General features: G+C 43.9%; 8 protein-coding genes, 1 long non-coding RNA gene and 1 pseudogene across 10 annotated transcripts; 4 read left to right on the top strand and 6 right to left on the bottom strand.

Moving 5' to 3' along the window:
• Nucleotides 1-11,154: 11,154 nt before the first annotated feature.
• LOC115528208 (cytochrome c oxidase subunit 6A1, mitochondrial) lies at nt 11,155-13,001 on the top strand. The gene is made up of 3 exons (XM_030336149.1): nt 11,155-11,289; nt 11,440-11,582; nt 12,724-13,001. The coding sequence occupies exons 1-3, from the start codon at nt 11,187-11,189 to the stop codon at nt 12,805-12,807; spliced, it is 330 nt and encodes a 109-aa protein (XP_030192009.1). The 5' UTR covers nt 11,155-11,186; the 3' UTR covers nt 12,808-13,001.
• A 469-nt stretch (nt 13,002-13,470) lies between these two features.
• TRIAP1 (TP53 regulated inhibitor of apoptosis 1) lies at nt 13,471-16,613 on the bottom strand. The gene is made up of 2 exons (XM_030336150.1): nt 16,415-16,613; nt 13,471-15,475 (listed from the first exon to the last, which is right to left on the bottom strand). Exons 1-2 carry the CDS (start codon nt 16,559-16,561, stop codon nt 15,392-15,394), a joined length of 231 nt encoding a protein of 76 aa, XP_030192010.1. The 5' UTR covers nt 16,562-16,613; the 3' UTR covers nt 13,471-15,391.
• Nucleotides 16,614-16,640: 27 nt separating this feature from the next.
• On the top strand, nt 16,641-27,225 carry GATC (glutamyl-tRNA amidotransferase subunit C). Its single transcript, XM_030336148.2, has 4 exons — nt 16,641-16,741; nt 16,836-17,008; nt 23,153-23,256; nt 25,221-27,225. The coding sequence occupies exons 1-4, from the start codon at nt 16,661-16,663 to the stop codon at nt 25,271-25,273; spliced, it is 411 nt and encodes a 136-aa protein (XP_030192008.1). The 5' UTR covers nt 16,641-16,660; the 3' UTR covers nt 25,274-27,225.
• Nucleotides 21,676-24,518, bottom strand: LOC115528210. The gene is made up of 2 exons (XR_003973171.1): nt 24,009-24,518; nt 21,676-23,737 (listed from the first exon to the last, which is right to left on the bottom strand). It is a non-coding gene; the product is annotated as an uncharacterized LOC115528210 (long non-coding RNA).
• On the bottom strand, nt 26,900-34,213 carry SRSF9 (serine and arginine rich splicing factor 9). Its single transcript, XM_030336337.2, has 4 exons — nt 33,978-34,213; nt 31,085-31,245; nt 29,145-29,317; nt 26,900-27,385 (listed from the first exon to the last, which is right to left on the bottom strand). Exons 1-4 carry the CDS (start codon nt 34,163-34,165, stop codon nt 27,242-27,244), a joined length of 666 nt encoding a protein of 221 aa, XP_030192197.1. The 5' UTR covers nt 34,166-34,213; the 3' UTR covers nt 26,900-27,241.
• A 24,051-nt stretch (nt 34,214-58,264) lies between these two features.
• On the top strand, nt 58,265-60,699 carry DYNLL1 (dynein light chain LC8-type 1). The gene is made up of 3 exons (XM_030336338.2): nt 58,265-58,380; nt 58,579-58,716; nt 60,272-60,699. The coding sequence occupies exons 2-3, from the start codon at nt 58,585-58,587 to the stop codon at nt 60,407-60,409; spliced, it is 270 nt and encodes an 89-aa protein (XP_030192198.1). The 5' UTR covers nt 58,265-58,380; nt 58,579-58,584; the 3' UTR covers nt 60,410-60,699.
• Nucleotides 60,700-63,383: 2,684 nt separating this feature from the next.
• COQ5 (coenzyme Q5, methyltransferase) lies at nt 63,384-81,780 on the bottom strand. Its single transcript, XM_030292368.1, has 7 exons — nt 81,560-81,780; nt 76,665-76,814; nt 72,284-72,505; nt 67,703-67,809; nt 65,102-65,190; nt 64,226-64,337; nt 63,384-64,145 (listed from the first exon to the last, which is right to left on the bottom strand). Exons 1-7 carry the CDS (start codon nt 81,759-81,761, stop codon nt 64,044-64,046), a joined length of 984 nt encoding a protein of 327 aa, XP_030148228.1. The 5' UTR covers nt 81,762-81,780; the 3' UTR covers nt 63,384-64,043.
• Nucleotides 81,781-83,730: 1,950 nt separating this feature from the next.
• LOC115498751 lies at nt 83,731-84,285 on the bottom strand (annotated as a pseudogene).
• Nucleotides 84,286-85,233: 948 nt separating this feature from the next.
• RNF10 (ring finger protein 10) lies at nt 85,234-117,887 on the top strand. 2 transcript variants are annotated; one of them, XM_030292366.2, is made up of 17 exons: nt 85,235-85,845; nt 96,784-96,980; nt 100,163-100,362; nt 101,308-101,398; nt 102,642-102,826; nt 102,905-103,041; nt 105,862-106,022; nt 107,267-107,392; nt 107,649-107,910; nt 108,127-108,260; nt 109,221-109,338; nt 109,566-109,667; nt 111,194-111,349; nt 112,870-112,970; nt 116,054-116,111; nt 116,184-116,342; nt 116,942-117,887. In XM_030292366.2, exons 1-17 carry the CDS (start codon nt 85,689-85,691, stop codon nt 117,016-117,018), a joined length of 2,421 nt encoding a protein of 806 aa, XP_030148226.1. In that variant the 5' UTR covers nt 85,235-85,688; the 3' UTR covers nt 117,019-117,887. The 2 variants fall into 2 exon arrangements, with proteins under 2 accessions (XP_030148227.1, XP_030148226.1); XM_030292367.1 differs by lacking the exon at nt 116,942-117,887 and having other exon boundaries at nt 85,234-85,845; nt 112,851-112,970; nt 116,184-116,264.
• A 491-nt stretch (nt 117,888-118,378) lies between these two features.
• On the bottom strand, nt 118,379-121,288 carry POP5 (POP5 homolog, ribonuclease P/MRP subunit). The gene is made up of 5 exons (XM_030336865.1): nt 121,213-121,288; nt 120,985-121,127; nt 119,682-119,831; nt 119,418-119,501; nt 118,379-119,320 (listed from the first exon to the last, which is right to left on the bottom strand). The coding sequence occupies exons 1-5, from the start codon at nt 121,230-121,232 to the stop codon at nt 119,205-119,207; spliced, it is 513 nt and encodes a 170-aa protein (XP_030192725.1). The 5' UTR covers nt 121,233-121,288; the 3' UTR covers nt 118,379-119,204.
• Between the last annotated feature and the right edge of the window lie 18,763 nt (nt 121,289-140,051).

The raw sequence follows: 140,051 nt of genomic DNA, 5'->3' as shown, positions 1-140,051 counted from the left end.
CAAGATATGAACCTGGGTCCAGTAAGACCAGGAATTTTATCAAGTGTTTTAATTTCACCACTTTGCAACAAGGTTCAAGTTCATTCAATGTTCACAAACGTGAATAGAGACCTAGAGTCTGACTGAAGTGGGAGAATGGCCTCGATCACAGGTGAGGTTTATTTTACTTATTTTTAATTTTTTTTTATGTTTATTTACTTTGCAGGGGGAGGAGAGAGAGAGAGGGAGACAGAGAATCCAAAGTAGGATCCACGCACGGTCAGGGCCTGGGGTGGGGCTCGAACCCACAAACCACAAGATCATGACCTGAGCTGAAGTCAGTAGCTCAACCAACTGAGCCACTCAGGCACCCTCACAGGTGAGGTTTATTTTTTTTTTAATGTTTTTAATGTTTATTTATTTATTTTTGAGACAGAGAGAGACAGAGCATGAATGGGGGAGGGTCAGAGAGAGAGGGAGACACAGAATCCGAAGCAGGCTCCAGGCTCCAGGCTCTGAGCTGTCAGCACAGAGCCGGACGTGGGGCTTGAACTCACGGACCATGAGATCATGACCTGAGCCGAAGTCGGACACTTAACCGACTGAGCCACCCAGGCGCCCCTCACGGGTGAGGTTTAAATAGACCTCTCCACCATAGTCATTTGTACCAATGTCTGCCAACTTCAACACAGGTAATGGCAGGAACAATGCCATGTGCATAACGGGGGGAGCAGATGGGGGCTAGAAATTAAGGAGAGGAACTGACCATGGGCAGGCCAGGCTCCCTTCTCTTCCTCCCCTGCAAAGGCTACAAATAGAAACAAGGTTATAGGTGCCATTTAAATCAAACAATAGCTCTGTAGGGTGGGCCCATGGGGGACTTCTAACTTATTTCTGTCTGAAGTTTTTACGACAGGCATATATTTTTTTGTCATTAGAAGAAGAACAACAGCAAAATAATAATAAAAATCTTCAAGGTAAAAAAAAATTTTTTTAGAACAATTAGTATTTGTTACTGTGCTGCCTGTCATGAGAAATGCAGACATAGGGGTGTGGCAATTGCCTGGCTACAGTTTAAGCTATAGCTATGGAGTGCAGGAAGCTGTCAGATGAAAACAGAAATATGACATTATATTGCATGGTAGAGAGTAAAAGTTGTGTTGAAATTTAAAGAACAAAAATCACTTTGTTTAAAAAATATTGATTAAGCACTGTGTTTGGTGTTGATACATACAGGAGTAAGCAAGATATATAAGGTATCTGCTGGCACGGAGCCCCCGGGCTATTTAGAAGTTAGGGAGATGGGGAGTGGAAAGAGCACCCCTGGCAGAGGGAACAGCATGGGCAAAGGCCCCGAGTTTGGAAATAAAAACAGAAACAGATAGAAACAGAAAGAAAGCTAGCTCAGAGGCTGAATTGAGGTACCTTTGTGAAAATAGTGGAGATGGGCAGTGATTGTATCCTTCAGGATGGTGGAGTGAGAATAAGTGTTTTAACCTAAGGGAACAGGAAGCCATTGAAGGGTGGCAAAGTGGAGTGGTGGTATAGTCAGAGTTGCACTTCAGAAGGGTCACCCTGGCTGCTATGTGGAGAAGAGACTGGAGGCAGTGAAGCTGTAAAGAAAGAGATCAGCCTGGAGGCTACTGCAATAGTCCAGGGGAGAAAGGATAGTGGCCATGACCAAAGCAGGGATGGAGAAGATGAGACATTTCTAAGGTAAAACCCAGTTAGTTAGTGGTTGACTGGATGCAAGGATGAAGGAGAGGGAGACAACGAGAAAGACTGATCCCTACTTTGTTAGCATGGGGACTACATGGATGGTGGCGCTGTTATCAGGCTTCCTAACCAATGGCAAGAGATGCCTGAAATTAATAACCTAACAGGAGAGCCAGGCAGGGAGACAACCATCCATCACACGCAGTATAATGAACTGTGCAAGAAGAGAGAGGCCGGCAGGGCCTCTAGGGGCAAAAGAAGGAGGGCGGATGGATTCTGGCTGGGGAGCCTCAAAGGGCAAAGAGATCACAATAGAGGGAGCAGTTGGGGAGAAGCTGGAGACAAGAGGCTGGGAAGATGACATATGATATGGAGCTTGGAGAAGACCTAGGCGGTTGAGACCGAAAGTGGGCAGAGATGCCTCCAGGAGGCCCTACGTGCCTATCAGAGGACTCCCACTTTGTTCTAGAAGAAGAGGACTTGGTCCTTCCTGCGTTTTAGAAAATCAGTGGTATGTAAGAAGCAGTAAAAATAGGTGATTGTCTATGCACAGAATATCTCTAGAGGATTCATCAGAAATCTATAGTATGCTAACCTTCTTTGTAGTGAAACTGGGTGGCTGGAGGACAGGGATGGGAGGTGGCTTTTCTATTTTTTATTTATTTATTTATTTATTTATTTATTTATTTATTTATTTATTTATTTATTTATTTATTTTCTTACTGTAATGTGAGCCATGTAGATGTATTATCTATTCAATACTTCAATACTTAAATAGTTTACTAAGAAAAAAGCATGTACTGGGGGATGCCTGGCTGGCTCAGTCATTGGGGCATGCAACTCTTGATCTCAGGGTTGTGAGTTCAAGCCCCATGTTGGGCCTAGAGCTTACTTAAAAAAAAAAAAATGAACTGGTGGAATGCAAAGACTGGAGTCAGACAGCCATGCATTTGAATCTTGGCTCTGTCAAGTTTGTCTTTAGTTGTGTCAATTTTTGCTTCTTTGAGGCCCAGTTTCCTCATCTGTAAAATGGGGATAATAGTACTTCTTACTTTATGGGTCGTTGGAAGAATTAAATGAGATAATATATGTCGAGTGCCAACACTGCAGTAAGGATAGGTTAAACAGATGCTGTTAGTATTAATCATTTAATGGTAAGTTAAATGAGCACACACCTGCTCCAAGGGTAATCTCAGTTTGACATACAGAGGTGGGTCAAGGGAAGTGATCGGAATCAAACACAGCTGAGGTCTGTCTCTTTAAGTGAGCACTACCTCTCTAAGCCACAATGACCCTCCACTGCAAAATGGGGATGCTAACACAACTCCCTCCTAAGATCAAAGAGCTACTGGGTGGGGACAGTCAACGCCAAGTGCAGCGCCATGTGAGTTATGAGTTCTGAAGACGAAGATTTTCAGAATGATCTCTCTTTCTCTCCCCTCATCCCCCACCCCCGGACCCAGGGGGCCTTTCAGTCTCTCTGCTCTGCCCTCCACTAAAAGGTGAGTTGGGAGAGGTGCGGACATTCTCTAGGAAGTGAAGTTTTTCTCTTTTTGTTCAAATCCAGGGAAGAAACAGAGAAAGTTTCAAAGGCAAGGCCCTAAGGAGGAGGCCTGAGCCTAAGGCCGGCGCCCTCTATCCTTCTCCCAGGTTCCCCCCTCTTTCTCCTTCAAGGATCCTGAGACCAACAGCCACGTTGAAGGTCGCAGGCACATCTCTAGCCAGACTCATGGGCGGTGCCCGCACATGCGGAGCCTGCCACCCACAGGGAGAGAGCGGTACTGCAGGCGCGGGTGCCAGAGAAGCCCCCATCCAGTCCCCTTTGTGTCAATGTGTGTTGAGCGCCTTTTCCGCACCAGGCGAAGGGGTCCCTGTCCTCATGGGGTTTACAGTCTGATGAGACAAATACCAGCAACAGAAGTGGTGATAGCAACTTCATCATCTGCTTTTTGGTGAAAGCCTTTGTTTTTATAACACAAGTAACATATATTGTAGTAAATTTTAAAAGAAAACGAATACCCAGACATTACTTCTGTTAACATATGAGTTAAAAATCCTTACAGTATTTTTGTGCATTTTACAAAAAAAAAAAAAAGGGAAACACACATTTCTTTAAAAAAAATTTTTTTTAATGTTTATTTTTGAGAAGAGACAGAGCACAAGTGGGGGAGGGGCAGAGAGAGAGACACACAGAACCTGAAGTAGACTCCAGGCTCTGTGCTGACAACTCAGAACCTGACTCAGGGCTCAAACCCATGAACATTGAGATCATGACCTGAGCTGCAGTCGGATGCTTCACCGACTGAGCCACCCAGGAGCCCGGGAAATACACATTTCATAATATTTTGTAGCCTGCTTTGTTGTGTTCAACAGCTTTTTTGAGATATGTTTCACATAATATACACCAGCTTTGCTTTTAACTTAACAGTGGACGGTTAACAATAATATAAATTACCATTTGTTGAGCAAGGTGCTGAGATTTTTTTAAGCTTATTTATTTATTTTGAGAGAAAGAGTGTGAGCAGGGGAGGGGGAGAGAGAGAGAGAGAGAGAGAGAGAGAGAGAGAGAGAGAGAGAGAGAGAGAATCCTTAGCAGGCTCTGTGCCATAAACATGGAGCCTGATTCGGGGCTCAAACCCACAAACCCTGAGATCATAACCTGAGCTAAAACCAAGAGTTGGTCGCTTAACCAACTGAGCCACCCAGGCACCCCCTGAAATTTTTTTTTTACACACATCGTCACATTCAGTCCTCCCCAAAACTATAGTAGGTAAGTACTAATATCTTCTTCATTCTGAAATGAAGAAACCAAGATACAGAAAAGGCAAGTGAGAGCTGCCTGGCTGGCTCAATCAATGGAGCAATATACTCTTGATCTTGGGGTTCGGATTGTGAGTTTGAGCCCCATGTTGGGCATAGTGTTTACGTGAGAGGAAAAAAAAAAAGGAGCAGGGAGTGATTTGTCTGGTAAAAGCAGCAGAACCAGGATTTTAATCCAGCCTTATCTGAGAATCTAAAGTTTTTGTTTTGTTTTGTTTTTTAAGTTTTTGGTGTGTTTTAGTAATTGCTACACCCAACATGGGCTCAAACCCACCCCCTGATTTCAAGAGTCTCATGCTCTTCCAACTGAGGCATCTAAGCACCCTGAAAACACAAGTTTTTAACCATTTTGTTCTGCCTGTTCTGTTACAGGCTGTATGGGAGTAGAGAGGAATCAGAAAGGAATGGGGAGAGCTCTCCTGGAGCTTAGGGTGGAAACAAGGGCATGGAATAGTCTTCATGCATAGTATAGTGAGCTTAAACATCACTGGGAGACCAGAGCAAGAGAGCACGATGCAATCAGGAAAGGCTGCCTGTAGGAGTGAGGACTGGGTGGGGCGTGTGCAGACAAAGATGGGCATTAGGGTGAGGAGAGCATTTCCAGCCAGGAGGGGCCAGCCTAAGCAAAGCCACAGGTACAGATATGTGTATGAGCACAAACCAGTACGGGAAAATAATTGAGCACCAAATCCTATGGGGTTAAAGAGGTGGATGACGCCTGTGGTCCCTGCTCCAAAACCTAACTAGGCAGAGGGTTGGGGGAGCTGTAGAAATAAGTAATAGTTACCCTTCACTGGGCGCACCCCACATTCCAGGTTCTCTATAGCCCTGGAAGTTTGGCAGTTACTAGCTCCATTTATAAATGAAAAAAGGAAGGCTCTGAGAGATGCCTTGCTGTTGGTCCTCCACGTAGGGAGGACTGAGGCCAAGAGAGTCAACCCAGGAGGCAAGGCTCAGCACCGCACCCCCCCCCCCTCAGAATCCAGTGCCCTAACCTGCAAGCTATACTATTCTGCCTGCCTTAATTGCCCCAAAGAAACAGACTTTCACAGCCAGTCCCCTGTGCAAACCTCTCGGGCACACTACAGTTAGGCATCTTTCTAAATTGCAAAGCTGATTATCTCTCTCCTTGCTTAAAGCCAAGTCTTCTCAGTACCCTTCAGATAAAATCTTAACTCAGCACGGCCTGAGAACCCTTTAAGTTCTTGCTCCCTCCTTCCACACTTCCAGCCTTAAGGCATTGTTTGGAATCCCAGATATAGTACCCACATCTTTTCTCTGTGGTGATGTCTGCCTGGAAAACTCTTATCTCCCTCCCAACCCAAATTTGTCCCTGACTCACTCTTATTTATTTGGGAAGGAGCCATGACTTAGATGTCACCTCCTATAAAAAGACTACCCTGATTGCCCCTTTATAACCCAGGCTAAATGCCTTTCTTCCCTGCTTCTCCTGATCATAGCAATAATAATAGTTAACAATTTTTGAGCATTCATTCTGTGCCAGGTGCTGTGCTAAAGTCACTTGAGTTACTGAAGCAATATTACACAGTAATTAAAGGTGCAGGCTTTTGGACCAAGACTATCTGGATTTGATTCCTGGCCCAATCACTTAAAGGGCTGTGAAACTTAGGCAAATCACTCAACCTCTCTTGGCATCTCAGTTTCCTCGTCTGTAAAATGGGGATAAGAATAGCACCTATCTCATAGGAGTGTTGTACATGTGAAGGGCCCAGTACATGGTAAGTGCTTAATAAATGTTAGTTGATAACTATTATAATGTTATGTCCTTGTAATGACTCTAATTCATTGGTGAGAATCTAAAAGGTAACTTGACTTCGCCTTGATTATATAGGTAAGTAGCATACCTGGGACTTGAACTTGATGCCAAGGTCCATGCTACACTGCCTCCCATTGTAGAACCCATCACACTGTAATATTATGGTAAATAGTAATAACTGTTTACTTGTCAGCCTCTCCCTCTAGACTGGATGTTCCACGAGGGTCACTGCCATCACACCAGTCCAGAGACACAGTTGAGACCCTAGTTACATGAATTAATGATGCTGAACAGCTCAGACAAGCTATTCAGAAGATGGAGGTGGTGGTCATAACACCCTAGCTTCCCCTGCGGTGTGCATGGGAAAATGTCTCAGTGACTTCCTAGGATTAGTCTCTTAGCAGACAAATATTTATTGGTCCAGAAACCGGAGGTGCTCTTAAATGGGAAAAATCACATTAGGAATAGCAGGCAGGATACCCCCAGATAAGCATTCCCCTAAGTAAGCCCTGTCCTTGGCTAGGCAACCTCTTCTAGTCTTACAAAATGCCTCCCCTCATCATCAGCTGCCCCTGGTATTGAGGTACCCACCTGCCAGCTCCCTGTTTCAAGGAAATAGAGCATCAAAGACCTTAGTGGCTTCAACATGAGCATAAACATTACCAGCTGCCAGAGAGGATGACGTCAAATCCAGGCCTGGCTGGCCATGGCCTTGGAGAGGCTCCCTGCGTGGAGAAGCCTGGTGCCCTGGGGATCACTGTGAGAGGCAGCACAGGCTGGGAACTGCCAGTTCAGTACCCCGAGGACACATTTGATGGTTCTGTCCATTCTCAAGGACCCCACGACTTGAAATATTTTTCTTTCCCAACCCACTGATGTCAGAAATCAAATAGCTATTCCTTTTCTTGCTGATCCCTTTTTAGGAGCATCAGATCAGCATGAACTTGACAGGGTGACCTCTTGGACTTGATATCATTATACCTAAAGCAAAGCCTGTATGGCTTTGAGGTTAAAAGAGCTGGCTTGAGTCCCAGACTGCCTGGTTCCACCACTTGCCTAAAGATTTCTGACTTTGGGCAATTTCCTGGGGTCATGGTTTACTTATATGAGAAGTGGGTAAAATAGTATCTAATTCACAGGATCTTGGTTGGGATTAATGTATACTCAGTGAGTGCCTATCATGTACCAAGTGCTGGGGTCATACTGGTGAACAAAACATAGTCCCTGCCCCATGGTGTTTGGTGCAGGAAAGCAGACAATAAATTAATAAATATTTAATATATCAGATGGTGGTAAGTGCCATGCAGATAGGTAAGGTACAGTAAGGAGGATAGAGTGTCAGGGTGGGAAGGAGTTCTTTCACTTCAGGGTGGTCTGGAAAGGCCTTTCTGATAAGCTGACTTCTGAGCACATCCTTGAGTGAAATAAAGAAGCAATTCATGGGACCACCTAGGAGAAAACTCTTCCAGGGAGAAGAAATGAGCATGTGCAAAAGTCCTGAAGAAGGAGCATGCGTGGCGTGTCCAAGGGGAAGGCAAGAAGGCCAATGTAACTGTAGTGAAATGGGCAAAGGGGCAAATAGAAAGGATGATGTGAGAGAGGTGGCCAGGGGCAGGGTGTATAGGACCTGGTATCTTACTCTAAGGATTTTGGTATTTACTCTGAGTGAGATGGGAGTCATGGGAGGATTCTGAGCCAAGGAGGAAGATGAACTGTTTTAAAGGATCCTCTGACTGCCATGTAGCAAATAGACTGTATGAGGACTAGGTAGCAGGAAGACCAGCTAGGAGGCTGTTGCAGTTGTCCAGGTGAGGGATGAGAACATCTTTCATCACACTGGTAGCGGCGGGTGGTAGGAATTGGTCAGATTCTGGATACACCTGAAGGAAGAGCTGGTAGGATTTGCTGATGAATTGGATATAAAGTGTGTGTGTGTGTGTGTGTGTGTGTGTGTGTGTGTGTGTGTGTGTGTGAGAGAGAGAGAGAGAGAGAGAGAGAGAGAGAAAGAGAGAGAGAGACAGAGACAGAGACAGAGAGAAGAGTTAAAGATGAGGGGTACCTGGGTGGCTTAGTCAGTTGAGTATCCGACTTTGGCTCAGGTCACAATCTCACGGTTCATGAGTTTGAACCTTGCATCTAGCTCTCTGCTGTCAGTGCAGAGCCTGCTTTGGATCCTCTGTCCCCCCCTCTGGCTGCCCCTCCCCCATTCATGCTTGTGTGTGTGCGCTCTCTCTCTCCCTCCAAAAATAAACATTAAAAAAAAGTGACTCCAAAGTGTTCACTAAGTGAGGCGAGGAAGACAACTTGTGTAAAGTGTTTATCAATCATGATATGGGCACAAAATAAATGTCCCAAAAATATTAGCTATTCTTTGTATTGATGATTTGCATTTCCTGGACTGTCTAAACTGTCACCTGAGGCTTTGGAAATGTTGAGCTTACCTGGCAATAAGATCATAAGCATCATGCCTAACTATGTGCTGTGAGCCAAGCCCATGATAGAATCTTTACGTAGCAGTACCGCCATGCAAAGTGTATGAAAGCCCTATGAGAAAATGAATACTTGTTGAATTTTTAATGTATTTCAGACATTTTTCATTTAATCCTTTCTCCATCACTAGAATGTAAGTTACATGAGAGATCTTATACCTGGTTTGTACTGCTACACATGCCTGGCACATAGTAGTTCCTTAGTTAATATTTATTAGATGAAATCTCATTGTTATAGTTGGAAGTTGAGTAACTTCCCGACGTGGAGCTGGGTTCTGATAAATATTTATTGGATAAAGGGTTGAATACATGGGTATTACATTACCATTTTAGAAAAGAGGAAACAGGGGCGCCTGGGTGGCGCAGTCGGTTGAGCGTCCGACTTCAGCCAGGTCATGATCTCGCGGTCCGTGAGTTCGAGCCCCGCGTCGGGCTCTGGGCTGATGGCTCAGAGCCTGGAGCCTGTTTCCGATTCTGTGTCTCCCTCTCTCTCTGCCCCTCCCCTGTTCATGCTCTGTCTCTCTCTGTCCCGAAAATAAATAAACGTTGAAAAAAAAATTTAAAAAAAAAAAAAAAAAAAAAGAAAAGAGGAAACAGCTAGTGGCAGACCAAAGATTTCCTGACCCTTGAGCATGGACGCTTTCCATGGCCACACTTTGGGGCCTCATATACTCTTTGGCTGTGTTTGAGGATACCTAGGAATTTGATGATCCTGACATTATCATATGGTGTACCATAATTTGTAAAAACCCTGGATTGCTCAAAGATCTAATGGTAGATCAGACTGTGATGCTGTAGTAACACAATTCTAAATTTTTGTCTTCATGAAACTGCATAGACTTACAGCATTCATTTTTTTAAAAATCTTTATTTTTGAGAGAGAGAGAGAGAGAGTGTGTGTGTGAGCAGGGGAGGAACAGAGAGAGAAGGAGACACAGAATTCGAAGCAGGCTCCAGGCTCTGAGCTGTCAGCACAGAGCCTGATGTGGGGCTCGAGCCCATGAACCGTGAGATCATGACCTGAGCTGAAGTCGGACACTTAACTGAGCCACCCAGGCGCCCCTCATTTTATCTCATTTGCCCAAGGTCACATGGCTGTAAGGGATGGAAACAAAATGTGAATTCAGTCTTCCCACACCAGAGCCCCTGTTTGTTCCCCCTATTCAGGGGTTTTTAACCTGGGGCACAAGTTCTGTTAGGGGGGTCTCCAGACGTACTTTATGCTACCTTCTTCCCCCAACACCGTGTGCTTACGAGCAGGTGCATTTTTGGGGAGAAAGGGTTCATAGCTTTCATTACATTCTCCAAGGGGCCTATGATCCAAAGGTTTACTTTCACTTTATCTTAGTATCTTTTTCTGTTTTTTGTTTTGTTTGTTTTGTTGTTGTTGTTGTTTTTAAACCCCAAATTTATTCTCTCACAGTTCTGGAGGCTAGAAGTCCAAAATCAAGGTGTTAGCAGGGCCATGATCCCTTTGAACTGCCTTTATAGGGAAAAATCCATTCCATGTCTCTTCTAGCTTCTGGTGGTTGCCAGCTTCTCTTTTTTTTTTGTGGCCACATCACTCCAATCTCTGCCTCAGTCTTCACACTGCCTTCTCCTCTATTATTGTTATTTTAACTTTTATTTTTAAAACTGCTTTTAGATGAGAAGGAAGAAAAAGGAAGGAAGACGTGGGGGAAGGGGGTTGTCAAGATGCCAATTTTTGTTTCCAGAGTTTCAAGGGAGAGAAGGCTAACATGACTAAAGGAGCCACAAATTAAGGATGTTGAGGCAGGATCAGAATCCAATCTTCTGGCACCAATTCCAGGGCTCCTTCTGGTTCCCGTTACTACTCATTCATTCATTCATTCATTCATTCACTCGTTCATTCAACAAATTTGTATTGAGCACCTGCTACGTTCCAGGTACCATGCCAGGCTCTGGGAATGCTGCTGTGGCAAACTCTGGCATCACAGAGTTCATATTCTAGTAGGGAAGACAGATAAAGTAATAATGATGACGACTATTATGTCAAGTGCGATTAAAAATGACGTCACAGGACGGGGAGGAATGGGAACGGCATTTGAGATGGGATGTTCTGAGCTCAGAACTTCCAGTTGCTGTCTACGGACTCCAACCAAGACAGCGCTCCCGGATGCCAGAGCGCGCTTCATAAACCTCTCCCACTTCGCCTCGCTTAGCCTCACCAGGGTGGGGACTGTCGGGAGAGGGGCGTGCACACGGAAGGGTCAGAGCGCATGCTCTCTCAAGATCGGTGGCTCTGAGGATTTTGATAGTACGCAGGCTCCTCCAGTTAAGGCGAGAAGGCTCCGCCCAATAGGTGTTTGCTTTTGAGGTTGTGGTCCCGCCCTCCGGCCCACTTTCTACTTCCGCTTCCGGCTCTGAGGCTGTGCGGGTCGAAAATGGCGGTGGCGGCTGCGTCCCGGTTTTCGCGGCTGCTAGGTCGGTCCGGGGCACAGCTGGGGCGGTCCATGTCGAGTGGCGCCCACGGCGAGGAGGGCTCAGGTACTGGAGTTGCGGTCGGCGTGGGGGGCCTCAGCCCCACTCGAGCGAGGCGGGGCCGGACTGTGACCTTGGCCTGGGGCCTTGGGGAAGGGGGGTGAGAACCGGGGCGGGCGCCACACCAGGCCTGAGCGGTCGTACCCCCTTCTGCAGCTCGCATGTGGAAGGCCCTCACCTACTTCGTAGCTCTTCCTGGCGTGGGAGTGAGCATGCTGAACGTCTTCCTGAAGTCGCATCATGGAGAGCACGAGAGACCCGAGTTCGTCGCCTACCCCCATCTCCGCATCAGGTCCAAGGTACGCTCTTGTAGGCTCTTCGAGTGTCCGTTCTCCTTTTATTATAAATGCCTAGTGCAGGTTCTTCATTCTCTAAAATCCTGTGTGCCTGGCGTGTACAACAATTTCTCATTTAATGCTCACAAATAAATTTGTATTTTCTCTGGTTTTATGTAAGGGTAACTGAGACTCGGGGGGGGCCACATCTGTTTTTCTTCAAGGTCATACAAAAGTGCCCTTAAGTTTTCCTTTTTTTTTTTTTTTTTTTTTTTCTGATTCATCCCACCTCTGTCTTCTATACTGTTCTGAAACTGTGGGTTGTATAAGACTTGGAGGTTTGGGAATCTCCCTTACGGAGGCAAAGTCAGAAGGTGATTCACCTTTCTAGGACCTGGGCATTTGGCAGGGTACTAGCTGCATAATGAAGAGACTAACAGCTTCTCTTATTCTTATTTCTGCTAGTTATCTTCTCAACTGTTTTGTCCTTTGCTATTGATGTAGATGTAATCATTTGTTTTCCATTGTTTGTTGTAAATATTCTTAACAAAAGACCCTCCTGGCACTTTAATAACTGTTACATCACTTAGCCCAGGTAGGGCTGGCTTTATAGAAACTTAAGCTAGAGTCTTACATTCAGAATTTTTGAGTCTGAGCCCCACTCCCACCCGTGTACGGTAGAAGCCATATAGCAGGATTTCTCAACCTCAGTACTGTTGACATTTGGGGCTGGGTAGTTCTTGTTGGGGCAAGGGGCTATCCTATGAGACTTAGGATGTTTAACAGCATCCTTGACCTCTACCCACTAGATGCCCTACCCCAGATGTCTTCAGATATTGCCCAATGTCCCTGGAGGGGCAAAATCATCCAGGGTTGGAAACCATGCTTTTCAAAGGGAGCATGCAAAATAATTGAGGAAGGTAGGTTGCAGTTTCCAGTCCAGGGATTTGTTTTATATCTGGAATGAAGCCCAGAAGTCTGCATTTAAATAAGCATCTCCTCCCCCATACTCCTCTTCCATTCTGATAGAGGTGATGTGATTCGTAAAGACAGCACTGATAGACTAGTTGCCAGGTATTGTCTGTCACATACCCTGTATCTTAAGCAGTTCATGGCAGTCTCAACTCTTCTCTGGAATTGCCTAATTGACATCTTCACTCCACAGCCCTTTCCCTGGGGAGATGGTAATCATACTCTATTCCATAACTCTCACGTGAATCCACTTCCGACCGGCTATGAAGATGAATAAAGAGAACCTGGACCATAACCCATTGGGGACCACAGCACTGGTTTGGACCATGACTCTGCACACGGACCAGAAAAGTATATGGGACCTTAAGCTCACCTTCCTTACTTGTATCAAATGATGACCAGTATACTGATCTTCCATCCCTTTGCTATGGCAGGAGATGGCTTAAATAAATAACTTAGATTGGTCCATGAGCTGGAGTTGCATTCTTTGGTGGTGTTTTTCCCTCGGAAATCAGCATTAATGTTATTTCTGTCTCTGCCGTGAAGGTTTATGGCCACCATTTATAGGCCTGTAGAAAGTGTTTATATCAGACTTGTCCTTGGTTTCTTATGCCTGGGGTGGGTAAAGCAAAGGGACCATGAATGGAGCTGATTTAAGAATTGAGATTGGGTCTTGACAGACTTTGGGTGGCAAAGATACTGAGTGGCCAGTAGAATACCTGCAATTAATATCTGAAAGCAGTATCTTTGATTCTCTAGAGAAAGTGCTTCCTGTGTCCTAGCCTTCTCTTGTCCCATTCCACCAGCATTTGTTGAAGAATACTCCCAATGGATAATTTTCTCCAAAGGTGTCAAGTTCTCATCTTGGGGTCATCTCTCAGCACCCTGAAGGCTGAAATGGTCAAACTTTTGGAGAAATGAAGGCAGTATGACACATTTCTGCATATACCATTGGCTTTATTTGTTTCTGGAATTAAAACCTTATAGCACTAAGAATTAAGGAGAAACAATAGTAATAGTAACAAAGTCACCCTTAAAGAGCCATTCATTCTTCCTCAAAATTTAAAATCTCTGAAGTAGCTGAGATAGTTGGAGTCACTTTATGGGGAGGATGAAGTCAAAAAAGAATGAAGAACAATCAGAAAAAAATATTCCCTCAGTAGCAATTACAGTGGAAGAACATGGTTGGCTTGGAGCTGGTTTTATTCTTGAGGCTCAATCAGACAGTTGGGTAGTAAAGAGCAAGAGGCTACCAGGTTTTGGTATTGCACAGTACACACAGTAAACTAGTACTGCAGAGGTGAGGCAAATGGAAACACAAGGCATGAAAGCCATTTACAGTAAGGAAAAAAAGGATCCCTGCTGTCTTTACCATTTTGTGATCTAACCGCAGCCTGTGCTTGTGCTTCCAAGTCACTATGGAACTGTTGTACTTGTGGCCAGTCTGAGGTCAGAACAGATGTACTTAACTTTGGCTTGCTGCCTGGCATCCCTCAACCGGGTTCCAATGATCTCTTCTAATCCTTGTATAATGGACTGTAACCAGTCAAAAATATAAATGTAGAATGTCTTGAAATGACATTAAGGACTGGCCATGTTAAATATGAAGTAGTCATTGGTAAATTGGAGAGGATAATAGAATTTTTGCCTTCTGTAAACTGTTTCATACTATATTGGGTATATATGTGTGAACCAAATTACTCAATATATGCAGTTTTGGTGATTACCTGACATTCCAAAGTGTGTAAGTGCTCACCTGATCCTGGCATTTTTTTTGTGCAGTTATATAAGCATATTATTTGTGTAGCTTACTGTGGGAATAAACTTCAGAAATCAGTGAGATTTCTAATTGTTATAGCACACTATTTCACTTAGATAAATCTTCACTTTTCACCTTTAAGTTATAAAACAAAACTCTCCCTTAGTGTGCATATGAGATATGTGGGGTTACAGTGTAATAGCTGTTCCATAAAGTGCACTGAGTTCTCCAGGGGCAAATAATGAAACTAGATGTTACAATTTATTCCATCTTCATGATTACAGACATTCCAGGGCAGGGTGGATACATGAGGCAAATAAAGCAAACTTTAACCTTTTAACCAGATGCAGCATTTTGGCAGTTTTAAGATAATACGGGTTGGCTTAATTGACTTGGGTTGAAAACTGGCAACAGCAGATCTTTGCAATTTAGGATGTTCCTCCATAGTTACTCCATGAAATCTTAATTCCTAAACTACACTGTGAGCTCTGAAATGGTTTTTACTGCAATATTCTTCAAGCTTTCACATCTTAATCTGAAATCTGACACCTCTTTTTAAGGCAGGGAACTCTGTTAAAGCTGTTTTCCTGTTGGCTAACCCAGTCCACCAGCAATCTTAACAGTTCTATAGAAATAAAGCCATGCTCCCAAGCATTGATTAAAACTTGTGCTGGGATCCCTTTTTCAGAGCATTAGCTCCCTGAGAGAAGAGATCCTAACCAATCGCTTCCATGAATAATCCCAGTACAATGTACCTCATGTCCTTCAGAGCAAAACTTAAGAGGTTAGGCAACCCTGATCATCCTGACAAGTCTATCAGTGTTCACATACAAAGGATACTTAAAGCTTATCCCAGATCATAATCCTAAGAAATCATTCAGTTTTAGCACATGGAGTTCCTGCAAGATGCCAGAGTAAGAAATCCTCTCAAAGCAAAGAGTGATGGTTCATCCTCTTACACAATTGAGAGGAAATTAAGGAGGAAAGAAAACTCCCTCCTAAACTCATCAAATCGATGGCTATTTTAACAGCCTTAACTGACGAAATCCAGTGTCCTCTATTTCCTGATTCGAGGAGTCCATTTTCAAGGAGACTGTCAAGGTCAAGAAGAGCTTTCAGGCTTTTCTTTGCCATGGCCCATGAATTCCAGTCCTTCAATGGGGATCTCCTTCTCCTTTATTGCTTTCTGATGGAAGGAAAAACACATGAAACAGATCTATATGAAGCTTGAGGACCAAACTTTGTAAATACGATGGCACAAAACTAATAAATCAGATTGGACCAAAACAAAACAAAAAAAAACCAACCATGATTCAAGACCTGTACTTTTTAAAACCTGAGTACCATTACGAAGAAATAAATGTAAGACCAGAGACAGATTGGAAAGGTGGTGTGAGGAATCGTCAAAATTCAAACATGGAATTTAAACAGTATCTCCACTCTACTGTGATGGACACAAATCTGCGTTCCAGGACTTATTGGCTATGTGACCTTAAGGAAGCCTCACTTTCCCATCTGTAAATAGGACAAAGATAGCAACTTGGAATTACCCTGTGGACGTTTTAAATTAACTGGGAGTGCTGTGCCCAGTGCTGTGCTTACAATCTAATTCATTGAACTGGAATGAACATTTCCTAGCTGGCTGGCAGTTCAGAAATCAAACAGGCCAATGAAGGAATTAAAACAACAAAATCAGTCCAGAGACTGACGTCTAACAGGCCAGAGATACTTAACACCGCGCGTCCCCCTCCAACGTAATAGTGGAATAGTGCACTACCGCAAAAATCAGGGAGACGATTCTGGTGAACTTGCACTAATCACTTCCTGTTTGGGGGCGTAAGTGTTCCATGTATAAAATAAGAACTATGCCCACTTTGCAAGTTTAGGATGAGGACCAAAGGATGCTACTGTGCTCCGTAAGACGTAAAGCACTGCAAAAATATTTAACTTTGTCATTCAGAGAGATACCAGGCAGCCTGGTAGTGATGATGGGGAGACAGCTCCTGCCACTGCCCTCACTGCGGCTTTTCTTCACCCTCCCAATTCCAACTCCCGCAAGATACTACGCGTGTGGCCCGGGACACCGCAGAGAGGACGAGAGGGCCCTGGCCAACTGAGCGCTCACCTGAACACACTGCTGGTAGCGCTTGAAGAGGTCGGTGCACGGGTCCCCGGAGCCGTCCCCCTTGAGGAACTTCTCGGCAAACCAGCGATTAAAGCACTGGTCGTACTCGCGCTTCATGTCAGTGCAGGCCTCCCCTACGCTGTTCATGGCGGCGGCGGCAGCAGTGGCGGCGCGCTCTGATGTCGTCACTCTTAAGCGCGTCGCTCGACTTTACGTGTGGACGCATTACGGCGGCCGAGGAGAGAAATGTGGGCGCGTGCGGTGTTGCTGGGCTATCGGTCCTGGATGGGCTGGCACCGGGGCTTCACCTCCAAGACGGATCCTCAGGTAAAGGCCGGGGGTGTCTAGGCGGGTGGTGAAGCAGGTCGGGACACGGAGCAGGTCCCACCCATGACCCCCATTCTCCGCCTCATCCGCCCAGGGTAGTGGCCGTGTCACGGCTGAGGTGATCGAGCACCTGGAGCGTCTAGCGCTTGTGGACTTCGGCAGCCAAGAGGCCGTGGCACGACTGGAGAAAGCCATCGCCTTTGCCGACCGGCTCCGCGCGGTGGACACGGACGGGGTGGAGCCCATGGAATCAGTATTGGAGGACAGGTAAAACACTCGAGGCCGCGTACCCCGAAGCCTTGTCTGTTGCGCCTTCGCAGCCATTTGAGGTGGCGATTAGTGTGTCCTTTCACGGAAGGGAAAAAGGCCTTAAGCGAGGTGCAAGAACTTGCCCACGGTCACCCCGGGGGGTAAGTGGTTTCATTCCTTCCCTTGTTCGTTATGGATCCCATCACTCTCGTTTAAAATCCTCCAGGCCTCCCAGTGTAACAAGAACAGTGTTCGAATTGATAACCACCTTCAAGGCCCTACTTCAGAGTCTCTGCCTACCCCTTGGACATACTGCTCTACTCCAGCTATATTACCTTTCTTACTGTTCCTCCAACATTCCAAATTCGTTCCTTGTGTAGGATCTTTGCGTTTGCTGTTATCTTTTTCTTGGATAGCCTGTCTCCTTGGCATCTCTCCTCTGTAAGTCCTCTCCTTCTCCAAATGTCCTCTCCCTTTCCAATCACTGACTTCCTTGTTGGATTTTCTTCTCTTTCTTGATTATCTTATTTTTGTATTTTTGTTGATCTGTCCCTTGTTAGTAGAATGTGAGCCCATATTTGACTTGCTTACTTATTGGATCCCTGTCTCAAAATATGTCCTGTACATATTTTCTGGCCTAGTGATCCCTATGGACATATCTGTAAAAGTGCATCCAGTGTTCAGGGTGTCCAGATCTGTTTATAATACAAAACAACAACAACAACAACAACAGCCAAGAAGAGGCCCCTGGCTGGCTCAATCGGTAGAGTATATGACTCTTGATCTCTGGGGTCGTCAGTTCCAGCCCTATGCTGGGGGTAGAGTTTACTTAAAATAGATAAATGAATTTTAAAAAAATGTGAGGAGTTCTTGGGTAGCTCAGTTGTTTGGGCATCTGACTTCATCTCAGGTCATGATCTTGTAGTTCATGAGTTCAAGCCCCACATTGGGTTCTCTGCTGTCAGCACAGAGCCCACTTCAGATCCTCTGTCTCCCTCTCTCTCTGCCCCTCCCCCCCTCTCAAAAATAAACATTTTTTAAAAAAGTATAAGTTTTTTTTTAAGTTCAAGAAACAAAAAGACAGTCTCTAAGTGTACTTCATGGCTAAATACATCATCATACAATGGGATATTTGACAAATAGTGAAACAGCTATATATACTGACATGGAAAGGTCCCAAGATATATTTAATAAAAAAGGCAAAATTCAGAACATTGTGTATGGGATTATCAATACTTTAATGTGTAATCTATTTGGTATGTTCTGGTATATGCATTAAGTCATGTTTTGTTCCCTCAAAGAGCATGCAAGAAACTTAACAATGATTAGTTTTAAAGAAGGTGGAAATGCAGAGGGAAGTTCTAACTTTTCATTTTATACTGAGGGCCAGGACGTTTACAAATGCATAAAGAAATGGGATACTAACACAAATAGTGAGGTAGTATAGTGTAATGCAATACGGGGGCAGGTCTTTGACAAAGTAGTTTTTATTATATAAAAGGGTGCAGCCTCTCTCCACTTCTACCAGTTGTTACCAAATCTTAATATATTTTAAAGATTTAAAAATATATTTAATATATTTAAATATATGCTCTTTTTTGAAAAGCAGACTTGTTTTGCTGTTTGGGACTACAGTTTCTTGGGAAGGGTCGGTATGTAGCTCATAAAAAGCAGGGAAGTCTACAGTTCTGCCCTCCCCCCCCCCTTTTTTATTTAATTTGAGGGAGAGAGAGAGAATCCCAAGGAGGCTCCGCACTGTCAACACAGAGCCCAACACAGGGCTTGAACTCATGAGCCATGAGATCATGACCTGAGCCAAAACCACGAGTCGGACCCTTAACTGACTGAGCCACCCAGGTGCCCCTGTCTTACCCTTTTCTTGATGGGATTAAAAAAAATACATTCCTAGTATAGGTGAGAGCAAAAAATGATTAGCTGCCATTAGTGCCAATAGAGAGAGAGAGACCTTTTTGTAACCATAACCTCTGTGTAAAGTGCTTGCTAGGCTCCTGTTTTCTCCTCCCACCTTTGTTTCTTTCACATCCTTTCTCTTATTTTGTCATCTGATGATCAGGTCTACAGAAGTCAAACAATTTGCCCACAATTACATAACACTTCAAAATAGAAATCTGATGTCATTCTCTTACCCAAGATTTCAGGCTCTCCAGTGTTCTTTAGGATAAAGACAAAGCTTCACCAGAGCCTACAATGCATCATTTAACCTAGCCCCTGCCTACCTCCAGACAGGGCTGTCACCTTCAGTTCCTTGAGCTCTCCATTCTTTTTCCTTCTTGGAATTCTGGGCCCTTGCCTTTATCCTTACCTCATCCCTCCTACGACTTTCTTTTGCTTAACTTCATTTCCTTTCTTCTTCAGGTTTCAACTGCCTCTTCCTCAGGGAGATTTTTCATTTTTCTCTATCAAGTCAGGTTCCCTTTCAGTACCTGTCTCTCATGGTATTCAGTACAGCTATAATTTTACATGTGTTTATACATCCGTTTGAATAATATTTATTTACTTACTTTAATCTCTACACCCAACATAGGATTTGAACTCATGACACTGAGATCAAGAGTCACGTGCTCTACCAACTGGTCCAGTCAGGCACCCGTATTTGTAATATTTGATTCTCTGCCCCTCTCCTATTGCTTATCCATGTTCCAGGGAGCTTATCTATTATTGCTCATCATATTCTCAGTGTCTAGCACCAAGCACTCAGTAAATATTTGTTGAATGTTCTTTATTAGTATCTTTAGGAAAGGAGCAAATAGAAGAACAAAGAGGAGTCAGAATTTCCCCAATCATCTAAAGGGGAACTATAGAGAAGTGCAACTATTACTCAGGGAAGAATTAATGAAAAGGGGATTTGGATCTGGTAGGTGGAATAGTGACTTGGTATTCAGTGGTCTGCAGTCTTGCCATAAACTTGGAAATCAGTTTGGGTTTGTGATTCCATTTTAGAGATGTAGCACTTGTAAGACTTTCATGTTTTTGAACATACTGCCTCACTGATGTTTGAAATGGAACCCAGTTAAGGCAAGTATTAAACCATTTTACACTAGGTGTAAAAGCACTGAGGCTATTAGAAATCTCTTGGCACATTAATACCTTACCCTATCATTCGGATTGAGCTAAAAAGCATTAGCACGCTTACATGCCAGGTGCTAAGATTTTTTGTGTTATCTCAGTTGTCACATACAAACCTGGAAGGTAAATACTAGTATATGCTTTATAGATGAAGAAACCAAGGCTCAGAAAGCTTATGTAATATGCCCCAGAGTCTCACAGGTTTAGTAAGAGAATCCAGGACTTGGAACTCAAGAGCCTCAGCTCTCAAATACAGTTCTAGATACGCCGTCTAGGGGTGCCTGGGTGGCTCAGTCGGTTAAGCGGCCGACTTCGGCTCAGGTCATGATCTCTCAGTCCGTGAGTTCGAGCCCCGCGTCGGGCTCTGTGCTGACAGCTCAGAGCCTGGAGCCTGTTTCAGATTGTGTCTCCCTCTCTCTGACCCTCCCCCGTTCATGCTCTGTCTCAAAAATAAACGTTAAAAAAAAATTAAAAAAAAAAATAAGATATGCCATCTAAAGTCAGCCTCTAGAACCTTAATTCTCTCTTATCTCAAGAGGGACTCAGATGATGACAGCTCTGACTGCAGCCAGATACTTCAGTACTTAGGCTGTCCCTCAGAGTCTTATTCGAACTGAAAATTCTTAGCCAAATTGATTAACTTTCATTCCAGTCTGCATCAAATTAGAAATTGATTAGGCAGGAGGGAAAAGGCTTATTATAGATGGAAATAGAGTGATGCCCAGAAAAAGGACTTGTGGCAGCCCAACACCAGCAGCAGAACTCTTATCTGGTCAGTCCAAGGGCCGATAGAGGTACTTCTTCCTCAGTGCTGCCATAGTGCTTTCCATTAAACTGCTTTTTATTAGCATCTTCCAGTTACTGGTTAATGTGCCATGTCTATAAACTTTAGAGGGCAAGGATTTCTAGTTCACAGAAGCCTTTCTCAACCAGGATTTTTCATCTGAACCAGAACGCATAAAGATTCAAGTGGCTTTTTTCAGTGCTTCCAAGGAGTACATAATTCATACTAGCCCAGAGAGATAGTTATTATCACATTGGGTGCCCTATAGCATTTGGGCTTAATCCTCTTGTCAAACCCTGAGAAATGAGGCCAGGTAGACATTTAGTCAATCAGTAATTTAGAGGCACCTAAAAATTTCATTGGGTCCCATTTGGATTTTGTGTGTGATTCTGAGATCAAGAAAAGTTAGGTGACTTGCCAAGTGAACTACTGAGGTGCCACCCTCACAGAGACCCTGGGTTCAGTAGTCTAGGATTATGGAAATAGGAAGGTGTGGATTTCTTCTGGAAACAACTCCATCATAATCAGTATTTAGGTAAAAATGTGTGGTATTTAAAGGAGTGAATTTTTTCTGGAAACATCACTTACATAGAAAACTGGATTACCAAATGAGTGAATAAATCCATTGCTATTACATCTGTGGGGAAGCAGTAGCTTTTCACCACCTGTTGGTGGTACCAGAGGCTTACTTCATCAGACTCTTCAAGTGCCCCGGGACAATTCAGTCTTCAGTCTGTAGGGACTAGGCAGGCAATGCAGGATTACAGCAGGTTAAGTGCATAGGTGTACTGAGTGGTGGGGACTGAGGTGTGCCTGTGTGCACTAATTCTTTCTGAAAGGAGCAGGTGCTATTCGGCACCCACCTCTTACCGTGGTGAAAATGCAGGCCCAGCATTATCAGATCTTCTTTAATATTTAATCTCCCCAGCAATTCTATGTAGCATTCCACAAATAAGGAAACAGGTACACGGAGAGGGTAACTTGCCCATGTGCCATGTGTGGCACTAAGATTTGAATTCAGCTGACTCAGGAGCCCTGAGTCATTTTGTTATACCACCCAACAGAAATATAAACTCCAGAAGGTCCAGTGGTTACCTTTACAGATAATTTTTATTTTGTTCTCCAAGTTTTCTTAAGCCCCTGTATGGTTTAAAAAAAAAAAAATCAAGTGCAACCTTCATTTTTCTGGCAAGAAAGTGAAGGTCTGGAAAGATCATTCTTATTCAAGGCCACACAGTTAAGATAGTGCCAGATCCTGGAACAGACTCCAGCTCTGTCCGGTCCATACCATGTTTATTGTGTCTAGCCCTAGGGTAAGTGCCACAAAAGAAACAGAACTAGGCCTTTCCTAGAAGAACCTTATCATGACAACTTAGCCCTCTGCAGCCTTTGCCTGGATGTTCATGTAATGTCCTTGCCCTTTTGTCCTGTTAGGCTTAGCCCTCAGTCTATGTCTGGCTCAAAGTGGAACGAGTTTGCCTGCTCCCCTATCAGTGATTGAGCAGAGAGACTGCTTATTTTTCAGCTCAAGTATCTAGAAGCAGACTCAGACATTTTGCCATGCACTTGTAAACCTTCAAACGGCAGCGAAGCCCCATAGATATGTTCAATTCCAGTTTGGTTTCACTAGCCTGCCATTTGGATACTTTAATGAAGCCATGAGGCCCAGAGAACAGTGGGAGATTCTTGAGCTATGTAAGGGCAGATACTTTCATATTCATAAAGGTGGCTACAGTGAAAAAACTCATCTTATGGGTACAAGGGGTACAGAACTGTGCTCAGACTCCATCCTGTCACTTAGGAGCTAATATCCTTAAGCCACTAATAACCACTCTTGAGCAAGTTTCTTCACCAGCCTGGAAGCCCATTTCCCATCCCAACAATCCAGTGGTTTCTTGCCCATCCTTTAGCAGTGACATCACCTATTCTGAATGTCTGTTCCTCACCCAGGCTAGATTAGGTGCCCCTTTCTATTCCCTTGGCAAGCTTTGCTTACCTGTTAGATTTAACACATTTTATTGTAATTGCCTTACCTGTCTTCACCAAAAGCAACTTACCCATGGTTGAACATATCAGTCCTGAGGAATAATTATCACTTACCTCACTGAGTGGTTGAGAGAATCTATCAACTGCAGATTGTTATTTGGTCTACTGTTGACTAGTCCTCTATCTTTGAACAGTAACCACAACTCAAGAATATGCTGCTCCATTTTTTCCATTCTTGACCCTCTCCACCCATGCTCTAGAAGCCTATTCTCTGAGAAGGTAACCTTGAGCTTCTGATTTTGTAGATGTCTGTACTTGAGATCTGACAATGTGGTAGAAGGCAACTGTGTTGAAGAACTACTACAAAATGCCCATCGAGTTGTGGAGGAGTATTTTGTGGCTCCCCCAGGTATGTTTTGCCCAAAGTGGTTTAACTGTCCCTCAGTGAACTAAGAACACAGTGGTAGCTTTGAGGCCCAAGTTTTGCTACAAGAAAGTATTTTGAAAAGTATAAAGTAGGAACTAGGTGAAGGTGGTCAAAAGGTAAAAACTTCACTGTAGAACAGAATGACTATAGTTTACAGTACTGTACTCTGTATTTGAAAGTTGCTAGAGAGTAGATCTTAAAAGTTTTCACAAGAAAAAAATCAGAACTATGTGAGATATTAACTAATCTTGTGGTAATCATTCTGCAGTATATACATATATTAAATCATTGTGTTGTACACCGTAAACTTACAGTGTTATGTCAATTATTTCTCAATAAAACTGGAACTAATGAAAAAACCCCGTATTTATTAATAGTGAAAAAAAAAGCATAAATCAAATACAGGTGGTGGCATTAAGGTGGCAGTAGAGTCCAGGGGTCATGTTTCCTTCTAGGGACCAGTCTGTAATAGGAATGAACAAAACAGCCCTGTGGCGGGGAGAGGTGTATACAGTGGCACATCTGGAGCTCAAGCTCTGCCTAAAAGGGCATTCACTGCTCCTCATTCAGTGCCAGGCAGTAATGTGAGCCCATATTCCCAGAGAACCCAGACATCTGGCATTTTCGTTGGGTCACCGGGGTGTATTTCCCAAATTTTAAGTATGGGAGCTAATTCAAAGATTTAAAAAACAAACAAACAAACAAAAAAAAAAAAAAAAACACATAAAACATACCTGCAAGCCAGATGCATCCTGGGAGCCATCAGTTTGCAACCCTGGTGTTGAGATTTGCATCTTTAAAATTTGCTGTGACTATTATAAATGAAAACTTAAAAATAACTCTGGGCCAATAATAAAATCCAGAATCCTGGGTGGGTTGAACTTTTTAGCTCCTCTACAGATGGGTGGGTCTTCAGAATGCAGAACTGCTGCACCCGTCTGGACATGTGGGAATGTGAGCTTGAGCACTCAGGTAGATGGTTTTCTAAATGCCAGCTTCACAGTCAGGAGATCACCTCAGAGGAGAACCATTCTAAGTAGTCTCAGAGACAAACATCAGTCCCCCAGTGCAAGGATTACCTCTTTGATCAAGACTAGTCAGTCAAGACCAGTCAGTTAAAGGAAAGCGCTGCTTGAAGCCAGTATGGGAAAGAAAGCTTAAAAACTTGTGGGCTTGGGCTTGGAGTGCCTGGCTGGCTCAGTTAGTAGAGCATGTGGTGTTTTTTGTGGTTTTTTTTGGTTTTTTTTTTTTTTTTTTTTTGAGAGGGAGAGAATCTTAAGCAGGCTCCACACCCAGTGTGGAGCCCACATAGGGCCTGATCTCATGACCATGAGATCATGACCTGAGCCAAAATTAAGAGTTGGACACTCAACTGACTGAGCCACTCAGGCACCCTGAGCACATGTGACTCTTGATCTCAGGGTCTTGAGTTCAAACCTCTCATCCAGCGCGGAGCCTACTTAAAAATAATAAAAATTAAAAAAAAAAAAAAGGTGTGGGCTCAACTCTTAATCAGGCCCCTGGTTCACTAAACTACCTCGGATTAACTGAAGAGAAAAAAGATTTTATAATTTATCTCAGAGCCTGATAATTGTCACTATTTTAACAGACATAGCCATTGATCACATATGTTATTTCTCAAACAGAACTTTGTGTCAGACTTTGCTTTTTGGGAAAGTGAATTTACAATTATTAATGTCCTTCCTTCCACTCCTATGTGCATATTAACTGGCTAACCTGTCTCTGCTCCTTATTGAAAAGTGTGCATTTATTAGGATTCACTTGTAACTGTTATTCTTTCAGACACTCAGAAATAACAGGGTAGTAGCTACACTTATTTGCATTGCTTATTTTTCGTGACAAACCAAGTGATAAGTTAGCTCAGTTGAGTCAGTTGGGAAACAGGCTCAGCTATAACATCCTTTTTTGTTATTGTTTTCAAACAGGTAATATCTCTTTGCCAAAGCAGGATGAACAACAGCCCTTTTCACACAACTGACTAGCTATTCATGGAGGCCCAAAGATAGTATTTTGTTACCACGAACACAAATATTTCCACTTTCTTCGGTTACCTGAAAAAAAACTGATGTTTAAGTGATTTTTAGTAACTAACTCTCTGAAGACAACATTGGGAAATATCTAGCCAAAACAAGGCAATGAGTTCCTGCTTCTACTGGAAGTAAAAGGTACTGTCACTTTCTGAGGAAATGAATCAAATATTTATTCACACACTGTTCAGTATAGGTTATTCTCCTTTATCTCCTCCCAAAACGGTGGTCTACCAAACTGTACGTAAATCAGTTTTTCTATTTACGTAACTATTAGACAGTGTATCTGATCGCCATATGACAACCTGTGTTGCACTTTTCAGTTACTGTTTCTGTCATCTAAGAAACCTTGTATCTTTACCAAACAAACTCAAATTTGTTCCTGGGTACCCACTTTATTCAGAGCAGAAGGCTAACTTTCTCCTAATGTCTGAAGAGTGTTCAAAGTAGACTCTACAGCTTGGGAACTCCTAACCTACAATCATCCACCATCCCACAAAGTCATTACACTCAAAATGGATACTAGCCATAGCTATAGTTTTTCTGAAAAGAACTTACAATAAAAATAGCCCTGGAATAGCTAACAGTACTATATCGAACACTAAAAATTTGCTAAGAGGGTAGATACTATATTAAATGTTCTTACCACAAATAAATCTTAAAGAAGAAGGGAGGAGACTTGGGGAGGTGATGGATATGGTTATAGCTTTGACGGTGATCCGGTATACGCTTAACCCCAAACTCATTGAATCGTATACATTAAATAAGTACAGCCTTTTACATATCAATCATACTTCAATAAAGTGGCTTTTTAACAAAAAGACCCAGGTCTGGAACAAAGTAGCCTCCCTGTCCCCACCACGATTACTGAATTGAGTAGAATCCAAGATACTGGAGTTTTTTGATTTTGTGTTTTAAGAAGGCTCAGATACCAAAGTTAAGTAAAACAGATTGAGGGATAAAAGTGATAGAAGCAAAAATTAAAGAGATTTTTCCCCCCTCCAAACCGCCAGAGTTGGTTTTAAGAATTTTCCAGTGATCTTTATGCTGCTTCCAACTTTAAAAGGTCTGTTTTATTCTTCTCATTCCTTTGCCCTATCTTAAATGCTCCTTTTTTCTTTAAAGTGGCTTCATTTAGGGGCACCTAAGTGGCTCAGTTGGTTAAGCATCCGATTCTTGGTTTCGGCTCAGGTCGTGATCTCACAGCTTTGTGGTTCAAGCCCCGCATCGGGCTCTGCACTGGCAGCACAGAGCCTGCTTGGGATTCTCTCTCCCTCTTCCACTCACGCTGTGTGCCTCTCTCTCAAAATAAACTTAAAAAAAAATTTTTTTAAATAATAAAGCACCTTCATTTATAAACTTGGCCTTCAATTATAAGCCTGAACCAACTCTTGGGATTGAAATTTTCAAAACCATCATCATAGCAACTATCTTTGTCCCCAAATAAAGTTATCCACTCCTGCTCCTTACCAACTGGGTGCAGCTGCCACTACAACTCAATGACTTTTTTTTTTTTAAATCAGTGTGCCTATTTGGTGAAATCTATTAACTTAATCAAGGACAACCACACATGTCAATTACTAAACGTTTAAAATATATTTCTAAACAGAATGGGCCGACTCAGTCACAGTAACTGCTGATCTCCATAGTAGAGCAACCCACAAAGACACAGCACTGATTTTTTTCCCATAATCAGGGGTGAAAAATATACAACTTATTTCTGAACCAAAACCACAATTTCTGCAGTTTATAATGTTTCACTGCCAATATGGCCCTGGTAGAAATTATGTATTTTATTTCCTTAAAAAAAAAATTAAAAAAATTTCCTAAGACACTAAATCATCAATCTGGAATGTAGATTCTGAGCACAAAGAGCTCAGTTCACCTAAAAAATAAAGAAAAATTTCCCATCACCTGTCTCAGTAGGGCCTGAAAGGAGAGAAGTAGTGTGGGGAACCCCTGCTTTGGTATGGAGAGTCACGGCCCCTTGACCCAGAACGAGACCGTGAGTAGCCATAGCTGGTGCTTCTCTCTGGATAAACTCGGATGTAGGAAGTTTCACCCTGAAATTCAAACAAAAAGAGTGAAGGAAAAAATAAGACTCAGAGAAATACAGCACACTAAAACTTAACATGGCTGCCTAACAATAATAGTTAAGTACCGAGCACTTACTGTTTGTCTGGCATGATGTCATCTCATTAAACCCTCACAACAATGCTATGCCCTAGGTAGGTTTACCAGCACATTTCAACAATGAGGAAAACAATGTTATAATCTATTCCAGGGTGACACATACAATAAATGACAACTTCACATGTTGTAAATGAGCTGAAATACTAGCTACTACGATTAACATATCTGAATTACTACCACTGACTCCTGAATCTAAGAACTGGAAAGGATCTCAGAGGTCACTCAGTTCAATTCCCTGCCACCTCATATATGCGTTTGAGGATGGGTTCCTATGGAAGAAGCTAACCAGTATTCAACACCTCTCAGGTGTCAGGACCAGGGTTAGATACTCGTAAGTTAGCTTCCTGGCAAGTCTTATGAGACAGTGCTATTATTGTTCCTGTTTTGCATATCGAGGGACCAAAGTTCAGAGAATAACTCTGCTAAGAAATAAATGAGTGAGTGGCAGAGGAGTCATGTCTAGGCTGGCCTGTGTTCAGGCCCTTTGCCCTCAGCCAACACTCTCAAAGGATCTAAAGATGCTAAGATGAAAGAAGTCAGATGTGGAATTCCCTAGGTAAAGTCAGTAATTGGATTTATCCTTACTGAGACCCTGCTTTGCAGTGTAACTAAGGACCAGATGTTTTGTTTCTGCTCCAAATTCAGTCTGAGTAAAAGCAATGTTAAGCTGTGTACTTTCCAAGCCATAAAATTAGGGAATTGTATGAATCCTTAGAAAAAGAAATAGATCCTTGGGGCTCCTGGGTGACTCAGTCAGTTGAGCGGCCAACTCTTGATTTCAGCTTAGGTCATGATGCCAGGGTTGTGGGCTCAAGCCCCAAGTCCATGCTCAGTTTGGAGCCTGCTTAAGATTCTCTCCCTCTGCCCCTCTCCCTCACTCGTACTCACTCACTCTCTCTAAAAAAAGGAAGGAAGAAAGAAAGGAAAGAAAGAAGGAAGGAAAAGGAAATGGACCCAGAAATTCATATCTCCAGACATCTAAATCCCATAAGTCAGGACAATATAACCAGTAAAAAAAGAATGTCCAGTTGTTCTGCTCTCTGGTCTCAATGGTATCAAAAGGACAGTCAACATGTGAATCAGATAGAAAGATCCAAAGTAGCAGCTGCCTTCTTGAAAGACATCAAGAACTAAGTCTTGAGGGTAAGGCCATTATAAGAAAATGCCAAGATGGCTAAGGTTTCAAAGAGGATCCTGCACTACTTTGGGAAAGGAAAAATTAAGTGTACAACTTGGCCCAACAGCAGTACCTAGAAAAGCTGAGATGCTGAGGCTGGCTTGCAGAACCCAGACTAGACCCAGAGGAGGGACAACCATAATGATCAGGTTCACAGAGGTACACTGCAGATTAAACCAGCTGTGAAGGGAATGGTATCACAGAATAGCTCACCACATTATGACAGACTGCACCAGTATTCTCTCCGGGTTAAAAATACTATGACTGCAGGTTTCTCTGTTACGACCCTGCAGGACTCAGGCATGATGAACTCCTTGGCTTTTCCACTTAAGACAGATCTTTAATGTACTGTGAGGTCCTCAAATGGCAAATGCATGGCCTGTTGCTACTTCTCTAGATCAGCTTCAGGTGGAGTGGCCTGGGTGCAAGCTCAACAGAAGGTGGGAACCCACCTCATGAGAGCGGAATTTGGTGTCATCCAGTTTACGGAGGGCATATTCCATGTCTTCTTTTCGGAGATATTCCACCATCCCCATTCCATCCTTCTGCACATCTGCATAACAGACGTCCCCAGCTTCTCTCATGTGATCCTTCAGATCCTGCCAGCTGCCTGATGGAGGAAGTCCTAGGCATGGACAACATAAGAGGCCATATCCTTCAGCCATGTTAACTGACCTGTTAAGAGCCAGCAATACCTAGGGTCCCTTTCCCATCAATCACTCACTACTTTTAAATCCTGAGGATCCCCAAATCATAAACCGTAGGGACATAAATCCAGAAAAGAGTACTAAAGTATGTGTAGTAAACCACTGTAAGAAGCTGGTCCTAGGCTAATTTTCCAGAGACCAAGCCTTTCCAATGGAGCAAGAAGTCTACCCTATTATAGGTTTGATATCTCTGAGAGTCACAGCCTGCCTTTCTTTATCCTTCATATTTAATATCAAACTCCCAAGACTCTGAGTTCTAATTTTTTTCCATTATGAAATTTATCAGTACCAACTGTTTCTTGCTTACTGGGTTCTCAGAACATAGGAATTTTGAAAGTATCCAATGAAGTAATAACCAAGGTGTAGCTGAAGGTAACAACACACCAAAAAATCTATAAAGTTTTTCTTGTAGTAGTGAATGACTGACAAATTAAACAAAGTACCTTTTAAAAGATCACCAACATTCTTCAATACAGTGGGGGAAAAGGTAAGACTCAGACGCTAAAACTAGTCGGGAATTATACAACCCTACCTGATGTCATGAAAGGGAAATGTGCTCCTGCTCTCAAAGGCTGTGTTTACCGCTCACAGCTCAGGACTGCAGCCATTTCCTAATAGTTTTCTAAGCAGGATTTCAGAGCAGCATGGAGAGAAAAAAAGATATGTATGACATCCTGAAGGAGGGAATAGAGTTCTGGGGTTAAATTACAAAGGGACACAAGATAGGCAGATACTGAGAGGATCACTGTTAAGCACCACGGGAGTCTGTTGTGACAGTGTGAAATTCCTATCTAAGAAAGTGCCAAGTTCTTCAATACATTTCACTCCACCATGGTCTTAAAATGCCCCTGTAATGTGCAGAGGGCCCCAGGTCTTCACCACTGTATTAATATTTTGAAAAGATGCATACACCTCTGAGCTTGCCTCAGATGCATACACCTCTGAGTTTCATCACTTGTGAACATTTCATTTAGACAGTTCATTCTATATCATTCTATATTCTGCAAAACAATCCCGAAAACTTAAAGTTGTTTTGTTTTCTCTTTTGTATAATTCCAAAGCCACCACCAAAATCTGGTGTTTTTCACGATCCAAGGCTGAACAGTTATTCAAATCTGGCTCCTGGAATGTCTAGCAAATCTGAAACCTAGTACATTCCAAAAGAAAACATCTATAGAATTCTAGCTCCGGGGTTTTGCCATCATCTTCCCTCTCAACAGTAGGAAACTCCTTTATAAAAAGCAAATTTATGGGGACGCCTGGGTGCCTCAGTTAGTTGAGTGTCTGACTTCAGCTCAGGCCACGATCTCACAGTTCATGACTTCAGGCCCCGCATCAGGCTTTGTACTGAGAGCACAGAGCCTGGAGCCTGCTTTGAGTTCTGTGTCTCCCTCTCTCTACCCCTCCCCTTCATGCTCTGTCTCTCTCTTAAAAATAAAAATGAACATTAAAAAAAAAAAAAAAAAGGCAAATTTATGTTCTACCAAGGCTGTACTACCAACGCAGTTTCATTTGCAAGATACCTGCCTGCCTCACTGGCAAGACTGCGGGGCTTCAGACTGTGCACAGTCTACTGAAAAGAAAGCCTGTGTTCCATGCAAAGTAACAGCTAACATTTCTTGGAGGCCAGACTGTGTGTTAAGTATTTTACATGCATCACCTTATTCGGTTTGAAAAGAACATACCTGAAACAAGAACTCGGAAATCAGATCTTCTTGTAGGAGGCCCATTCCTCCCACCGCGGGGCCACCCACCCCGACTGCCATAAGTCCTGGGGAACTCCACACGAAGCCGACACTGGCCATAATCATAACCATTCCTTCCATAAATTGCATCCTCAGCATCTCTGCAAAGAAAAGTTTGTGGAGTTAGTGCTGCTCAGGAGGCTGACTGACTTCCCAGTGAGGGGCATGAGTAACAAGTATAAAAGGGAAACCTAGAATTGAGAAAAACAATCTTGATGCACTACTGCTTTGAAGATACTTCATGGTATTAGATTTAAACTTTACAGCTGTCCCACACAGGGTTTTCTAGATATGAAATGACAATGAAACAGTAAACAGATTACTTATAAGAGGATTCATTCAGAAAAAAGAATTGGCAGATAAGTGATTTCATCAGTATATTTCTCTAACCCTGTTAGCAGTTTCTTAAAATGCCCTCCACACACTAGTCCTTTAATAATTAACAAGGATTGGTACCATCAAATCTATAGAAAGAAAAATCATTTAGGGGCGCCTGGGTGGCTCAGTCGGTCGAGCATCCGACTTCGGCTCAGGTCATGATCTCACAGGCTGTGGGTTTGAGCCCCGCGTCGGGCTCTGTGCTGACAGCTCAGAGCCTTGGAGCCTGCTTCGGATCCTGTGTCTCCCCCTCTCTCTGCCCCTCCCCCGCTCTCACTTTGTCTTACTCTGTCTCTCAAAAATAAATAAATGTAAAAAAAAACAGAAAAAGAAAAAGAAAAATAATTTAAAAAGAAATCAGGCTCTGGGGAGGAGCCTGGGTGGCTCAGTTAAGTGTCTGATTCTTGATTTCGGCTCAGGTCATGATCTCACAGTTGTGGGATTGAGCCCTATATCCAGCTCTGTCATGAGCGTGGAGCCTGCTTGAGATTCTCTCTCTGCCCCTCTATCCCACTCGGACTCTCTCCCTCTCTCAAAAATAAATTCATAAACTTAAAAAATCAGACTGAAATTAGTATTTTTTGAGGAATATGGAACTCTCTCATGTGTACTTTTTCAGCATGGTTTGGAAAACTAAGTTGTGGAGACCACTCTCTGGGTACAGTTTTGCCAGAGAGGTAAATATTCAATGAAGTCATTTCCAGTCTTCCCTAGGGCTCTAGTAGAACCAAGCTGGTTCTCCAGCACTGGATTGGAGAAAGAATGGCCTCAGTGCTTGGAAGGACAAGCAGAGCCGAAGATGTACTAATGAAGGCATCATTCAGTTGTCACAGCACATAATTGCTTACCACAATTCTAGTCACCGGGTTAAAAGCAAGGACCACAACCAGTGCAAACCTGGCTATATTTATAATGAAGTGAAGGAGAGGCAGAGCTGCTAGGGTTGAAGAGCGGATTTCAAAGCAGACTGACCAGTTCCAATCATTACCCTACTTACTAATAGCCGTCTTTGGGTAAGTGCTTTTATCAAGTTTTCATGTCTCTTAAATGTGAACATGCCTCCCTCACAGAGTTGTCATAAGGATTAAAGAAGGTACTATGTGTGCAGTGCTCTAATGATATCAAAAGATAGCTTTTCTATTATGAAAGAAAGGAGGGAAGAGATGACAATGCAGCACATCACACAGGAAGTTGTGTTCTAAAGGGCAGCCCAGGGGGGGTTCAAATCCTACCTTGATCCCTTACTAGCATTCTCTTTTATCAGCAACTCTAAATCCCCAGTTTCTTCATTCATAAGATGTGGCTAACACTACCTCTTTTATAGGTTGTTGAAAACGCTAAAGTGGGTACTTGACACATAGTGACTTCAAAAAACACACCGGAACAGTTACAGAGGTGCAACCTCCAGTTTCAGTGTGAAAATGCCCAGTTCCGTTTTTGAGGCAAATGGCAGCTCTGTGGGGATCATCAAAGCCTCAGAGTGCTTCCTACCTCCTCCACAGATACCCTCCTGGCCCTATACCACTACACCAGGTAGGCCAGACACCCTAAAGACAGTCCTTGCAGCAAAGCCCGCCCGGCGCACACTAGGTAAAGCACTCCCTGGGTCAATGCTGGGAAACACTGGGCTCTCATTTACCCCGGGTGGAGTGACCAGTCCAATGCGGCGGCTTCTGGGAACCACCAACCGCAGTTCTGAAAGTTCCCAGACCTTTTCTGGCCATCAGGCCTACAAAGTTTGCAAAATCAGAAAGACCCCTTTGAGCCAGTTTAGGGATCAAATGCTTGGGGCCCTAAGCATCTAGCGGTGTCTCCCTCAGAGGACTGGAGTGAAATCAGACACCCCCCACCCCCGACCATTTTGGAAGTTCTTCCAAAGCCCTGGTGCTTTTAGAAGGACAAGGCCGGGACCTCGTGAGGAGGGGCGCGCGCAGATGGAGATCTGGGCCATCACAGAGACCCCCTTTCACCCTCCAAAGGCAGCCACATCCCCGCAGTCTGTTCCCCGCTAACGGCGAGTTCTGGCTGGGGGGAGGGGTGGGCAGGGAGTGCGCCTGGCCACTTCTGCTCTTCACCGAGTCCGAGTCCTCTCCCGGGGGGTTCCGGGCCCAAGGTGCCCTGGGCCGCTTCCCCTGAAGGCTGCCCCTCCAGCCATGAGGGAGAGAACGGTCGCGTGTACCATCCCCGAGGCCTGTCTGGGCGGGCCTGGGCCCTCCACAGGCCCAGCTTTTGTTTTTTAAATAAAGTAAAAAAATAATCCTAGAGGAAGTGACGACGGAGCAAAGGACGGCCAGAGCGGGCGGTGAGAGGCCTCATCCTCCACCCGGGGGCGCCGTGAGGGGTCTGCGCTGAGGGGGGAGGGGAGGCCCCACAGGGGAGGAGGGAAGGCGGGGGCCCGGGGGCCCGGGGTCTCGGGCTGGCCGGCGGGCGGGCGGGCGGGCGAGCGGGGCCTCACCGGGGGTCCTCGAAGCGCACGAAGGCGAAGGGCACGAGGCCGTGCCGGTTCTTGAGCTCGATCTCGCGGATGCGGCCGTACTTGTAGAACAGGTCCTCGAGGTCCTTCTCGCGCACGTCGGTCGGAAGGTTCCCCACGTAGATGCGCCCGTCTCCCTCGCCGCCGCGCTCGTCTGCCCAGCCCGACATCCGCACCGCCCGACGCCGCGGGCCCGCCGCAGCCCACGTCGCCGCCGCCGCCTCAGCCGGGGTCCCCCCGCAGCGTCCCCGCGGGCTCGGAGGCGCTCAGCCGCACTGCATTGTGGGAACGGCGGAGCGGAAGCGAAGGGGTCGACGGAGGCAAAAAGAATCGTCTTAAAGGGGACGCGCTGCGATGACCGCGCGTGCGCGCAGGCCGGCGCCCCCTGTAGGCGCGTGCGAGCTCGAGGGCGACTAGAGAGAGAGAGAGATTGGAGTCCCGTGAATTGGGTTCGATTCCCAGAATTCCTTGAAAGCAATTCACTCGCCTAATTAGTGCACTTGGGCAAGTGACTCAGGCTTCCTAGGCCTCAGGTTTCTGCCTCTGTAGCGACGCCTGCCTCACAGGCTTTTGTGAGCATTCCCTGTGGCGACGCGGGCAGCGGTCGGAAGGGACCCCGCGGACTGTCACTCTGCTTGCGGGGCGCCAGAGGGAGGGAGCCAGGTCCGGGCCGCAGGCCGACCACGCTGCGGTCTGAAGGAGTCCCGGACGGTGGGCTGGGTGGGGCTGTCGCGGCCCTCAGACTCAGGTCAGTAGCCCTCTGGGTGACCCTGCCCCCATTTAACACTTGCTTAGAACTGAGGTCTAAGAACTGACGGGGAACTAAAGTGGGTGTGAGAGCTGAGATGGCCTCCGGAGCTTGGGCTGTGACATTCAAGGTAGACACGGAGGGAGTAAAAGAGTCTTAAGTATCTCAGCTGTCGTTATAGAGTGCTTTAATCCTCACCGGGGATGGAGGGATTCCATTGTTACAGGTGAGAAAACTGAGGGGATCAGGATTAGAAGCCGAAGCCGTGCCCCCCACCTGTGGGCCGAGCCTTTCAGGAGCTTGGGTAGACACTCACCTCGGCACTTTTTCACATTTACTTCCCATAGTTCAGGGCACTGAACGTGGGGACGCTCCAGAAATAGAGGCCTTGCATCACAAGAGTGTTGATCGAAAAAGAGCTTTCATGTTAAAAACGAAACCTCTGTGGATTGATGCATAATGGGCAGATAGGCAAAAGCAAACACAGCGGAATGTTAACTGTGGAATCTAGACGGTGGGTGCGTTCAGTCTGTTCAGTGCACCATTCTTTAAACCTTTTTGTATGTCTGGAAATTTGCATAATAAATGGGGCAGGTATGAAACTTGTTAAAAACAAACTCTGGTCTTCGTGTTCTGCCCCGGTCGCCAAAAAAAACCAAAACCAAAAAAACCCAACTCTGTTAATGTTAGCAATGAATAGCAACGGAATAAAACCAAACATTTAGGGGCGCCTGGGTGGCTTAGTTGGTTAAGTGTCCGTCTTTGGCTCAGGTCATGATCTCACAGTTGGTGATTTTCTGCAAGCATCAGGCTATTTGCTTTCAGCACAGAGTCTGCTTAAGATCCTCTATCCTCCGACTTTCTCTCTGCCCTTACCCCACTCTCTCTCAAAAATAAACATTTAAAAAAATTTAATATGAAGGTACAGTAGTTGATTTGTAGTTATACCACCTCTGAGCCTTTTAAAATCAAAACAGAAATTAGGCACTCACGCATAACTACTGAGTGTATATCCTTTTTGAAAGGCAGATTGTGATGGTATACATCAGTCCCTGATAATATACATATACCTTTTGGCCCAGTAATTTCACTTGTAGGATTTTATCATCAGGAAATATGAAAATGTTACAGTAAATTATGTTCATTGCATTTTGTGCAGTTAAAAAAATGGAATGCTTGATAATAAGGGAGTGGTCCAACATAATATTGAATGTTACACAATTTTTAAACGATATTTTGAAGGATGCTAAGGTCATGCTAATTTAGTTATAATTAAAATGAATTTAAAATGGTGTTTAAGGGCGTCTGGGTGGCTCAGTCAGTTAAGCACCCAACTCTTGATTTCAGCTCAGGTCATGATCTCATAGTTTGGGAGTTTGAGCCCCACATCAGGCTCTGCACTGACGGTGCAGAGCCTGCTTGGGATTCTCTCTCTCTTTCTCTCTCTGCCCTTCCCCTGCTTGCACTCTCTCTCTCTCAAAATAAATAAATAAATTTTATTTAAAAAAATAAATAAAATGGTGTTTAATATGTACGTTATACACATGTAAATATATATTCTCAAGGAATCTATTAAACTGGTTGACACCAGTTGTTTCTAAAGAATGCAATTGTGGGCATTTTCACTTTAGACCTTACACATTTCTGTAAAGCTGAATATAGTTACTGCAACTCTGTTTCATTTTTATATTCTGGGAAAAAAAAGTAAACAAAAATTTAAGCAGTGTTACCCAGTTCTGTTCAAGGGAATACACACACACACACACACACACACACTGGAGAGGGGAAAAAAATATATATGTGTGTGTGTGTGTATGTATATATATATATATATATGTACATATATATACATATATATATATACATACACACACACACACACACATATATATACATTACTTGTAACAAAAAAGCATGGAAGAAAATAACTCCAAATGTTTGTGGAGATACCTTCTTGTTGGAAATGATTTCTATATTTTTATTTATGCTTTTCCGTATTTATCAAATTTGTATTTGGCATGTACTACTTTTATAATTGGAACAAAGCACAATAAATTATTTCTAAAATAAAACAGAACCATCTGTTGTATTCTGGATTATGTAAAGCTTCTAGTTGTTCTTTGCTAGCCTTCAGAAGTCAAGCAGGAAAGAGCCCTGGCCAAATATGATCTTGAGTCTAAGTACAAAGCCTTACTTATAGGAGCTTACATATCCTAAAGGCATCCACAAGTCCAGATGCCTTCCCATTTTGGGGGTATGTTTAGGTGTGTTAATACCTCTTTCTGAGTCCTGCCACTCCTACATGGTTGTTGCCTGGAAAGACCAAACCAAAAAAAAAAAAAAAAAAAAAAAAAAAAAAGCTATTGGAGTCAGCTAAGTAGCCTACTAGTACTCTAGGTGGAAGATTGCTTATAAATAGTAATGATTCAGCATATATTGTACAAAGTCCTAAGGCATGCAATCCCCAGAGGGATTCATACCTAGCCTAGAAAATGTGCCCTTATGTGGAGATATGGCAACTACAGCCTTCCTAGATTAGAAGGAACACAGCTAAATTTCTAGGGGTCGTTTATGATCATCCATGGAACCCCAAAGGGTAGAGTTTTTTTTCTGTGAATTCAGGTACTAACCTTTGCAGTTTAGAGCACAAACGAGGCCAGAATTATAGCTTAATGCTTAAAGGGCTCATGGGTTCCATTCTCTACTAAGGCCACAGACCCTAAGCAGGGATGTGCTTTTGAGCTTTTGCTTATTTAGTTATTCAGCACCATTGAGTCCATTGCTATAGTTTAAGCCCTGTAGGAGGCCCATGGCCTGTGGTAATACAATTCTGTCCTCAAAGTATATTTCAAGTTGTTATTCAAACAGCCATTGAGAGCCCAGTTGCAATAAAGGTAAACTGCTGTGAGACCGCCTAACACAGTCTTCAAGATTATAAGAAAGGCTTGCAGGAGATGTTTAGGTTGAGCCCTGAAAGACAGTAGGAGTTAATCGTAGGGAAAAAGGGGTGGATTTTTCAGGAAAAAAGGACAGCATGACAGATCACCTCCAAAGAAGAGAGAACACCACAGGAGTGCCTGTGTGGCTCAGTTGGTTAAGCATGCAACCTAGGCTCAGGTCATGATCTCACATTTCTTCGGTTCAAGCCCTGCATCAGCCTCTGCACTGACAGCACAGAGCCTGTTTCGGATCCTCAATCTCCCTCTTTCTCTGCCCCTCCTCTGCTCACTCTCTCTCTCTCAAAAATAAGTAAACATTAAGAACAGAGCACATCAGACCAGGGGCAATCCCCACTGCCCTACGGTATAGCTGAGCAGAGGGTTCAAGTGGGGAAGATGGGGACAAGGAGCTGGCTGGGGCTTGCAAAGCCTAGTAGACCATGTTATAGAGTGTGGACTCGACTGAAAGCAGTGAGTAGCCATGAAGGGTTTTAAGGAGTTATGCTGGGATGAGATCTTTTCAGAAGGAAGTGGCAGTTGAGCAGATTAGAGATATGGAGTGGGAGTTACAGAGTCTCTGGGAGGAGACCAAGAGCTAATTTGACTAGAGGGCAGCTGCAGGATAGTAGGGAAAGGAAAGGGAGTGAAGGAGAGGTGTGGCAATAGCTGCCATAATGGGGGGTGGGGGGAGGAGGAGAATCTTGGGCAGAGATGAGAGACCAGAAGTCTCTGTAGGAAGTATTGCTATGTAATTGCAGTGTAAGCCCCCTCCTGTGACTTCATAGATTCCTTCATTTAAAGCTATATTGTCCACTAATGATTTTGGAGTTGGATTTTTATTGTTCTGGGAAGATATGACAATGTAGTCAGATTAGCCTAAAGGTGAGTATAGGCAAGAACAGGGATAGCCCCAAATGGCCCATTGACTAGCAGGTTACACAGAGAAGTAACATGGGAGCTGGCGCAGGGAGACACCAGTTGGGAGACTGTGGCAGTCCTCCAAGCAAGAGATGTCAGTGGCCTGATGTAAGGTGATAGATACTAAGGAGATGGGTTATCTCAAGGAAAAGATATCATAAGGACATGGGAGATGAGATAGGTTGGGTGTGGGGCCTGAGAGAAGAGGAGTCCAGGTTGATTTCCAAGTCTCTGGCTTAGAGAACTGGTTATGCAATAGTAGCATTCTAAAATGGGAATAAAGCAGGAGGTGATCTATAGGGGATGGACGATGATGATGAGTTCAGATGTGTATGGAAAACATAAAGAAGGATAAGAAATGTGATGGCTCTAGGCTCTATGTGTCCACTGAAAACAGAATTCCAGGTGCATGACCAATGATGGTGGATGGGCATCAGAGTCCTCAGATACCTGGGATAGGACTGCTGTTCCCACAGGGATAAGCTTTTACCTAAAATACATAGGAGCTCAATAATGTCAATCATTCGTACCATGAAGATAAGAATGGCACCAATGGAACTATCTTCATCTTGAAGACTTTCATCTTGGCAGACTATGAAGAGTTAATGTATTTCCCACAGCAAGCCGTTCACTCCCTACTAGCGAGTAGGGCAGTGCACCCCAAAAAATAATAAAACAATTATCAGTAGGGATAAAACATTCTGCGAACCAGCCCATCTGGTTTTCTCCCTTTCCCTATGACATCAGTTCCCTCTGGCATGCCAACAAAATGTTTTCTTCTGTGTCAGGCTCAGTCATGAGTTTCTCCCAGACTCTGGTCCTTGGGAGCAGTGGACCGAAGAAGTGATGGGGGAGTAGACCATTGGTGGGAAAATGAGTCATCTGAGAAAAACTGGTCCAAGCTGCCAGGGAGAGCTGTGGGTTGTGTCACTGTGGAACATGTGCCTAGTCACATCACCCAGGGAGCCTTCTCTTTGTTATTCTTTGCCACTGTATTTGTGTGATGGAGTAAAATAAAACATATTCTGCAGAGGTCCCTAATAGAGAAATTTGCTGTGCAGGGGAGGAAGGGGAGAAGCAGCAGCAGACTAGGTTTGGAGAGGGTTTGGATGGGGGTGCAGAGAGCTTTCAGGAAGCAAGTGCCACGTGTGGGAGGATGAGAAGAGGAAAAAGATAGGAAAGATAATTCAAGAAGATTTGCAGTGTGTTGTGAATATTATTCCCCTTTGTTGTCTCCTTAAGAGACTGCAGAAAATCCTTAGTATTTGTTTTTCAATTATTTTTGGATAAGCTGATGTTTCTTTGAATGTGACCATCCAGGTAGGAACCCTGGTTTTACATGAGGAGGTACATTTAAAGCAGTGAGCATACTGAATTTGTAACAGCTTTGTTGCTTTATTTTTGTCAGGTTGCTCTATTCTGAGATGGAGTGTTCAAATAGCTTGTCATATCAGGGCTTCTTTGTCTTGGATTCAGGGGCATCAGGGACCAGTCAATGACGACTGCCCCCCCCCCACACACACACACATACACTCAACTCCCACCCCAATCTTTCAACATTGTAAAAGTTGTAAAGTCAGATGTAAAGGATTGCACATTGAAAGAAGAGTCTTTTTTTCTGGGGAGAATAGCCATGTGATGCTGTCCAATCGAACTTTGTATGATGATGGGAACATTTTATATCTAAGTTCTGTGTGGTAACCATTAGCCACATTTGGCTATTGAGCACTTGAAATGTAAGAACTCCAAGTAAGATACTGAACTTTTCATTGTGTTTAATTGTAATTAGTTAATATGACTTTAAATAGCCAAATGTGGCCAGCGGCTACCATATAGGATGGTGCAGTTCATCATTCTCAAAGGTCACACCCCCCAGAAAAGGTTAAGAACCACTGAGACCAATCACTTCCCTTTACAGCCATGTTATGTTGGCACATAGTAGGTGCTGTTAAATAACAACAACAAAAACAAATGTTAAAGATCTAAATGACTTTATTTTTTTAATTTTTGTTTTTTTTAATTTTATTTTTGGGGCGGGGGGAGAGAGAGACAGAGAGAGAGAGAGAGAGAGAGAGGGAGAGAGAGGGAGAGGGAATGAGTGGGGAAGGGGCAGAGAGAGAGGGAGACACAGAATCCGAAGCAGACTCCAGGCTCTGAGCTGTCCACACAGAGCCTGACACAGGGCTTGAATCCATGAACTGTGAGATCATGACCAGAGCTGAAGTTGGATGCTTAACCAGCTGAGCCACCCAGGTGCCCCTGACTTTAGTTTTTTAACTTTATTTATTTTTTAGTAATCTCTGCACCCAACGTGGGTCAAACTCAAGACCCCAAGATCAAGAGTCACATGCCACTCTGAGGCAGCCAGGCACCTCTCTAATTGGCTTTATTAATCAATTCATGAAGCAGGCAGCATCCAGTCTAGCTAGTAAACAAGAATTCCAAAGGGCTATAGAAGAGGAAACATTTTTAAAGGTAGAGAGGGAGTGGAAAAAAGCAAATTATTAGCAAAGAATCCATTGTTTTAAGCAAAGTCATCCTCCTGAGGGGAACTGAAGGGGGCCTATCAGTAAATTTCCTTGTGTTAACCAGAAAATTCACATGTCGACTGGTTAAAGGTTCCATTTCTGGGGGGGTTGAAACTGCAGTTAGGTTAGGTGTTAAGTCTTGGTTTACTGACTTGGAGCCCTAACCTCAGTGACACTATTTTGGGCCTGTGGTTTTCTTTTTAACAGTGCTTAATAAACACCTGTTGACTTTATTAACTAGTACTTAAAAAAGATTTATTCTAGCTCCAGAAAAGGGGTACTAAGGTACAAAATGACAGACAGACTCTTCATCAAGTTTTGTTTTCTCAGCCCCAAATTCCTTACCCTCAACCCAGAAATTTTCCCTAAACATTCTCCACCCTATCACGTACCTTTGAAACTTATTTCACAGCCGAATTAAACCAGAAACACAAGCAAAGGGTTGAAAGGGTGTGAAATGATTAATGAGAGTGCTAATGATTTTTTTTTGATGCAGCAAGAAGATACATTTATTTAATAGAATCTTAATGTTTTTGGACTCAAATCAATTTTTTATTAAGCAGATTTCTAATGAGCTGTGTCAATATAATTTGGTAATGGCACCTCAAAAATAAAACACTCCTTAAAGCTAAACAAACAAACAAACAAATATGGGAAATATCTGGAGATTTTATTTAATTTTTATTTATTTATTTTCAATATATGAAATTTATTGTCAAATTGGTTTCCATACAACACCTAGTGCTCATCCCAAAAGATGCCCTCCTCAATACCCATCACCCACCCTCCCCTCCCTCCCACCCCCCATCAACCCTCAGTTTGTTCTCAGTTTTTAAGAGTCTCTTATGCTGGAGATTTTATTTAAGTAAAAAAAAAAAAAAAAAGAAGAAGAAGAAGAAGGAAGAGCCGAGAAGCCACACATCCCTCTGTGCTAACACATGCACAGTAGCTGAACCTGCTTCTGTCTGGCTGAGGCTGGCTCTCCCCCTCAGTCAGCACATGTGCAGGGCTTCTGTCAATGTCACACTGACAAACATTCCCTGAAGCTAGGCAGCTGGGGACCAGTTTCTTTTGTTATTCCATCCTTTCTCTTGGGTTGCCAGACACACTCCTTGAAGGTACCTGCAGGAAACCAGATTTTTGTCTCATTTTGTCCAGATTTTTGCTTCTTCCCCAGCTCTAAGAGCCTACAGTGGTGCATGTAGCATCTGGGACATTGATGGCTTCCCCACTGCTTGCCCACTTGACATTTGTTCATTCATTCAACTGATATTTATTGAGCCACAGAACCGCCTGGTGCTGTCATGGGTGCCAGGGACAAAACAGTGAACAAGACCCAAACTTGGGGCGCTTGGCTGGCTCAGTCAGTAGAGCATGCAACTCTTGATCCGGGGGTTGTAAATTCAAGCCCTGCGTTGGGTATAGAGATTACTTACAAATAAAATCTTGGGGCATCTGGGTGGTTCGGTCGGTTAAGCATCTGACTTCAGCTCAGGTCATAATCCTGCGGTTCATGACTTCGAGCCCCGTGTCAGGCTCTGTGCTAACAGCTTGGAGCCTGGAGCCTGCTTCAGATTCTGTGTCTCCTTCACTCCCTGCCCTTCCCCCGCTCTCTCTGTCTCTCTGCTGTCTCTCTGTCTTTCTCTCTCAAAAATAAACAAACGATGGGGTGCCTGGGTGGCTCAGTTGGTTGAGCGTCTGACTTCAGCTCAGGTCATGATATCGAGGTCCATGAGTTTGAGCCCTGCGTCGGGTTCTGTGCTGACAGCTTAGAGCCTGGAGCCTGCTTCGGATTCTGTCTGTCTCTCTCTCTCTCTCTCTCTGCCCCTCCCCGCTCATGCTCTGTCTCTCTCTCTCTCTGTGTCAAAAATAAATAAACTTTAAATAAATAAATAAATAAACATTAAAAATAGTAAAAAATAAAATAAAATCTTAAAAAACAAAATAAAACAAAACCAACCAAAAACCGCCAAACTCTGCCCTCACACTGTTCACAAACTACTAAAAAGGAAATTACAGTGAAGTGGGATATGTGCTACAAGAAGTACAGGGTGCTTCTGTAGCTCTTAACCCATACTGGAGTGGGGTGTTCAGGGAAGGCTTCCGGTGGGGGCAAGGGGCTTGGGAATGGCTTCTAGGACCTGAAGAAGAAGCTGGTGTTAGCCAGACACAAGAGGAGAGGAAAAGGAAAAGCATGTGCAAAGAAAGCTGGGAGGGTCGGAAGAGAGCTGGGTGCTCTGGGGGAAACTAAATAGTTCAGCACAATAAGGCCAAGGGTTGAGGGTGAGGGGTGTTCTTTCTCCTTCTAGAACCACAGGTGACTTAGGGTGAGAAGCCCTAATGTAAATCAGAGCCAAGCTGGGTTAGAGTATACATTAAGTCCTAAGTATTTCAGCGCTCAATGGAAATCAGTGTGAGTTGCCTTTACCATACAAATGTTTATTGTATATCCCTGAATAGCATGATTGTAAAGGGGAGTTGATGTGCGGGCTGGGGGGAGGAGAAGGCCTGAGGGGAATATAGTCTCACAGTCTCAGAGGGGACCATGAATAGCAAAAGGGTGCTTGTTTGGGAACCAGAAGGAGAGCAGAACAGGACCAAGCAAAAAAAAAAAAAAAAATCCAATGATCCCTCTTGGCCCTGGGGAGGAAAGGCCACAGGAGGAATCACTGAATACAGGGATCCTGAATACAGGAGAGCTGTATTCAAAATGCTAGGATATTTCTTAATAATAACTATGATTCCCAGGGCACCTGGGTGGCTCAGTCGGTTAAGTGTCCAACTTCGGCTCAGGTCATGATCTCATGGTTTGTGAGTTCAAGCTCTGGGCTCTGGGCCGAGAGCTTGGAGCCTGGATCCTGCTTCAGATTCTGTGTCTCCCTCTCTCTCCGTGCCCCTCCCCCACTCACACTCTGTTTCTCTCTCTCTCTCTCTCAAAAATAAATAATAATAATAATAATAATAATAATAATAATATGATTCCCTAATAATAACTGGAAGCAATCTCAAGGTCTATCCAGAGGGGACCTGTCACATGGGAAATGTGGAAGCCTGAACACTATGCAGAAGTTACAAAAAACAAGTCCGTTTATACAGGTATGAAGAGATCTCCAAGATATTTATAGAACACCTACTGTGTGCACTGGGTTAGTTGCTAGGGACTCAGCAGTGGAGGAGACAAAGTGACTGCCCCCTGGAGAGATACCCTATTTCCACATCCTTATCTTGGCTCTTGATGATGTGCCTCCCCCAGCTTCTCTTCACCTCCCACTGCTCCTCAGCCAGCTTCTCTAGGATCTGCTGTGTCTGAAAGCATACACTTGTTCTTTGTAGGGGCTACCTCTTGAAACACTGATTTCTCCACCTCTGCCTCCCCAGTCTTTTGCCTGGCCAAACCCTCCGCAGCCTCCAGGTTCCTGATTTGGTGACTTGGTATTCAGTGGTGGCAAGAACAGTGTGACCCCAGTCTAGAACTTTCCTCCTAATTTGTACCTCTGGAAGGCTTAGTTCTGTTGCCAATCTGTCTAAGCATAATCTAGCATCTTTCTATCAAGTTCTGTACATCTTATTGGTATTTTAATTGGAATGGTGTTAAATCTACAAATTTACACGTGGAAAATTTTTTCATTCATGCTATATTTGGCCTTCCCATCTAGAACCTTGATGTTACTTTCCATTTATTCACATCTTTTTTTTTTAATTCTCTCCTATTTGTGGCTTATAATTTTTATATCAGTTGAAGTCCGTGTATCTAACACTGTGCTAACACTCAGTGATTTCCTCTGGTGTCATTTTTTTTTTTTTGATACATAATGTGTCATTTTTCCATATCAATTCTCCCACACCAACTCTGTGTCCAACAATTCAATTCAATTCCAACACTACCCAGAGTTAGTGCAGAACCCCACAGGTTAAGGGCTCAGCCCTGTAAGACTTATCTTTACTTTAGGAGAGGGCTGCAAATGGGGTTCTCAGTTTACCCACAATTTTTTTTCTGGCTGACTACAAATTTGAAGGCTCCAGCAGACTGAATGTTTAGGTACCCCCCAAATTCATATGTTGAAACCTGTCCCCCAGTGTGATAGGATTAGGAGGTGGGGCTTTGGAGAAATATTAGGTCATAAGGGTAGAACTCTCATGAATAGGAATATTCTCATGAATAAGCCCTTATTTATAAGAGAGACCTCAGGAAGATCCCCCCACCCCTTCCACCATGTGAGGACACAGGGACGGCTGGCTATAAACCAGGAAGTGGGCTCTCACCAGAACCCAACTGTGTCAGCAACCTGATCTTGGACTTCCAGCCTCCAGAACTGTGAGAAATGAATTTTGGTTGTTTAGAAGCCATCCAGGTTCTGGTGTTCTGTTATGGCAGCCCAAGCGGACTGAAACAGGAGTCCCAGACATGGAGATGGTTTTTAGAGCCAGGAAAATAGAGACTATGAGAAGTGGCCCAAAGAGTGAGACCGGGGACACTCCTTCCTTCAGAGGTCAGGGACAAGGGGTGGAACAAATAGATGAAGCTGAGGGGGAGCACCCAGGGAGATAAGAGAACTGTCAGAGTCCAGGGGGTCCTGGAACCTAAGCAAAGAATGAACTTCAGAAAGAAAGAAAGCAGGAGCACCTGGGTGGCTCAGTCGGTTGAGCCTCTGACTTTGGCTCAGGTCATGATCTCGTGGTCTGTGGGTTTGAGCCCCGCGTCGGGCTCTGTGCTGACAGCTCAGAGCCTGGAGCCTGCTTCAGATTCTGTGTCTCCCTCTCTCTCTGCCCCTCCCCCGCTCATGCTCTGAAAGAAAGGAAGAAAGCAACTGTGACGAATACATCAATGAAAATGCTAAGAACGAGTCACCGGATTTAGCACATGGCGGTCACTGGGCACCTTGATGAGCCATTTTGGTGCAATGAATGGAGGAGACAATGGACAATGGCAGATGGCTCAGTCCTTTCAGGTTGCTATAACAAAATACCACTCACTGGGTGGCATGTAAACAACCAAAAGTCATTTCTCATAGTTCCGAATAGGAGATATTGAGAGAATAATCCTCCAGCCTTATCCGCGGTTTCACTTTCCACCATCTCTGTTACCCGCGGTCTCAGTTACCCACGGTTAACTGAGGTCTGGAAGCAGATGATCCTCCTTCTAACTATACTCAGAAGGTCACTAGTAGCCTAACACTGTGTCACAATGCCTATGCCATCACCTCAATTCATCCCATCACGTAGGCACTTTATCATATTATCCTCTCACATCGTCACAAGAAGGGGAGTCCAGTACAATAAGGTATTTCGAGAGAGATCATATTGACACAACTTTTACTACAGTATATTGTTATAATCGTTCTATTTTATTATTGTTGTTAATTGTTAGCAGAGTCATCGTTGTTAATCTCTTACTCTGCCTGATTAAGAAATTAAACTTTATCATAGGCATGTCCGTATAGTAAAAACATAGTATATATCTAGGATTCTGTACCATCTGCAGTTTCAGGCATCCACTGGGGTCTTGGAATGCATCCCCCACAGATAAGGGGGGACTAATTATATAGGTAACTCTTTGGGGCTGAATGGGGTGGTAGCTAGAGGAGAATGTATAGTTAAGAGAAAGGCATTTATGAAAGATGGAGAATGCCGCAGGATGTGTGTACACTAATAGGAATAATCTAGTAGATGGGAGAAATTAAATGATGCAGAATTTGACCAACTAGCAATCACAGGACTGAGAGAAGATGGGCTCAGTGCCAGGGAGATGACTTTAGATAGGAGCACTCATGGTTCATGCCTGGTACCTGGAGGGGAGGCAGTACGTGCATACACCTGAGCGTGGGCAGGTGGAAATGGTGGGAATGTAGGGAAGTTAATTAAAAGAATGAAGCAGATTTATATGTCATGACATGGAAAACTCAGAAGCACCCCATTTTGGTAAAAAGAAGAAAAAAGGCTATTAAATACATTTTTAAAAATCTAACTTTAACAGCTGTTATCTTTGAATTGCAAGATTACCAGGAATGTTCTTTTCCAGATTCTAAATTGCTGCGGTGTTTGACTTTCATACAATGAGTACCTATTGCTTCTGAAAGTAGAATAAAACAAAGATTATTTTTAACTTTGAAGGATGTTCATCAGAACAAAGCATTGTTACAATGCTGAGGAATTGAAACAACCCGAGTGTTCAATGATAAGAGCTTGTTTCAAAAAGTTATGGATGGAAAATAGTTATGGATGGATTATTGAGGATCTATGAAAAATTACGTTGTAGAAGTCTTCCAAGGGCATAAATAGCCTTTCAGAGTGAATGGTGGCCTCAGGACAGTCCATGTGTCTTCACCAGGCTCACAAGATGCCAAAGGTCTGGCTGCTGCCCCCTCTTCCAGCTTCATGTCTCCCACTCCCCAGATCACTGCTCTGTAGCCATGTTGGCCTTCCTTCAGTTGCCAGTCTCCTTCGAGCCTTCAGGCCTTTGACTGTGCTATTCCTTCCACCTGAGAAGCTTCTGTACATCCCCTTCTGCACGTTCTTGTTCCTTTAGATTGCTCCTCAACTGTGACTTCCCAGGAAAGCCTTCCTTGCCTCCCAGGCTTGGTCACAGCCCTCATTAACAGAACTCATACTAGCCTACCTTCGCCATCTTTGCATTTGTCACAACTACACTCACATTATCACATGCATCTTGTTCAACGCCCACCTCCTCCACATATAAAATGTGAACACCATTAGGATGGAGTGATATCTGACTTACTTCCTTTCATGTCCCTAGTGCCTAGATGGGAAACTTGTACAAATAGGTATTCGATAAGTATCTGTTGAAAAAAGTGAATAAATGACTAAGGGCATGACAGGAACTCTCAATGTTTATCCTTTAAATGGCCAAAGCACTTAGGAAAAATTAATAGAGCATCTCTTGGGCAGGTGCCTAGGGATATACATCTTTATACCTAGCACCTACCTTAGGGCCTGGCCCATGTTAAAAGCTCAGATAATGTGGCTAGCTGAATAAGCATAACCTCTTCCATCTTCAAGTACTTCTCCCTCAGTGGTGATCTCATCCAGTCCCATGGCTTTAAATGTCATCTATAAGCTGATGACTCCCCAAATTATAGCACCAGCCTGGACCTCTTCCCAGAACTTATATATCCAACTACTTATTTATCCAACTCTCCACTTATATATCCAACTACTTACTTATCCAACTCTCCACTTGGAATGTCTAATAGGCATCTCAAACTTAACATCTCAAACTTAACAAAAACAACTTTTTGTTCCTGATTTGGCCAGCCTTCCCCAACCCAATCTATTCTTCTGGTTGCTTAAGCCACAAGTCTTAGAGTCATGCTTGACTCCTCTCTTCCCTCACACCTTGCATTCAATTAATCAGCAAATCTGTCAGCTCCACCCTCAGAATACACCCAGAAGTCAACCACCTCTCATCCTAACTCCTGCCTGGTTCAAGTCATCTGATGCCTGGCCTCTCTGCCTCCACTGGCTTCTGTACACTCTATCCTCCACCCAGTAGCCAGGTCATCAAATCTTGGCTCAAATTGCACCTTATCAGAGTGTCCTTCCCAGAAACCTCTATTTAAAATAAGACTCCTGGGGCGCCTGGGTGGCTCAGTCGGTTGAGCATCTGACTTTGGCTGAGGTCATGATCTCACCGTTCCCGAGTTCTAGCCCCGCGTCGGGCTCTGTGCTGACAGCTCAGAGCCTGGAGCCTGCTTTGGATTCTGTGTCTCCCTCTCTCTCTGCCCCTCCCCCACTCATGCTCTGTCTCTCTCTGTCTCAGAAATAAATAAACATTTAAAAAAATAAAATAAGACTCCTCATCCTGTCACCCTTGGTTCTCTTGTTCTACTATATTATCATCCATTGCACTTATCAGGGTATGACGTATTTTTGCTTGTTTATTATCTTTATTCTCCTGTTAGAATATAAGTTCCATGAAGAAGGGACTTCGTCCATTTTGTTCTCTTGTACATTCCTAATAGGGTTCTGGTCACCAATCACTATATATGGGGAGGATGTTTTCCCTCACACCAACAAGCAATTCTCTGGACACCAGCTGGATGTTCTGTAGTTCAACTCAATTCTGACACTATCTACTTGGAGATAGCATTAGAACTCACAGGTTAAGGGCTCAGTCCTCTAAGACTGCCGCACCCACCCCACTTCAGAAGCCAGTCTCAAGCCCAGGTTGTTACCTGTACTTCTGACTAACTGGCTATAAATCAGAGATTTCCACGCCCCTCTCCTTGGGTTTGATTAATTTGCTCAAGCAACTCGCAGAAACCAGAGAAACATTTTATTTACTAGATCGCCAGTTTATTATGAAAGGATATAACTCAGGAACAGCCAGATGGATGAGACACATAGGGCAAGGTATGGGGAGAGGGCTCAGAGCTTCCATGCCCTCTCCCGGCATGCCATTCTCCCCGCATCTCCCCGCACCAACCCAGAAACTCTCCAAACCCTGTCCTTCTAGGGTTTTATGGAGGCTTCATAACATAGGCATGATTGACTAAATCACTGCCCATTAGTGATTGAACTCAACTTCCAGCCCCTCACCCCTCCCCTGGAGGTCAGAGTGGAGCTGAAAGTTCCAACCTTCTGATCACGTGGTTGGCTCCACTGGCAATCAACTCTCCTTAAGTACTTTCCAAAAGTCACTTTATTAACATAAATAGTAGAGAAGGACTTATTATGATAACAAGACACCCATTTCACCCATTTCAGGAACTGAGACTAGAGACCAAATGTCATGACAAAAATGCTGCCATAGAGATGCAAACTGATTATTTACAAATAAAATGACAGAATAGCTGAGATTTGTTTAAAAAGAAAAAAAAAGCTACGGCCATTTCTGTAACTGCTCAGGAAATTCCAAGATTTTGGGAGCTGTGAGCCAGAACCTGGTTGAAATATATATTTATATATTATTTATTTATATATATAAAAATATACATATATATATAATTTATATATTATATATATATTTCTCATTATAAATCACAATATCATAATCCTCAGCACCCTGAACAATGACTGACATCTAGTTCTCTTAAAAATCTCTCAGCAGTCAGGAATGAAGGTCTGAATGAACTCTTGAGTTCTAGAGAATCAACTTTTCTCCCAGTCAGTGAAAAAGAATGCAGATGCCAGAAATCAGATACCAGCTACCTGTCCCTTTATCTGGGCCCTAGAATAATTGAGATTTAACTCAGGCCACTTTGCATAGAATTAAAGAGTAACACTGAGGTCACTAGTGAGTCAGAGGGGGCTGTTAGCTCCTAAAGCAAACCTAGGTCCAGCTTCTTAGTGTTCTCTGGAGGGAACCTGTTCTGTAATTGTTGGATGTCTCATCCTTTCATCCGTAGTAGGCCTACCTGCCTTGTCTTTACACGGGGCTGTGAGTTTGGGATTTGTGACATTTGGACTCAGTCTAGGTTGTTTAGAACAATAGTTCTCAACTGGGGCCGTGTCACCCACCAGGGGACATTTGGTGCTGTCTACAGACATTTTTGGTTGACAGTGGGTATGAAGTGCACTTGGCATCCAGTAGGTAGAGGCTATGGATGCTGATAACATCCTCCAATGCACAGGATGGCCCCCTAACAAAAAACTTTCTGGTCCAAAATGTTAGTGGAAAAATCCTGGTTTAGGGTAACAATGATAATTGGTAGCTGGCATTGTTGACTTCTGCCGTGTGCCAAGTCTTGCACTGTGTACTTTACACACACCATCTCAATCTCCAAATTGTTCCTAAGAAACAAGGACTATTGCAATCCCCATTTTACAAATGAGAAAACCGAAGCTCAGAGAGGTGGACTTACCTAAGATTACACACCTTAGAAAGGGTAGAGGAAGTTGAGGTGGGCTACTAGGCTTCTCTGGCTGGATGTTCCTGAATTTATCTGCTGCCACCATGGACAGGAGACTGAGGAGTAAGCCTTCAGAGGGGTCTGTCCACTCAGTCAAGGCTTGGCTATTGGCCAGAGAGGAGATTTTTCTTCCCTGAGTTGTCCTAGCCTTCATGGCCTCACTCTCCCTGCACTGCAGTACAGAACTTGGCTCTAAAGCTCAGTTCCCCTGCCAGCCCCAGGCTAGTGCCAGCCCTTCTCCATGGGGAAGAAGCTTCTGGGTTCAAACCTAGGCCTTATGCACTCTCCCATGAAGCCCATCCTTTCTGGGCAGGAGTCCTTGAATCAACTCTGGGGGCTGCAAGGCCATATCTCACATGTCCTTTCAGGTAGGGAGGGCTAGGGCTGCTACATTGGTGACAGAACTGATCCAAGAAAGGGCTTGAGGTCCCAGAAAACCTCGGAAAGTAATTGCTGCACAGGACTGGGGATGGCGTAATCCTGGACCAGTGGCGAGTGGAGGTGGAGCAGGTAGTCACCCTTTCTAGCCTGTTTGTGTGAGGGTAGAGCTCCAAGCCCTGCAAGGAATCCCCCAACCTGCTTATGAATAATCCCAAAGGGCTTTCTGAAGGCCTGGGAAAATGTGGTGGCTAAAATACAAAGGTAGTTTTTCCAGAGAAGATTAAGACAGTCAAGGATCAATCTAGGGTCAAGTGTGAAAGGAAGCAATGCTGAATCAGTTTGACATATCCATCCCTTCCATCCATCCATCCATCCATCCAACATATATGTAGGGGGCTCTGCCAGGAGCCAGGGATGCTTAAAAGTCTTCAGGAACACCCATCAGCTCATTTTGTCTGGGGAGGTGGGACAGCTCAGAGGTTCCATCTACCATATGTGACTGTGGAGTCAGACCCAGCTCTTTCATTTCTGAGCAGGGTGACTTCTGGCAAGGGACCTCACCTCTCTGACCCTCTTTCCTCCTATGTGTAATGGAGAGACCAGCAGTTCTTGATATCCTTGTCATAGAGTTGTGAAACCTCAGTGAGACAATGTGTCCCAAATGCCTGGCATATAGTAGGGTCTCAATACACAACAGCAATAGCTACCTTTTTTTGTTTTTGTTTGTTTGTTTGTTTGTTTTTTTGGACCTTGGTTAGGTCTTTAGACACTTTATTTATTTATTTATTTATTTATTTATTTATTTAAATGTTTATTTAGAGGGGGAGAGAGAGCAAGCAAGCATGAGCAGGGAAGGGGAAGGGAGAGAGGGAGAGAATCACAAGCAGGCTCCACGCTGTCTGCAGAGCCTGACTAGGGGCTTGATCTCACCAACCATGAGATCATGACCTGAAATCAAGAGTCAAGAGTTGAACACTTAACTGACTGAGCTACCTCTGTATGAATTATTTAATACAATCCTTACCACCACCTTATCATGAAGGTATTAACTCCATTTAAAAATCGGGAATGTGCCCCTCTAGAGGTTAACTAACTTGTAGGAGGATGCACAACCTAGGTTTTTCCTAGGCAGATCTGTCTGATCCCAAAGCCTATGTTTGTAGAAATTTTGCCTCCTGCTAATTGTGATTTCCCATGGTAGGAATAGAAAATGCATGTTTTCAGGTTTAGAAGGTTTTTCAAGCAAATTTAGCACCTAGAAGTGGAGTAGAGTGAGTTGCCCAGACTGGTGAAGCTCTGGAACGCCAGGTGGGCCAATTCAGTGGGATCTGGTGAGGGAATTGTGACATTCATTCCAGGAGTTTGGGTTATTCTAGGGCAATTGTTCTTTATCTTCCTTGGGTTCTAAATCCCTTCATGCATCTGATGGAAACTATAGATCCTCTCGCTGGAAAATGCCTATGAGCACAACACACATTTTGTGCATAATTCTAGGGGGATTGTAAAACCCAACCATGGACCCCTTCTAAGAACCCTCCTCCACTAGGGCAGCACATCCCAAGTGTGGGACCATATCACTAGTGGTCTCCAAGATCAGTTAAGCAATATGAGGACAAAATGTTTTATATTCAAGTATTTATTTTATAATTACTTACCTTACATTTATAACAAATGAGACTGGTTTTCCATTTATGGTCATAACATACATTTGCCTTTTAAAACATACTTAAGAAAATAAAAGTTTAATTAAAGAAAAATATGGAATAAATAGTAGTAGAGGTATGGTGCAGGTTTGGCAAAAATCATGAAGGATGATTTCGGAAACTTCTCTGAGGTTTCTATTTGGTGGCGTCATAGTGGTTTTACTCTGGTGTCATCTGAACTTCCAGAGGACCCTGGAAATGACCTATTCTCAGGCTTTCTAAATCTGATCAGATGGTTCTGATCAAACAAGAATGTGGTTTGTTGAATCTCTGCTATAATGAGTTGTCCCCTTCCTGCTGCCAATCAAAACTACACCAGATATCATCTTTGCGGGGCTCTAAGTGTAGGCATTTTGGTTCTATATCCATTCATTTATTCAGCATTCATTTAGCAAACATTATGTGCCAATTAGCAAGCATACACCACACTCCACACTCCCAGAAAATATAAAATCCCCAGCACCCAAGGACAAGCCAGTCTGTATGATGTGACAGAATACCAGATTTGGAGTCAGACCAGGTTCCATAAGTAGCTCGCTATGTAATCATGAGCAGGTCCCTTTACTTCTGTAGTATCTTTTTTCCTGACACTGTTTTTCCCCTCACCCCCAACACTAAGTACTTATTTTTCCATACCAGTTCTTCAATTCTCCAACATCAACTGGGTGTCCAACAATTCAATTCTGACACTGACTCCCAGAGTTAGCACAGACCCCCCAGGCTAAGGGCTCAGTCCCATAAGACTGCCCCCACTTCAGATGTCCCTGCCCATGGGCTTCCCAGGCTACCTTCACTTCACCCGGGAGACTAAAAATTTGGGGATTCCCATGACAGCTTCCTCAGGTGTGATAATTCTCTAGAACAACTCACAAAATTCAAGAAAGCACTCTACTTACAGGAACAGCCAAATGGAGGAGAAGCATATTGGGGGTGGGGGTATTGCAGATTTCCACGCCCTCTCCAGGGGCACCACCCTCACAGCACTTCAAGGTTTTGGAGCTTTTATGGAGATCTCATTATATAACATGGACACTGGAGATTCAATGTAATCTCCAGCTCCTCTCCCTTCCCAGGTGAGGAGATGGGGAGGGTCGGGGAAGGGGACATGACTGGGGTGGGAACAGAAAGTTTCAAACCTCTAATAACAGGGTTGGTTCCTCTTGTGACTAGCTATCTAGATATTTGAAGCTATCCAGCACCCTCCTCACAAAGAGTCACCTCATTGGCATCAACTCATGTATCAGTAGTTAATAGGGGCTCATTATGAATAACAAAAGATGCTCTTATCACTCAGAAAATTCCAAGGGTATTTAGAGCTCTCTGTCAGGAATTCTAGACAAAGACTATGTTAATATATTATACCTTCTCTGAGTCTCCTGAATACAAAAAGAGAGTATTCAACTAGATGAGAGGACCATAGGCCATATCTAGACTGCACTGTATTTTATTTTATTTTTTAATGTATATTTTGAGAGAGAGTGAGCAGGGAATGGGCAGAGTGAGAGAGAGAATGAATCCCAAGCAGGCGCCATGCTGTCAGTATAGAGCCCAAAAAATATTTAAAAAAATTTTTTTAAATATTTTTTAAAATTTTATTTTAGGGAGAGAGAGCACAAGTGAGGGAAAGGGGGAGGGGGAGAGAGAGAGAGAGAGAGAGAGACTGACTCCTAAGCAGGCTCATGCTGAGCCTGGAGCCCAAAGTGGAGCTCGATCCCATGACCCTGGGATTATGACCTGAGCCAAAATCAAGAGTGGGACACTCAACTGACTGAGCCACCCAGGTACACTAAAAACAATATTTATCACAAAAATAATCCAGGTCTCTGATCTGTCTTGAAAATCAGAAGATTTAGCATCACTGGGGCAGCATTCCCAAATGGCAGTATCTGCCTCACACCTTTGAAAGGGTTTTTCTATTTGTCATAGTTGTCATAGTTCCTACCACTCCCACCTAGAAGCTCCTTGAGGATGGGAGTGCAACTGATTCTAGGCACATATTTGAAGCATCCTTACTGCACAGTACATTTCTCTGATAATTAGGGGATACCTCACTGTGGGATGAATAGATAGGAAATAAGAAATAACTCTGCAAAAGTAAGTGCTAAAGGAATGAAAAAGGCAGCAAGGTTTTTGGTTCCTAGAAACCTAGGAGTTTCTAGGGGTTAAGCATAGCCCAGGAAAGCAAGGGTCTCTGGTAGTACCCTACTTTCCAATTTAAAATGGAGTCAAGAACTGGTTGAGATGAGTGGTACAAACACAGGAGATGCTAGGGAAGGCAGGTGCTACAAATGGAGGGAAAGTTATAGGCATTTATTAAAGAAAATCCTACTCTCTGTTAGAAAACTTTAGGAACACCTGTGTGACTCAGTCGGTTAAGTGTCCGGCTCTTGATTTAGGCTCAGGTCATGATCTTATGGTTTGTGGGATTGAGCCCCTAGTCAGACTCCTTGCTGACAGTGTGGAGCCTGCTTGGGATTCTCTCTCTTCCTCTCTCTTTCTCAAAATAAAAAAATAAACTTAAAAAAATAAAATTTTAACATTATCCCATTTCAAACTCCTTATCTTTAAAGTTATAAATAAGAAAAAGGCAGATTGTCTACTCAGCTAACTATAATAACACTGAAGTTAAGAGAATGGATTTTAGGTCATTCAGACCTAGAACTTATTAACAATGTGACCTTGAGAAAATCAACTTCCTAATCTATTAAATGGGGATATAAGACCTGGTAATTTTAATTCCACACATATTTAATTCAATGCATACTATATATTCAATGCAGACATTGAATTAGATGCTGAAGATACAGCAGTGAACAAGACAGGGATGGAGAGACAATAACCAAGCAAATAAATACATGAGATAATTCTTCTGAAGGAATAAATGCAACAAGTACAATGGAGTAAAAATAAGTGTTGTAGAAAGTCACTGAAGCGTGGTGGTAGAGGGCAGGTAGAGATGGGATGTCAAGGAAGGTGGAATTTGGGCTGTAATCTAAATGAGCAAAGAGCGGGGTGCCTGGGTGGCTCAGTCAGCGAAGCATCCGACTTCGGCTCAGGTCATGATCTCAGGGTCCGTGGGTTTGATCCCCGCATGGGGCTCCTGTGCTGACAGCTCAGAGCCCAGAGCCTGTTTCAGATTCTGTGTCTCCCTATCTCTCTGCCCCTCCCCAGCTTGTGCTCTCTCTCGCTCTCAAAAATAAATATTAAAAAAAAAAAAAAAAAAAAGCAAAGAGGAAAACAGGAGGAAAGGGGTCCTAGGTCCAGCTGTTGTGAGGAATAACTGAATGAATGAAAGCACTTGGTGGTAAACAACCACTCAATAAACAGTTGCTATTCTTATTATGGCATATACTTTACTCTCAGCTCCTTCTGTTCAAACAGAAGCTGGCCAAGCCATAGATCAGAGAGATAAATACATATATTTGAAAAAATATATAAGAAAAGTGTGTGTGTGTGTGTGTGTGTATATATATATATATATATATATATATATATATATATATATATATATACACAGGCCCCCAAGACAGATACAGGCTCTGGCATCATGAGATTCCACAGCTCTGAATCATGCACCCAAGTCAGGTAGAAGCAGCAACCCAGCCTCACCCCTATTTCCAGCCCAACTTCTTCCTCAGGAGAAACACCATACAGAATTATTTTAACTCCTGAGACTCATAATCCCTCCATTGGAAACCTGGAACTTGGAAAAGCCTCTTAATTTTACTTAATTGATACGCACATGTGATACCTGAGGCGCTCATTATTCCCATCTGTTTCTCTTTGGAGTTATGTGCCTGTCAGGTCCAATTGTTTTAAGGGGTTCTGGGTTAATGAGAGTGAGTGGTCAAGAAGAAAAACGCAGAAATGTAAACAGAAAACTTCTGGTTGCATGATGAGTCTGGTAACTTGCTTATGGAAGTTCAAAAACACATCATAGGCATTTAAGGGTTGGTCAAAATCTTGCTTGACTCTTGGGACAGTTCCATCAGCTGATAGTCTTTGATAAGATTCATTGAGCACCTAGTACATGTCACACATTGTGTTGAAGAACTTCAAAGGCATTATTAGTTCCTTCAATATTCCCAACATGCCTATGAAGTGGTTTCCTTTTATATTTAGTCCCCCTTCACAGATAAGAAAACTGACATTCAAACAGCTAGTAAATAACAACGCTGGGATTTAAATCCAGATCTGACCCTGCTCCCCAACCCCCCAAGATCTAGCTTTTTTAACCACATAGTGGTTGGTCTCCCAAAGCCAGAGGAAAATACCTCTGAGGGATGCCTTTCTATCCATTTGGGCACCTCCGCCCTGGAGAAAATCCTCAACCAAGAAACTCCCACACAGGAAAGACTGCCTCATCAAAGCAAGAAGCCCCACCCTAGACACACACACCTGGGATCAGCACTCCCAAATCCACCCAGATGGCCCCCTAGCCCCTTAAAGGAAGTCTCCATTGCCCAGCAGGATAAAGAAACCCTCTCCCATTCCTGAAGACCTCCCCACCTCCCTTGGCCCACTACCCCAAATTTCAGAAGAGGAACGGCTATAGAATTTGCAGGACCTACTGCAAAATGAAAATGTGGGATCCCTTGTTAAACAAACAAACAAACAATAATTTCAAGAATTCGAGAGTAGAGCATTAAACCAAACCCTGGGGCCCCTCTTCTGCGACTGCACTGGTCACTTGCTCATAAAGCCGGCCCTGCTTCAGAGATACACTTTCAGTGAAGGGACTGGCTACCTCAGTCAGAATCCCCAAATCCTTGGGACCTGGGGTGGAGGTGAGACGTACGTAGGACACCCAACTTCCCAAGATATTCGAGAACACCTTCGCAAATTTGGGACAAACTTCGAAAATTTGAAGGCACTTCTCCCGGCTTGGGCACAAAGTCTCCTCGCACCCCTCTGGTCTCTGGGTGGTCCTTACGACCCCGCCCCAGCTCCACCTTCGGGGTGTGAGGGCCTCACCGCGTGCAGCCCATTGCCGGGGCAACCGACGCCGCGAGAGATGCATTGTGGTCCGCAACAAAATGCAGGAGAAAGATCCTGAGGGAACCATTGAGGTCATGGGCCAATGGGAGAGTCCTGGGGGCTGCGTCAAGCCAATGGGGACGTTCGATGGGGGGCGGGGCCGGCGGGAGCAGGGCGGGGCCTAGGCACTAGGCGGCGGCGGCTGGCGTGGGGCTCCTTAGATGCGCCACGGCTTCGGTAGCGACGGTCGCTTCAGCCGGCTGTGAGCGTCGCCAGCCCCTCCCCCAGGAGACCGTTGCAGTTGGCCACCCCCTGCTCCTCGGTGAGGGACTCGGGGGCTGCGGTCGGCTTCTTCGCCTGGTTACATCCCCCGACAGACTTCTCCCGCCGTTCGGTCCGCGCGGCCCGCGCTTTCTGAGAAGTGGGGTGGGGGGCGGGAGGAGCGGGCTGGGGGAGCTGGCGCCTCAGGCACAACCTGCACCCCAACTTCTTACCCCTTGCCGGGGCCTCGCCCCCCCAGGTAACCATGTGTGACCGAAAGGCCGTGATCAAAAACGCCGACATGTCGGAGGAGATGCAACAGGACTCGGTGGAGTGTGCGACTCAGGCGTTGGAGAAATACAACATAGAGAAGGACATTGCGGCCCATATTAAGAAGGTGAGGACGGGGTGCGGGTGGGGGGCTCGAGCCGTTTGCGCACAGCTGGGGCGAATCACAACTTAGTCCTTCTCCCCGATGCTGCGTCCCCAGGGCGCTTGGCAGAGGTCCTTGGAGGCACGCAGGGCAGCTGGGGTGTAGAGGATTCCAGAAAGGACGCAGATGAATTTTGCGCTCCTGATGAGAAGACCAGACCCTCGGCTCCAGAAGTTTTTTTATTACCCAGCTCCGCGGGGGGAAAGCGCCACCTAGCAACGGTTTCTAGGATCATGGAGCAGCGATTCCCCCTTCTGCAGGATTCCTGCGCGGAGGATCCATCTGGGTGTTCCGGAGGGGCGGGGGGGTGCTGCGTGGGTGTTTCCAGCAGGGCCGGAGGGAGATGTTGCCAGCCTTTCAGTGGGGAGTTTAGTCGGCAGTTGAGGGAAAGTGGGTGGTGGTGGTGGTTAGGGGGCTGGGGTGAGGGCTTGGTAAATAGCATTCTGTAGAAAGCTGGCAGGACTGCCAATTTCTCCGAGCTGTGTTTTCTGGAAGGGAAGGAAGCTGGCAGCCTAAGCCGTGGGAGGGTTCCCAGTTGAGAATAGGGAGATGAAAGACTTCAGATGGAACAGAAATACCTTTTTTGACCAACGCAGCAGTGCGTTCATCTAGCTTGTAAGAATGTTATACCAATAGGTCTGGAAGATGTTCATGCTGCATACACTGTATAAGAGCCGACTTTTGTGTAACTCATCACAGAGACTTGTAAGAATTTTATAGAGAAAGGTTAGCTTTGATCCCTGCCCTACAGTCGCCTAAGTGAAGAAATCACCGGCGTTTTGGTCCTCAGAGCCCCTTTGGGTGAGGAAAACAGGGAAAGTTGTTTCTGCAATTTGCTGTCCTTGTGTACCAGGTGGTAGATGGGCATCATCAGGATAGGTGTGGAAGAGAGGGCTACTGAAATTACAATTAAGGATAAAATCTGACCAGGTGGCTGTCGGATTCTGCTGCTAGCATTCTTTCTGTAGGAACAGTGGATTGCTGTGCCCCTTTCAAATTTTCACACAGTGGTTTAGATGTTAATTGAGGCTTTGCCCTTTTGGACATCTTTTTGTTTTCATTGATACTGGAGTGCGCTAAGGAATGGGGTATTTTCGGCTAAATAGTGACCATTTTGGATTTTGTGGTGCATGATCTACAGTAGGATAATTTTGACTTGTTCTGTTTACACATGACTTGATAGACTGAAACTGTTATCACCTGCTGTTAATTAACAATATCATAAAAGATACGGAGGTGAAATTACCATAACAAAGCGCCCTTTGAGGCTGCCCTTTCTGCCTTTTACCTCCCCAACCCCCATTCTCAGCTTAGCTCAGACTGCAAGTATGTTTGCATTAATGCACTATGTAGGCGACTTGGAGCTGGGGAACATTCTTTCATGCTAAGAATTTGCAGATGCTAACGTTCCTCCTTTCTGCCCCTACAGGCTCTACTTATCTAGGAGGCAAACTCTGACCTCTGGTTTAGCACTGAAATTCTAGTGTTCTCTTTTTCTTCCTCCCTCTCCCCCCACCAGGAGTTTGACAAGAAGTACAACCCCACCTGGCACTGCATCGTGGGGAGGAACTTCGGTAGTTATGTGACACATGAAACCAAACACTTCATCTACTTCTACCTGGGCCAAGTGGCCATTCTTCTGTTCAAATCTGGTTAATCGCATGGACTGTGTCACACACCCAGTGATCGATCCAAAAACAAGGACTGCAGCCTAAATTCCAAATACCAGAGACTGAAATCTTCAGCCTTGCCTAGGGGAACACCTCGATCTTTGAACCTTTATTGTGTTGTTTTGTACAGGGCATTCTCTGTACGAATTTGTTGTGGTTATAAAACAATTAGCAAAACAGCTTACATTTGTATTTATTTTCTATTCCATATCTCTACCCCATGTTTTTCCTCCTCAAAATCCATTCCTTTCAAAAATAAACCTGTTGGAGAAGTGTGTGTTAGTTACGATTTGTTCAAATCTAGGTTTGAAGATGGCCCATCACTTGATCTTGACTAGGTTAGTGGGAGTCAGTCTTTGAAGTTGGTTTCTGTGGGATTTAATAGACTGGCCTGTTCCTCGTGCTCTTGAGTCTTTCATCTCTCCCGTCCTGCAGCTGTTCTGCATGGAAGACCCACTACTCAGAAGTGCATGTTGAGAAATACATGGCAGAGAACTTTCGGATTAAATATTATGGCTAATCTGATAAATATTATCCTTAAGTGCTCATTTTGTTAAAAGATGTAGAATGTTCTGGACCTTGGGCCTTGGGAGGTGATGAATGAATGTGTAGAACTTCACCAAAGCTTTCTATGGCTGTAAAATAAGCCAATTACAAAGTTGAGCTAATGAGAAATTTTCTGGGGTGTGGGCTATCCGCCCCCCCCCCCCAGCCTTTTCCTGCCTTGTCCCAAAAGGACACTCAAGATTAAAAGTGGTCTTAAAAAGGAAAATGAAAGTTTCTGAGCAGCAGCTGTCCATGTGATTCTAATAAAGTCTTTGCAGGAATTTAAACGTGTAAGCCTGCTGTGCTGTGCTTTAACTAGCTGTACTTAGAAACCCCATTAACAATTAAATGTGAATTGAGGCTTTCATTAAAAGACCCAATTAAAGCTGTAGATAAGTAACTTTCATTAAAGGTTTCCTGCTATCAATTTTAAGAAGACTTAAGTCGTTTCTATGAAGAAAAACAAATATAGCAGACTTGACTTTTGTAGGTACAAAGGAAATATGCTGGAGGCTGAAACAACCCACGCTCATCTTGGGAAGCTGCAAGGAAAGTCCTGGCTTTCTGGTTTCCCTGTATTACTTTTCAGTGTTCACGTGAAGTCAGGCTTTTTATTTTACTTTGGATCTGTGAGATGCAATTAGGATTTCTGAGCAGCTGAGCTGTTGCTAGCACAGAAGGGGAGGATTGAGTTGAGAGGACTCCAGCTTAAGAATAGCATTAGGTTGTAATATCTTTGGGAGATTATTATTACCAGAACTTGGGGTTTTAGGAATTGTAGTGAAATTGAGCTGTGTTAGGATTGGGAAAGGTTCAGGGTAAAGAGGCAAACCATTGTTTTTCCTGTTTATTGCAGTAGTTAAAATGGGAGGATTTTCCCCCTGCTTGCTGCAGGGAAGAAGGATGAGGTTCTGTGGAACAATACAACTGAGTTGATTTAGGTTTGTATTTATATAAACAGACTGAAGATGTTCCCATAGTTCATTTTTCTTTTTCTCCTCTTTCTATATTTCTATATTTCCTCTTTTTTCTCCTCTTTCTATATTTCGATTTGAAGCTTTTAAAGCTGTATCAGTCCTGTTCAGTTATCTCTGCTTCCAAATAGTCTGCCGGCAATAGATCCTAGAGCTGGTAGAAGTCCACAAATGGCTGGACATTGGGGAGTTCTAATTTGATCAGGCCCATATCTACTGTCTGAAAGTGGCAGTTTTTAATTATTTTATTTTTAAATGTTTGAGAGAGTATGCAGGTTCAGGGGAGGGGCAGAGAGAGAATCTTAAGCAGGCTCTGGGCTATCAGCACAGAGCTGCCCAATGCAGGGTTTGATCCCATCAATGGAAAGATCATGACCTAAGCCAAAAATCACGAGTCATGCTTAACTGACTGAGCCACCCAGGTACCCCTATGTTTTTGATTCAGATGTGAGAAAACCACTTTGCCAGGGAGATAGAACTGGGCTGATGGTTTATGAAATTCCTTCCAGTGTCTGCTGCTTGTTAATTGTAATTTCAAAGGCCAGCTGGCTGAGAAAATGTAAGCTAAAAGTTTTTCTAAGGGTTAAGGCTTGTCAAATGTTCTTTTGCTATTCTTTGAGATAGTTGTATATAGATAGCTGTGTGTCTGAAAACTTTATTTTTAATATTAGAGAATGTATACTTGTGAGCTGGGAAGGGGAAGAGAGAGAGAATCGCAAGCAGGCTCCACGCTGTCAGCTTGGAATCCAACATGGGGCTTGATCTCACGAACCGTGAGATCATGACCTGAGCCGAAATGCTGAACTGATTGAGCCACCCAGGTGCCCCTGAAAGCTTTTCAATGACAGGGCAAGATCTTGTGAGTGAAGGTACATAACTGACCCCCACTGTGCTGGACCAAGACGCAGCATATACCTGAAGGCTTCTGAAATGCCCTTGAACTAAGTTCACCACAATACATGGCCAGCCAAGTCACAGGTTGCTTTCTGCAGTTTCTTACTAAAATCCCTTAAAAACCATAAGCTTCATTCACTTCACAATATTTATGGCCTCACTTTAACATCAAACAGTAGACTGTACTGAGGAGATGAGTGCTCTGCCTAGCTCTGCCCCTTAGTACTGGGGCGGAGAGGGTGGGTAGGCTAGATAGTTTTCAAACTTTTATAATTTTTTTGGCTCTAGAACCCTTCAAATGTATTCTGATAAAGAAGCTCTCGAGGGGTGCCTGGGTGGCTCAGTTAAGTGTCCAACTCTTGATTTTGGCTCTGGTCAAGATCTCAAGGTTGTGAGATTGAGCCCCATGTTGGGCTGGATGCCGGGAGTGGAACCTGCTTGGGATTTTCTCCCTGCTCCTCCCCTTCCTGCTCTCCTGCTTGTGCTCGCGCCCTCTCTCTCTCAAAAAAAAAAAAAAAGCTCTCCATATAAAACACAAAAGCAGGAGTTGGCTGGTACATTTATTCTTTCAACAAGGATTTATTGTTTTCTTCATGACAGGCACTGAGGATACAGTAGTCGTTTTTGGTGGAAGAGGAATGAGTGAGTGTTGACAAAAATGTATTTCCCTCACTGATCCCTCCCCAAGAAGAAATAACAAATAGTGCACAAATTGTAAACTCCTTTAGTGGTTCAGTTCATAATTCTAGTTGTGATTGTTAACCCTCTGACTTGGGCCCTGGTTTTTGGCCCCAGACTTAGTCCTAGGCTGAAAGGCTGACTCAGGTACATTTTCTAGTTCACATAATCATTGGGTTCTAATGATTCATTATCCCTCTGGAAGGCAGCACCAGCAGAGAAGCTACAAATACACTTAAAAAATGAGAAGTTTTACCTCAACTACACACTGCACGGCCAAGAAAAATTAGCAGGAGTTGAGCACAAAATACAGACCAAATACCTCTGGGAGAAGGCCGGAAGCAGCTCCCAATGAAAGTTGCAACAAAGTGACAGGAATCTGGTTCTTCCACTTGGAGATTGGTCACATCAGAACATGAGTCCAAGGCCCACCTCCTTAAGAGGAGATGTTCTGCTACTGGTCTCACTTCCTTTACTTCCAGGCTTTCGACAGGATGTGACTGGTACACACTCCAGAACAGCAAAGGAGTTACAGTTTGAAGCCAGAATGAATGGCCACAATGCCTGACGTGAGACTTTCGTAAGTCACTTTCTCAAAACCCGCATCCTCTATCATCTCTTTGAACTCCTCCTAAAACACAAAGAAAGATACAGCAAGGATCACCTGGATTTAAACTCTAGGCCCTTTGTTGTAAAATTATGGTTTTGTACCTGAGGTGGGAACTGTCGGATACTCTCTACAAGGTATTGGTAGGACTTCCAATCTCCTGCGATGACTTCTCCCAGGACAGGAATGACCTGGAAGCTATACAGATCATAAAGCCTAAAGAAAAGGATGAAAGATTAAGGTTAGAACATGACCCCTGATAAGCAAGAAGTTTTAGGCCTGGAGTCATAAATCCAAATGCCTTGTAGGGTCAGTACCTGAAATAAGCGATGCGGGCCAGGTGCAAGACCAATAGGGAGTAACAAGGTACAATTAGGAAGTAGCATAAAAGTGGAGAGGCGTGGGGCGCCTGGGTGGCTCAGTTGGTCGAGTGTCTGACTTCGGCTCAGGTCATGATCTCGCAGGTTCATGGGTTCGAGCCCCTGCATTGGGCTCTCTGCTATCAGCGTGGAGCCCACTTTGGATCCTCTGTCCCCATCTCTCTCTGCCCTTTCCCCACTTGTGCTCTGTCTCTCTCAAAATAAGTAAATCTAAAAAGAAGTGGAGAAGGGACGAGCACTACTCAGCTCTGACTACTGCCATGTGGGAATAAGTGCTTTCTCAGTGTTGCCATACATCTGATTTCTCAATTGAAGCTGGAAATTTTCATGTAAAACTTCCTGATTTTTAAATATGAACATCTAAGTCAATTTCTTAAAAATTGATGAGTCAAAATACATCTGTGCGCCAACTTGAGCCTTTGAAATTCTTCTGGCTTAGGTGTTGTCGTTAGAACTGGCTGACCTGAGGTGGCACTGTGTCCCCTAGAGACTCTGAACTATGAGGTTCATGCTTCTAGCTTACTGGCTATTTTCTGTCCATTTGGGGATGGGAAGCCCTTGGCTAGACAAGGAGAATAAAGCCCTGTTAACAGTGCCAACCTGGAAATGAGGGGATTGTTCACTTGGCTAAACTCCAGACAGAGAAACCGTCCTCCTGGCTTCAGGACTCGATGGGCTTCCTGGAGTGCCTGAGCAAAACAAGGAACAAGAGAACATACTCCTCAGCAGAGCTCACTCAATTCCATGAGGCCAAGACAGCTCGAGCTTCGGTGGGCATTATAAAAGTTAGCATTCCCATAGCTCCCTTGTGCATTCTTAGCTGGAAAGCTGTAGTAGCAGAGATAACCCTACACTATTCTAAATTTTATAGGCACGAAGAGAAGGTTACTTGGAGCATTCAGACTGGTATAACCACATGGTGGCCAATTTCACAATTATTATTTATTAAAAGCTTATTTCAGGATTTTTTTTCTTTATTTTTTAATGTTTGTTTATTTTTGAGAGAGACAGAGTATGAGCAGGGGAGGGGCAGAAAGAGAGGGAGACAGAGAATCCGAAGCAGGCTCCAGCCTCTGAGCTGTCAGCACACAGCCCAACATGGGGCTTGAACTCACGGACCTTGAGATTATGACCTGAGCCAAAGTCAGATGCTGAACTGACTGAGCCACCCAGGCGCCCCTTTTTTCTTTATTTTTAAAAGTAAACTCTTGGGCACCTGGGTGGTTCAGGTGGTTCAGTTGGGTTCAGTGTCCTACTTCAGCTCAGGTCATGATCTCATGGTTCATGGGTTTAAGTCTTGAATCGGGCTTGGTGCTGTCAGCACAGAGCCTGCTTTGGATCCTCTGTATCTCCCCACCTCTCCTCTGCTGCGCTCTCTGTCTCAAAAATAAACATTAAAAAAAAAAAGTAAACTGCCCAACGTGGGGTTCAAACTTACAGCCCCAAGATCAAGGGTTACATGCTTTACCAACAGAGCCAGCCAGGCATCCCTACAATTACTTATTTAAATCACAGTGGATATCCTTTTTGATCTAGCAATTTTACTTCAAGGAACCTATCTTATAGAAATGCATCTATTGGGATATGCATAAAATAAATGTTTATTTTTAAGAGAGAGAGAAAGAGAGAGAATGTGTGTATGTGAGCAGGGGAGGAGGAGAGGGTGAGAGAGGGGGTCAGAGGATCCGAAGTGGGCTCTGTGCTGATATCAGTTAGCCCAATGCGGGGCTTGAACTCCTGAACCACGAGATCATGACCACGAGTTGAAGTAGGACACTCAACTGACTGAACCACCCAGGTGCCCCTCCAAGATACATATTTAATGGAAAAAAAGCAATGAGCAAAATGTTTCATATGCTAATATTTGTATAAAAAAAAGAAAAAAACAATGAAGACATTGACACAAGAAATTGGTGATTGTCTGGAGGGAGAGGATGCACTGAATGGTTGGGACACATGGATAGGAGGCATACTTTCACTGATACACCTTTTTGTACTTTGAACCTATTCAAAAACATTTTTTTAAATTAAAATAATAAACTGGCTACATACACAAGCAGGTCATAAAAACCAAGCTGAAGTGCATCATAAAGATGTCCCACCAAGGTGGCTGAGTGGCTCAGTCGGTTAAGAGTCCAACTTCAGCTCAGGTCATGATCTTACGGTTCGTGAGTTCAAGCCCCATGTCAGGCTCTGTGCTGACAGGTGAGAGCCTGTGTCTTCCTCTCTCTCTGCCCTTCCCCCGCCCACACTGTCTCTCTCTCTCTCAAAAATAAATAAACATTAAAAAAAAAAAAATTCCCACCGAAAGCAGAGAAACCAGATAACTAGAGCCCCCATTATAGAACCAAAACGTGGCACCTTGCCTATTACCTTCAAATGCTTTGGGATAGAATGTTGAAGTAGAAATAAAGAAGAACTGCATCAGGTGGTGCCTGGCTGGCTCAGTCAGTGGAGCATGGGACTCTTGATCTCAGGGTTTTGAGTTTGAGCCCCAAGTTGGGTGCAGAAATTACTTAAAAATAGGGGCGCCTGGGTGGCTCAGTCAGTTAAGCATCTGACTTCGGCTCAGGTGATGATCTCATGGTTTGTGGGTTTGAGCCCAGTATCAGGCTCTGTGCTGGCAGAATGGAGGCTACTTGGGATTCTCTTCTTCTTCTCTGCCCCTCCCCAACTCATGCTGTCTCTCCCTCTCTCAAAATAAATAAACAAACAAATTACTTAAAAATAAAATCTTAAAAAAAAGAACAAAAAGCTGTGTCAGATTGCAAGCTGAATGTTCCCTTCTCCCTATAGAGGAACCCATTACTCTAGCTACCTTCTGCCAAAATAGTGTTTGCCTTTTTCTGTGTTGGCCTTGGAAATGCCACTGATCTGCAAACTCACAGAGTCAGACAACTTCTCAAATGAGAGGAAACAGATGGAATGCCAGAGCAAGACAGACAGCTCAAAGATGTGAATACCAACCCAAGCAACAAAGGCTTCTATGAGGATCTGCTCTGTGGTCTTGGTCTTTTTCAATTTTGTGAGTAGGAAAATTGGCAACTTCAAGGATTGAAGCCCCTAAGCCTGACATGGTCATTCCACTCAAGAGCTGGTTCGAGTGAAGAATCTCTCCCTCCTTCCTCCTTTTCCGTGGGGCCATTCCAGGAGATCTAATATCGTGAGAGTCACTCAAGCTGAGGATGCAGCCATTCATACCTGATCAATGTGTGTGACATTCCGGATCCCAAAGGCAATAGTGTAAACATCAAACTTGTCATCATCAAAGGGCAGTTCCTCAGCATCTCCCAATACCCAAGCAAGTCCTGAAAGAGAAAATCATTTCTGGTCTCAGTCTGGGTAGCTGTCTCTTCTGCACCCAGTGAATTGTCAAACCTGAGGAGGGCATCATGGGAACCCCCCAATTTGTGTAGTCAGCCAGGCAGAATCATGGGCAGCCTGGACACCCCCTAGATGGCTGACTTCTCAAGTGGGGGGAGTCTTACAGTACGGAGCCTCTAAATCTGTGGAATCTGAGACTAACTCTGGATTAGTCTCAGAAGTGAACTGAATCATTGGACACCTACCTAGTTGGTGTGGGAGAAATGGAGAACAGTTTGGTGCTGGGCAAATACCATACATGTGGTATCAGCAACCATCACACGCCTGCCTTCATCACTGGGTTCCTGGCCACTGTCTTCAAGGTGTCCTGTCCCCCTGAGGATTTGATTTCTTGAAGTCAGCAGGAAGTTCTTTCCCCAAGGGTCTCAGAGTAAAACCTGATGAATACTTAGTTATGCCCACCCTCAAGCAACTTTTACCCAACTAAGTGTTTTGTGTAAAGCACCGTGGTTAAGATCCCGGGTCCTGGGGTTAGACTGCCCAGGTTCTAACTCCAGCTTCACCATTTATTAGCTATATAATCTTGAATAAACTACTTTGACTTGGTTTCCTCATCTGTAAAGTGGAGTTAATAAGAGTATCAGAGGAAATGAAACATTAAAAAAAATGTTTTTAAAGGGCACCTGGGTGGCTTAGTCGGTTAAGTGTCTGACTTTGTCTCAAGCCATGATCTCATAGTTCATGGGTTCGGGCCCCAGGTTGGGCTCCGTGCTGACAGCTCAGAGCCTGGAGCCTGCTTCGTGGATTCTGTCTCCCTCTCTCTCTGCCCCTCCCCCACTCATATTCTGTCTCTCTCTTGAAAATAAATAAAATGTTAAAAATAATTTTAAAAAATAAAAAAATAAGAGTATCAGAGTGTCATTGGAAGTATTCTAAGTACACAATTTAGCCTAGTTATATTGGTTCTATTGGAGAATTAAAGGGTCAAGACCCAAGTCTGGTCACAAATTCAGAAAACACCCAAGGGAACCCTATAACGGTGACTATGTCCTCTAAGGATACTGATTCGGCTTTAGTATTACCCAACTTGCAGTGAATTAGACATAAAATGCAATATAGAAGGAAAGCTCTGTAGAGGACAGTAAATGAAAATAACCTCCCTGGAAAGCAAACTAGCAGTTGTTAACAAGCATAAATAAAATAAAATAAAAATAAAATAAAAATAAGCATACCCTTTGACCCAATTATTTGATTTTTTAGGAGGAGGACATTGATGACATCATCATCATCATCATCATCATTGCAACTGCTCCGACCCCTTGGTGGCAGGGTCTGTATTATCACTTTAAATACATTATCTTATCACATTCTCATACCAACTCCATGGGATAGCTCTTATTATCATCCTCACGTTTTAGATGAGCAAAGCTGAGTATCAGAAAGGTTAAAGCAGCTTACCCAAGGTCATATGGAGGGACTGGAACTCAGGTTGTTTTATCCCAGAGCCTGTGTTTTTCAATAGCTATGGTATATTACCTCCTACTATAAGGTGGTTTTTATTCTCTTTATTTAAAAATTTTTTTTTAAGTTTATTTATTTTTGAGAGAGACAGAGACACAGTGTGAGTGAATGAGAGGGTGAGAGAGAGGGAGACACAGAATCCGAAGCAGGCTCCAGGCTCTAAGCTGTTAGCACAGTGCTCGATGCAGGGCTTGAACTTACGAACCGCGAGATCATGACCTGAGCTGAAGTCGGCCGCTTAACTGACTGAGCCACCCAGGCGTCCCTATTCTCTCCATTTTATAGATAAAGTAATTGAAATGTAAAGAGTTTAAACAATTGTCCAAGGTTATATAGAAGGTAAAAAAATTAACAAATGCATGCAAAAATTTACAAATATGGATGTTACAGGGGCGCCTGGGTGGCGCAGTCGGTTAAGCGTCCGACTTCAGCCAGGTCACGATCTCGCGGTCCGTGAGTTCGAGCCCCGCGTCGGGCTCTGGGCTGATGGCTCAGAGCCTGGAGCCTGTTTCCGATTCTGTGTCTCCCTCTCTCTCTGCCCCTCCCCCGTTCATGCTCTGTCTCTCTCTGTCCCAAAAATAAATAAACGTTGAAACAAATATGGATGTTACAATGCTGTGCAATGTGCAAAAACACTAGAAAAAAAATGAAAGATCAGTTGGTTATTGGTTATGTAAATTGGTTATGTGAAATCTTCATGATTCACATCATACAGGAGAATATAATAAATAATGATTTTAAGGAATTTTTAATGACATAGAAAAATCTCATGATACAATGCTGAATTAGGGCAGGATACTAAATTTGTATATACAGGAAGGCTTTAATTTCATAAAAAGGAAATGAAAATGATTTGCAATTATAGGTAACATTTACTTTCTTCTTAATACTTTTCCAAAATCCAAAAGTTCTCCCAAATATACCACTTTTATAACCTATGAAATAATTTGTTTAAAGCTCCAGCCCACAGAGCTTACATTTGGGGAAGAAGTGCTCCACATAAAATACAAATAAACAGCGCTACACATAAATATGCCTTTCACATTAACTTTTACTATTACAAAATAATTTCTAGGATCCTCCTTAGTTTCAACTCTTTTTGCATGAGAGTTTTTACAAAGACATCATTATCGGAGACTGACAAAGCCAGGAGGAAAGATAAAAAACTGTCCTATGCAGCACTTGGTAATTCCTATGCCAGTGGATTTGTCTTGGCAGTTGGGAGAGGCTGAAGGGCAAGCTATGGTATGGAAGAGGTGAATCCAGAAATGGAACACTGCCTATCATTTCTTTCGTTGTTCTCCATTCTTTACGGCTAAGCACCAGAGGGAAGGGAAACACGTTTTTCAGTAGGAGTAAGGAAACATAGTGCCTTTGTCTAAAAACACTAGGGACTGTCTGCTTTCTGATCAGCGTTGATGGTTAACAAAAGAGCCCTTCATCTTGTAGGCCAAGTGGGTTGTTCGTCTAGGCAGCTTGTTCTGGGGGTGGGAGGAGGAGGAGGAGGAAGAATTGAACTAAAATAACCATAGACACTCCTGGTGGGGGAAGGGGAGGCCAGGAACGCTGATGTTGACCTGAGGGACTTTATTTTCTTTGTCCTATCCCACTGTCTCACACAGTGGCTGCCTGCAGTGCTTGGCGAGCTGGGAAGAGGGCAGTGCAGCAGCTGTGAAAAGTGAGCTAAACGGTGGTGTGGCTGCCGGATCCTCACTTCTACTTGGAAAAAACTGGGGGAAAGTATTTTAAAATATGAAAACAAACAGAAAGCGAAATGTGAAATCTAGGTTTTTAAGCCAGGGCACAAACTGTCCATTTTCAGGTTGCAGTGGGTTCCCAGAGATGTGCAGTCACTCTCCTGTCTGCTGCTGAGAGTACTGTTTGCGGGTGTTTCTTTAACTCTATCAGCTGGGGCCTCTGAAAAGCAGATGCTGATAAAATAATTAAAAAAAAAAAAAAAAAAGCAAGAAACATGCTGAGATGATGGAGGAGTGCAAATGTTTTGTTTGTTTGTTTGTTTTGGAGGGGGAGTGCAGGGGAGAACACCCAGGGAAGATAAAAGGAAGGGGAAGCAAGACTGAGCAGAGAAAGCCTACAGATCAGTGCAGATCTGATAAAGCCTTAGCCAAGCCAACAGGGAGCTCTGGAGCCCTGCCAGAAAAGAGCCCAACTTGGAAGCTGAGGCAGAGCCTAAAAGTTGTAAGAGCTGGAGGCTGTCAGCTGCTTGCACTCCTTGTGTCTGAAGGACAAGTTTCTGCTTCAGGGGCAAAGCACCTTCTCAGCTACCACATCTGTCAACCCCTTTGAGTACTGATGGGATATGATATGGCTCAAAAACAGGACACTGGGGTCAGCAGGGAGTTGCCGGGAATTGAAGGCAAAACTATCTCAGGGCCTAAGGGCTGAGATGAGAAGATTCAGCTCCAAATTGGGGTCTGCCTATTTAAAAGTTGTGTGACTTGAGTAGGACACTTCAACTTTTTGGGCTTTGGTCACATGGGGCTGATAATCTAACTCCTTGGGGTGCTGAAATAATGTACATAACAGCATACAAACTGGATTCATGCAAATTATCGTTGATTCCTGCCTATCTGTACGTTTTTGGAGGCTGAAAAATAAAGCTCTTCAACATTTTATATATCTCATTTCATAAACATACAAAAATGGGGCGCCTGGTTGACTCAGTTGGTTAAGTGTCTGACTTCGGCTCAGGTCATAATCTCCTGGTTTGTGGGTTCCAGCTCTGCCTTGGGCTCTGTGCTAACAGCTCAGAGCCTGGAGCTTACTTTGGTTTCTGTGTCTCCCTCTCTGTCTGCCCCTCCTCTGCTCATGCTCTGTCTCTTTCTGTCTCTCAAAAATAAATGTTAAAAAAAAACCCAAAAAACAAAAAGGACACGAACATTTCTGCAGTGTCTACTTTCTGTAGGACTGACTTACCAGCTTTGTATCCCCGAGCATGGGCTTTCTGCTTTCCAATCTTTAGCATCTCCTTGTTGATGTCACAGACCACAACCTGGGAACCGCCCAAGGGGTCCTCTTCGTTTTGGTACTTTTTGGCAATTTCTTCCCAGGATAAATTTTGCTGGGCCCGTAACTGCCTCTTCTGCTTTCCCTTATGCTGTGCCCGAACATAATTAAGGAACCGGAATGCAATGTCACCTGTGGAAAGCCAACAAGAGGAAAGATGCAAACACAAATAGAAACAAAACCCCAGCATTTCCAAAACCCAGAGATACAAAGGGACAAGATTTGAGGAGTGTACAAAAATTGAAGTTTCTCTTCATTTATATAGTAACTACTAACATCAATTTTTAAAAACTTCATATATATATATATATATATATATATATATATATATATATATACATTTAAAGCTTACTTATTTAATTTTGAGAGAGAGAGAAAGCAAGCACAAACAGGGGAGGGGGGAGAGAGAGGATCCCAAGCAGGCTCTGTGCTGCCAGTGCAGAGCCTGACATGGGGCTCGAACCCACAAACTGTGAGAACTTGACCTGAACTGGAACCAAGAGTTAGCTGGATGCTTAACCAACTGAGCCACCCAGGTGTCCCTTCTAATATATTTTTTAAGATTTCATTTTATTTTTTAATGTTTATTTTATTTATTTTGAGAGAGAGAGCACACACATACACAGGAATGGCGGAGAGGCAGAGAGAGAGAGAGAGAGAGAGAGAGAGAGAGAGAGAGAGAGAGAGAAACCCAAGCAGGTTCCATGCTGCCAGCGCAAAGCTCGACATGTCCATCCCATGAACCATGAGATCAGATCATGACCTGGGCTGAAATCAAGAGTCAGACACTTGGGACACCTGGGTGGCTCAGTTGTTGAACATCCAACTCTTGATTTTGGCTTAGGTCATGATCCCAGGGTCGTGGGATTGAGTCCTGAATCGGGTTCTGCACTGAGTGTGGAGGCTGCTTAGGATTCTCTCTCTCTTTCTCTCTTTCTCTCTCTCTCTCTCTCTCTCCCTCTCTCTCCCCCTCTGCCCCTCCCCTGCTTGTGCTCTCTCACTCTCTCTCTCTCTAAAATAAAAAATTGAGAAAAAAAGAGTTGCATGTTCTATCAACTGAACCAGCCAGGTTCCCTGTTAACTTCTAATATTCTTAAAAACCTTTTAGGGTGCCTGGGTGGCTCAGTTGGTTGAGCATCCAACTCTTAATTTTAGCTCAGGTCTTGATCTCAAGCATCGTGAGTTCAAGCCCCCCACTGCGTTCCACGCTGGGCATCGAGCCTACTTAAAGAAAAACAAAAAACAAAAAACAAAACTTAAAAAAAATAGCATAAATAATGCACGGATACGTTCTCACTACAAAAGACTCATCTAAATATTTAGAAGAAAACATAGAAGTTCCATTCTTTCTCCATACCCTCTCCAGACACAACCAGTGTCAAGTGCTTAGTGTGAAGCCCTTCTAGTCTCTAATAATTGTTAGGAAAGCAACATAAGGGTATAGTTACCAGCAATGGTTCCCTGCCCTACCACTTCCCATGCCCAGTTCAGCTCCCCAGAGACCATCTTTCTCAACTCTTTCAGCTGTTCCTTCTGTTGGTTCCAGCTCTTTACTTACCGTGCTTATAATGATACCCCACCCCTCTTCTCTGGTTGCCTCCATCTTCCCAATATATTTGTATCATATTTCATAGTTCCTCACAGATCCCTTTGTAAACTAGAGTAACAGACTAATTAATATTTTATTTCTATTTCATCAGCTACAGATGGTACCTCTTGAACCCCTTCAGCCTTCTATTGTGTGAAGTTTAGTGCCATCATGACTGATAACATACATTGTTTGTTCTACCGCTATAATTATGTCTCCTCTGCTTTGTTGGTTAGAGTCTAAAAGCTGAAAATCAAAAGTGTTTATGTTATCGTGACCAGGTAAATACTGTTTGGGCCAAAACAGTGCTTTCTAGGATCGCATTTCCTTTGTTATAAAGTTGTCTTTGTTATCCTTACACTATTTGCAAGAAATATATCTTCTTAAGTTTTTCCAGTCTCTGCAACAAATTAGGCATTCTCTGGTCACTTTTCTATATATCTAAGTATTTTATACGTACTCCTATAAAACAACTTAAAACCTACACCGGGATATTCTACACATAGTTACACAACTTGTTTTCTTTCTCTTCCCACTGAATATGTCCTTGAGAACTTTCCACCAGTATTTATAGCATTCATTTAAATAGCTACATAATATTTCGTAGAAGGGATGTATCTTAATTTAAAACAATTTCTTTACTGAGGCAGAAATAGGTTACTTCCAATTTTTCACTACTACTAAAAATGATGCAGTGAGCATATTTGTAGCTATATATTTTTAAAATGTCTTTTTTAATATATGGGATTACCTTCTAATTACATTTTCTAAATGGGCAGTTGCCAGTATGCAATAATGTTATGGGTTAAGCCACAGATGTAAGCAGCTCTGACTGAACCCTTTCTATATCTGTATCTTTGTGCAAGTTATTTTTTTCTTTTTTTTAGACTACACATGGAGAATTGGAATTGTAGGATCCTAGACTATAAAGATTCTAGATTTTTAAAAAAGTTTTATTTATTTTTGAGAAAGAGAGCGCACAGGAGCAGGGAACAGGGGGAGAGGGAGAGAAAGAATCCCAAGTAGGCTCCGCACTATCAGCGTGGAGCCTGATGAAGAGCTGGAACTCATAAGGCTTGAGATCATGACCTGAGCTGAAACCACAAGTCAGATGTTTAACCAACTGAGCCACCCAGGAGCCCCTAAAGATTCTAAATTTTAATAGATTCTGTTAAATTGTCTTCCACTGAACAAGGTGTCTTACTGCTTTCTGAGCTTCCATTGAGGAGAGGACCAGACATAAACGTGTTTCACACATGGAGACTGTTCTGTAATTTGTTATTCCATATTATTCAATTGGTATAGATTATGACATTATTACATTGTATGACACATTATTCTAATGTAATTTAACGTGTAAATTAACCATTTGATAACATCTCAAGATGCATTTTAGAAACCCATGACATTTTCTCCCCAAATGCCTAGTGTGCACCACGTAACAAAGAACCACATATAAACAATTGAACTTTTGGGGCATTCACTTTCAAACGTCCCCTGTCTGTAAAGAGAGTTTTCCTACAATTGTTTGTAATCTTATATTCTAATAAACTTTTGCCTGCTGCTCAAAAAAAAACAAAACACAATTGAGCTTTTGATTTCTGATGTGATAGTGGATTGAGCAGAAAAGGTTGTCTAGAGAGCTTATGGAATATTGTAAAGGGCATCCCTCCCAAAGAAAAAGGGAAAGTGGATTAAAGGTTAAACAGAAAATAAAATGGTCGGGTGCCTGGGTGGCTCAGTCGGTTAAGCATCCGACTTTGGCTGAGGTCGTGATCTCACAGCTTGTGAGTTCGAGCCGCACATCGGGCTCTGTGCTGACAGCTCACAGCTTGGAGCCTGCAGTCTGCTTCAGATTCTGTGTCTCTCTATCTCTATGCCACTTGCCCTGCTCGTGCTCTCTCTCTCTCTCAAAAATAAATAAAAAAAGAAAAGAAAATGGTCAAGTAGAGGGTGAGATGTTGCTGGAGTAACAAGTAATCTATTTACTTTGTAACCTGTGCATTTTCGAAAAATGATAGGCATAAAGTTGATATTTTGTGCTTTTGAGTGATATTTAGTTAAACGTTTCTTAGAAGTATATTGATTTTGGGGGTGCCTAAGTGGCTCAGTGGGCTAAGCATCCAACTCTTGATCTAGACTCAATTTATGATCTCACAGTTTCATGAATTTGAGCCCCACATCAGGCTCTGTGCTGACAGTGGTGTGGATTCTCTCTCTCCTCTCTCTGTGCCCCTCCCCCACTCTCTCTCCTCTCTCTGCCCCTCCCCCATGCACACTGTCTCTCTCTCTCTCTCTCTCAAAATAAATAAACATTAAAAAAAATTTAAAGAGGGGCGCCTGGGTGGCGCAGTCGGTTAAGCGTCCGACTTCAGCCAGGTCACGATCTCGCGGTCCGTGGGTTCGAGCCCCGCGTCGGGCTCTGGGCTGATGGCTCAGAGCCTGGAGCCTGTTTCCGATTCTGTGTCTCCCTCTCTCTCTGCCCCTCCCCCGTTCATGCTCTGTCTCTCTCTGTCCCAAAAATAAATAAACGTTGAAAAAAAAAATTATAAAAAAAAATAAAAAAATTTAAAGAAAGAAGTATATTGATTTTCAATTACCATCTTCAGCCTAATCGTAGTTAAGCTAGCTCATTCCAACAAGAAACACTAACTTCCGTAAAATAATGCTTAGGATACTCAAGGATTCTCAACTGGACATTACCTGTGCCTCCAGCAACATCGAGCAGCTGGGTCCCAGGAAACGGGCGCATCTTCCAGAGCAGCAAATCCTTCCAAATACGGTGGATACCAAGGCTCATCATATCATTCATCACATCATACTTCTTGGCCACACTTTCAAACACATGATAGACTGACATAGGAGAAATACAACACAATTAATTGTGCTATTAACAAGATTAACTTGGGGAAGTCCTAAATGAAAGAGGATGAAGCTTTTCTCCCCTAAAGTTGCCTGTCTTTGTTGAAGTTAAGCTATAATGCTTGATGCCCAAATCTACCCCCCCCCTTTTTTTTTAATGTTTATTTATTTTTGAGAGAGTGCAGCGGGTGCAGAAAGAGGGAGACAGAAAATCCGAAGTGGGCTCTGTGCTGACAGCAGCAAGCCCAATGTGGGGCTCGAACTCACAAACTGCAAGATCATGACCTGAGCCGAATTCAGACACTCAACAAACTGAGCCACCCAGGTGCCCCCCTCAATCTACCCCTTAACCTCTTTTTAAAAAGGCTTAAATTATTCTAGGTAGGAAACCAACCTCTTTTCTGCTGTCTTAGTTACCTTTATCTAGGACCAATGCCTCAATAATGCCACACACCTACTTGGTACTAAATAGGTTTCCAGTTCTTAGAGGATGGGGTGGGGGGGGTAGGCAATTTTTCTAATGGTTATTATAGTAGAAAAACAACAAAACCATTGGAAAGACATGGCTAATAGACGGGAAGGTCTCAGTTCATCTCTGCTGGGATCACAGAAAAACAACAGGTACAATTTAGGGCCAAGCCACCCTGTAGAGGGCCCTCCTAAATTTTCTCCTCATTAATCTAATAGGATCAGGGTGAATGTGGAATCTGAGATAACTGGAAAAGGAATTTACTATCCAAAACACTTTAAAGCACAGGTTACATTTAACTGCTTTACACCTGTTTCTCTGCCCATAAGATGAAAAACTCAGTGTCAGCTCCCTATCACCCTGCCATAAGGCTAAATTAGGTAATGAAGGAGAGACGCGTTGAGTTTCAGATGAAATGTGCTGCACAGATCCAAACCATCACTGTCCTCTGCTGAATCAGCACACTATAGAGCTCCTCCTTTAACTCCATCTTGAGCGCCTTTCTCAACCCCAGGATCTCCAAGCTTGCTTTTTTCTTTTGAACATCTTTTGGGGTATTGAGGGACACTAAGGCTCAACCCCTTGAGTATAAGCAATTTTTGCTTTGCATGGTTCTGATATACATGAATTTCAGTTATGGTGGCTTAGTTAAATAACATCAGTCCCCCAGCAACATCATTCAGTTCCAATGGTATATAAACTGTGAGTAATTGCATACAGTGCAAACTCCGCTGGTAGTTCTTCAGTTCATAAATCAATCTGTAAATAACAGACATATCATGATCAGTAACCAATCATGTCACTTCTTTAAGTTTGTGGTTGCTAGGTCACTGCACATCAGTCATTCAGTTCACACACAGACAGCAAAGCATGTAGTTGTGTTACCTCCTTATCTCTCAGTTGTAAACACATGCGGCATTTTACAAAACTAGGTAATTCAAAGAGGAAATTGGCCGGGGCGCCTGCATGGCTCAGTCAGTTAAGCGTCTGACTTCAACTCAGGTCTAATCTCACTGTTGTTGAGTCTGAGCCCCATGTTGGGCTCTGTCCTAGACAGCTGGGAGCCTGGAGCCTGCTTCAGGTTCTGCGTCTCCCTCTCTCTCTGCCCCACCCCCGCTCATGCCCTGTCTCTCTCTGTCTCTCAAAAATGAATAAATGTTAAAAAAAAAATTTAAAAAAAAGAGGAAATTGGCCAACGAAAATGAAAGCACTGCAAAGAAGTGAAAAGTGGTAATACTGGAAGTGAAACGTCCATGGGATTATAGGAGAAACAGCTGACAACGTTGATACTTGAGAGACTCTAGCTACGAAGCTGGAAAAACTTTGTGAAGATCAACTTATGGACATAAATGAGGATGTGGTTGTGACAAAAGGTTGAAGATGTCCCAGAGGAAATGATGCCAGTGAAAAAATCTCACACTAAAGGAATTCCTGGAGATATTTCATGACCCTTGAAAGTGAAAAGATAAAATGTTACAAGCTGATTGAAACTTAGAAAGGAGTATGGCAATTTGCCAAGGCATAGAGAAGATGCTTGCTCCCTATTGTAAATATATGACCAGAAGGTAGCAAACACTGTTCAAACTACTCTTCATTCATTTTTTTATGAAGGAATAAAACAGCTTAGTGTTTCTAATTTTATTAGAATTTTAATAATTCAATTCAATTGAAAAATTTTAAATTTGAAAATCCTAACTATATTAAATAAGATTTTTTTATGTGTTACATCTTTATAATATTTTTAAATGTTTATTTATTTTTGAGAGAGAGACAGAGTGTGAGCAGGGGAGGGGCAGAGAGCAAGGGAGACACAGAATCCAAAGCAGGCTCCAGGTTCTGAGCTGTCCGCACAGAGCCCAACATGGCGCTCAAGTTCACAAACCGTGAGATCATGACCTGAGCCAAAGTCGGATGCTCAACCCACTGAGCCACCCAGGCGCCCCTACATTAAATAAGTTAAAATTAAACCTAATCTGGGGGCATTTGGCTGGCCTAGTCAGTAGAGCATCTGACTCTTTATCTCAGGGTTGTGTGTTCAAGCCCCAGGTTGGGTGTGTAGCCCACTTAAAAAAAAAAAAAAAAAAGAATAAAAACAAATTAAACCTAACTTTATTTATTTTTTTTTTAATTTTTTTTTCAACGTTTATTTATTTTTGGGACAGAGAGAGACAGAGCATGAACGGGGGAGGGGCAGAGAGAGAGGGAGACACAGAATCGGAAGCAGGCTCCAGGCTCTGAGCCATCAGCCCAGAGCCCGATGCGGGGCTCGAACTCACGGACCGCGAGATCGTGACCTGGCTGAAGTCGGACGCTTAACCGACTGCGCCACCCAGGCGCCCCTAAACCTAACTTTAAATTATAGTGTGCTAAGTAAATATTGACTTTACTATTTGTTTCATTGGCCCTATACATTTATAATTAACAGTGAGGAAGTTTTTGATGTTCAATAATTTAAAAAAAATTTTTTTTACATATATTTATTTTTGAGAAACAGAGTGAGACAAAGCTTGAGTGGGAGAGGGGCAGAGAGAGAGAAGGAGACACAGAATCTGAAGCAGGCTCCAGGCTCTGAGCAAGCGGTCAGCACAGAACCTGATGCGGGGCACGAACCCACGAACTGTGAGATCATGACCTGAGCTAAAGTCAGATGCTCAACAGACTGAGCCACCCAGGCGCCCCAACAATTTTGTTTTAAGTAAGCTCTATGCCCTCATGACCCTGAGGTCAAGAGTCACATGCTCCACCAACTGAGCCAGCCAGGTGACCCTGATGTTCAATAATTTTTAGAGGTCATGGAACAGTTGCAATTTTTCTCATTGATAATTAAGATCATTGTACATGATTTCAGCGTGCATGGTCATTTTTATAGTCCTGCAATAGTGTGCAAGAGGAAGACTGCCTGCACTTCAATGTTGGCTCCCAAGGTGGGAGATCTAGATTTAGCTCAGTGGGTAATTTCTTCCTTGCTTGTCATTGTGTGAGATGTTGTTTATATGTTGTAAAGTACAATACAGAGGTTAGGCATTATCATTTTGGAAGCAACCCACCTGAATTCAAATCCCCAATTTTGCCACTTATTAGCAGAACCTTGGGCAAGTGACTTAACATCTCTGTTTCAACAGTTTCTCCATCTATAATATCCGGCTACTAATCCCTACCTCATAGGGTTGTATTTGTAAGAATTAATGTGAAGTATGTAAAAATGTTTCAAGTCCTTAATAAAAGTTTACTGTCATTTTACTTGGCTCCTCTTATTTCACAAGCAGTTATCAAGCTTTTAATGTGCATCAAGCACTAAGATATAGACATGAATGAGCCACTGTACTAGCTTTCTGGGGATTCACAGTTCTGTGAAATAAATGTTAATTTAAAATAAATATTCAAAGAGTTACTACAGTAAATCTATGTATTTAGTAAGGCGGAGGTGAGAGGTAAGACAACGAAGTGGTCTTTAGAAGGATGGGACATTCCATTGTGAATTCTTTCTCTTTATTTCCTGGGTGACCATAGGCCAAGTGAAGGAAACTCTCAGAGCCTCACCACACCCATCTGTAAAATGGGCATAATACCTTCCCCATTATAAGTGGTACAGATGGGAGTTTTAAAATAGTTCTTTTCCTTTCCCATGCCTATAGCACAATGGACACAAAGAAAGTGCTCAACAATACCTAACCTTTATCTAGCAGTTATGAAGTGCCAGGCGTTGTTCAAAATACTTTAACTTATGAAGTAATCTAATCCTTATTATAACTCTAAGAGAAAGGTTACTATTATTCCTACATATAAAACTTGGAAGCTGAGGTCCAGAGAAGTTAGTTTCCTTCTTCCTTTCTAGAAAAAATGGTCCATCCCTTTAGCAAGAGGTGAAAAACATGAGCTGTGTGGTCACACCAAACTGAGTTGGAATGCTGGTTCCACCATGTTAAATTGGGCAAATTGTTGTTTGATCTTTAAGTCTCAGTTTCCTCATGTGTAACTTGGGCATAACAATACCCACTGTCGGGAGGTTGAAATGAGAAGTGGAAATAATATCTGCATGGTGCCTGGCACATCATAAACATCCAACTGATGGGATTTAGTGAGAATTATTGTGTTCAATAAGAGGAGGCATCTAAGCTCTGAGGAGTCAGGCTGAGGTGACTCCTTGAAGGTCAGGACTGCACAGGCCACGGCATACGGGTCAACAGGACGTAAAACCAACTCCTAGCTGAGCAGAAGAAACTAGATCGCAAATAGATCCCTCCATCCGCCCTCTCGCCCCTTTCACCTTTGCCCCCCTTCTCTTCCTCCGACACAGTCTCAAATCCGAAGTGTGTTTCCGTTGCCTGCTTCTCTTGGGATAATTGCCGCGCACCCAGCGGACCCCCAGGCCAGGAGCTACGAAGCCCGGGGAGCTCGCAGCACCGCATCAGCCGCGACCACCTACGACCGCAATAGCTCCAGAGAGCGCAGCTCCTGGGGGCCGCCATCTTGGCAGTAGGGTGACAGCAGCCAGACCGTACGTCATGTTGCATCACTAGAGGGTCGACGGCGGCCGGTAGGAGACAGTAGTGATCGAACGCGCCCTGAAACCCTTTACTAGAGAGCTATGCATGATCTCTGGGATCCAGAGGCTAGTCGTTGAGCACCCGAAGTCCTTTTTCTTTCTTCCCACGTTGAATATAGAATTTACCAGAAATGAAGGGACCTTAGGAAGAGCCCCCAGTCGCGTCTCAGCGGCCATGTCTCTGAATCTTGTCAACCAGTAGTGTGAATGCTAACTCACAAGATGTACAGTAACTCTGGTTTTCTGATGCAGAAGGAGGAAATTGAGATACGGTGTGGTTTCCAAGTAGATTACAAGGTCAATTCTCTAAAACTTTGATGTGCCTAAGAATCACCTAGTTTGATGTTTAAAATGCAGATTCCTGGGCCCCCAATACCAGAGATTTTGAACCCGTAAATCTGGGATGGGTATTGGGAATCTTTATTGAACAAGCTTCTCTGATGATTCTGATGCAAAGAATTCGCAGACCTTTCTTGAGAAACATATGCTAGACTACTCTGAAAAATAAACATATGAAAGGCTGTTCTTTGGTCATTCCATTTTTTGAACTTAAGAAGTTCATAAATGGGAAGGAAAGCTCTGGTGACTGTTTAGCGAGTCAGACACAATCACCACTCACCCTCCCTCTTCTGCTGTCACAAAGCTACGCTTTTAGCACCAACTGGCAGAGCATGGATGTTTACTTCAACCCCAGATTTTCCTGTTCTTTTTTTATGGAAAGGGTAATGTAGACCATCTTGCTCAAAAGAGGATGGAGGTGGTGAGTTTTGCTTGGATTTCTATATGTTTCTGCTTTGATTCTCTTTTTAAATGTATGTTTCCTGTAAATATTTCACAAGGAGAAAGCGCCAAGGACCCTAAGAAACTATTTTGAAAATGAAAAATCCCTTCCTGGTTTAATGTGTAGCCTGACAGATGGACACCCACTGCTTTCTTTTGGAAGAACTGCACAGGCTTTTCCTCTTTCCCTCTCTTTTATTTTTAAGAGTGATAGAAGGAATGATTCATCCATGTAATCAGAGTTCTCACATTGTTGTTAAAGGAAATAAAAATTCATCAAGGAACCGTAGTATATCTTCCTTATCTAGTCATATATAAGGATGGAGCTCAGGATTTGGGACTGTTCCTTCTAGACATCAAAGTAAGTTTTCAGACCAACATTATGTACCTGTTCTCCCATTTCAATATGATTTGTGGGGAAAAAACTGCAAAGAGTGAAGCAAGACAAGCATTTTAAGGAAATTTAAAAATATGAGATCAGTACCTAATTTTCCTAATTTCAGTTAAAACTTAATTTCAAGAAATTGATTGATTTATATATACAGTACTTACTAATGTTTTGTATCACACGTGATGATAAATAAGGAGCCCAAAAGGATCCAATTAGGGGAATCCCAGGATTTTGTCTATTTATTTGTTCATATATGACTGCTGAAATTCCACTCATCCTTCCATGCTCAGCTCAAGTGACACCTGTCTGGGAAGCCTTCTTCTACCTGCCCTCACCTCTTTGTACTTCTCTCCTTGGAGCCTTTGCTACAGTCAGCATTTTGTATTAACTTTACTATAGCTCTTTTCTTTTTTAAAGGAATTAGAGGGTTTTTTTTCTTCAGTTTATTTATTTATTTAGAGAGAGAGCATGCGCATGCGTGCATGTGCAATTTGGGGAGGGGCAGAGAGAGGGAGAGAGAGAATCCCAGGCAGGCACTGTTAGCCTGATGATGCGGGGCTCACAAACCATGAGATCATGACCTAAGCCAAAGTCAGACGCTTAACCTACTGAGCCACCCAGGTGCCCCTATTATAGCTCTTACTACCATTTTCCATTGTAGTTTGCTGGCTGGCTTGCTTGCTTGCTTTCTGTGAATGATATGTTTTTCAGTTAGTTTTGTTTACAAGTGAAACTCGGGGAATTCAAAATTAACATCCTTGCCAGTGAGCTTGTTATAGACAGGAAAAGTTTTACCTTTGTGTTCCACATTGTTCTGCTATGCTTTATCCAAATGAACCTTTATGAGCGGGCTGCCATCCAGTTTCATGTGGACTCTCTTGTGCACAATTTTACTTGGGAAGACTAAGCTCTCCAGGATTGCATCGTGCACAGCTGCCAGAGTGTGGAACGCTTGCTTATTTTTTGTACAGCGTTTTTTGAGTTGGCTCAGGCAACTCTGGGCAATAAAGATATCATACTTCCCACTGAACTTTTTCTCCAGTTTACTTACTAGCTGGACTTGGATTTTCTGGAAAGATTTAAGTTGAGGAATGCAAACAAAGATTATAATAGCTTTCTGACCACCACTAACTTAAGTTTTCTTGGCTGTTGTTACATTTGGCTCCCTTAGCTGGGCTTTGAACACGTGTTCATCTGCAGCTCAAATAGAGCCTCGAAGGTGCTGGACTCATCCATAGCCATTCGGCTTCATGATATTTGGGTGCGAACTGAACATGGCCTTGCCCTTGATGAGCACTGGCCTAGCCACTGTAGTTTCTTATTTGCTTAATTCACTTAGGAAACTGTGAATATTTTAAAGACCTCAATATGAATATATTTTGGCATTCCTTGTGCTCAGCACAGTGCCGGGCGTATAATAGGTTTCTAACTAGTTGAGGTTAGTCTGAAAAATTATTTGTTCATCTCTTTAATGATGTTTGTATGTGATCCTTCGAATCTCACTGCTATGGTTGGAAGGAATCATTTATAATTTTCCAAAGTACAGATGGATGTGACAAGATTTTCTAAGTCGCCATGTCCATATCTGTAAAATAGAGAACCGCTTATCTCATAGGTAGTTGAGAACATCATTTATTAGCCGTGTGATCGTGGGTAATTGATGGAAGCTTTTTAAGCCAGTTTCCTTGTCTTTATATTTGCGTTAATGTGAGGATTAAGTGTGATGATTCATATAACCCACAGTGCAATGCCTGTTAATGACAAGCACTCATAATGTTATTAACAATGAAATGTAATATTAACAATGACTTATATTAATAAATGACTTGTTAACAATGAAATGAAATTTTGTATGAAGTGTTGTAAAATGATATTACATGTAAGGTTTTGTCATTATTATTATTATTAGGTAAAATAAGGACCATGAATAAATTGATATTAATACTAGAATAAGAACTACAAATTAAATAATGAGTAAATAAAAGGATTTCACAGGTATTCCAATGTTTGGATTCGTTATTAGCAGTGCATATTATTATACACATTCTTAGCGTTCTAAAGCTAAAACCTGAACTACAAGTCCCATCATCTTTTCGGGGGGGGGGGGGAAGGGGGGAGGGGGTGGAATCACTGGGCCCGGATGTAGACGGAAAACTACATTTCCCAGAGGGCTTCACTCCCACATCGCCATTATATATATAGTCCATCCGGGTTCTTCGAGATGCTGTTTGGCGACTCGTCGCCATTCCCGGAGCACCTCGGCCTCGGCCCAGAGGCGAGTGTCGGTCGCTGTGTCGGAGACACTGGTCCCCGACACCAAGACAGCCAGCCCTCTCCCCTGCCCCGCGGCGGGAGAGCGTGTCCGGCCGGCCGGCGGGGCTCGCACACCTTCCCTCGACTCCCCTTCCCCTGTAGCCTCCGCCCCGCCAGGCCCGGCCCGGACCTCCGAGCCCCGGCCTCCTCCTTCTCTCACTGCCGCCGCTGCCGCCGGGCTCGACAGCCCCGCCCGCTGCTTCTCTTTCCAGTTTGAGAAGCCGAGGAAGGAAACAGGGAAAAATGTCGCCATGAAGGCCGAGAACCGCTGCCGCCGCCGACCCCCGCCGGCCCCGAACGCCATGAGCCTGGGTCCCCGCCGCGCCCGCTCCGCTCCGACCGCCGCCGCCGCCGAGGCCCCCGTTGATGCCGCAGAGCTCCCCCAACGCCGCCGCCACCGCTTCCGACATGGACAAGAACAGCGGCTCCAGCAGCTCCTCCGCCTCTTCGGGCAGCAGCAAAGGGCAACAGCCGCCCCGCTCCGCCTCGGCGGGGCCGGCCGGCGAGTCTAAACCCAAGAGTGGTAAGGGCGGGCTCCCAGGGCGGTGGGCGGGGGGGGGGTGGGGGGTGGGGGGTGGGGGTGACTGTCCCGAAGGCTGGGGAGGATCCTCGCTCTGGTGTCTGGGTCACCCAGGTACAGCTCCGCTTTCCACTGTCGTTCTTCCCTTACTCCCGTTTCCTATAGCTCCCATTATTTAAAAATTAACACTAAGAATACTGTACAGCGTGGTTTATGTGAATCCTTGCATTATCCTTGCTTTACTACTCGGAAGAGATTGGTGAACTAAGTGCTACTTTTATCCCCATTTTGCGGATGAGGAAACTGAGGTTCACAAAAGGTAAGGTCACCCAGCTAGTATGTGTCTCACAGCAGGCCTTATTTAAAACCTGCTTTGTCTGACTCACCAGTCCACACTCCTAAACCACTAAGTTGTTTTACCCTTTAATGTTGAATTAACCTTGGATAGTGTTCAAGTTTAAACAGGGGAGGGTGGGGCCCAAGGACTTTTGAAACTCAAATTTCATGTTTAATAACCTGGCCCAAGATCCATCCCTCTGTTGAAGAGGAGTCATCCTTGAATGGTTTTGTTCAGTGTGGAGTTGTGGTTACGAGCAGTAGCTGTGATTCAGTTTTTTTAGATTTGCCAGACCTTGAGTGTCTGAATTTCCTTTTTTGTAAAGGTGGAGATAATCAGAATTAAGTAAATTATCTCAGAAAACAAATGAGCTAAGAGCTTGGAAGAGTATCTGACAGCTATTATGCACCAAACACACATCATGCCTATTTCCTTGTGTTAGTGGAGTGCTAACACTCTAGTGCTAACACACTAGAGTGTGTCCTTTTACAGGGAAGATTTTGTCATTTTTGTAGTCCTGCCTCTCATTATTAAATTATGACCGTCATGATAATAGTTACCATTTATTGAGGGCTCACCATGTGCCAGGTACTGGCTTACGTTTGTACATCTCTTATCCATACTCCAGTTATTAACCTGTCCAGCAAAGTGGAATTGTTCATCTCTAAAGAAGGAAAAAGCTGAGAAGCCAAGAGTTTAGGAGTTGGCAGAGTCGAGTGGAATGTTCTCCATGTTACTTCAAAGTCCGTGTACTAGTCTCTGCTATTTCATGCTATAATGTTATTAGCAGTAATAGGAAGATGTTTTAGGTGGGAGTGGGGATATGTGGTGGACAGGGGAACATATGGAGTCCCAGATGTAGAGTTCCAGTTTAAAACTTTTTAAGATTAAAAAACTGTAAGGCTGACTTGAGTTCAGAGCTGATCTACTGGATAGAGCAAACTTGTTTACCTGGTATGCTGAGGACTTCTAGAAATTGCTTATAGAATTCCGGGTGGAGGCCAGGTGTCTCGATAATAAACGAATGCTTTAAATACCTAAGCAGGGATTAGTGTGGTCTTTCAGGCAGTATTATGTAGATTAATTTTGGGGTTTTGTACATATGTAGCTTTATCACAGATCCCTCTAGAGAGAGAGGGTAGCCAGGCCTCTTGGCTAGTGTTGAAACTACTGGTTTAGTGTAGTCTGAATAGTTCTCAGTGTAGTTGATAAAGAACTTTACTTTTGCACTCAATTCCCAGTTGTAAAGTTAAAGATTGTGATTTTCTAGCTATCTGAATTCTCAAGTAGTTTTTCTGGGGCTCCTGTTTAAGCCACTAACATGCAATCATGAGTCTGTTGCAATAAATGCCTTCAGTTTATTCTGTAATGAGGCAGTAGTGAAAGTTGGTGACAATCCAAACAAGGAAACTGAGGTATTTAAGGCATTTACTCATTTTGTCCTTTGAATGTTGATTAGTAGACCTAACTCTGATTATCCAACAGGATGATATAGAATTCTGTTGTAATTTGACCAAGAAAATATTTGTCAGTGTTAAGGTTTCAGATAGACTTGTATAGAATACTTATTGATGGGTTCATTCTGACTAAAGTGATTTTTTTAAACAGTTAAATACTATAAAATACTCTTAAAAGCATTTGTCTACCTTCTTAATTGAAAGCTTCTGAGGAAGGAAATAAAAGCTCTTATAAAGGATTTTTGCTAGGTTTTGTAAAATACACAGGGTGCCTCTGGTAACAGTAGTTTTTAATATGTTTGTTAGAAAGCTTGCCATTGCCAGTGTCTACCATACTGGCTACTGCTATGTATGTTTCCTTAGCGAAAAGGAAGGATAGGTTTGTAGCTAAATAAAAAGTTCATTAGCCATAATCCACGGCATGCATTTAAGAACAAATCAAAGGCAGAGTGGGTAGAGATTGAAAATAGTTTAGGAAACTCTGGATATTGGCTTTTAAGGTTGAACTGAGGGTTAGCATATGCTACCTTAACATTACAGCAAAGATCAATGCTGCCATGACAGATATCATTCAGGACCTCTTATATAGTGATTCTAGATCGTTGTTCTAGCAAAACAGTGGACTCAAATTCAGCATAATTCCATAAAAGGTTTCTGTAGTATTTCAAAAGCTGACTGAATACTTCATACTTGATTTTGCTGGAAGTTGTTGAAAGGACTGAGTTGAAGAAAGGAAATGGAGGGTAAGGTGAAAAGACAACTTTCTTTTGTGAAAGTAACAAGAACAGGGGTTGCTCAGATTTTAAATTTAATTTCCCTTTCCTCTCACCCTACCTCACATATGAAAAAAAAATCTGTTCTGTTTTCTAAACTGCATGTCATAAATGGTCATTTGCTTCCTATCTACATGTTTAATATACTTGAGTCTTTGTTCCTGCAGTTGGCTTAAGTTTCCTCTTCATGCACACAGGAAATAGGTGAATTTGGCTCCTGGGATTTAATTGATCTTTTTGGCCAGAGTGGCATACCGCAGTTCCTTTGCCTTGGCTAATTGCTTCAGACATTCACATAACATTCCTTTCCTTGGATATTTTCCTCTAGCTTTGTTCCAGTAGGGCTAAGATGCAGTTCTAAGAACATTTACAGTGAATAGCCCAGAATATAATCCAGAGGAGAAAGGTGTGTTTGGGTTTAGGGAAAGTCATTTAGAAAGAGCAAAGAAAGTAATAAGAGGCAAGAGAGTCGGCTGTTTATGGACAAACAATGGACCCTGGCCCAGAACCAAGCTCTTGCCCCATTCCTCTGGGTGGGGGATGGTACTACCATGGAGGTTAAGGGAAGGTCAGGTATTATGAAGCAGTTATTTTGAGGTTGGTGATATGAAGCGCTGTCCTGACACACTTCCTCTTATTCCGGTACCAGGAGCTAGGTTACTAGTGGTAATCTGCCTTGAAGAATGCTTCTGAGCTGTAAATGGACCTGGAGGTTTTGATGGCTTTGAAAATTGAGGTGACTTGAAGCCTTTAATAAAAACCACTTAGAGAAGTTGCAAGAATTTCCGGGCCTGTTGGCTGGAGTCCTTGGTTTATATGGCTTTGTTGGGAGTCTGGTGGGTGCTCTTTGACAGGAATGATTTAGATTTATTAATAATAGGCTTCCAAATAATAATGGCAGCTTTGTGCCAACCACTGTGGTAGGCATTTTACAGTTTTTTCTTAATCTTCATGACCCAATGAGGCACCCTAGAGATAAGCCTGATTTCACAGACAAGAAAACCCAGGCTTTAAAGGGGTTAGAGTGATTGGTTCAAGTGAATTCTTAAGAAGTCCTAGGCAATATTTATAAGTTACCCTTTGTATAAATTAACTTAGCAGACAGGTAACTTGGCACGTGTCATTCTTGATACCACTTCCTTCTTCCTTTCACTCAGAATTACTAATTTCAGCTGAATTCAATTTGTTGTTAGTTGTTGCTATAGTAAGGCCGTATGTTGCCCCTCCAGAGGTGCTTGTCAACCACTCTGATGGGTAAGCAACTTGCTTGTGATTACAGCATGAATCAGCAGCAGAAACTTCTTGGTTGGTATTCTGACCTAGGTTGTGCCACCTGTTAGAACTAGAGCTAGAAATGTTGATGATGCCAAATTATTGAAGTGGAAAATTTATGGTCTGTAATTTGGTAATGGAGGGAAGACATTGAGATATATTTACTGTTATTTCGTAGAGACCTTTCTGTTAGGGAAATGTGGAAGAACTGAGACACTGGAGTAAGTTTTCAAGTCTCTTGTTGACTCTGGGATCCTGAGTTCTGGATTTGAGCCATTTAACTAGTGGTCTTGTCCATTTTGGAATGTATCTTGACAGTAGTTCTCGGGCAGTTGTTCTCAGCTCTGGCTGTGCATTAGAATCTCCTGAGGAACTTTTTTTTTTTTTTAAGTAGGCTCCACTCCCAGTGTGGAGCCCAATGCCAGGCTTGAACTCCTGACCCTGAGATCAAGACCTGAGCTGAGATGGAGTCAGATGCTTAACTGACTGAGCCACCTAAGTGCCCCTCCTGAGGATCTTTTTTAAAAATGGAGATGTATGGAGCTCTTCCTTAAGGATTCTTTCTGATTCTTTCGATCTGGGTTGGGTTCTTGGGCCCTGGCATCCATAGTTTTAAAAGTCTCTGCCAGTGATTTTTTTTTGTGCAGCCAGGATTAAGAACCACCACTTGGAAACTAAAACTTGAAACCGAGAATGTTTCTCCTAGGAACTTTTTTGTATGCTTTTTAAAATCTGAAGCAGATCATCTTATTGCTATCTCCTTTTAGAGAAAGGAGGACAGATTCCACCCCCATGTTATTCACATGTGTACGCTGGCAAGTTATCTACAAGCCATCCCCAAAACAGTACTCTGAATTTTATCTCTCGGTCACAGGCCTGTCTGTACTTTCAATCTTTAGTTGCCTGTTGCCTGGGTCTAGAGATAAGAGCCAGCCTCTCACTTTAAATTCTGTAACTTCATACCATTAGGCAAGTGGAAGACAAGATGAGGGAGTTGATTTAAAAAAAAATTTGGGGGGGGGGGCACCTGGGTGGCTCAGTCGGTTGAGCGTCCGACTTCGGCTCAGGTCATGATCTCACGGTGTGTGGGTTCGAGCCCCGTTTCGGGCTCTGTGCTGACAGCTCAGAGCCTGGAGCTTCCTTCGGAATCTGTGCCTCCCTCTCTCTCTGCCCCTCCCCCGCTCATGCTCTGTTCTCCTTCAAAAATAAATAAACGTTAAAAAAATTTTTTTAAATTTTTTTTTGTATTTAAAACAAAAAAAATTTTTTTAATGTTTATATATTTTTGAGAGACAGAGAGAGACAGAGCATGAGCAGGGGAGAGGCAGAAAGAGAAGGAGACACAGAATCCGAAGCAGGCTCCAGGCTCTGAGCTGTCAGCACAGAGCCTGACATGGGGCTCGAACCCACAGAATGTGAGATCATGACCTGAGCCGAAGTCAGACGCCCAACCGACTGAGCCACCCAGGTGCCCCGAGGGGGTTGATTTTAATAACTAAAATTGTAGATCCATATGTGGTCGGTTGTTGTAATCTGTTTTAGAAATGGGCAGTTCACTGTCCATCAGAGAGCATTTCTGTAAGCGTGATGAAACTGTTTCCTTGTGTGTGTGGTAATAAATGAAGAAATGAAAACTGCACCTGCTGAGGGCCAGCTTACTTTCTTGAGCCGTTGAAGTGTGGAATCTGGCTCTACCTAAATCTGTGGAATCTATTAGGTGCTTGTCTTGAAAGTATTAGAGTCAAATGCAGTATCATCTGAAACAGTCTTAGGTAATGAGGTTTGGGGAAAATGTGTTCTCCATTTATGCCTGTTTTCATAAAGCCTCCTCATTTGTTCTCATAGTAAAGTTAGCTTGGACTCTATCCATCTGAATTTTCTGTTTATTTGAAATCTTATTATCAACTAAGTCCATAGGTAAGAAAAAATTTCTAAGAGATCTGAAGCTTCACTTTCTGTTACCAGAGATGCTGTGTTTGACAATAGCTGTTGCTAACTGGATTAGTAGGTAAAAGTATAGTTCTTAAATTCTAGTTTCAGATTAAACTCTGGTCACTTTCCCTAACTGGGATTTAAAGGTAACTGGGAGGAATAAACCTAGCTTTGCAGTGTTTCTCTGACCATCTGTTCTCTGTTGGCATTACTGCCATCTCACGTGACTTATTAGCTCGCCTCCTGGGTTGTGGTTTGGTCAGGTTTGAAGAGGATGGCATACCTCTCATTTATCCCATGGTGGTGACAAATCATGGTGAAGTGGTTGCTTTCAAAATTTGGACTTTGATTTGTTAGCTCACGTTTTCTTTTTTTCTTTGAGGATACACACCACCTTGGATTTATTTAGCTTCCTATAAAATAAGTTAGTCATCTTACCTACAAATAATTTTTTCTAGGCACTTAATAGTTTAAAAAAAAATTTTTTTTTACATTTATTTATTTTTGAGGAACAGAGTGAGACAAAGTGTGAGCAGGAGAGGGGCAGAGAGAGACAGAATCCGAAGCAGGCTCCAGGCTCTGAGCAAGCTGGTCAGCCCAGAGCTTGATGCGGGGCTCTAACCCACGAACTGTGAGATCATGACCTGAGCCGAAGTTGGACGCTCAACTTACTGAGCCACCCAGGCGCCCTGGCATTTAATACTTTTAAAAATTACCCAGACAATAAGTGTACAGAACTTTCTGTATACTTAAAAGTCAGAATCTTAGAGGGTGAGGCCCGAGCATAGGAATCCCTTAAAAGCTCATTTGAGGTATTCAAGCTGGCAGGATTGAGAACCACTCGATTAGGTAAAAATGAAGCTCCATTTCCCAAAGTTAATTAATGGTCATTAACAGACTGCTGTGTTGCCTTTCCAGACATGTTTCTATGAGTTTTGTTTATATATGTGTGTTTTATAAATTTTATTGAGAATAACAGTTGTACTAATATGCTTTGTGATGGTCAGTGCTCATTGAAAGATATCTGATATAAAGAAAGCTTAATAAATGACCTTTTTTACATATCTGGGGGGACATTGTGGACCTTTTTGTGACGTAGTAACAGATGTGATATCCAGTGTTTCATAATGAAAATTTATTTCCAGGTCACCTGGGTGGCTCAGTCGGTTGAGTGTCAAGACTTCAGCTCAGGTCATGATCTCAGGTTCATGAGTTTGAGCCCTGCATCAGGCTTTCTGCTGTCAATGTGGAACCTGCTTGGGATTCTCTGTCCTCCCCTCTCTTTGCTCTCCGGCTTGCCTGCTCTCTCTCAAAAACAAGTATTAAAAAAAAAAAAAAATTAAAAATATTTTCATTAGGTTATGAAACCTAATAATGGAAATGTTAAAAAGTTTTAAAAACAATCCTCACATAGAAGTTTTTTTTGTTTTTTTTTTTTAGTAGGCTCCACACCCAACATGGGACTGAAACTCATGACCCTGAGAACAGGACTCGCATGCTGTACTGACTGAGCCAGCCAGGTGCCCCTAAAAAAATTTTTTTTAATTAAGTTTTTAATTTTAATTCCGTATAGTTAACAGACAGTGTTATAGTAGTTTCAGATGTACAATATAGTGATTCAACAATTCTGTACATTACTTAGTGCTCATCATGATAAATGTACTCTTTAATCCTTCAGTTCTTTCACCCATCTCCTCACCCACCTCCCCTCTGGTAGCTGTAGTTTGTTCTTTATAGTTAAGAGTCTGTTTCTTGGTTTGTCTCTCTTTTTATTTTTCTGTGAATTATATATTTTTATTATTTATTTATGTGTGTATTTTTTTATTTTTTAAATTGTTTTTAGTGTTTATTTTTGAGAGAGAGACAGAGAGACAGCACAAGCAGGAGAGGGGCAGAGAGAGAGGGAGACACAGAATCCGAAGAAGGCTTCAGGCTCTGAGCTGTCAGCACAGAGCCCGATGTGGGGCTTGAACTCACAGAATGTGAGATCATGACCTGAGCCAAAGTCGGACGCCCAACCGACTGAGCCACCCAGGCGCCCTGAGTTATATATTTTTAACATATAGGATTAAGCTATATTTGGGTGGGGAAACTTTGTAGTTTCTGAGGCTCATGGTAGAATCCTCTTGGCTTTGTAAACTATTACCCTCTTAAAGTAAGCCTAATCAGTTTCTTCATTAAAAGTCCCCCAACTTTCATTCTAAGTTTCTGCTTAAAGCCATTAAATTAGTATGCAGATTTGATTTGGTCAAATTTCCATATTGAAATAAAACAACATGGGGTGAATAGACAAATCTAAAACAGGATGGAAATCTTTTTTAAATAAATTTTATTCTGAGGAAAAAAAAAAGACAACATGGAATGGGCAAAGGGACAAGAAAGATAAAGTAGTTTTTTTTGTCCAAAGACTAATTTGGGGACCTTTAGTTATTTAGGTGTATATAGTTCTCAGATAGGTTTCATTTTACCTTTTTTTTTTTTTAAAGCCAGTAAACTTTGGCACATGTTAGATGTGTCTGGTCAGGAATCTTTGTTCAACTTGGTACAAAATAATCTATGTAGTTCAGCACCTGAATAGAAAAAATGGGCAAAGAATACAAACAAGTGCTCTTTACACAAAATACAAATGGTTAGCAGACTGGGAAAGTATTTGTTGGTACTCATCAGAGAAAGTCAAATTTAAAACAAATAATTTTGACCCTTCAGTTTAATAAAGTGTATTCAACTCTATTTTGTCAACATTGCAGTGACCTAGATGTTCTCTGTTACAGTGTTGTTAGAATATAAATGAATAGGTATAATGGTTCTAGAAAGCAACTTGAGGATGTGTAAAAGGTAATGCTGATCATACTTAACCTGCTGATTTCACAATGAGAATTTTTTTTTTTAATTTTTTTTTTCAACGTTTATTTATTTATTTGGGACAGAGAGAGACAGAGCATGAACGGGGGAGGGGCAGAGAGAGAGGGAGACACAGAATCGGAAACAGGCTCCAGGCTCTGAGCCATCAGCCCAGAGCCCGACGCGGGGCTCGAACTCACGGACCGCGAGATCGTGACCTGGCTGACGTCGGACGCTTAACCGACTGTGCCACCCAGGCGCCCTCACAATGAGAATTTGACATAATCATACAGGTGTCTGTATAAAGAGGCTAACTAGCAAAAAACTAGAAACCACCTAAATGTACAGCAGTGGAGATTGGTTATGTTATACTGTAAGTATATGATAGACAGTGCAGCCATTAATCATGCTTTTGAAGACTAGAGGTAGAAATGTGTGAAAATGCTCATGGAGTAATAGAAGACAGTATATCCTGTGTGTCTGTCATTTTGTGGGAGACGTGGCAAGTATACAAAAATAGTAAAAGGAAATTATGCATTGTTTATAAGTTGGTATTCTATGCCTAGTGGCAAATTTATTCTTCCAAATTTCATTTAAAAAAAAATTTTTTTTTTAACGTTTATTTATTTTTGAGACAGAGAGAGACAGAGCATGAACGGGGGAGGGTCAGAGAGAGGGAGACACAGAATCTGAAACAGGCTCCAGGCTCTGAGCTGTCAGCACAGAGCCCGACGCGGGGCTCAAACTCACAGACTGAGAGATCATGACCTGAGCCGAAGTCGGCTGCTTAACCAAGTGAGCCACCCGGGCGCCCCTATTCTTCCAAATTTCAAAATCGAACGTACGTTCTTACAACTGGAGGAAAAAAAGCAAGAAATATTTTTTAAAAGGACATAATTTATGCTGATCTAATATGCTCTTAGAGCTCAACTTCTTTTGTCAATTTAATGGCTTCTCAGTTTGACCTCTAGAACATATGTAAATACTGCTTTGCTGTTATGCCTCTTGAATATATCTGCTGAGGCCTAGGCGTTGCACTATAGAATCTAGCTGTGTTATAGTAATTTAAGGAGAATTTTTTTTTTAAATTTCTTTGAGTTTATTTAGTTTTTTGAGAGAGTCAGAGACAACGTCAGCAGGGGAGGGGGAGAGAGAGAATCCTAAGCAGGCTCCATACTGTCAGCACAGAGCCCAGTGTGGGGCTTGAATTCATGAAATCATGAGATTGTTACCTGAGCTGAACCCGAGAGTCGGCACTTAACTGAGCCACCCATGCGCCCGGAGAGTAATATCTTCTATCCTACTTTCAGATGAAATATTTTCCCCTAGTACAGATAGGCTGTTCTTTTTAAAAAATTTTAAGGGGTGCCTGGGTGGCTTGGTCGGTTAAGCGTCCGACTTCGGCTCAGGTCATGATCTCACGGTCCGTGAGTTCGAGCCCCGCGTCGGGCTCTGTGCTGACGGCTCAGAGCCTGGAGCCCGTTTCGGATTCTGTGTCTCCCTCTCTCTCTCTGCTCCTCCCCTGTTCATGCTCTGTCTCTCTCTGTCTCAAAAATAAATAAACGTTAAAAAAAATTAAAAAAAAATTTTTTTAAGTAGGCTCAACACCCAAGTAGGGCTCTAAATCATGACCCCCCAGATCAAGAGTTGCATGCTGTACAGACAGAGGTAGCCAGGTGCCCCAGGCTGTTCCCTTTTCTATCATTTCATCTAAATGGACTTTTATAAGAGCAGTGGTTAAGTTGCGCAAAAAAGAGAGATACTGTGAACTATTTGGGTGGTTTGACCTGCATTTGTATCCCTCCTGAAGGAGGGACTGTTTAGGCTTCATCATTTAAAAAACAAAAGTAAGGGGCACCTGGTTGCCTCAGTAAGTTAAGCAGCCAGTTTCTGCTCAGGTCATGATCTCGCGGTTTGTGGGTTCGAGCCCCATGTTGGGCTCGATGTGTAGCTTGAACTTAGGATCCCGAGATCAAGAGTCACATGCTCTTCTGACTGAGCCACCCAGAATCCCCTATGTTTCCTTCCTTCCTTCCTCCCTTCCTTCCTTCCTTCACTTCTTTCTTTCCTTCCTTCACTTCTTTCCTTCCTTCCTTCCTTCCTTCCTTCCTTCCTTCCTTCCTTCCTTCCTTCCTTCCTTCCTTCCTTCCTTCGGGGGAGAGGGAATCCCAAGCAGGCTCCACCCTGTTAGCACAGAGCCCGATGTGGAGCTTGATTTCACAAATTGTGAAATCATGACCTGAGCTGAGTCAGATGCTCAACTGACTGAGCCACCCAGGCACTCCTATGGGTCATTTCTTAACTAATTCTTTACATTTCTTGCTTTCAGATGGAAAGAACTCAAGTGGATCCAAGCGTTTTAATCGCAAACGTGAACCTTCCTATCCCAAAAATGAAAATTTTAGCAACCAGTCCCGTCGCTCCAATTCACAGAAAAGCAAAACTTTTAACAAGATGCCTCCACAGAGGGGCGGCGGCAGCAGCAAAGTCTTTAGCTCTTCTTTTAATGGTGGAAGACGCGATGAGGTATGGAATTTAGGAATGTCCTTTCTAGAACACAAGAAGCATGAACTCTGATTCCCCTGCCTCCCAGTCTGTCAGTAGTTGGGGAGGAGGGGAGAAAGAGGTGAAAGAGTAAATAACCAAAGCAGTCTTGAGTAGTTGAGGATTAACTAGGTTTGGAACTTTGCCTCCTTTCTTCTCTTGAAAGCTGTGAAAATTTCTTTGGAGGAAGAAGACATCATCATCATGGGTTGTGAGAAATTATAGCAAGATACTATAAGTGTACCCTAGATACTATAGATGGTACCTTTTATTATCACTCTTGAATTAGAGGTGCCTCTTGAATATTTAAGTAATACAATGACTTTAATTAATGACATTTGCTCTGTAGTATCTATAGCAAACTGTAAGATGCTATATCCTTAGTCCTAGGTACTCTGATTTTAGGAGTTTCTTAGATATCCTTTTGGAAGTACATAAAGACTTCTGTACAAAGGAGTTTACTGTTGCATTGTTTGTAGTTGCAGAATCTAGGAAACAACCTAAATTAACAAGGCATTGGTTAGATGAATTATCCTCCTGTTTGAGTGTTCCATACTATGTAACTATTAGAAAATAAAGCAGATTTAATGTACTCATGGAAGAATTCATTCACCAAAAATTTTGTCCTCTCCTACTGTGCATCAAATACCACATGGGAGTTTGGCATACAATACTGAGTAGAACATTGTAACTTATATTTTAGTTTACAGAGAAAATAGACCATTACACAGTTGACCCTTGAACAATACAGGTTTGAACTGCATTGGGCCACTTATGTGGACTTTTTTTTCTTAATATAAATACAGTGTCATAAATGTGTTTTTTTTTTTAATTTTCTTAAATAACATTTTCTTTTCTCCAGCTTTATTGTAAAAATATACTTTGTAATATATATAACATAAAATATGTGTTAACTGTTATTAGTGAGGCTTCCAGTCAACAGGTTATTAGCAGTTAAGTGTTTTGGGGAGTCAAAAGTTATACGTGTATTTTCAGTTGCGCCAGGGGATCAATGCTGCTAATGCCTGTATTGTTCAGGTGTCGATTGTATAATAAATCCAAAGGTAAGTGCTTATTGAATTAACAAAAAAGTAGATTGAGAGAATTAAAGGGATAGAGAGTAACAAAGAGTACGGTTTTGGAGGGTGACGAAGGAAGGCTACTTATTCTGAGGAAGTGAATTCTGAGTAGAGTTCTGAACGAAGCAAGGGAGCACACCATACAGTTTTGAGGAGGATGTCTTGGCGAAAAGGAATAACAAGTGCACAAGTGCAAGGAACCAGAGGTGGTAATACTTTTGGTTTGTTTGAGGTCAAACATGTAGGCTACCATGAGTGGAGGAGTAGAGAATGAAACCAAAGAACAGACAAGAAGGGTCAGATCGTGTTGGGCTCTTTCAAAAATAAATAAATGTTAAAAAAAACTTTTTTATATGTTATAAAAAAAAATTTTTTTTTTCTAGTTGCCACATTCAAAAAGGAAAATGGTGAAATTAATTTTAATGTTTTTACCCAATATAGCTAAAATGGTATTTCATGATGTGGCATTGGCCACATTTGGCTAGTAGTGGTTGCTGTAAAGGATGGCACAGCTCCAGATGGTATGTCTATGGGGATTGGATTCCTGAAGTAGAGGACAAGCTAATTGGAGGAGAGAGAGGGGGTCAAGGAAATGAGAGGTCAGTGTTGGAAGGATAATCAGGAGTTGTGATGGGCAGTATCAGAGAGAGTGGTAGTGGCAGCTAAGATAATAGTGGGACAATAGGAGGTTGAGGATGTGGAGGATTTTGTTGAGTGAGCACAAGCTCTTATCTAATTTGGGGGCATTGGGAGTGGAAGACTGATGAGAGACAGCAGTCCCATGGAGATGATTTTCCAGGGGATAAGAGGCAAGGGATGACCTGGAAGTGGTGAGCTTCCTGTGGTGAGTTACATGAACAGTGTGTGGGGGGGTTGTCTCCCAGGATCTATTGTTGAAATGAAAGGAAATTGTTTAATTGTATGTTTTGCCACTGTATTTAATCATAAGGGTCATATGCTGTGGTCTATATGCATAGGGTATCGCAAGTCATATTTGTTGTCTCTGGGATGGAATGTATCTTTCACCATATCCCTTTTTGTACTCTTTAGCTTCTTTATGATGTCTGTGCGGGTGCTGCTTACTAATTTCTAAATATGACTAAGCAGCAAAAGCCTTAAATTTGTATTTCCTTTGACCCAGTAATTCCTACTATACATTCAAAAGAAACAATGATAGGTGACCAAATATTTGTGCACAAAGATCTATCCCAAAATGTGTTTATCATGACATTATTTTATTACAGTGGACAAGCTACTAACAGTCTGTGTCTGACACAAGGGCATTATAGTATACCTATATGACGTAATGGTATATAGCCATTTAAAGTGACTATGTGTTAATATGACTCACATGGCAAAGTGCTTATGACATTAAATTATAAATTGGGATTAGAAAATGCACTGGCTGACTTATAAGTACTTTCCACTTCAATTTGGAAATGTTAAAAAGCCCCAACGTGATTTTTTCCATCTTTATGTGCGGTGGTATTTCTCCTCTGCTGATTGGGTTTATTTCTGGACACAGAGGTAGTCTGCCTACATGTTCTAATTCTGTCAGTTTTAATTAACAATGAATAGCAGTGTGTGTCTTAGACGGGAGGTCTCTGGCAGGATTCTGAAGCCCGTGGCAGTTAGCAGCTGCTTGCAAGCCGCCTCCAGAGTATAGTTCCACAGACTTGTTTTTGCCAGAAACAAACCAGAGAACAAGTAGCTAACAAGAGTGAAGGTCTAGGAGTCCTATGGGATTGTCAAAAAATTAATCCAGTAAGTAAATCATTGTGCTTCCCAGTAGCTAGACGACTTCATGTTGGGTTTAGTCATTTAATAAATAGTTAATTGCCATTTAGTGGGGCAGGCTAAACAGTTTAAGTAATTATATGGTAAAGGCTCTTGTCCCCCTTTCTGTTCCCATCCAGATCTTAGGTAGACTTTTGTATTCCCCTTTCCTAGGAAGATTGTTTACTTTAAGCTGTGTTTTGTTTAGTTAATATTTTAAGCCATGTAGAAGGAGGGTTGTGCTGGTTTCTGCTATCAATCAGTGTCATTCTATTCTGAAATACTCTGATTCATTCTTATTCTCTCTAGGTAGCAGAGGCTCAACGGGCAGAGTTTAGCCCTGCCCAGTTCTCTGGTCCGAAGAAGATCAATCTGAACCACTTGTTGAATTTCACTTTTGAACCCCGTGGCCAGGCGGGTCACTTTGAAGGCAGTGGACATGGCAGCTGGGGAAAGAGGAACAAATGGGGGCATAAGCCTTTTAACAAGGAACTCTTTTTACAGGCCAAGTGAGTATGTCTACTCTTGGGAGGAAAGTGCAGTTGAGCCTCTGGGTGGTTCTTGGTGCTGAGAAGAAGCTTCTTTTAAACTGCTATGGGAGAGAGGCAGAAAGGGAGTTGATCTGGTTCTTTTCCTCCTCTCTCTTTTTGGGGGGGCAGTGCAGGTGTCGAAAACCAGCTTTTCAAGTGGATGTTCTTGGTGCTTAAAAGAATATAATGCTTAAATAAATACACTGATTAATGCTAAAATTAAATAATGCTTTAGTGTCATAATGAGGTAGTAAAAGTATTTGTTTTGGAATTGGACCCACATTTGAATTTATTTTGACCTTCAATCTTGGGTAATTTATTTAGCCAAGGTGAGATTCATCTTCTCCCTATAAAGGAGGAGGATTACTTAAAGGAGAATTGGATGATGGGTTGGAGTGTTTGGCATGGCATACGTTTGCTCAAATACTGATTCCCTTTTATTTCCTTTTGTGTGTCATTAGTTACAATGTAAGATTTGACCTTGGATCTAGACTGAAGTAATTGGTTAGTACTTTATATAAATTGGTAATCAAATGACTGAGCGAGAACAGTCTTTCTGCTTCCTTGAAGACTAGCTGTGTGCCATGGTTTCTCAGAGGGAGGGAGGAAATCTGGCTTCCTGCTGATTGATAGAGCCGCAGTCTGGGTTAATTTTAGCTCAGGGGAGGCCTGCAGGGCCTTGGCTAGGCTTGGAAGCAGAAGAAACAGAGTTCATGGATTTAGACTCCTACTTGGCAAGTCTTTAGATTCCCTCCAGAGCTGGGGCTCAGAACTGAGGCTGAAGTCCTAGTTCAGTGCTTCACAAACCATGGCTGCTAATGGCCTGTATTTGATTTCTAAGTGAAGGAGTAATGAGTTTCTGCTGAGGGCTTGTTGGTGGCTTCTGAGAGTCTGCCTTTTCCCTGTCCTCTTCCCTGTTTCCAGCTGCCAATTTGTGGTGTCTGAAGACCAAGACTACACAGTTCATTTTGCTGATCCTGATACCTTAGTCAACTGGGACTTTGTGGAACAAGTGGTGAGTAGCTCGGCTAAGCTTATAAACTGTTAGTGGGAGAGAGAACTAAGGAAAGGAACCATGGTGACACAGCAGCTGTTGGCTGGTATCACTGTTGATACCTTTTTTCTGCATGACCTCACTGTAGAGATAAGTCCCCCAGAGATGAGTCCTGGTTTCTCCTGGAGTTCATTTTGTGCTAATTGGCACTAGCCTGCAGGATTGGGGAGTTGGAGGGCTCTCATCAAAGGTTCTGTCTCATCAAAGCAGTTCTATCTACGACCTCCTTTCTCCTGGGAAGAAATAACCAGAGAAATACATGAGGCACTCTGGTTACCTTCCTGACCTAGGGTGGGCTCATTGCATGAACATGGCTTCATCGGTAGCCATTTGTAGTAATCAATATCAAATTAGGCCTCAGTCTTGTGGCAGGTGAGTGAGCCACCAGGTACACTACTGTCTAAGCCACTGCTGCATTTTGTTTTCTGTTGAAGTAATGAGTTCTGGGTATTCCTTTGCTGCTCTTAGGTTATAGGGATGTAAAATTTTTTTTTTTTTTTTTGAGAACACAAGTGAGCCTGAGTGGGGGTGGGGCAGAGGGAGAGAGAGAATCCTAAGCAGGCTCCATGCCCGGCATGAAGCCTGAAGGGAGCTTGATCATGTCAGTGGGCCTGACATGGAGCTCGATCCCACGACTGTGAGACCGTGACCTGAGCATAAATCAAGAGTTGGATGTTTGACTGAGCCACCCAGGCACCCCATACAATACTTTTCAAAGTGCTAGGTCTCCAAGCCTGGCTACTCATTAACTATGAAAATTGATAAAAACATCAGAGAATGACAAGGCCTATGAAAGCTAAGTTCTATATTTATTGGTTAAAAAAAAAATAGAGATGCATATAAAGTGTAGGTCTGATAGACTTCTCTATTGGAGATTATTGGTACATTACTTTTCAACCTTTTATAAGCCTTTGTGTACGTGTATGTATAAAGTTTCTTTTTATAAATGGGATTATATATTGATTTCTGTTCCTTTTTCCTTTGTGGAACCTCTAAAGTACTTGTTATGTAGTTATTAAACCATTATTGTGATTTCCTTAACGATTCACTTAAAGTGTTATTATATACTTGCATTTTGAACAATTCTGTGATGATGTGTTGAGTAGAGATGTTCAGGGATGGGGGTGGGAGAGGAGAGGCTTTAACTTTGACAATCCCATGTCACTTTGAAAGCAGTGTAACTCGTGGTGCCCTTTTGTTGCAGCGCATTTGTAGCCATGAAGTGCCATCTTGCCCAATATGCCTATATCCACCTACTGCAGCCAAGATAACCCGTTGTGGACACATCTTCTGCTGGGCATGCATTCTGCACTACCTTTCACTGAGTGAGAAGACCTGGAGTAAATGTCCCATCTGTTACAGTTCTGTGCATAAGAAGGATCTCAAGAGGTGAGAAGGAGACATTTACTAGGTTAGACCCAGTCTGCTAACTTCTTGCTCTTTTACATCTAAATGTCCATGTTACAGTGTTGTTGCCACCGAGTCACGTCAGTATGTTGTTGGTGACACTATTACAATGCAGCTGATGAAGAGGGAGAAAGGGGTATTGTTGGCCTTGCCCAAATCCAAATGGATGAATGTAGACCATCCTATTCATCTAGGAGGTGAGTTCTGTTAATTTAGGGGGTAATAATCTTGGGTACATCTTTTAAGGCTATCAAATATATCTATCTACTATCAAAATTTGAGCCTTCGGGCAAGCCATTTCTATCATTTGCAGGTCAGTTTTAGGATTCTAGTAGGTTAGAGGGGAGTTTACAGAGAGTGGTTTAACTCTTGGTTTCAGGTGTGGTTTAGTTATGTATTTTTTAATTTTTAATTTTGTTGAAATAGTGCCTGGCATTGTGCCCAGCCTTGAGGATTCCACAGTCAGCCAGACTGGCCACTTGTTGTCAAGGAACTCAGTAGTCTAGTAGAAGACACACAGAGAGGGAGGGAGAGACTCCCAAGCCTGCTGTGTGCTGTCAGCACAGAGTGCGATGCTGGGCTCAATCTCAAACCATGAGATCATGACCTGAGCCGAAGTCAAGAGTCAGACACTTAACTGGCTGAGCCATCTAGGCGCCCCTAAACTTTAAAAAATCTAAAACTCTTAAGAGAACATATAGGATAGTATCTCTGTAAATCCTCAGATAGGGATGGGTTTTTGAACCAGGCTGAAACTGTAGATCCTAGAAAAGAAAAGACAGATACACTTGATTTTATAAGAATGAAATCTGACAAGATTCCTTAAAGTCAGTAGGTGATTAACTAGGGGAAGATTTACACATTTAAAACTAAAGATTAATGTCTGGAATATACACGTGTTCTATAAGTTAGATTAACAGTCCAGTAGAAGAATGGGCTAAGCATATGAAAGTATTTCCCAGAAAAGGATACTAGAATAACTTCCCAAGAATTAGGTTTAACTTTGCTAAGAGTTATGCAAATCAAAATCCCTATCAGATTGACGCAAAAAAAAAAAAAAAAAAAGACATTAGAAACACCAGGTTTTTGGCAGGGGTAGGAAAACGAATACTGTATACAGGGTGGCAATGTAAGTCAATACAGCTTTTGGGGAGGCGCAATTTGGTAGTATTTAAAATATGCACAACCTTTGGTCCAGCTTTTGTACTTAATATAAAGAAATTATATGCACCAAGGAATACGTATAAGGAATTTTTGTTACAATGTAATAGAAGCTGTCAATAAGCTAAATAAACGTTCCATAAGGAACTCACTCAGTGTTTGTTATGCTGTGGAACACAATACAGAAGGTAAAAATAGGATCTCTGTATTAATATATAAAAAAGTTTTTTTTAACATTTATTTATTTTTGAAAGAGCACGAATGGGGGGGGGGGCAGAGAGAGAGAGAGAGGGAAAAACAGAATCTGAGGCAGGCTCCAGGCTCTGAGATGTCAGCACAGGGTCTGACACGGGGCTTGAACCCAAGGAACCGTGAGATCATGACCTGAGCCGAAATCGGACACTCAACCAACTGAGCCACCCAGGCACCCCTCTGTATTAATGTTTTGAAAGAATTTAATACAGGTTGGATGAAAAACACAGAACAACTTAAAGTTTATCATTTATGGAAAAACCTTTGTTTTCTTAAGTGATTATGGATTTATAAATGTATAGAAAAAGATTTGGCAAATATGTATCACAATTTGTAAATGGTTATCTCTGGGCAGATACTAGGATCGGAGGGTGGGAAAACAGGGCATTTCAAGAGTTTCCCAAAAGTTAACATTGTCCTAAAGTTTTTAAAAGTACAGAAAATATGGGAGAGGGAAGTAAAGGAAACAAATCATCCATGGTCCTTTTACTCAGAGATATCCCAAAGTTGTAGATTATTTTTCTACTCATGTATATTTTTGCAAGATTGGGATTAAATTTTCTAGTTTTTGGTGTCTGCTTTATATTCATGTAATGTAGGTATTTCTACATGTCACTAAATGTCATCTCACAAAACCATTTTTATTTAAAAATTTTTAAAGCTTATTTTTTTATCTTTAAATTTTTTTTATTAAAAAGTTTTTTTAGTTTGTTTATTTTTGAGAGAGAGCACAAGTTGGGGAGGGGCAGAGAGAGAGAAGGAAACACAGAATCTGAAGTAGGCTCCAGGCTCTGAGCTGTCAGCACGGAGCCCGACGTGGGGCTCGAACCCAAGAATTGTGAGATCGTGATGTGAGCCAAAGTCGGATGCTTAACCAACTGAGCCAGCCAGGTGCCCCATTAAGTAAACTTTTTTTTTTCTTTTTAACATTCATTTTTGAGAGAGAGTGTGAGTTGGGGAGGGACAGAGAGAGGGAGACACAGAATCCGAAGCAGGCTTCAGGCTCAGAGCCGTCAGAACAGAGCCTGATGTGGGGCTTAAACCCACGAACCACGAGATCATGACCTGAGCTGAAGTCAGATGCCTAACAGACTGAGCCAGCCAGGCACCCCTGTTTTGTTTTGTTTTTTTTTTTTTTGTTTTGTTTTATTTCAAATATCTCTACACCCATCATGGGGCTCGAACTCACAACCCCGAGATCAAGAGTCGCATGCTCTTCCAACTGAGTCAGCCATGTGCCCCAGAAAACCATTTTTAATGTCTGCAAATTTCTCTTTAATGAATATGCCATCATGTCATTAACCGTTTCTTTATTATTGGACTTAACTGGTTGATGTAGCATTTTTTGGTATTATAGACGATAGGGTAATCAATAGTTTGGCTAAAACATTTTTACTGCGTCTTTGGTTTTCTTGGATTCCTTGTATTATGGGGTCAGAGTTATAAACCTTTTATTTAAGGTCATTGCTAAATTATTTTTAGAAAATTAGCCTGATTACTCCATCTTCACTTTGGGGGATAAAAGCTGTGTAAATTCCTGTGTAGCCACAAGGTCGCAAAGCTTTGACTGTTGCATTTTTGTGATCTTGCTGGCTTTCTTGTAGATGAACAGCACAGCCAGTACTCCAAGTTGCTGCTGGCCTCTAAGGAGCAGGTGCTGCACCGGGTAGTTCAGGAAGAGAAAATAGCTTTGGAGCAGCAGCTGGCAGAGGAGAAGCACACTCCCGAGTCCTGCTTTATTGAGGCAGCTATCCAGGAGCTCAAGGTAGGATGACAGGACAGGATGGTGGGGATAAGTTATCTTGGTCCTGAATTTAAGATAACGCATAGTTAATGGCTAAAATAGCCAGTTTGCTCTGGCCGTTGGTGGTGCAAGGGAATGGTTGACCTAGTGGTTTTTAAAGCACTCTCTGCAGCTGAAAGGAACAAATTAAAATCGTCTTATAACTAGTTGAGTCACGGGAGTCTCTTAGTCTTAGGTTAGCTATGTTCTTAGTTAAGCAAAGTAGGTTTTTCTCCTAAGGAAACACTTGGATTTATTTTTAGAGATGTTTTATTTGAGGCACATTTTGAAGAGAGTGTTATGGCCTATCCAGCAGGCCCTAGTAATACCTGCTGAGGATTTTGAAGCAGGAAAAATTACCCAAATAGAGAACTTCCTGTGCTGTGTATCCTTACCAGACATCAGAATCAGGGTGTTGGCCTCCACCCTGAGATGTGAATTCAGTCAAATATGGGCTCCATAGGCTTAATAATTTGTGTTCTAATGAGTTCCAGACTGATTCTAATGTTCATCCTCAGACCATATTTTGAGAATCACTGATCTGTGTTAGAACAGTGAAAGCCCTTGTATCTTGAGTAATTGGCATGTGACAGGTCCTGTGTTAAGGTACTGTACTTACATTTATGTCACATGAGCTGCATATCTCGGTGTGAACTATCCCCTTTCACGGATGAGGAAATGGGAGTCATGGGTTAGGTAATTTGCTTGAGGACATATAACTAATATGAGATGAAGCTAGTATTTGAATTCCTCTCTTTCTGACTTCTGAGTCTTCCTTTAGTAGGTCCTGTGTATTTTGTTTTTAATTAAATGCAGAGCGTTCGTTCAAGTGCATTTCAGAGAAGACGAGCTGTATAGAAGTAGAGCTGTCCAGGTTGAGATGGCAGTTGGCCAAACCCCTGCTTCCCGCACTGGGGCTCTTTCTTTAAGAGTAGCTTGTAAAAACTAGAGGACTAGTTCTGTGTTCTTCGATTTTTTGTTCAGGAAACTTTTGTGTAGTATTGTCACTGTCAGATTGTAAGTAGAATACCATCCCATTTGGGTGTCAGGTGCTTTTTGCTCCCTGTTTCCTTGAAGGATTGAGGATTTTAAGTACTTTTCCTATTGGGTCTTGTTGCCTTTTAACTTTTGCTCCTGTTGAGAAAGGCCATTGTAAGCCCTTGCCCTACAAACTAAGTGTGTTTCTAGAAACTTAGCTTTCTCTGGTCTTCTCTCTGGTGGTTTAGACTCGGGAAGAGGCTCTGTCAGGATTGGCTGAAAGCAGAGGGGAGGTCCTTAGTGTTGTGCCTGCTCTGGAACAACTGGTGCTGATGGCTCCCTTGGCGAAGGAGTCCGTTTTTCAACCCAGGAAGGTGAGTGTGACCCCGTTACAGACTAAATGGCTGCCGTTCCTCGAGGCTGCTGTTGAGTTGGTAGGTGATGTTGTGAAATCGCCTCTTCATGGGAGAGGAGGGGGGACTAGGAGTATTTCCCATGTACTTATTAGTTCTTTACCTAGGGATGTTAAATCCATGAATGTGACAGCTAAGAAGACCTTCCAGAGAACTTGGTTCATGTGTCTACCTTTGCCACATGTACTTTCTGTTGACCTAGAATTTGTCCCAACAGGGTGTGTTAGACTATCTGTCTGCTTTTGATGAAGAGACCACCGAAGTTTGTTCTCTGGGTTCTCCTCGTCCTCTTGCTCTCCCTCTGGTAGAGGAAGAGGAAGCAGTGTCTGAACCGGAGCCTGAAGCCTGTGATGACTCAGAGTTAGCAGATGACAGTCTTGGAGAGGGGACCATTTGTACTGAGTCCAGCCAGCAGGAACCCATCACCAAGCCAGGCTTCACACACCTGAGTGGCTCTCCTTGTTACTACTTTTACCAAGGTGAGGGTTCCTGAGAGGAGGGCTGGGTTGCCATAGAGATGTTTCAGCAAGGTGGCCTGGCCTCTTAGCAGGAGGAGGTATTGCTGCTAGATGTGGGTGCTTGGGTCTGTTTTGCCTTTGGCCTCCGGGGAGGGAGAGGCAGGCCTAGCTGTACGGGGGGGGCCCTGTCTTGAGGACTGGCCACGACTGTTGTGTGAGAGAGCCGCTTGTCTTCAGCGGAGGACGGGCAGCACATGTTCCTGCACCCTGTGAATGTGCGCTGCCTTGTGAGGGAGTACGGCAGCCTGGAGCAGAGCCCGGAGAAGATCTCGGCAGTAGTGGTGGAGATCGCCGGCTACTCCATGTCTGAGGTAAGGTCCTGCCTGTCCCTGTGGCACGGTTCTGGAGTGTCATCAACCTGATCTCTTTGATATGGGCCTGAGCAGCCCATGCTCACAGTTCTTCAAAGAGCTTAGCTTTTGTATATAAGTCTATTTTTGTCACTGATTTTGTGCCTGCAAAGATTTTAGAGGTTAAATGGGTCTCTCTTACCATGTCGGGGTTCTGTTAGTCACCCCTTGCTCTCTGTTTTTAGGTTCGTTTATTGTGGTTTGGGAACATAGATGTCTCCCACTTTCATTCAAGATGAGTTTGTTTTTCTCTTTTTCCTTATGGCTTGGGAGAAATGTCCAAGGAATCGAAGAGTTATTGGAGGCTCTATACTAGGTTATACAAGATTGAAACACATTTTCGGCTTAACAGATACCATCAATTATTATCTGATAATTTATATATGAGAGGTTTTGCCCTTTGAGAGTTATTCCTATATTGATCACAAATTTGTTACGCTGTAAACTTTCCATCAAACATGCAGAAAGAGAATGGAAAAGAAAATTAAACTGAAATTGATGGGCTTTTTTTTTTTCTTACTGTTTCAGGCCAAGCTTTATTCAGTAGGGAAATCTGCTTTTTCCACCTTCCCAGTTATTAATTGTCAGTGGATCTCAGGTTTTTTGCCAACAAATACTCTTTATCTTCCCCTGTTCTCTCTCCTCAGTTGTGGGCTCCAGAAAATCAGAAACAGCTGATCAGCTTTAAATCATTTATTACCAGGCTTGATTTATTCATGTGCAGCACAAACCTAAAAACTGCTTTTGGTTGATCATTTACCTTATTGAATGTCAATTGACGGTTTCTGTTTGGCTTTGCAAAATGATGATACCTTGAGCACAACTCTTTGAGCCCCAAAGAGTTAGCTGTCTGGGATGGGAACCTCTGTCCTCACAGTTCGGCCTGGTGTTAGTTGAGTTTTGGTCCCTTTTCCATGGTAGGATGTTCGGCAGCGTCATAGATACCTCTCTCACCTGCCGCTCACCTGTGAGTTCAGCATCTGTGAACTGGCTCTGCAGCCTCCTGTGGTCTCTAAGGAAACTCTGGAGATATTCTCAGGTAAGAATGCACCTACTCTGCTTCTCTTCATAGTGAAGCTCAGGGTTTCTTCTGATTGGAAACCCAGTATGGGAGGAATTTAGGAGCTCTGTCATGAGTCTCCATACCATACTCCATTCATCCAGTCCAGCTGCCTCCTTTTGTTGGCCTTAGTGACTAGTCACCTGGGAGGAGTTAATGGCCAGGCTGTCCTTGGTCTGCCTGCTCACTGTCTGACCATCCCACAGATGACATTGAGAAGAGGAAGCGTCAGCGCCAGAAGAAGGCTCGGGAGGAACGCCGCCGGGAGCGCAGGATTGAGATGGAGGAGAACAAGAAACAGGGCAAGTGTAAGTTTAGGAACTCTATTAGACTAGTACAGCTGTGCATCCTCATGGAGATACTCAGTGCTTGGGCCCAGGAGCCAGACTATTTGGTTCACATCTCAGTTCTGCCACTTGTTTTTTGTTGTTTTTTTTTTTTTTTTAGCTCTCAAATGTGAATCATGAGAGTACTTCGTTCCTAGACTTGAGAATTAAGTGAATTAATGGGGGTCAAAGTTCATAGCTTTTAATAAGGAATGAGATTAAATTTATCCTTGGTATAGTAGGCGAGAAAACCTGTTCTGGGGAAGGCAATTGGAGATCTGCTGAATTTAGGGGATAATTGTCTCCTGTGTGTTCTGAATGGAACATTGATCCCACCGTTGACTCTATTAAAGGAGACCTCTGTATACCGCAAGTCTGCCAAGAGAGTAAGATATAGTAGAAACCTTGACAAACTAGGAAATCTATGCAGGAGGTTAGATTTAAGAGCTCTTTCATGTAAGTACAGAGTCTTTTGATCTGCTTCTTCAACATAAGCTTCATTGAATCCAGGAGATTAGTGTGACATGAGAGTGTACTTACTGATCCTCCAGAAAACAAAGAATCGAGTCCTCAGCCAGGGAAAGGACTTCACTGTTTTGACTACATGTTTATGGTGGTAAACATAAATTTTACTTCTCCAACTGGGATAAGTGTATAGCTGGGGTCCCAATGCTGTGTAGCTATTTGGCACATTTCCTAAAGAATTGAAAAAAACTGATGTTTCAGGTACAGGGGCTTTTTAAATTTTACCTTCTTTATTATAGAAACACCCAAAGACAAGTACATAGAATAATATAATTAACCATCATGTATAATATTTGGCTTCAGTTAAGAACAGAGCAAAGATTTTTTTATTTTTACTTATTTTTTAAGATTTTATTTTAAATGTTTTTTTTTGAGAGAGAGGGATGGAGAGAACACGTCCATGAGTGGGGGAGGGGCAGAAAGAGACGGAGACAAAGATTCCGAAGCAGGCTGACAGTGCAGAGCTTGACGTGGGACTCGAACCCACGAACCGTGAGATCATGACCTGAGCTGAAGTCAGATGCTTAACTGACTGAGCCACCCAGGCGTGCCTAAGATTTTATTTTTAAGTGATCTCTACACCCAGTGTGGGGCTTGAACTTAACCCTGAGATTAAGAGTTGCATGCTCTACCAACTGAGCCAGCCAGGTGCCCCCAAAAAGGGGCTCCTGGATGGCTCATTTGGTTAAGTGTCAGACTTCAGCTCAGGTCATGATCTCACAGTTTGTGAGTTTAAGCCCCACATCGGGCTGTCTCTCTGCCACTCCTGTGCTTACGCGTGTGTGTGCACGTTCTCTTTCTCAAAGTAAACATTTAAAAAAATCAACAAAAATATAAAGTGACCATTACTATAAATTTGGGTTTTAAAGCGTGTTTACATACCTTAGAGCCTTGGGGGATTCGTATTGACTATCCACAACTGTTGGAAAAGATTTGAGGAATATTCTAAATGGCCCTACTGTACTCTTCTTTTTTCTTTGTAGATCCAGAAGTCCACATTCCCCTAGAGAATCTACAGCAGTTTCCTGCCTTCAATTCCTATACCTGCACCTCTGATTCTGCTTTGGGTCCCACCAGCACCGAGGGCCATGGTGCCCTCTCCCTGTCTCCTCTTAGCAGAAGTCCAGGTTCCCAAGCAGGTAAATGAGTTGGGATTTAAAGAATGAAGTTGCCCACCAGCCACAGACCTTAAGCAAGGCCCTAGTGTCTGAATTTATAACTCTAACCTACTCAGTATGGTGGGCTTTTTAGGTGATTAACCTTACTTTGGGTAGTTAATATATTTCTGGGGTACATCAGATTTTTGCCATTTGATTCACCTTTCTGATTGGCTGTACTGACTACTTTATACCCTGCTGTTTTCTAAAAACCTCAAAACCTCAAGGCAGCTCATATGGCAGGAAAGTTAAACTTAGATTCTTCCCTGTGACCCAGCTGTTTTATTTCTAAAGATTTTTTAAGTGTTTTATTTAATCAATTTATTATTATTATTATTATTATTATTATTATTATTATTATTATTTTGGAGAGGGAGAGAGCACATAAGCAGGGGAGAGATTGAGGAGGATAGAGGATCTGAAGCAGGCTCCATGCTGACAGCTGAGAGCCTGATGTGGGGCTCAAACTCATGAACTGTGAGATCATGACCTGAGCCGAAGGTGGATGCATAACCAACTGAGCCACGCAGGTGCCCCTCTGCCAGCCATTTTAAATAAAATGTCCAAGAGCAGAATATTTAAAGCTCTTGGTGACTGCTATGATCATATGCTTGTCACTTTGCAGATTAGGAACCTGAGGCTGAGGCAGGGGCTTAGTGACAGGGACTGTGACTGTAACCTGCATCTTGAGGGCTGTATGCACAACTATTATGCTTTTTAGTCTAAGAAGAGAGCTGAAATACAGAGGAATATGGCAGAACATCAACTACATTATCTGTGATAAAAAATTGGTTGTGTATGTGCTTTCACATACTAGCTTTTTTGAAGGAATGGGCTTTAATGTATTGAAGCAAGAGCAGCTGGATAGTCCTAGGACTGAAAGTACTAAATAGCCCTGGCTGACTGTGGAAGGGTCTGCTACTGGGAGAGTGAATAGAGGCCTCTCCCTTCCAGCAGTGATCAGGGCAGTGGGTAGACCTGTGGGAAATGCCCAACTCTAGGTCAGAAAGGATGGAGAAGACTGTTACCTGGGGAGTATCGGGGGAAAGCTTGCATCTTCCTGTTGGATATTGTCCATTTGGATGTGTGTTTTGGATACTAACTGAATAGAGCAGGTCATACACATCTGGCTGGAACATAAAGGCTGACCTGATTAAATTTTATCTTTTTGTTAGAACATTTTCATTCACATAAAACCAGTCCATGGCATACTGGTACCTAGGCCTTGAGAGTCAGCTGGTGTGGAAAGGGTTTTTTTCTGGCATGGAAATAGATTCTGCCATGTTTTCTAGTATTACTGTGACCACTAACCTTCCGTTTCCCTAGATCACTAGTATGAATAATAGGCCATGTTCTTGACTTTATAAGAACATGGCAGAATTGAAATTGGATCAAGGTTTGCTTTTTGTGGTGGGGCTGGTAATTATCTAGACCTGATTTAGGGTTCATCTCTTCTCTCTTGGAACTCGACTTATATAATCAGGTCTCTGGTTTCTTTTCAGACTTTCTGCTGACCCCTCTGTCACCGACTGCCAGTCAGGGCAGTCCTTCATTCTGCGTTGGGAGTCTGGAAGAAGACTCTCCCTTCCCTTCCTTTGCTCAGGTAAATCTTTGTGAAGCAGTTCGCGGGTATTTAACATGAGCTCTGCTGCTTGTACTTTCTGAAAATCTTTGCGCTGGAGGAGAGACTTCCAGGCTAATGTTGTATTGATGGTAATAATCATGGAAAGCTTTTTTTAAGAGGAAATCTTCTAGATTTAGTTTCAGATGTTATTGTAGACTTCCCAAAGAAAGAGGCCAAGATTAGCTGAGGGAGAATCAGAGCTTTAGTTTTTTAACAGATCATTAAATACTTGGGTACTAAGTGTTGTTTTAGGGGCTGGGGAGATACCAATTTCAGCTGGTCCCTGGTTCTGGGACTTCTGATTCAGGTGGTATGTACCTGTTACATATAATAAACCATTTCTCTTTGCTTTGGGAAGGGAAAGGTGGTCTTGGTTGTCCTATAACTAGCCAAACTGTCTTCCTTGGGCAGCTGAGTTAGAGGAACACTAGGCTAGTGAAACTTGATGTCAGATCTTTTTGTGTTCTGTTTTATTCTTTAAGTGTTTTTATTTTATGTAAAACAAGATGGCATTAAGGTAGGTTTCTTGGATGACCCATTCAAGGAAGTTCACTTAATCCAATTTACTGAAGCCTGTATCCTTTGCAAACAGACGGAAACACTGGCGGCACATAGGCTGTATTTCTGAATCAGACCATGCCGGTTTGGCAGACACAGCAAACCCTGGCCAGATTTCCTCAGCCGGCTCCCATGAAGCTGGTGACCCATCTTGTTCTCTTGGATGCAGCCAGGCAGAGATGTCAGATCATTTTATTAACCTTTAAAATAACAAACACTCAGTATTCCTGCATTAAGATAACTGAGGAGGATGGATGGACAGCTTGCTGAACACCCCCTTTAGAAGTTAGTATTAAACTTTTGGGGCTAGTTTGGGATCATTAGCTTAACAGTTCCTTAGAGCCGGTGATAGTGGAGGTTTCTCACGTTTCTCAGTGTGTGCTGAGATAGAAGCAGGAATTGGACTTTGGTAAGTCGAGTCCTGAAGTCAAGGAGGAAGAAATAATTGAGAGCAATCTTGAGTATTAACTGATAGGTTTCAGAAGTTATAAGCAAGTGGTTCCCAGGAATTATGTCAAATGCTTAAATTTGTTTTTGTTTTTTAGTGTTTATTTATAGAGAGAGAGTGATCGAGCAGGGGGAGGGGCAGAGAGAGAGGGGAGAGAAAATCCCAAGCAGGCTCCATGCTGTCAGTGTTGAGTCTGATGCGGGGCTTGATCTCACAAACTGTGAGATTATGACCTGAGCCGAAATCAGGAGTTGGACGCTTAACTGACTTGAGCCTACCCATGGACCCCTGAAGTTGTTTTTTTAAACTAGGTTTTATTGCTATTGCTTTTTTCAGCTTTATATGTTGAACAACTTCAAACTTAAAAGTGTTGAAGGAATAGCATAATGAACGCTCATACCTTTCACCTAGGTTCACCTGTTGTTAGCATTTTGCTATATGTGCTTTCTCTTTTTATTGTTATACTGTATTGAAAACGTTAGACCTCCTGAATGAGTTTACTACCAACTGTTTACGAGATAAGTGCCCCCAAATGATATTCTTCTATATGACCACATTTGTCATGATCACATAAAAGAAATTCAGCTAATTGAGTATCTAATACAGTACTTATTTCTTATTTCTCCATGTCTCAATGGTCCTGTATTGTTTTCAGTCCGGTCGAAAAACAAGACTGCTCATTGCATGTTTGTCAAGTCTCTTTAGTCTTCTGTGATCTGTAACAGTTTCTCTAGCCTCTCTTTGTTTTCTTCCTGTGGCATGGATATTTTTGAAGCATCCAGGCCAGTTGTTGTATATAGTGTCCTGCAGTTTGGATTTGTCTGTTTATTTTTTCATGAGTGGATTCAGGTTAAACATTTAAACATTTATGGCAAGAATAACACATAGGTGATAGATATTTTAATGGCCTTTTAAGAGTAAGATGATTCAGATTCCATACTCTTTGGACCCCTAACTCCCAAGGACCAAGGGAAAAGATCATCCAAGTGGTACATGATGAAGAAAGGTTATTCAGTGAAATAAACCTCTGCCAACCCAACTCCATTTGAATAATATTGTACCTCACTTCGGGACACATACTTTAGGATGACGCATTCTTTTTTCTTTTAACGTTTTTTTTTTTTTGAGACAGAGACAGAGCATGAACAGGGGAGGGGCAGAGAGAGAGGGAGACACAGAATCAGAAGCAGGCACCAGGCTCTGAGCCATCAGCCCAGAGCCCGACACAGGGCTCGAACTCCCGGACCGCGAGATCGTGACCTGAGCTGAAGTCGGACGTTTAACTGACTGAGCCACCCAGGCGCCCCTAGGATGACACATTCTTATCTGAATCTCATGGGGCTTGCTTGTCTCTTGGTAGTTTTCCAGGGATAAAATTCAGCCTGCTTTGAGTTGCATGACACGTGTGGCCCTCAATAATTAAGAAGCTGGCCTTAGCCACCTGAGATGAAAGAATTCCTCATTCAGGGGCAGGAGGGATGGTTCTGATTTTATTGTATGTGGAGGAATCTGGTCTATGATTGGATCTAAAAGTTAATAATTAAGGAGCTATTAGAAAAGCAGAGACTGAAGGGTAATGGCAGCTGTTGGAGCAGTTTTAGGATAAAGTTAAATTGATTTTCTTGGCCTTAAGTAACGAGTTCAATAACCAGGTGGCTCGTTTTGCTTATTCCAAGAGGTTTATATTTTAGGGGTCCCAAGAAGAGCAGGAAAAAGTTACCAGAAGAAGGGAATGACACAAAGTCAGGATTCCCAGCTTGAGAGTCTGAGTAAGAACCTCTTGTATAGTCAGTCCATGCACTGTTCTTTATCTGTTTCCTAAGGAACAACACAGGCTTTGGTTTCCCACCTTGGGGGTTTACTGCTAGTTCTCTTGGTCAGGATATAGAGGACATGACTGAAACAGTATGTTAAGGAGAGAAGTACTTGGAAAATCCTTTTTTCCAGAGGTGATAGTTCTTTGTGCCCTTAGCCAGTTAGTGTCAAGACACAAGTCTGGGAAAGAAATTGGATCAGTTGCTTAAATTCTTCTCTCCCTTCTTTCCCACCTTGGCAGATGCTGAGAGTTGGAAAAGCAAAAGCAGATGTGTGGCCCAAAACTGCTCCAAAGAAAGGTGAGAATGGCCCTCTGGTGGAGGGGGAGTTTGGCTCCTTTCAGAAAGTAAATTAACACTGGTATTTTATAGATGAAAACAGCTTAGTTCCTCCTGCTTCTGTGGACAGCGATGGGGAGAGTGATAACTCAGACCGTGTTCCTGTGCCCAGTTTCCAAAATTCCTTCAGCCAAGCTATTGAAGCAGCCTTCATGAAACTGGACACACCAGCTACTTCAGATCCCCTCTCTGGTAAAGGCAAAGAAACGGAGTGCTCAGTACAGAGTTGTCATTCCCACTTGGATCCAGTGGTGGGCATCACTAATTAGTCAGGCACTTTTCTCTTGAGCCCCTAGGCTCACATGCTCATGTCAGCTAGGACGTTTTTGCCACCCCAAATTAATTATTGAGGCCCAGCTGTGAAATTCTGAAGAACTCTATATTTTTTCCCTCTAAGACGTAATGGAGAGTAGATTTTAGAATCCTGAGTTTGGTAGAAGGTGGCCAATAGGTGGAGAAGTCAGGCTTGAAGCCCACGCCACTCTGTAGTATTCAGTTAGACAAGATCACTAGCATTCGTGGTGTGCCTTTGCTGTGCCTACCTAGCCTTGTGCTCATTTTATTCTCCCAACAACCATATTAAATGGGTAGGACTATGGTACAGATGAGGAAACGGGTCTAGGGATGTAAAGTGACTTGCCCAGATACCTGGAGTGTGCAAGGACTGGTATCTGGATCCAGGGGGTCTTCATCCTAGAACCTTAACTGCCACTCTGAGACTCTCGGGGACGAAACTGGCTGGGGTAAGGGGATGGCATTCTAAGCTAAGTTCTTTCTGTGTTTCCATTTAGAAGAGAAAGGAGGAAAGAAAAGAAAAAAACAGAAACAAAAGCTCCTGTTCAGCACCTCAGTCGTCCACACCAAGTGACACTACTGGCCCTGGCTACCTTCTCCATCTGGTTTTCTTTTTCCTGTGCTTTTGTTTTGCTGCTGTAATTTTTAAGTATTTGAGTTTGAACAGATTAGCTCTGGGGGGAGGGGGTTTCCACAGCGTGAGGGGGAACCAAGAAAATTTTAAATACAGTGTATTTTCCAGCTTCCCATCTTTACACCAAAATAAAGTATTGACACACAAGAGATTTCTCTTCCTGCCAAGATTTTTAGTTTGTTACCAGGTTAGTCTTTTTGCTCCATGTAGTTTTTCTCAACCCAAATAAGTTTGAGTTCCTTCAACATCCCGCAGAGCAGCCCAAACCAGTGTTCTAGCACTGTTCTACTGACATGTCAGGGCATCATGGCTTCAACACACCTATCAGTGTGTCTTTTAAAAACAGTTGAATCTTTCCTGTTTAGTTCTCCTCTTGTTAAAGAAACAGAAGGATGGGAATAAAACAGACTTAGGATACCCAGCCTGAATTGCAGTTTTTCTTCTGAGAAATGGTCAGCTGTGGTGCCAGACCTGGGTTGCTTACATATGTGATGGAGAGTTTTACACCTCTTGAATGTGGCTTCTGTTTGGCAAGGAAAGGTGTAATTGTTACTAAAGAAGGCCTGGAACCTGCCAACTTTTAGGTCAAGCCTGTTAAAAGTGACAGTGGCCTCAGTTGTAGGAGCGGCAGAGTAGGGCAGGTTTGAAAGCGGTGGGGGTACCCACTGCCTCCTTTTGTCTGAAGCGGTCTATGCCTTGGTTTCAGCTGAATTTGAGTGATGTGAATTATTTTGCTGCTTAATAAAGTGACCTCTAGGTATAGTAGAATGTGAAGGCAAATAGTTGCAATAAATCACTTGCACAAGCAATGCGAACTTTCTGGTTTTTTAAAGTTCATTATAGGTTAGATAGACATACCTCTTAAATAGGTTAAGACTTTTTTTTTTTAAAGTTTATTCTGAGAGAGTGTGGGAGAGGGGAGAGAGAGAGAGAGAATCCCCCAAGCAGGCCCTGCACTGTCAGCACAGTCCCTGACAGTGGGGGCCCGAACTCACGAACCCTGAGAACATGACTTGAAAAAAATCAAGAGTCAGATGGACGTTTAACTGACTGAGCCACCCAGGCTCCCCCTTAAATAGGTTAAAGTAACAACACTAGAAGTTTGAGCACTCTTATCATGGAGCAATGTCTCTCCTGGTGTCAGGCCCAAAGGGTTCTTGAGTTGGGCTTAGCTTTAACCCATCATTCTTAAAAGGAAGAGGTTCAGAAATTCTGGAATAGCAACTCTCCTGGGTGGATGAGGGTGTTTCAGCCCTGAAAATGAGGGGACGTGTTGAAACAAAAATTACAAATCCTTCTGTTAAATGTGTAAGGGACTCCGAATAACATGTTTTATTCAAAAAAACATCCTAGAAATGTCAGTAGGTAGTGGATCAAAACCTTCCTGCTTCTGTGAGTGTGGCAGGGTCACGGGTTTTCAGGTACCTGTCAGGTGAAAGACAGTAGGGAAGGGAGGAATTGCAGAAAACTACTGGAAGTTGGCAACTGCTGCTTGGCTTTGTAGTGATGTCAGGCAAGGCTAGGTTTTGTTCCCCCTCAAGAAAAGTGCAAAAACTGTGTCATCCTGTTACCTGATTATTATTGGTAAGGAATCTGGCATTTTTAAGGCCCTGTGGGTCAGGAATGAGACCAGCTATAAATTTGTACCAGTTCACTTGCTGTGTCTCACCAATACACTTACTCTGAGTGACTTGGAATACTTAGGGTTCACCCTAGGGATTGGGGCACAGGGCTCAAGTGGGAGGCTATGCATCTGCTATCCTATAGGGGAGCCAGTCTTCCCAGTGAGGCTAGGGGTTGAGGGGGAAGGAGACCTGGCCAAACTTGAACTTAAGCTAAATGCTACAGAAGCCAAGGACATTTATTAAACCTACTGTGGTCAGGCAATTAAGATACAGAGATGTCTGTAACCACAGGGGCTTCACCTGCAGAACCACTTAACCAGGCACTGGTAGGTAAAAGTGACTTCAGTTTAAGTGAACACGTCCTCCATTTTAAGCTGATAACCTGGCCTCTGGTCAGCAGTCATCCAGTTTGGGAAACCGTAGTAGATGCTGCTGCCTCCCAAAATGTCCTGTTCCAACAAGTGGGCCCTGAATCTTGGGCACAGCATAGCCTGCAGAAATTCACTCCATTGCTTCAGAAGGCTCCTCACTGCCACTATCTGAAAGCTGCTCCTCATCTGACCTCTCCTCTAGTAAACAGCTTCTTGTGACAGACTTCTGGATAGCTTCCCGCTCTCCTGGAAAGGCAGACAGCAGGGATGAAAGAGGTCTTTGGGAGTGACCTCTTACTCAGGTTAATTACTGTTCAGTGGGCACTGGGCTAATGTCGCTTACCTTCATCACTGCAGTTCTGCAATAACATCAATAGCTGTCTCCTGTTGTAACGAATCAGGAACTTCTGACATGTTCGGATTGTACCTGGCACATGAAAGAGCTTTGTGGTCAACAGCTTGTGAAAGGTGTCTGCTTCAAGTCTTTCCAAGCTAGGTGAAAACGTCTTGTTCTTGGCAGGATAGCAGGAAGACCCACCCGCTGTCAAGACTGAACCCTGAACCTGTTAGTATTAGAAATCAGCAACCATACCATATGCACCCCTACCTCCCACGTGCAAAGTGTTAAGAAAACACGGGTAACGGTGTCCTTTGTTCTCCAAGTATGTGATGAAAGGAAGAGCTGAGCACACGAGTTGGTAGAATTCTTTCCGGCATCGAAGTAGCACTATTCCAGTATAGGCATTGAGGTATCGCACTACAGGGAAAAAAATCATTTTGGGAGATTTTGGATTCACTTAAAAATCTTAAGACTAATTGAGAGTCTACTAGGTGACAGGCAGTGGCACTTGGGATGTATTATCAAGTGGGTAAAAACAAATTCCTAAAGGAAAAGAGCTTTAGAACAGACCTTCATTTATGGAAAGGGGACAAACCACATCCAGTGCTTTGCACACCACTCGGAACTGGTGAATGAATTCAGAATTATAAATGCTCTTCTAAATCACTGATAAGTGAGGTTGGGGCTAGCAGAGATCCACCTCCCTCAGAGAAAACTCTTGGCTGAAAGGTGGTTCTATTGCAACTGGGCTCTGTAGGTCTTGAAGCAGCCAACTGCAAATGACCTGATTTAGGAGAATTGTGCCTGTGTGCATGCATGTGATTCTCCAGTATTCAATTTTGAGCACAGGGTAAAGGAGGGAACGAATTTAAAAAACTTGGTGCTGTGGGAAGAATCCTCCTCCTCATTTACATACACACAATTATGAGTTCTGTACTCTACCTGCCTGTACTATTAAGGGCTTTTTAGAGGTAATTTTGACAATTTTTCGCACCATAGGATGTCAATGTAACAAATAGCTTTCTCGGAACTATACGCGTCTTCCCCCATTTAACTCATTATCCTGCTTAATTCAATCGCAATCCCCCAATATACTATGTCAAATAGGCAAAGGAGATTCTTGCCCCAAGTCCCATCGCCTTCTGCTTTTAGCTTTTTTTTCCTTAAAAAATTTTTTTTTACTGCTTATTTTTGGGAGAGCGTGAGCGGGGTAGGGGCAGAGAGAGGGAGACACAGAATCCGAAGCAGGGGCTCCAGGCTCTGAGCTGTCAGCACAAGAGCTCTACCTGGGGCTGGAACTCACTGTCAGATCATGACCTGAGCTGAAGTCCGACGACACTTAACCAACTGAGCCACCCAGGCGCCCCCGCTTTTAGCTTTCTGCCTAACTTCGGACTCGTTCAGACTTCCGGCTCAGGCTTCAAGTGGCCTCAAGAGGACGATATCGTACAGTGAGGATTGTGTATCGAGCTTGGAAGCTCCTGCGGTCACTCCTACCCCTTCCTTCTCCCTTTCCGCCCCCGTTCCCTGCCAAACCCGCCGTCCACCTAGTTCCCCAGCACCCTCGCACCCGCGAAGCCGATGGAGCAGGAGGCGGCGCCGAAAGTCCCGTGCACGCGAGCGATTGTGTCTCGTACGAGGCCGCCCAGCACTCGGTCCTCCAGACTCAGACGGCAGCGGGGGTCATCAGACACGACTTCGCAGAGCAGGTACCTGCGGAGGGCAGCAGGGAAGTGAGCGTGGAGCCGGGGCCGCGAGGACCTAACAGGGCAGGATTTGTCGAGCCGCCGCCGCTTACCTGTGCTTGAATCGCACCATGGCGGTCTCTGCTCCGGCTGCCCTACGCCCAAAGCGGATGTCGGTTTCGCAGGCGGCAAATGGGAAATTAGTTTCCGTAATCTTGCAGCCACTCAGAGAGGGAAGCAGGGTAAGAAGGCGGGGCTAGAGTGTTGGGAGGCCGAGCCCAATGTCAGTCTCCCTTAAGCCCCACCTCCCGGAAACGTTTGGAGGGCGCATGCGCCCTGCTGGACTGCCTCGTTGAGGTTTAGGTATTCCGTGGTTGAGGTCAGCGGTTCCGTGGTGTATGCTTGTGTTGGGTGGTTCTGCTCCACGCCGGAGTTTGCAAATCTGTGTCGGAGGCAGCTGCTGCATTTGGGACTCTCGGGATGTCTGCTTTCTGTTACCTTGCAATACAGTTGTGTATGCATTTATATTCACTCCCTAGACTAGACGGTGGAATTTAAGAGGGCAAGACCCTGCACTTACACGCCTGGGATTGACACGGGAAATTGGACCCTTAGTTTCAGGTTAGAGCTCAGTTTAATTTTTTATTATAGCCAAATATGTTATTACTGTTTGGGTCTTTCAACAATGTTATGGAGACGGGTGTACTGTCTTGGTTTTTGTTTGCAAAAACAACCCTTGGTTGTTAAATTTTACTTTTTTTTTAATGTTTACTTTTTTTAGAGAGCGCGAGTGGGGGAGGGGCAGAGAGAGAGAGAGAGACAGAGAGAGAGAGAGAGAGAGAGAGAGAGAATTCAAAGCAGGCTCTGGGGCTCCAAGCTCTGAGCTGTCAGCACCAAGCCCTACGTGGGGCTTGAAACCCTGGAACTGCGAGACCATGACCTGAGCCAAAATGGAACACTTAAGGGACTGAGCCACCCACGCGCCCCACATTTTACTTTTTTTAAACAGGAAAGTACAAGAAGCAAATAAAAATAAATTATAATCCCAGCACTGAGAGCGAATAATTTATCATGTAGTGTATTTTCTTCCTGCTCTTTCCCCCTGTGCCAGCAATTCTCAAAGTGAGGTCCAGGGACCACTGGATTTTCTGAGACCCTTTCAGGAGTCCCCAAGGTCAAATTACTTTAATAATAATACTAAGATGTTATTTGCCTTTTTCACTGTCTCAGAGTGGACAGTAAGGTTTTCCAGAGACTATGTGACATGTGCTGACATCATTCTGATGGTTAATGGGATTTTGTATTGTTTTAAACATTTCTCAGTTTTATTTTGTTAATATGTACTTGAGATCTTCACATTTCTCAGTTTTAGTATCAATGGTAAGTATCAATATATCCTACAAAAGCAAAAACTCTTTGGGATCCTCAATAAATTTAAGAATGTAAAGGGGTCCTGACACAAAAAGCAGAACTGCTGCCCTGTGTTAAATTATATTTTTCCTTTTATTTTCTTACTAAGAATAGGATCAAGGGGCAGCCTGCGTGGCTCAGTTAAGCATCTGACTCTTGATTTTGACTCGAGTCACGATCTCACAGTTGTGAGATTGAGTCCCGAGGTGGGCTCTTCTCTGACAGCACAAAACCTGCTTAGGATTCTCTCTCTCTCCCTCTCTCCCCACCCTTCCCCTGCTTGTACTCCCTCTCTCTCTCAAAATATATAAACAAACATTTAAAAATCTATGCAAAAAAAAAAAAAGGGGTCGAAGTGTTTAGCACTTTTTATGACTTTTTTTTTACAACTGTATTATTGAGGTATACCATGTATAATGTACATATTAAGTGTAAAGCTCAATGAATTTTTACATATGTCTAGACTGACTTTTGTAACTACCACCCCGATTAAGAGGGAGCATTTCCATACCTAAGAAATTTCCTTGCTTTCTAAAACCTTCCCAGAAGTAGCCTCTGTTCTGACTTCTCTCATAAGATAAGCTTTGCCCGTACTTGAACTTTATATGGATATCCAACAGCACGTGTGTGTGTCTCCTTTTGCTAAACCTAATGTCTTTAAGTTTCAGTCTGTTTGACTATATTTTCATGTCAGCCATTATGCAATGTTACTTTTCAGCTGCACAGTATTGCATTGTTTGGATGTAACAGTGCTAAAATGGTCACTATTCCAATGACAGACATTCAAATTAGTTCCAGACTTTTTTGTCAGACCCGGTACTCTGGTGCACAGCTTTGTACCTTGGTCTTAATACTCATTCCTGTTTGTAGAATTGTGGAACTGGCTGGCCCTGTGAGGTTCGTGGAGGGAGGCCATTTATTTGCAAAATCTGGAAGGAATCCTCAGTTTTCCCCATCTCTCAACTCCTCGCCACCTTAAAGGAGGCATGTTGAGGAAGGAAGGGGTGGAGGGGAGGCGAGAGGGCAGTGGCTCTGCTGGGGGACCTGTGCCTACTGCTACCTTTCCTCCTCCAAGAACAACCTGTTTATCCCCAAACGGTCTCGCCAGCGTCCCCATTTGGCCAGCAGGGGGCGTCAGAGGCCTGTTGTGCGCTGAATAGAAAAAGAGCCTCAGAGCACCGCCCCCCTCCCGCCCACTCCGCTCGCGTCCCTAAAATAATTCCCCCAATACTTCCTAGCTTTCAATTCACTTAATCCCAACATCACGCCCATTTTATTGATGCAGCTGGGGCTCAGACCAAAGTTACATCCAGGAAGGAGCTAGATTAGAATTCGAACCCAAGGCCATCCGACTCGAGTCCTTGCCCTCGTCTATCCGGCTGCTGTCCGCTGTCCGGTGCACGATTTTGTCTGTTCCCTCTCCATTTTCCAGCCACGTGCTGCCCGGAAGTTTAATTCATGTCCTTAGACCTCAGTTTCCTCATCTGTGCCACAGGATGACGATGGTTCCTCGCTGTAGGGTGGATATGAGATAAACGAGATAACGTGGGTAAGACGCCTGGCACGGGGGGTTCACACAGTACACGCAATTTTGAGTGAAAATGATCTAGCCTTCCGCCCAGGCGTAGCCCCCGGAGCCGGCACACTGGGGCCGTCCTGGGCCTCCCCTTCTCCGGACCAGGTCGGTTTCCTCTGTCCGCCCCACGAGGGTCCAGACACCGACGGTGGCCCGGCGGCGGGGGCGGGCGGCGTGGGCGGTGCAGCCTGCTCCCCGCGGTAATTAGCCCGTGCCGGCTCCGGCTCCGCCAGCCGCTAATTACACGTCGCCTAATGAGGCCGGCGGCTGTTTGCAATCACCCGGGTCCCCGCCGCGCGGCGCGGGAGGCCGCTAGGGAATCCGCCCCCGGAGGCGTGGAGGGCGGCTGCCTCCTCCCGGGCGGCGGATGCGCGGGGCGCGACGCATATGTGCCCCGGGGGTGCGGGGTGCGGAAGGCCAGCCGGGCAGGGGCGGGGCGCTCACCCGCGGTCTCGCCTCGAATCTCTCCCACAGAGCCAGTATTCTCCCCACTTTACAGGTGAGGAAGGGCGCTGAGGCTCGAACTCCTGGGCACAAAGCTCAGGCCCAAGTAGGCTAATCGTGATTGGACCCCGAACCTGTGCGCTTACCTGATGCAGGTTCTTCCTGGAGCAGTGGGGGTACTTGCTGTTGTTTCCCCGGGGACTTCTCTGAAGAGTAGGTCCCGGACCAGACAAATGAGGGGAAGATGGGGGTGCTTGGGAAACTTTCTCCAAGTGTCTTTTTTTTCCTTCTCATTTGAGAGTTCCCACCCTCATTTTGCCCTTTTGGATCAGACACAAGATGGAATATTAGCTTTGGCAAGAACTTTAAAACTTACTTGGAAACATAAGTCACAAGTCCCATTTCACAGACTAGAGCATCTGGAAGTTCCCTAGGACGTGGGTGAGGCAACTGCTAAAACGCTCTCTTTACATAGGGGATGGGAAGCTACCACTGTGCACGGTGTCCCAGGGGCTTATGGGGTGGGGTCCAGAGTAGCTGCTTTTAGTCTTCCTGGGGATCTTCTGCCCTTGCATGTCTTAGGCTCTCACTGTGTGCCAGGCACCGTGTAAGCACGTCGTGTTTGACTTCATTTAGTCCTCCGGACAACCCTGCGAGGGTGGGTCACGTTCTTCTCTGCGTTCAAGGAGCAAATGACTTGCCCAAGGTCATGCCGTGATTTCAGCAGACTAAAGACCTTTTGTCTTACCCCCACACCTGTGCTCCTAACCCCCTGTTCTCTACCTCTTCTGGGATGTCTGTGACCTAGAAGGATGTTCAGAGAAGGTGAACCCAATCAGGGCGTCGTTCTGAAGGGACTTTGGCATCCAGGGGTCCCTATCAAGAGCCTGGATGCTGCCATGGTGGATAGTGGCAAAGGAAAATTGTATCTGCTTTGACATTTTGTTAAGCAGCTGCTGCTCATTAGGGGCTCCTGCTCCTCTAATCCAATCAACCAATTCCCTGTAAAACCTTTATGGGAACAATCTGGATGAAATTAAACCCTCCATCTGCCTGACCAGGGGCCTAGGGAACTGCTGCATCCTTGAGGCTGCATCCCTCAGACATGGCCCTCTCTGGACCTCAGAGACAGAGCACTGCATCTCACTCCTCGCTCGTCCTCCCTGCCTTGTGGACCATTTCCCCCTCTCCCCTGCCTGCTGCGGGGGCTCACTCATCCAACAATTAATTGAAACTACAAGGGCACTACTGTTTGACCCAGCAGTTTCTCCTCCAGGAATTTATCTCACAGAGATCCTGGCACTTGTGCCAAATGACAGGTGAATGAGGATGCATCTTGCGGCGTTGTTTGTGGTAGCAAAAGCCTATCTCAGTGTCTATCAGAAAGGATCCGCTGTACGTGTATATGTATTGGACATGTGCCAGAGAGTGTTCTAAACACTTTACATAGATTGACTCATTTAGCCCCCACAACTGCCCTTTAAACTAGGAACTTAATTTTATTAACTAATTTCCAGGTGAGGAAACTGAGGCCCAGAGAGAACACATAGCTTGCCCATGCTTCATGTGCTTAGTAAGCGGCAGTACCACAGTCCATGTTCTAAATCACTATCCGATAGAACTTCTGTCTTTCTGTGCATGGAGAATTTCCAAAAAGTGATACAAAAGCAATTGATGATGGTGGCCTCTGGGGGGAGGAATTGAATATGTGGAGTAGGAGGGGAACTCCCTTTTTACTGGGACCCCTTTTGTACCAGACTATGTTACCATGTGCATATGTTAGTTTCATAATTCAGAGGAGTTTCTGAGCCGCAGGCCTTAAAGCGTGTTATTACTAATCCTTACCTCAACCCTGGAAGTGGATGATATCACCCTCATTTTGCAGGTGAGGACGTTGAACTCACCGCATGGTCTGGCCAGGCTACATGACTGGGAATGACATGGCGGGGGCAGGGGGGTTGGCTCTCAAGCCAGTGCTCTTTCCCCTAATTTATATTTAGCCCCCTGGGCTTGCAAGGTTCAGAGGGAAGAAAAGCGGTTAAAAGCATGAGCTCTGGGGCCAGCTCGCCTGTGTTCAAGTCCTGACTCAGCCACTCACCATCTGTACAACCTTGGGCAAATCACTTACCCTCTCTGAACCTCAGAGATGTTTTCCTCTTTATGAGGATTAAGTGACTTCCTTCCATGCCAAGTGCTTAGAACAGGGCCTGTCTCATCACGAGCGCTCAAGCAATGCTGGGTAGTTTTATATTATTGCCCCGAACACTGTCTTCCTCAACTTCAAGCTCAGAGCAGTCCCTTCTCCCAGCTGGTGTGTCCAGCTGTGGCTGCTCCAGTCCTCTCCGCGAAGGGCAAGGCCCAGCCACCCTGTGCTCCAGCCTCTAGCAGAAGTCCTTTGGGATCGGTTCTCCTGGGTTATCCCACTCTGGTGGCTGTGATCAGAAGCGATCACATCGCCAGAGCTGGAAAAAGGGGCAGAGCCACAGGGCTGGTGTGGCCCAGATCCAGGGTGAGGCTGCGCCGGGCGGCCTCCTAGTTCGGGATGTTCCCAGCGCCTTCCCACCGCTTATACTTGGAGGGAGAAGGGCCTCAAAATAGCTGTTGCTTCCCCAGCACGGCGCTAGGCCAGGGACAGGAATAGACATCTGGGGGTGGCCGCCTCAGCTTCCCTCAGGGGCCCTGGGGGGGGGCAGGAATAAGCAGAGGCCAGGCTCCTCCCAATGTGGGGATATAGTGTAGCCACCAGTACGCAGTGACCACCTGTGACAGTCTAGCCCATGGAAAACGTTGCCCTAGCTGGGGCTGGCTGGACAGCAGGTCACCAGCACCGGCCAGACGCTGGCCAGGGCCTGGATTCTTAGACCGATAGAAAGTGCCCTTCTACATTGTCTCCTACGATTCTCTCTTGGCAGGTGGGGAAACTGCGGCCCAGAGAGAGATTCATGTGTTTGAAATCACAAAGCTGGGTAGAAGCCCAAGTTGACAGGAGAAGCAGACCTTGGGTGTTGAGAGGTAGTCTAGGGTGGCGGTTGAAGGGGGAAAGGACTCAGACCGTCTAGGTTCGATCCAACCTCCACTACTTACCAACACTGCATGTTCTTGGGCCTCAATCTCCTTACCTGTATAATGTGCAGAATAATAGTCCTACCTCCTTTAGTGGTAGCGAAGATTGGATGAGTTAGAACTTGTGTGCTGTTATGATTGTCATGTTTTCTCACCAGATTCCTTACTCATTTCAGGCTTTGGCTGAACGCCTGCCATGTGCCAGGCACAGTGCTGGGCCTCGATCCTCTAGCTTCACAGCGTGGCAAGAACAGACCAATTGACATTTCAGGGAGCCTGCCATGTGCCAGTCACTGTGCTAAGCATTTTAACCTATATCATCTCATTGATCTCTCCCTATGAGGAGCCATTATCATGCTCTGTCTTACAGATGATGGGAGTGCGCTCAGAGAGGTGAAGTCACTTCTTCAGGGTCACACAGCTGGGAGGTAGCAGAACCAGGATGTGAAACCCGAGCTGCCCACCTGTGTAACTCATTACAAGTAACCACTGCATGTCATTGTCTCTTTACTGGGGAGACAGGCAAGTTGTTCATTTGGTGCAGTAAGGAGCTGGGCACATGGGGGAGGGCTCCACTCTCCCAGCCTTGACATTGATCGCCCCCCAACACAGTCCCATGTGAGATGTGAGGTGGCCCCCAGCCCACACTACCTAATTCCTTTGGGTTTCTCTGGGGACCTACTATGTGCCGGACCTGTGCTAGGCTCTAAGAACACAAAGAAGACTTTGTTCCTACCCTGAAATTGCTCACGGTGTGGTGAGAGACAGGTTGCTAAAATGTCAAGAGCAATTCAGAGGCAGCTGCTGTGATGAGTCCAAGAAAGGAGACAAAGTATCATGAGGAGGTACCTAACTCAGTCTGGGAGGTCAGGGAGGGCTTCCTGGAAGTGGTGATGTCCGAGCTGAGGCCCAAGGACAAAAAGAGCCAGGAGAGAAGGGTGGCAGGGAAGAGGGTTGTAGACAGAGCGACAGCTTGTGGTGGTGCTGAGTCATAGGAAGTGTGAGTAGTAGGGGCTGGAGGTGTGGGTGAGGGGGGCCAGAGCTACAGAGATGGATGGGGTCAGGTCATTCAGGGCTTTGCTGCCCACACTAAGGGGCTTGGCTGCTATCTGGAAGGCTGAGAGAATGTGCTTGGGGGCTAGAAGTCCCTCTGGCTTTGGAGGAGGGGGAACCCCAAGAGGCTGAACTGAAGGTGGGGAGACAGTGAGGAGGTGGCTGCCTGGAGGGAGAAGAGAGATTTGGCCTAGGGGTGCTGGGGGTGGGGGTGGGGGTGGAGAGCAATGGGTGGCCTCGTGATGTTTGCAGAAGTGGAATTGGTTATGTGTTGTTGTGTACTAAATCACCCCAAAACTCTGTGGCTTAAAACAACAACTTTTTAAATGATTCTGTGGGGGTGACAGGGCAGTTCTGTCTCATGTGGTGTTGGCTGGGGGCACAGGGGTGCCCCTAGGGCTCCAAAATGGCCTCATCCACATGGCTGGCGGTCGGCGTTGGCTGCTGGCTGGGCATACTGTTGGCTGCGGGGCCTCAGTTCACCTCCATGTGGGCCTCTCCATGGGGCTCGGGCTTCTCACAGAGTAGCAGGTGGCTTCCAAGAAGACGCTGCCATGATTTTTAAGGCCTGGGCTCAAAGTCTCAGAACATTACTTTTGCTGCATCCTAATGGTGAAAAACAGTCCCAAGACTAGCCTGATTCAAGGGCAGGGGAAACAACACTTCTTCCTTTCCTCCTCCTTCTCCTCCTGCACAATTTAGTGGCATTTGATGCATTCACGATGTTTTGCAACCAACATCTCTCCTTAATTTCAACTTCTAAAAAAAAGCTTATTTATTTCTGAGAGAGAGAGAGAAAACAAGTGGGGGCAGGGCAGAGAGAGAGGGAGACAGAGGATCCGCATTGTCAGTGCAAAGCCTGATGTGGGGCTCAAACTCATTAACCAATAAGGCGAAGTTAAGAGTCTGACGCTTAACTCTCCTCCTTAATTTCAACTTTTTAATCACCTCATAAGAACACTCCATACTCATTATGCCATTACTCCCTGCCTCCCTCCCCAGTTTCTGGGAACCTGCTTTCTGTCCCTGTGGATTTGCCTGTTCTGGGTATTTCATATAAAAGGAATCCTATAAATGTGACTTTTTGTGTCTAGCTTCTTTCACTTAGCGTAATGTCTTCAAGGTTCATCCAAATTGCATGCGTGGGTGCTTCATTCCTTTTTATGGCTGAATAATATTCCATCGTATGGATAGACCATCACTTGTTCATTCATCTGTTGAAAGGCATTTGGGTTGTTTCTACCATATTGTGAATAATGTTGCTATGAACATCAGTAAATAATTATCTGTTTGAGTCTCTGGGTTTTTTTTTTAATTTATTTTTTATTTTTTAAAAATATTTTAAGGTTCTTTTTAAATGTTTATTTTTGAGAGAGAGAGAGCATGAGCGGGGAAGGGGCAGGGAAGGGGGGTACAGAGGATCTGAAGCAGGGTCTGAATTGACAGCAGCGAACCTGATGCGGGGCTCGAACTCACGAACCGTGAGATTGACCTGAGCCAAAGTTGGATGCTCAACCGACTGAGCCATCCAGGCGCCCCTTGTTTGTTTGTTTGCTTTTTTAAGTTTATTTATTTATTTTGAGACACAGAGAGAGCATGGGGGAGGGGGAGAGAGAGGGGAAGAGAAAGAGAGAAGCCCCAGTAGGCTCCACGCTGTCAGTACAGAGCCCGACAAGGTGCTCGATCTCATGAACCGTGAGATCATGACCTGAGCCCAAATCAAGAGTCAGATGCTTAACTGACTGAGCCACCAGGTACCCCAACTGCCTGTTTTTCATTCTTTTGGGTATATACCTAGCAATGGAATTGTTGGGTCATATGGTGACTCTATGTTTAACTTTTCGAGGAACCACCAAGCTGTTTTCTGCAGTGGCTGAACATTTTACATTCCCACCAGTATGTATGAGGGTTCCTATTTCTCTACATCCTTGCTGACACCTACTGTTTACTGTTTATTTTTATTTTTATTAAAGCCAACCTAATATGGGGCACCTGGGTGGCTTAGTTGGTTAAGTGTCCGACTTCGGCTTAGGTCATGATCTCACGGTTCACAAGTTCGAGCCCTGCGTCGGGCTCTGTGCTGACAGCTCAGAGCCTGGAGCCTGCCTTGGATTCTGTGTCTCCTTCTCTCTCACTGCCTCTTCTCCTCCCTCTCTCTCTCTCTCTCTCAAAAAATAAATAAACATTAAATTTTTAAAAAATGAAGCCATCCTAGTAGATGTGAGGCAGTATCTCATTATGGTTTTGATTTGCCTTTGCTTAATTACCAGGGGTGTTGAACATCTTTTCATGTGCTTTTTGGCCTGTTGTATCTCTTCTTTGTCTATTGTTTAGTTGGGTCGTTTGTCTTTTTGTTGTTGAGTTGCTAAGAGTTTTTTATATATTCGGGAACCTAAACCCTTATCAGGGGTTTAGTATCAGAAATGTTTTGTGCACATTTCTTCCCCTTCTGTAGGCTGTCTTTTCACTTTTTATTTATTTTTATTTTTTATTTTTGTAAAATGTTTATTTTTGAGAGAGAGAGAGAGAGAGAGAGAGCGCGAGCATGAGTGGGGGAGGGGCAGAGAGAGAGGGAGACACAGAATCTGAAGCAGGCTCCAGGCTCTGAGCTGTGAGCATAGAGCCCGACACAGGGCTTGAACTCATGAACTGGGAGATCGTGACCTGAGCCGAAGTCAGACGCTTAACTGATTGAGCCACCCAGGCGTCCCCATCTTTTCACTTAAAAGTTTTTTTATTTTAAGTAAGCTCCATGTCCAATGTGGGGCTTGAACTCACACCCCTAGATGGAGAGTCACATGCTGTACTGATACAGCCAGCCAGGTGCCCCCTTTAACTTTCTTGATAATGTCCTTTGCACACAGATTTTTTACTTTTCATAAAATCCCACTTATCTATTTTTCTTTTATTGCTTGTGCTTTTGGTGTCAAATCTAAGAATCCACTGCCAAGTCTGAGGTCATGAATATTTACCCTTATCTTTCCTTCTAATTGTTTTGTAGTGTTAGCTCCTAACATTTAGGACATTGATCCAATGAGTTCATTTTTGTCCATGGAGTGAGACAGGGGTCCAGCTTCATTCTTTTGCATGTGGTTAAGCTCTATCTCGTGACTGCCGGTCAGCATGCCCTTTCAGTGAGGGGAAGGAATTGTTGGAGTCTCTCTTTGGAGAGAGTTTTGGTGGTGGGCTGGCTGTGAGGGCTTGGGGAAGGAGGGCAGAAGAACAGGCGGGCCGAGTGACATCCACATTTCTGATCTGGGCGGATGGGGAAGCCTTGGGGAAGAGCAAGACTCAAGTGAAGGGAAGAGCTCAGTCCTGGATGTGTTAAGTTTGGGCTCCCCTAGCATCCAGTCACCGAGAGCACTGGGAATCACATACGTGATAAATGAAATAGGGGAGGACACTAAAGTTTTCATTCAAGGAATAGTTACAGAACACCTGACACTAATACTAGGTGACATTTACGTGGTGCTAATCGTGGGCCAGGCACTTAGCCCTTTTTAAAAAACTGAGCTATAATGGTCATAGTATAAAATGGCCAAACCTACAGGGCACACTTCATTAACTGTTATACACACTACCTCCTAGGTAGAGCTATACAGAACATTTCCAGCCCTCAGAAGCTCCCTCTCAGGCCCATTATATTTAATTCTCAAAGTGACCCTATGGAGCATTATTCCCAGTTTTTGGATGTAGCCACTGAGGCTTCCAGAGGTGAAGCTACTTGACCAAGAGCACATGAGGTGGAATTTGGATTCTAACTCCGGCCTATAGGACTAGGCCAGGCTGAGGAACACTCCACCCTCTTGCTTGGCTTGGACTAGACTCAGGCCTAGGTGATCCCTGAGGGCAGGAGCGAGGCAGTCTGGCCTCTGCTGGGGAACAAGAGGCCCTCATTCGTGTGTCTGCGGGAAGGCCAAGGCCAGGGAGGGTGTGGATTTAGGAATGAGAGTGAGGAATGGTGGGGGGAGTCCTTCCGGTCTCCATCAGTCATGGAGGTGGCTGCCTAGGGGAGATGCGACAGCAGATAAACAGCAGGCAGGCAGGCAGCCCAGCTGGGGCTCTTTCCCAGCAATAGACCCTGGGGGAAGCTCAGCTCTGCCTGGACCAAATTGGTCTGAAGCAGGGAGAGGAGGGTGTCATGCCTGTCGGTGCCACTTTAGACCATGCTTCTCAGCATCCCAGCTGAGAAGATCCTGGGAGCAACCCCTGTGCCTCCCCTCTCCCTCCATGTGTCTGCACTGTACCCCTCTGACCTCTTCTGTCCTCTGCTCCAGCTGAAACTGGCCTCCTTGCTCTTCCTCCAACCTGTTAAGCTCCTAGCTGCCTCAGGGCCTTTGCACTGAGTACAAAGTACTCTTTGTACTCAGTGCACTCAGTGCTCCATCTGGAACCTTCTGTCTCCTGGGCTTCCCATGGCCGGTGTCTTATTATGTGTCTTGGCTCAAATTTTACCTCTGTAGAGTGCTTTTCTCTGAATGAATTGCCCTACTTAATGCTCTCCCCACCAGCCAGCACAATGGAGCCAGATGGCCTGGGTTTGAATCTTAGTTCTGTTGCTTCCTGGCTGTGTGGCATTGGGCAAGTTAGGTGCCAGTTTCCTCAGCTGTAAAATCGGGATGATGATAATAGTGTGTACCTCGTAGGATCATAGTAAAAATAACATTATTTAACATCTGCTAACCATGCTTGGCCCCTAGTAGATGCTTTATACATATTTGCTATTATTCATAGAGCACTGGTCCCATCCTGAAACTATCCTGGTTAGTGGTGTTTACTTGGTTTTTCCATTTCCCCCAATTACAATGTGAGCTCCCAAAAGATGTGGTTTCATCTATGTTGATCTCTGCTGTGTCCCCAGTGCCTAAAACAATGTCTGGCTCAAAGTAATAAACAATGGTTGAATAATCGTATGGACGAATAAACCAGGCTCCTAGATTATCCTGCTTGCAGCTCCCCAGACATGCCATGCCTGCTCTCATTTTCCGACTTTTGCATTTGCTGTTCCCTCTGCCTAGACCCACTCCCCAGAGGAAGCAAAGGGAACATGCAGGGAAGACTGCCTTGTAGCTGCCCAGGTCTCTTTCTCAGCCCCGTCCTCACTGCCTCTTGCACCAGGCTCTGGGAGAGAACAGCGAGACAGAACCTAGACTCGCCAGGACTACAATCACCTATTACCACCCCTTTGTCTTGCAACTGGGGAATCAGAGGTCCAGAGAGGGGAAAGGACTCAGCCAAGGTCATACAGTGAGTTGAAGGCAACATTCTCCCTACTGGACCCCACATGTCTTACCCAGAGGCTGTTTCCAATGTCCACGCTGGATCTGCTTCCCTACACGGGGCCTGGAAGAGAGGTGGTGGGTGAGGGGCTGGGCCCTGCCTGTAGACTACTGTCCTCCAAGCTGCCAACTAGGCGGGGCCAGGGCAGCTGGGCCTAGTGAACGCACAGGTTTCTGGTGTAGACTGACCTAAATCAGGCTCCTGACACTTATTAACCATGTAGCTTTGGGCTCTCTGAGCCTCAGTTTACCCCTTTGTAAGGTGAGGAGATGGAAGCCTACCACCCCGCTCCCCAAGGTTGCTGGGAGGATTCCTATTAAAAGATCTCATGCACTGAAGGGCGCCTGGGTCCCTATGTCGGTTAAGCGTCCGACTTTGGCTCAGGTCATGATCTCATGGCTCGTGAGTTTGGGCCCTGCCTCGGGCTCTGTGCTGACAGCTCAGAGCCCTCTTTGGGTCTTCGGTCTCCCTCTCTTTCTGCCCCTCCCCCACCCCTCCCCCACTCTTGTGCATGCTCTCTCTCTCTCAAAAATAAACATTTAGAAAAAAAAGTTCTCATGCATTGACCTCTTATTCTCACCTATCCTATGGGGCAAGGATGAATTTTATCCCTATTTTCCAGGTAAGGAAACAGGCTCAGAGCAGAGAAAAAGTGACTTGCTCAAGATCACACAGCCAGCAAGAAACAGAGCAGGGATCGATTCAAACCCAGGCAGGCTGACTGCAGAGCTCACATTTTTAGCTGTATGCTATAGCCCTGGGCACACAGTAGGCACTCAACTACTGTTGAGTGAGAGGGGAACCCTAGAAAGACCTTGCCTTCATGTTGGCACCATCTTCTAGGATGACAGCTCTTCACTGCAAACCACATCTTTTGTTAATTTCCCTCCTCTCCAATCCCTGCTTAGAGACGCAAGCCCTCTCAGCAACCTCTCTCTGATGGATTTTTGGATTATCCCTACCTTGATTAGTTCCAGAGCCTCCTGGCAGAAGCGAGAGTTATTTTGGGGCCTTGATGGCTCCCTCTGGCTGCCTCTGACCTCCCACCCCCAGTTGCAAACACCTCTCCTGTCATCTACAGGGTTCATTAGCTACTGTTCCGGCTGCTCCCTCTCTGCCCCCTGCAGCTCTCAGCTCAGACTCCAGCCTCAACACCTGCTCTCTGCTCCTCTCCTCCCCTGCCCCACAGCCATTCCTGCCTTCCCACTCTTTTTTCCAGGTGAAGGATGCCAACCCCTTCCTAATCCTTGGCCCCTGACTTTGCCGTATAGCAGTGACCCTCTCTTCGGTTTGAGGATTTTTCCAGACTTGAGCAAAATCTCACACACCATTTGGACACAAATTTTTTTGGCTGGTGATCTGACTCCCTGTTCCTGCTGGAATTCATTCCCCGATGTCAGTCAGCCTGGGTGGGAGGGGCTCAGAAATTCCCGAGGGTAAATTTTATAGGATGCATATCTTGCCGCAATTAATAAAAAATTCCCAAGGGGGGGGATGCAAGACCCCCTCCCCCCCCCACGGTGTTATGTCACAGTGCGTGGGGCTGACGTCACAGGGACGGGGCGTGGGCTCTGCTGTATCTGTTCTCTCTGCTTCTGGCTCTCTCTTCCAGCTCTGCGCTCTGCCAGGGCCGCCCGCAGGCCTTGCTTGCTTTTCAAAAATAACTCTTGAGTCTCACTGAGGTGGGGGGCTGCTTCCTTGGTGTCCCAGGCTGTGTGTTAATCCTTCCAACGCAGGACTTCCTGAAGCCAGCTCTGGGCTGGGCTGGGGAGCTGGTTATCAGTTGTCTGGCTGAAGTAGTTCAGTTGCTGACATCCTGTTTTAGTATCCATAGCCTTCCAGGAAGTAGGGCAAGTGAGTCCTTCCTGGTGCCTACTGAGTCATTCATTCACTCATTCAGTCAGTCAGTCAGTCAGTCAGTCAGCAAGTATGTATCAGTGCCCTTTGCCTTCAGAGTGCCCCTCTTGGGTGGCCTCTGTTGCCTTTCCATTTGTTTCTGAGTTATCTCCTTGGTCCTCTTTGGATTTCTACTTCCTGTGTAAAGTAGGGGGATTTTAATTAGGGTGGCCAGTCAGTCCTAGAAGGAAACAGATGGCATACTCAAATTGGATAATTTGAGGAAGGCTGAATAAAGGGACTATTTAGATGTCAGCGGGGTGTCAGGGAATCTCAAAGGGGTAGTTCGTTCCTGGGCCAGTTGCAGTGTGAGAGCTCTTACCTCCCTAGGCCTGGCGGTCAAGGGAGCCTTCCAGGGCTCGGAAGGACTCAGTCAAGGGAGCCTTCCAGGGCTCAGAAGGACTCGTATGGAGTGAACCACCTTGAGGGAGAAGCTGTGACCTTCTGCTGAGGGACAGAGCCAGCCTGAGGTGCCCTGCAGGGAGGGAGCAGAGGAAGAAATAGCCTGACCTCTCTCTTCCCTCTCCCTTCCATCTCTTCCTCGGGGCTCCCCCCTGGCCAAAAGATATAGGAGTCTGTTGACTCTGAACAGGTCAGTCTCCGTGGGCACAGAGCAGGCTGGGAAAGGATGGAGAGTGGTTCTGGACAGACAAATGGAAGCTATTCTGTTTCTCACCTGCTAGTGGTTGTACTAGGTCATGTGGATAAATGCTCAAAAACGTCAGCTCTTATCATTACTGCTTATATCCGTTGTTCATCGGTGCGTAAAAATTCCCCCCAAAACTCAGTGGCTTTAAAAGCCTTATAAACACTTACTACCTTGCACAGTTTCCATGGGCCAAGAATTGGGAGCAGCTCAGCGGGGGTGGTTTTGACTCCCAGTCTCCCCTGAGGTTGCGGTCAAGCTGTTAGCCAGTCATCGGAAGGGTCCAGCTGGCTCACCTCCATGGCTGGCAAGCTGGCGCTGGCTGTTGGCAGGCGCCCTTTGTTCCTTGCCATCCAGACCTCTCCACAGGGCTGCGTGAAAAGCCTCATGACTTGGTGGCTGGCTTCCCCTAGAAAGAGTGATCCAAGAGCAGCAGGCTCAATGCGTTTTCTGACCTAGTCTCCAAAACCACAGACCATCATTTTGACAATATCCCATTTGTTACACAGGTCAGCCTATTCGCTGTGGAGGGGACTCCAAGCGGGCAGGAATCCTCCGATGCCTTCTTAGAGGCTGGCTACCACAGTTCGTAATACATTTGCTCATTTAATCCTTTCAAAAGTCCCATGAGCTTATCTAACAAAACAAATGAAATGAAACAAAAAACCAACCAACAAAAAGAAAACAAAACAAAAAAATCCTATGAGGGAAGTATTGTTATTACTGTTGTCACTTCTCTGTTGGGGAAATAGAGGCACAGAAAAATGAAACAATGTGCCCAAGATTATGCAGCTAGTAAGTAGCAAAACCAGGAATTCAACCCAAGTGGCCTTATTTTAGGGGCGCCTGGGTGGCTCAGTCTGTTAAGCGTCCGACTTTGGCTCAGGTCATGATCTCACCGTCTGTGAGTTCGAGCCCCACATCGGGCTCTGTGCTGGCAGCTCGGAGCCTGGAGCCTGCTTCGGATTCTGTGTCTCCCTCTCCCTCTGCCCCTCCCCTAGCTCACATTCTGTCTCTCTCTCTCTCTCTCTCTCTCTCAAAAATAAATAAATATTAAAAATTAAAATCAATTTTATTGGGATATAATTTACATGTGATAAAAAAACAATAATGAAGTTCTAGAACATTTTTCTTCCCGCAAATTTTCTCATGCCCCTTTGCAGTCATTCCTCCTGGGCCCTGTTCTAGGCAATCCCGGATCTGCTTTGTGTCACTATTGATGGTTTTGTCTGTTTTGAAACTTCATGTAAATGAAATGATGCAGTATGTTCCCTTTTTTGTTTTTTAAGTTTATTTATTTATTTTTGAGAGAGAGACAGGGAGGGGGCAGAGAAAGAGAAGGAGAGAGAGAATCCCAAGCAGGCTCCATGCGGTCAGTGCAGAGCCCGGTGTATGGCTCCAACTCACAAACCATGAGATCATGACCTAAATTAAGAGTCTGAGGCTTAACCAACTGAGCCATCCAGGTGCCTCTTGTTCTTGTTTTATTTTGTTTTGTTTTTTTGAGAGAGAGTGAGGGAGGAGGGGCAGAGGGAAAGGGAGACTCTTAAGCAGGCTCCACACCTAGTGCAGAGTGCTTAATGGACTGAGCAACCCAGGTGCCCCAGTATGTTCCCTTCTTTTAAAAAAATGTTTATTTATTTATTCTGAGAGAGAGAGAGAAAGAGAGAAAGAGAGCAAGGGCAGGCAGGGGAAGGGCAGAGAGAGGGAGAGAGAGAGAATTCCAAGCGGGCTGCTTGCTGTCAGCACAGAGCCTGATGCCTCGGAACTCAATCCCACGAATGAACCGTGAGGTCATGACCTGAGCTGAAATCAAGGGTGAGCCACCCAGGTGCCCCTAAACACCTGCTGAAATTTTGATTAGGATTGCACTGACTCTGTAGCCTCAGTATGGGGAGAAGGGACATTTTATACATGAACATGGTATATCTCTTCATTTATTTATGTCTTTCCTGTCTTTCCATAAGATTTTGTAGTTTTTGGTGTACAAATCTTGCACGTGTTTTACGAACCGCATCCCTAAATCTTTTATTTTTTTGATACTATTAGAAATGTTTTCATACATTTCACTTCCCAATCATTCATTGCTAGTATAGAGAAATGCCTTTTTATATATTGATCCTGTATCCTTTCATCTTGCTAAATAAAGTGATTAGTTCCAAGAGATTTCTTTCTTTTGTGAATTCCTAGGATATTCTACATGCATAATCATGTCATCTGCAAATAAACACAATTTAACTTCATCCTTTCCCCCATTTTTTTCTTCCCTTCTTGTCCTGGCTAAGGACCTCCAGTCCAACGTTGCAGAGAAGTGGTGAGAGCAGATATTTTTGCCTCGTTCCCAGTCTTAGGGCTGACAGCGTTCAGACTTTCAGCATATGTTAGCCGTAGGTTTTAAAGATTAAAAACAATTTTTTTAAAGTAATCTCTTCATGGGGCCCTTCATGGGGCTTGACCCTGAGATCAAGATTGCACACTGGACAGCCTGAGCCAGCCAGGCCCCCCAGCTGCAGGGGTTTTGAAAAATCCCTTCAACAAGTTGAAGAAGTCCTCTTTATTTCGACCCCGCTCACATTTGGTTTTGTTTTTATTTTTTAAATGTTTAGTTATTTAGAGAGACAGAGAGATAAATGATAAATGATAGTTATTGTTATTACTATTGTTATTACAGAGAGAGAGCATGAGCGCAAGCACAGGAGAGGTAGAGAGAGAGGGAGAGGGAATCCCAAGCAGGCTCCATGCTGACAGAGCAGAGCCTGATGCAGGGCTTGATCTCATGAACCGTGAGATCATGACCTGAGCGGAAGTCAAGAGTGGGACACTTAGCCGACTGAGCCACCCAGACACCCCAGTTTGTTTTTGTTTTTAAATCATGAATAGGTGTCAATTTTATCAAATGTTTTCTCACATCCATTGACATGACCATGAAGTGGACCCATATATGTCCTTTTAAAAAGAAAATTGGGGTAAGATTCATATAACATACAATTAACCATTTTTATTTTTTAAGTTCATTTATTTATTCTGAGCTGGGTGGGGGGGGAGAGAGAGAGAGAGAGACAGAGAGACAGAGAGAAAGAGAGAGAGAATCCTAAGCAGGCTCTGTGCTGTCAGCGCAGAGCCCGATGAGGGGCTCGATCTCACGAACCATGAGATCATGATCTGAGCCCTGAGCCAAAACCAAGAGTCAGACACTTAACGAACTGAGCCACCCAGGCACCCCAGAATTAACCATTTTTGAAGTGAACAATTCAGTGGCATTGCACAGCCACCACCTCTATCCAGTTCCAAAAACACCTTTTATCACCCCAAAAGTAGACCTTGCACCCCATTAAGAAGTTACTTCCCATTCTCCCTCACAGCTCCTGGCAGCCATCAATTTGCATTCTTTCTCTATGGATTTACCTATTCTGGACGCTTCATATAAATGGAGTTGTGCAGTATGTGACCTTACACATGTAGCTTCTTTCACTTAGCATAACGTTTTTGAGGTTGATTAACACTATAGCATGTGTTAAGTACTTTATTCCTTTTTATGGAGGAATAGTATTTCATTGTATGGACATAACACAATTTCTTTACCC

This window comes from Lynx canadensis, chromosome D3 (genome assembly GCF_007474595.2).
Source record: "Lynx canadensis isolate LIC74 chromosome D3, mLynCan4.pri.v2, whole genome shotgun sequence".
NCBI lineage: Eukaryota > Metazoa > Chordata > Mammalia > Carnivora > Felidae > Lynx > Lynx canadensis.
This window is presented reverse-complemented; position numbering and strand designations above follow the sequence as displayed.

Excerpts from the sequence above, each read along its gene's own strand:
- LOC115528208 (XM_030336149.1), top strand. The coding sequence starts at position 11,187 with ATGGCGGTGGCGGCTGCGTCCCGGTTTTCGCGGCTGCTAGGTCGGTCC. Across the intron at positions 11,290-11,439 it reads CCACGGCGAGGAGGGCTCAG|CTCGCATGTGGAAGGCCCTC; the intron begins GTACTGGAGTTG and ends CCCCTTCTGCAG. Across the intron at positions 11,583-12,723 it reads ATCTCCGCATCAGGTCCAAG|CCCTTTCCCTGGGGAGATGG; the intron begins GTACGCTCTTGT and ends TTCACTCCACAG.
- TRIAP1 (XM_030336150.1), bottom strand. The coding sequence starts at position 16,561 with ATGAACAGCGTAGGGGAGGCCTGCACTGACATGAAGCGCGAGTACGAC. Across the intron at positions 15,476-16,414 it reads GCTACCAGCAGTGTGTTCAG|AAAGCAATAAAGGAGAAGGA; the intron begins GTGAGCGCTCAG and ends TCCTTCCATCAG.
- GATC (XM_030336148.2), top strand. The coding sequence starts at position 16,661 with ATGTGGGCGCGTGCGGTGTTGCTGGGCTATCGGTCCTGGATGGGCTGG. Across the intron at positions 17,009-23,152 it reads GAATCAGTATTGGAGGACAG|ATGTCTGTACTTGAGATCTG; the intron begins GTAAAACACTCG and ends CTGATTTTGTAG. Across the intron at positions 23,257-25,220 it reads GTATTTTGTGGCTCCCCCAG|GTAATATCTCTTTGCCAAAG; the intron begins GTATGTTTTGCC and ends GTTTTCAAACAG.
- SRSF9 (XM_030336337.2), bottom strand. The coding sequence starts at position 34,165 with ATGTCGGGCTGGGCAGACGAGCGCGGCGGCGAGGGAGACGGGCGCATC. Across the intron at positions 31,246-33,977 it reads GTGCGCTTCGAGGACCCCCG|AGATGCTGAGGATGCAATTT; the intron begins GTGAGGCCCCGC and ends TTTTCTTTGCAG. Across the intron at positions 27,386-29,144 it reads CCAAATTCCGCTCTCATGAG|GGTGAAACTTCCTACATCCG; the intron begins GTGGGTTCCCAC and ends TTTGAATTTCAG.
- DYNLL1 (XM_030336338.2), top strand. The coding sequence starts at position 58,585 with ATGTGTGACCGAAAGGCCGTGATCAAAAACGCCGACATGTCGGAGGAG. Across the intron at positions 58,717-60,271 it reads TTGCGGCCCATATTAAGAAG|GAGTTTGACAAGAAGTACAA; the intron begins GTGAGGACGGGG and ends TCCCCCCACCAG.
- COQ5 (XM_030292368.1), bottom strand. The coding sequence starts at position 81,761 with ATGGCGGCCCCCAGGAGCTGCGCTCTCTGGAGCTATTGCGGTCGTAGG. Across the intron at positions 72,506-76,664 it reads CGATGTTGCTGGAGGCACAG|GTGACATTGCATTCCGGTTC; the intron begins GTAATGTCCAGT and ends GGCTTTCCACAG. Across the intron at positions 65,191-67,702 it reads ATGTCACACACATTGATCAG|GCACTCCAGGAAGCCCATCG; the intron begins GTATGAATGGCT and ends TGTTTTGCTCAG.
- RNF10 (XM_030292366.2), top strand. The coding sequence starts at position 85,689 with ATGCCGCAGAGCTCCCCCAACGCCGCCGCCACCGCTTCCGACATGGAC. Across the intron at positions 107,393-107,648 it reads CCGTTTTTCAACCCAGGAAG|GGTGTGTTAGACTATCTGTC; the intron begins GTGAGTGTGACC and ends TTGTCCCAACAG. Across the intron at positions 108,261-109,220 it reads CCGGCTACTCCATGTCTGAG|GATGTTCGGCAGCGTCATAG; the intron begins GTAAGGTCCTGC and ends TTTCCATGGTAG.
- POP5 (XM_030336865.1), bottom strand. The coding sequence starts at position 121,232 with ATGGTGCGATTCAAGCACAG. Across the intron at positions 119,832-120,984 it reads CTGCTCCATCGGCTTCGCGG|TGCGATACCTCAATGCCTAT; the intron begins GTGCGAGGGTGC and ends TTTTCCCTGTAG. Across the intron at positions 119,502-119,681 it reads TAACACTTTGCACGTGGGAG|GTACAATCCGAACATGTCAG; the intron begins GTAGGGGTGCAT and ends TTCATGTGCCAG.